This window comes from Phallusia mammillata, chromosome 1 (assembly GCF_965637545.1).
Source record: "Phallusia mammillata chromosome 1, kaPhaMamm4.hap1.1, whole genome shotgun sequence".
Classification (NCBI taxonomy): Eukaryota; Metazoa; Chordata; class Ascidiacea; order Phlebobranchia; family Ascidiidae; genus Phallusia; species Phallusia mammillata.
Window position 1 is genome coordinate 30531844 of NC_137252.1, and position 106248 is coordinate 30638091.

Consider the following 106248-nt stretch of genomic DNA (forward strand, 5'->3'; position numbering starts at 1 on the left):
TATTCACCTGTCCTTAAACAACTGTTACAACTGCAATTTAGCTCTTTTACAACTGAACCCAAATTTCCAAGTCAAATGTTTGCTTTCTACAGAAGCATGCTGTATACAAAACCACTCTTAACTTTAGACACTGGCTTTGGTGCTTCACCAATTTTATGATTGCAAAAATTTCACTATGTTGTCTACCTATAAAGTTCCATCAGTGTAGCTGGTGACAAGACATAGGCCATGTTGGCTAGTGTAGACATTTAACGGCACTTCAGTTTGTTGGGATTAACAGGCTGAAAAGCTATGCCTCACCAATTCTGCTCGACGCCACAATAAGCATAAACCACAGAGAAAACAAAAGTTATAGCGAAAACAAGGGGCATTTTTATTTTATAGATTTTCTATTAAAAATCTTGATTTGTTGACGTCTTTACATGTGAGAATCCCCTCATGGATCTTTGTACGAGATTACCAAACTTTGGCGCGGTTCGGTTCTAGCCACGCCATATTTTGCGAGACTTTTGCGTTCATAAAATAGGTAATTTTATGTTAAAAATGTTTGTTACAACACACCAGTCATCATGACCCGCTTTTTACAATCAAATAGGGTTTATGACACGCACGAGAGTAAATGCAATTAAGCTTCTTAAAAACATAAATAAAACTAATATTTTCGGAACAGCGCTTAAACGTGACTTCAACGTTTAATTCTTAAAAATTATACAAAACAGACGTACAGAAAGTATGTAATTCACATTGGCATTTGTCAGTGGATTGCAGAAACACGCCAGATGACAACCCGGTGTGTAAGATCGGAAGATAGAAGGCAGTGCTACGTATAACCTGTCGCTTCCGTTTTAATGTCTATAAATTAAGCGCAAAACAAGACTTTCCTCACAGTAAAAAGTGGTACGTTGTGTATGTAGATTGAAGAGGACTTGATGCTAAAGAATTCTGCGACATGATATTCAGAATATAACAGTTAAACATAACTGTTGGGTTTAAAATTGTCTGTTGTGCAAAAATCATGTTTGTTTCTTTTGTCGTTTTGCGTTAGCAATCTTGAATTTTTTTTAACAAACTGGAAATGCCAGCACTTTTTGTTTACCCACTATCTCAGTTTTTACAACAAAAACAAACTAAGCTCTTATATTAACAGCAACACGAAAAACGTAGATATGTTGTGGTTATTGTTTCTATTATTGGTCGTGGGATGCGCGGAAGGTGAATGTCCGGGCGAGGATTTCAGTCTTGCTCCTCGACCTTATACAAGTAAGTTAGCCTGGTTTAAAATCGATTTGAAAGTTAATAATATGTGGCCTTATAGTTAGCGGTGTGGCGGAGGGACTCAAACCATTTTTTTTTCTATCCAAACCAAGTTTGCGTTTTTGTTATTTTTTGACAATTAGCAGCAGGCCCTGATCTGTGCAAAAATATGAGTGGCGTATATCAAACATTGCAGGCAAAAAATGTAAGGTAAAAACGTCGGAGTTCAAATTTAACTCCAAACTAATGATGAAATTAGTAAAAGGGGACTTCTTTATACAGTGAAAAATTCACTCAAAATCGCTTCAGGTCAAATATTAATATCCGATTGAAGGAACGGATCATAAAAAGGACGATCTTCAATTTGATGGCAAAAATCACCTTGATTGGGCACTTGAGCACGATCAAACGTACAATTCAATGTTACAAATTTACGTTTCTACGTTTCAAAATTCAATGCAAATCAAAACTAAATTTTCGCGTGAAATTATAACCAAATGAAAGTAAAAGATACCCATAACACCTGATGATTGTCCAATTTAAAATTTTGTAAGCTGCAGACAGTACACACTGTTTCAACGTATATAATCTTATTAGTGCAGCTGGTGACGAAAGACCGACCGTTTTGGCTAGTGTAGCCATCCAATGGCACACCGGTTTGTTGGGAGTAACAGGCTTAAAAGCCACGCCTCACCTATTCTTTTCGATGCCACAACCGGGCATAAACCACATAGGAAACTGTCTTTCAATATTTAGGCTTATCCGGCAACTGGCCTAATAAATTTAATCTCCAAAGCAACAACAACAAAATATGCGTAATTGCCAATTTCACTATCGAACTTTGATATCTATAAGCCAATTTTACCTAAAGGCTTTGGTGTGGCTCATCGGCTACACTCTCTTCTTATGGGGCTCTTTGTACCTTGATAAGCAAGCAAATGCATCTGTTAAATGCTTGAACAATACTATGCGAGTATCTTGATGCGGGTGTAGGTTCATTTACCAGGTTAGCATAGTTGCATCGGAATTTATTTAGTTTTGAAATCGTGCAAAACATTTGTAAAAAATGAAGTTGTGGTCAAAACAAAAGTCATCTGCATTTAAGATGCGAAACAAAATTAAAAATAATGCACATTTTAATTTTACGGATTTTATATTTATAATAAATTCGTAAATTTATTAAATTTTCTGCTCCACACAAAGCCAAGGCACCTTTCATGCTACTTCCTGTTTTTTGCTGCGTATTTCCAGCCCCCTTCCTTGAAGTTTGTCCACCATCTTTTCCCATGAAATGTTTGATGGATGTTGATCAAACTTTCACAAACCTTTTGATGGTAGATATAGTTATGTAGATGTGCCATCTGCTTCGTTTGACTCGATAGCCCAAATATTTATCCCGCTAGCCCCCAAAGTGCAAACCGTTTTTGCATGTTGATCCTCACCACAAATGAAAGATTTCTGTGGTGTAATAGTGTAATAAAGGCAACCTAACATATTTGTCATCCACTTGCATTGCTTGGTGATGCACACGGCAGAGTGGGTGTTAACAGTCTTCAAAACGTCAAAAGCATCAACAGTTGTTGCTCAAAAAACCCTCCAGTGGTCAAAATTATATCGAATGGGATAAAAGCCATTGTTAGGTGTCCCTAAAATGGGTGAATTTTTTTAAACAATGTTTAAATGGAATGAAATGTGGACAGCTTGTTGAATGTGCTATCTATGGTTGTCGATTGTTGTTTTCCAACCTGTAGCCCAAACATGTATCTCACTAGCCCCTAAAATAGGTGAATTTTTAAACAATGTCCGAACTGGAAGAAAATTAGAAATCTAATGTAGAGTGTGTCATTTATAGGTGTAGCTTGTTGTGTTCAACCCTGTAGCCTTATCATTTACCCCACTATAGTTTCCATTTACCCCGCAGTGGATGATATGAGACCTAATATAAATTAAATGTAAGGAATATATATTTTTAAATAGGTTATACTGTAGGGTTGCCATACGTCAGGATTTTCCCTGACATGTCAGGGAGAAATGTTAAAATGTACTTAAAAGTCAGGAATTTAAGGGAAAAAAGTATATACTATGAAATTAATGTACCAACGAAGAAAGTTCCAGGTAGTTAGTTACAACGTACAAGGTTACTGTTTGGTTTTGCGCTTGTGTGCGCGCGTAACAATACCTGTTTGTTACTAGTTGTCTGACAATACGCGTTAAATACACAAATAAAAATCTGCGTCTCAAGAAAACACAGCATTCGATGCTACATGGGAACGTGGGAAATTTCATTTGCTTTAACTGTGTACCTGATATGCAAGGAACTAACTGAAAACAAAAAGCCGAATGTCGTGAGACATAAAAACGTTTTCACAGTGGCATTTTATTTTAAATTTGAAAAGGTCTTTGTGGCTTCCAGTGTTTTTTGTTTTGTTTTGTTTTTCTGTGAGAAATTTGGCTAAATGGTTTTTAGAGTGGTAAAAAAGGTTAGCGACCCATGATATGTGTGCTTATTGTTTCAAGGATACAGAAAAGTTAATTGACAAGGATCAGAGTGACATATCTAACGTTTTCTCGTGTCGCCCGTCCGTGTAACTTTCGAATATTCTAACGCAGCGGTTCTCAAACTGGGGTCAGCGGTCTTTTAGGGGTCTGTGAGGCAATTTTCCGGAGACCGCGAAAAGGAGAAAGTAATTCTATATTCTTATTTGGCGTCAGTTTGTGCAACTGAATAAGTTTAAATTTAAGTGAAAGTGAGAATCGACCGTCTCTATTCCTAAACCAAAAGCTTTATTGCACAACAACTAACAAAAATGCAATTGTTTGCGAACAATTGTATTGTTTTTGTCTTGTCTGTGATTTCAGATTAGGATCATTTATGCGCAATTTTGCATTACTATCTAAAATCTAGCAATCAACTTTCATTTTCCCCGCGAGCCCTCGAAATAATGGCAAAGGGGCCAGTAGAGAAAATAACGAAAAAGTTTGAAAACCACTGGGTTAACGCAACTGAGATAAATTTTGTCAGGGATTGTGTATCATAAAATATGGCAATCCTATTATAGTGTATGTGCAAGTGCAATGTGTGCTTAGCCACCCTTCTAGTTTAAATTTACATTTTAATGCTTTTTTAACAAAACCAAAATACAGACTCTGTGTAAGGTTTGTCAGTCGATTTAGAAAAACAAGTTGGGAACCATGCCTTAGGCCAGTGGTCTTCAACCTTTTTTAAAAGCGACCGCAATTTGGGAGAAAATGAAATCAGCATTTACATGCGACCCCATTTTTTTCCGATGAGGAGAAAAAATGTTTTAAGTAATGCCAAAACTGAAACAATTTTCATGTAAAATTTGCCCTCTTAATTTTCAAGTAGACTTCGAATATTAGCATTTAGCGTGCATTATTACGCTCAAATGTTAGAACCCAAAAGTTACATTTAATTCGGCCAATCTAGTTCGCGTTAAAGCTCGCAAGTTTGCAGAAATCAGTAAATTTATGTATTTTTTTTCCTGTACCCGCTGTATTATATGGACACAATATGTCATTCATGAGGCTCAATCGGTTGAACAACTTGTGTTTTATATAGATTTGGGTCGCAACTATTCGGTTTTTGATAATTGCATCAGGGTGATTAGATTGTGGCACGATCAGAGGTACCAAGCTGTACTGCAAAACATGAGCAAAGGTTGCGAACTAGAACAAAAACGTATCATTTTTGGTAATAAATTTAAACGCCAATAAATTGAATTTATAGCGCCCCAGAAAAAGTTTAGGCGACGCCACGCGACCCACAGGTTGAAGACCACTGCCTTAGGCGACTCCAGGCAAATTGTCAGGCGACCACAATTGGGGTCTTGACCCACAGGTTGGAAATCGCTAATCTAACGAGATATTTCATGTCGAAACTAGAAGGGTGGCTTGTCACATTTTGCCATTGCGCATACAACATAACCTATTTTGAAACAGAAATATATTTATATTGAATCCCACAGTAGTCAGTAGTCAATGTTTTCCAACCTTTGTAATGCAAATTCTGAGATAGGTCAACCATAATTCAATTTGAAGCTATAAGATAAAACATGGCAATGAATATTCTGCTAAAATAACCATGGTATATGAGGTACAAACAATCCAAATCTCATCTAATTCAATATTGTAAAAAAAATGCACCATGTGAATGCATTTTAAGAGTTAGTGGGGTGAACGGTGGGGCTACAGGGTGAAACACAACAATCTACACCTATAAATGCCAACACAGTACACCAGGCCATTGAACGCGCCATACCGATTCAGAGCGAAATCAATATGCGTCCCGTTCAGGGAAGGGAGCCCATAATTAAAAGGGATGACAGTTCGCGTAGCGGTAATCGAAGGATTCGCTTTTCCACCAAAGCACGTGTTTCTAACGGTGCAAACTAGCGAAATGTGAATTACAAGGGTGTGTTCTCACAAATTTTATAGAGTTCAAAAAGTTTTTTTTTTGAATTACTAAAGTTACTTAAAATATTTTTTGTGACTTTACCACAGAACCCGAAAATCTGTCGGTGTGCGAACCCCCATACAAAACACACAACTGCACCTGTCCTTCTTCGATGTTCGAATGTGCTTGTCACAAGTTCGGTCAGTGTGGGAACAAACCAGGATGCATTACAATGGAGTTGGTATACGACGGGAGTTCTTCAATTCGTGCGCCTGGCGGTCATGTATTGTACAAATACAACAACGACTGTGGTGATTGGAGCGACGAGTATAGTGAGGTTTGTCATGAAGGCTGGTTTCGGTGTGACTGCTTCAACAAAACATGTAAAGGTCGTGCTGGGTGTGTTAGAGAAGAGTGGCGATGTGATGAAGCGATAGATTGTTTAGATGGCAGTGATGAAGTTAATTGCACTTGTCCAGCTCATAACTTTGAATGCGATTGTTACAAAACAAAGAACTGCACATATGGTGGTTGCATCACTAAAGACTGGCAATGCGATGGATTTAATGACTGTGGAGATTAGAGTGATGAAGTTAATTGCACCTGTCCAGCTGATATAGAGTTTGAATGCGATTGTTACAAAACAAAGAACTGCACAACTGATAATGGTTGCATCTACAAGTTCGGGCAATGTAATGGATATAATGACTGTGGAGATTGGAGTGATGAAGTTAATTGCACTTGTCCAGCTTATAGAGAGTTTGAATGCGATTGTTACAAAACAAAGAATTGCACAACTGGCTACGGTTGCATCCACAGATTCGGGCAATGTAATGGAAATAATGACTGTGGAGATTGGAGTGATGAAGTTAATTGCACTTGTCCAACTCATAAGTTTGAATGCAATTGTTACAAGACAAAGAACTGCATAACCTTTAATAGTGGATGCATCGACAAGATAAATCAATGTGATGGAGATAATGGCTGTGGAGATTGGAGTGATGAAGTTAATTGCACTTGTCCAGTTGATAAGTTTGAATGCGATTGTTACAAAGCAAAGAACTGTACAACTTACATTGGTGGTTGCATCAACAAAAACTATCAATGTAATGGATATAATGACTGTGGAGATTGGAGTGATGAAGTTAATTGCACTTGTCCAGCTGATAAGTTTGAATGCGATTGTTACAAAGCAAAGAACTGTACAACTTACAGTGGTGGTTGTATTCCCAAAGACAAGCAATGTAATGGATATAATGACTGTGGAGATTGGAGTGATGAGGTTAATTGCACTTGTCCAGCTCATAAGTTTGAATGTGATTGTTACAAAACGAAAAACTGTACAACGTACAGTGGTGGTTGCATTAACAAAAACTATCAATGTGATGGACATAATGACTGTGAAGATTGGAGTGATGAAGTTAATTGCACTTGTCCAACTGATAGAGAGTTTGAATGCGATTGTTACAAAACGAAAAACTGTACAACTTACAATGGTGGTTGCATTAACAAAAACTATCAATGTGATGGACATAATGACTGTGAAGATTGGAGTGATGAAGTTAATTGCACTTGTCCAGCCCATAAGTTTCAATGTACATGTGTTGACACAAAACAATGTATCGGTATGAAGGGAAGTTGCATTGATCGACCTTTGTTGTGTGATGGAAATCGTGACTGTTTTGATGGCAGTGATGAGATACATTATACATGTAACTGCTCTGGAGTTTATGCAAGATGTCCGTGTGATCCTGGTAACAAACATTGCCCATCTACTGGCAGATGCATACCTTTTGACTGGTTGGGTGATGGATTTGAAGATTGTTATGATGGGAGCGACGAACTTTGTTTAGTTTCCAATTTCACATGTCAATCTTGCACAATGTTTGCCACAACTTGTAAGAGTGAACATTTTGCCAGGTATCTTGTACATTCCACAGTTCCATCAGAGTGCAATATAGTAACACAACCATCGTGTGCTGATGACATCAACAGTTGTGAAAGCAAGAATGTGATTTGTATCTCTTCAAACTGCAAAAAAATAGAAAATATTTGTCAGAAACAATTTATTTGTGAAAACCAAGAATTCCTTCCCAGAAGTTCATTTTGTGACTCAATTGGTAGTTGTAATGACAATAGTGACGAATCCAAGTCAGGATTTGGATTTAAATGCTCTGGATTTTTGAGACAGGATGTTTGTGTTTTGCCCCAAGTCAACGTCTACGATTCAGTAGCTCAATGTTCTGACAAATCTGACCTTTGTTTTGACAATGGACAGTTCAGATGTTTTCAGTGCTTGGATAAAAAGTTGATCATATCACCCAAGCAAGTCTGTGATGGTATAGTGGACTGCATTGATATGTCAGATGAGTGTTTGTGCTTGAACCAAAGTTTGTGTAGTGATATAAGGGGTGCTTGTCCGTCAAATCAGATGCATTGCCAAAGTAAATCTGTCTGTTCCGTTGCAAATGGAAAGTTGTGCAATTCAAGCGTGCAGTGTGTTGATCAAGTAAACATGAAATACTGTTCTTCCGAAAATACCTTGGAACAAACTCAGTGTTTTCCAGAAAACATAAAAGGCCTCGGAATTGATGAAATATTTAGGTGCGCAAAAACGGACAACAAAGCGCTGAGGAGTAAGTTTCAATTTCAGCTACATAAGGGGATTGATGCCAAAGGTCTGTTGACCTCAACATGTGACGGAATTATTGAGGATGATCTAAAACTATTTGGTGAAGTAAATTGTCCAAATATGTTTTATTGCTTCTCAAAGGGAGAGATCAACATAAAAAGCACTGAGGTATGTAATGGAAAAGTTGATTGTGATGACGGCTCAGATGAATTTCCAGAACTTTGTCACAAAACCCGGTTTTATTGCAAAAGCAAAGACAGGGTTTCTATTGACAGAAACACTGTTTGTGATGGAATTATCGACTGTGACAATGAATCGGACGAAAGTAGATGCCGTTGTGAAAACCAAAGGTTTTATTGCACAAATAAACAACCTTTGTCAGTTGAATGGAAACTGGTGCAGAATGGAATTCAGGATTGTTCAGATGGAAGTGATGAATGTGTAAACTTGGCTGAGGACGCATTTGCAGATGTGAATGAAATGATTGCCAATCCAATTTACCGAGCAATTTTCTGGACTACAGCTGTGTTAGCCTTGGGAGGAAATTTGTTTGTGTTTATTGCCACTGCCCATAGCTTATGGAATGTAGACAGAAACAAAAACGTTTTTATTATTACTAGTGTTTTTATTCTTAACCTCTGTTGCTCAGATTTCCTCATGGGAATTTATCTGCTTGCTGTTATAGTGCAAAGGACTCAATTTTCTGGGTCATATTGTTTGTATGATAAGGAATGGAGATCAAGTAGTTTATGTTCTGGGCTTGGAGCACTTGCAATTGTATCATCAGAAGGATCGGCTATGACCATGACAGCAATGACCACTTTTCGCCTTGTATCAGCTTTTAAACCATTTACAATTCGAAGTGTAGGTGTCACTAAAATTATATTCACTGAAATATTTTGCTGGATTTTAGCTGTTGTTTTGGCAACTATTCCTTTACTGAAAGTCACTTCGGAATATTTTATAACTGATGTTTGGTTTCCAAACAACATTTTTGGAAATGACTTTGTTTCCAGGGAAAACATGTCACATCTTGCAGAAAAAATTACCGGTATAGAACCCAAAATTTGGGATGATGTGAAACAAACTATCAAGGAAACATTTCCTCGGAACCCAATCAAAGGAGAGTTTGGATATTATGGAGAAACAAGCGTCTGTATGCCACGTTTGTTTGCCACAACCAGTGAATTTGCTTGGGAATATTCAACTTTTCTCATCACAATCAACTTTCTTATATTTGTCTACATGGTGGTTGCATATGTTCTCATTTACAAACAAAGTAATCGCATGAAAGAATCTAGAAGCAATGATGTCAGCTCCAAAATGCAGAAGAGAATCTCGAGATTGATATTAACAGACTTCTGCTGCTGGATTCCAATTTGTGTTATGGGTTATTTGAGTGTTGGGGGAACCAATATGCCATCAGATGCATATGTGTTAAGCGCCTGTCTATTACTTCCAATCAACAGTGCCCTTAATCCGTTGCTTTACTCAAAAGCATTAGAAGATCAACTTGCCAGGGCAAAGAAATGGCTTGTGGAGAAATTGTCCTCTCTACGAGCATCTACAACTCGCTCATCAGATTTAGCTGTGAAATACAACGCTGGTGCAGAGGAAGAAGGCGACAGAGTGATTGAAATAGTTGGATGAAAATAATCAAACAAACTTAACCAAACGTAAACAACTCACGACTCTTTGTTGCAGTTCTAAAGTATTAAACCATGTTATTTGTTAATCTGTTTTTATCATGAAAAAATGCTTTTGTAAATAATTTTCCCAGGTGTGGTGTCATTTGTAAAATATTTGTGTGTGTAGCAATGCGTATTTTATATTTTTGTGTATTTTTATTTTAGCAGCACATCTGACACGTCAAGGCAATTTTGTCTTTCCTTTAAAGTCTAGCGGTCTTAGATGTCCCGTTTTCTAAAACAACACGCCCTAGCACTTACACAATCGTAAACTGTTTCTTGTAGCCGCCTTCGTTGCACAATATTTATTTCCTTTGTTTCGGAGCGACACCACCTTCGCTCCGAGCTACAAACATGCGTTGTCATTTCACTATATATTCGCGTTTGCTAATCTAGGAACAACGAACTAACAGAGTCATTCACTTACTTACTCACTTTAGACCAGGGGTTCTTAACCAGGGGTACGTGTACCCCTTGGGGGTACGAAGCACCAAAGCAGGGGGTACGACATGCAGGCTAAAATTATACGCTATTTAGGCATATTTGTGAAGAATGCGTAACAAGTGACTTTGTTATATATCTAGAACGAGTTGGTTTTGTACTACTTACAATACTGTTTTAATGCATTCAACACGCAAGTTATAAATACACTGAGTTTAATTTCTATTATTACAATTTTATTTACTTTCGTCGGCCATTGTAGATAGGGGGTACGAGAAAATTTCATGAGAGCTCAAAGGGTACGGGCGCTAAAAAGGTTAAGAAACACTGCTTTAGACGAAGTTATCGCCAACGTTATACTTTACGTTCGTTGTAGTTTTATATATATGTTGTTTAATAAACCTTGTTCAGAGTTCTTTATTTGTGTAGTCAGATCGCGTATTTTCTTTCCTTACTTCTAAGTTGCTAAACTAGTTACACTGCGATATAACATATTCGCAACAGTACCTTAAATCGCAACATGTGCCTGTGATAACAAGTTGTACAGAAGTGTTATTTATTCATTTGACGACAATATTTAATCAAGCAAGTTATAAAGATTGTTATTTAGGAAGGAAAAACAGCATTTCAGGCGTGAAGCAAGGTTTAAAAAATGAAACTTTAAAATTTCCTTAGGATGTGTATCCCTACATCACAATAGTCAGTAAAACTCATTAGTTTTATTGCTATCACATCATAAGAAGACAAATAAAAGTCAAGTCACACTTGGGAATGTTTTGATCCCACTAATCCTTTCCTGATATGTAGGAGCACCCAAACTATTTAATATAGCCTATAAACAGTGGCCTGTTTTAAACCCTTATTGTAAAACCAGATTTGGTGAACAAAACGGTTGTAGATGCAGATTTACTTTGGAAAACAAATCAAAAACTTAAGGTGAACGAAAACAAAACATATGTCGCAAAAAATTAAAATTATGAAGGCTATAGCCTTAGGGTTTTTAAAAAAACGGGTCAAAACATTTCGATGTCGGTTTAAACCGGTTTGGAGGTGCGGCAAAAGACAGAAACCGGTTAAAACCGGTTGAAAACTGGAATATTCCGCCAAAAAGTCACCGAAAACTGGATTTTTCTCCAAAATTTTGACCCGCAAAAATCGAAAAAAGGAAAGGCTATAGCCTTGGGGTTTTTCAAAACTCAGGTCAATTTTTTTCGATTTCGGTTTAAACCGGTTTGGAGGTTCGGCAAGAGGCGGAAACCGATCAAAACCGGTTTAAAGCTGGAATATTCTGGCGAAAAGCCACCGAAAACCGGATTTTTCACCACAATTTTAAGCCCAAACAAATCGAAAAAAGGGAAAGGCTATTTTCGATTTGTAATCCGGTTTAAACCGGTTTGGAGGTTCGGCATGAGGCAGAAACCGGTCAGAATCAGTTTGAAAGGATTATTTCCGGCGAAAAGCCGCAGTTCCTATTAACTTAGGAACCTCCAAACCTGAATCGAAATCGAAAAATTTTGACCGGATTTTCCAAAAAACCTGAGACTATAGTCTTTCCCTTTTTCGTCTTTTTCGACAAACCCTAAGGCTTCTGTTTTTTCGGTTTGATTGGGACTCGAAAATAGGAGAAAGTACCTCGTTCTTCTTGTATTTATTGGCATTATCCTACTATTCAAGCTGAAACAATTCAAGCTTTGCAACCTGCTGCTGTTTTATTAAACCTAAACAAATGGAACGAGTTACTAGTCACAAAATACAACGATTCGATGGCACAGGGGGCAGCTTTCCTCGCGGTAAACTTCGGTGTGAGTGAATTTTCAGCTCGACCCACTAAGGGTAGGAATAGACTGGACGGTTGTCATGGCGAACCGCATGACATCATATGCCAGCTTGCACGTTCAAATTGTTTAGCTTCTTGATCATTTCATGTATCTTGTCGCCCCTACGTAACAACGTGTGTCGTAAGACAGGTTTTTTTTATCTTGTAGTCAAACAGAAATATTTTAGAGAGTGCAAGTCTGTGCTGTCGAAATGTATCTAATCTGGAAAGTTTTGGAATTATTTACCAGTCGAACATAGGTTTGCCTCTTACCAAGCTTTGTAAAAGTGTTACAATGGTACAATCTCAACAATGGTGTTCCTATGGTATATCTAACGGTTTCGGTGATGATTTTAGCCCATGGCATTTACATTTCATGCCGTTTTACGGCATTTTATTTGCACCACACAATTTACTAAAACCCCAGTCCAAAAGCTACAATCCTGTACTATGAAAATGACAGTACTTTTACTGCGATATAGTTACCCCAAAACGCCCCTTTACAAGGATTAATCCCTGTCGAACTTTTGGCTTCCAAATTTTTTAATGAGTAACGATTTATTCCAGAAATGATATTTATTTATCACTGGGATTAGCCCTTAAGCGTCTATGTATTATTCCGGAAAATGCTTTAAACGTTTCAAATTTCTACACATGTTTATGATCATTTTAATAAGCAACTCTAGATCGTTGAAGTAAGTGGTTCCCAACTTTCATAGCCGAATTCCTTACTTAACAATTCAAAAAGATTTCATTCCTCTCCTAATAGACTACATAGTAGATGCTAAACCATACAAAGATCATTTAAAAATGGGTCTTTTATCTACTTTTATCTACATGAATGCACTAAGCTTGCTGCTGACCCAGATGAAATCACTTACTCGTCAAATAGAATGTGTTTGAAGCGATCCACTTGTACTGAAGCACTTGTTCCTTCTTCATTTCGTGTTAGGTTGGTCATGGATTGTGCAGAACCTTGCTTGACCTTCTTGGCCTGGTATTCGTGTTTGATCCTCAGTTGTTTGATTCGATTATCGACCTGCTGTAACTTGTCGTTGATCCCTTTCAGTTCCTTTCCCATGTCCATCTCGGCCTATTTACAATGAAAAATAGTTAGTTTTAGTTGGCATTTTAAGGTTTGAAACAAATATGATTTTGCTTTAACAGTGATTAGTGAAGTAACGTCTTTCACGGAACAAATACTGACTTAAAATGACGTTAAAAGCGGCATGCTTATTACCAAATGCCCATGTCGCTATTATAGTGACATAGTGAATAAAACCTATCAACAGTTTCAACGTTTTAAACATGTTTTTAGGTTGCAAACCCTATTTAAAGTAGAGAATTAAAGCAGTGGTACTCAAATTGCGGTAGACGCACCATTAGTGGCTAGTTCACTACAGTTAAACCAAAATATTATATTTAGCATATACTTATTGTGGTTTACTTCTAATCATATTTAATACGTTTATGGTGCATCAAAGAGCATTGTACTAAAGGTAGCTGGTACGCAAATATATTTACTGGATATAAATAACAAACAAACACTGTAAAAGTTTAGAAATCAATATGTCCCTCAGCAACCAAGCAACTTGTATGTTTTGTACATTTACCAACCTTGGAAAGTACGGGGTCACGGTCCTTTACAAGTTTCGTGACCATTTCCAATCTGGCAATGAGTTGTTCTTGTCGATCCTTGCACTCCTCGTGATCCTCAGCGATTTCTTCCGCACACGTTTGAATGTTCGCTCTAAACACAATTGATGGTTGATAACAATACACACTAAATTCAAATTGTGAAACCACCCACCCAAGAACTGTATAATGTAAAGTAGATATTTCCTATTAATTTGCAATTTGTATGTGCTACATCCGGTTCAATAGTAGACTAGTAGTTATCCATCATGTTCAATAGTTATACATACACTTACCACGCATACAACAGCTGTACATTTGTAACTTACATTTTAATTAGGTACTTGTAAGGGGGGCAATGATAATAATCTTATCTATTTCTTACACAATACCATACAACGAAAATGTACAAATTTCTCAAAAAATATAGATGATATTTAAACTACACAACATTTTACACTCCTAAATACATGATGGTTTAATGGCCCAAAAAATGCATCCAGTCTTTTCAAACATGTCTGCTTCGCAAAATACAGAATATAAAAAGTCCGATTTATCTTTAGTGCCTCAAATGAGTGTTCGGATATCTAAACTATAACTTGCTCAAACTAACCTTATTGTATCAAGTTGATCAAGATCTTCTAGTTGTTGTTGTTTTTGATCTTTCAGCAGAGATACGCGCCTCGAGATGGCGTCACGTGCCAGTTTCTGCTTGAGTAGGTATTCGTCACGCAAGATTTCCGTCGCCCTGGTAACCAACTGAAGGCATTCCCGCTCACTTGAGGCGCTGTTCCAATCACCCGCACTTGGAAGATAAGACACTTGTTAAATTTGTTGGTCTTGAACACATAAAGAAAAAGATTGAGAGTACTGTAAATAATTTTTTTGTTATTTTTTTACAGGGTTCGAACCAAGGATGCTCCCGAAGACGAATTTCGACTGTAAATCAAGACTTATTCACACAGCAATCAAATGCCTTCTTGGGGCAGATTAGAAATCGTTGTCATATTAACGACAAGGAAGTCATTGAAGTAATCACACATGTCAGAGAACTAGAGGTAATTCTTCCAAACTACTTCTACAAACTGAACATTGTATGCGTGTTGTTCTTAGTTTTCTAGACTTGAAACTGATCACCTGGACTTGCATCTACACACCTGACGTGTTGTCCGTCCTGTGTGGCGTGTTGTTAAGCGAATACACATTGATTATCGCGGTAGCAACACACCTGCAGTGTTCTTAGAACACACCGTTAGTGTGGTTGAAACACATCGGCGTGCTGAAACAACACACTGTTTTTTCTAGTGTGCAACTGTGCAAAACGGCAATGCCATAAATCTCAAACAAACTTCAACTTAGGCACAATTACCCAAAACTCTATTCATGTCAAGGAATATTATACTTTATGCATGTTAAGATATAACGCCAACTCCTTTCATTCTCACCGTATTAATGGTTGTGAGAGGTTGCGCTTGAGCAGTGAGCGAATGTGAGACTCGAAACTCGAATCAGTGATTTGCTTGAGCGGTGACGTCACGGCGCTTGGTTCCGCTTGAGCGGATAAAAGTGGGGGTGGATCGGTCACGTGAGTACTTCTAAAAACCAAAAAAACAAGTCGAATTGTGCAATAACGACGCTTTTTTAAGCAAGTTTAAATGTCCAGCATTTATTTTTACTACCCAGCCAAATACCACAGGCAAGGCTATCGAAAAATGGTCTTACACTTCATAAAAAGCAAAGGTGTGGCAAGCACCAGCAAATTGTGGTTATAAAAAGTAAAATTTGCATAAGCATAAAAAAGGAACAAAAATCTTACAGGAGGGGTATTGATGTGCATTGTCCATCTGCTGTAAGACACACGAGCGACGGACCGAACAACGGGTCGCTTGTTATACTGAAACCTTTGATGAGACATGGAGGGGACGATGGTGTGGTTTTGGTACAAAGAATATGCTCGACTATGCACGGTTCGTCCTGTGAAACACAAAGTCGTTTTAAACTACTGTTAATGACCAGCAACATTAGCTTGCAGACATCACCTTTACGTTTCTAGACCGGCGGATTTTTTTCACCAGCCCCAGCGCTGACTGCTTTAATGGGATTTTTCTACCATTTTAGAGTAAAGAAACTGGTAATAGTTGTTCACTGGTTTGCTGAGGTTACAAAAACTTATGCGGCGGAAATTATTGTATTTTATTTTCATTTTGGCTTGTTTCGTTTCTAGAAAGTTGCTGACGACGTCATTTAGGCTAAAACTTGCATTTCTGTCACATTTAGTTACGTGATGTAAAAAAAAATACGGCAAATGCAGAGTCATATTTACGTGAGTGTTATATCACAATATCTAAACCCGCATACTGAATTTTAACACAAGAAAACATGCGGAATCCAATGCTTAATCGAGGCTGGGCGCGAGAACAAGAATTTTATACCGTAAAAGTCCCGGCTAAAACCTACCGTAAATTTTATTACCGACAAAATCAAATTTATCTTAAACTGTTAGTTTACCTGAGTAAGATCTTGCGGAAAATCTTTATCTTCGTCTTCTTCCTGCAGAAACTTGTACATTTTGTTCAGCCACGGGAGGGCGATAGAGTGAATGCCAACCGATGTGCAGCAGTGATAACGTGAAAGCAAAACAGGGTCTGTAAAAAATGCCCATTAAACATTAATTCCATTTTGTGACTAAAGTTGCAAGCTAACGACATAACGCAGCAGGGTGATATAAACAAAATGCCCAAGGTCAGAAAAAAGGGGAAATCGGATGTTGTGACAAAACAAAACCTAATATTTCCTTGTTGAAAAACGTACAAACACAAAAATTATACAATATATTTCAGAACTAGTATACATACATATAGCGTTTAGTAAATTTTGTGGGAAACTTTTCGTAAAGTGGTTAATTATTTAATTTTACACTGCAATTTGTGTCTCAAAAACGGGAAAAAATACTTCAAATAACATTTTTTTGGGCTATGTTACTATACACATTCCAGCAGATGTATAAAAACATTGCTTAGACAGAGGTAAACCAATTAAGTGTTAGAACAAGGTTTACCGCCAAATAAGCCAATAAAATATTGATCTATTTTACTGCACACATTCCTACAGACGATATAAAAATCGTGTTTAGACTTAGACAAAGTAAAACAAAGTGTTAAAACAACGTTTACCGCCAAACAAGTCAATGAGGTGGCTTTCTGGGTCATCTTCCTCCATAGTCAAGTCCATCTCCAATTCAACCGTCTCATAAACGTACAGTGTTGGAGGGGTGAGATCATCTAGTGGCGACGTACTTCTAACTTGGCTTAACCGCGAACGCACAGACTGTAAACAAAACCAGCAAATACAGTTTACAAAGAATTTGATTGTCAAACGCATTTTAAAACAACGAAGAACAACATAATAAGGTGAGCGCTAAAGTTTCATCGCCAAAATGGCGGTTTTCCCGCCCAATTGGGCTGGTTTCTGATATCCAGTTGCGGATTGAGACCACTGGTTGCATTTTTTGGTGGGTTGGGAAGACCATTTCTGTTTTGCTTTTTTTTGCAGGCATTTTGATATCCATGCGTCTTTACAGGCAGTTATATGACGTGATAACTGGGCTCCTTTTTCATTTACTTCATAATTGCGACATTGAAGCTTGTTTTGACAAGCTGAGTGGCAGCTTAAAGAATTTGGCCTTAAAAATTTATCGCCAAGTAAGTGTTGAAATTTTGTTTTAGCCAAAACTATTTGGTCAACAATAAACATCTCTAAAGGTGCAAAGTATTGAATTTTGTATTTTGTTGCTGAGGTTAATATTTTCTCACACACCTGTGTTTCAACATCGATGTCATCACTTTCATTATCAGAAGTCCACAATGCAATACAGTGATGCAGTTTGCCAGTTGATGTTGCTATGACAACTGTTGTAGGGGTTGTGGACATGATGTGAATGGAACAAGAGTCGACTCCATAGTTATCCTCAGCTGATGGCAACATAATAAGTGGACCCTGAAGTTGACCTTTGCTGAACCTAGGAAATATAATCCTTTAGAAGTAACATATCAGACCGTTGTGAAAACGTACTGTGGAAAAGTAGTTTCAGCTGTTATGAATTAGGGACAGAAAAGTTTCCAAAACAAAAATTAAAACTTATCGTTTTATGTGTATCGTTTGAGACGGTGGTGTGCAACCTTAACTATTGGTTGGTCAAACAGAACTTGGCCTTCGATAGGCCTGGCGTACTGGTCGCTGATCTGCATTAACGCTTCATGGCTAATCCCAGTAATTTAAGTTCACCGTAACTGATTACTGGGTCAATCTCGCGATCCCCTTCTACAAAGTTGACTATGCAGCATACGAGGCAGGCAACTGTGCTTTTCATTTGACTCCCGACATGCTCTCCACTGAGCCTGCATAGCTCAATTGATAGAGGGTGATCTTGGAAAGATTCCTGTCATAGGTTTGAATCCCACTGCAGGCTAGATTTTTCACACCTAAGCCTTGCCATGTGGGAATGCTTGGTGACCCACTGATTCGTTATAAAGCATTCAATGGGCCTGGTGTACTATGACAATCAACATTAGACAAACGACCACACGTTCATATAACGCATGTTGCCTTTCCTTTGCAGCGTACTAGACACTTTTAGGTTGACAACTAGCAGTAAAGAGTTTTATTCGCATTATTAGGTTGAAAATAAATAGGTGCATTGATCTGCTCAGAAAGAAAGTGTTTGGAATTGTTCATTATCATTGCAAAACAGAGAGCGGAAATTTCAATTGAAATCCAAGCATCTCTGCAGGCTGAACACCCCTTATTTAATGGGCCACATTTGTCACGAGCGGTGTAGATTGCACATCCCTAGTGTTCAAGTCCAACATAAGGTCTAAATTTTTCAAAAGTGCTTTTTTCAGCTAATTTAATAAACTAAAAACTTACTTATTATTTGTAAGAGAGGTGGAAAGCATTAAAACTTCGCCATTTCCCTGTAGCAAATAAATAGGTTGCAACTGAACCACTTCTGAAGCTTTCACAAACTGGGTGCGCCGTTTTGGTGTGTAATCCATTGGTGGAGCAAAATCAAAAGCAATCACTGTTTCCCCAAGACCTGTTGTGACTGAATACCTGTGAAAGTGATAATTAAACTAACATATATATTTATTTATTTATAATTAAAGATGAAAAATGTGTTTTGAAAAATGACACTTTTTTTCCTTGTCAACACTAAATTATTCCACGTAAAATAAACTTAATTGAACTAAACTAAACCATGCCAAGCAACTTGATTGAAGTTTTATATACTTTTTTTCAGTTGTTCAGTTCTTTGCAATACGGAACAGAAAATGGTTATTACATACAGGTTTAATAAATATTCTGTTTTATTGCATACTATTTTCAATCTGTACCTTATCATTAATATTTTAGGACAATGTGACTTACATGGATAAAAGTGAGATCCGTGAAGCGTTCATTGACATGTTGTTATCAATTGGTGGTGTAAGCTTGTGTGTTTGTATTGGAGTTTGGGGGTCAGAGTGAATGTTGTATATCCGCAGAACGTTGTCTGAGGTCAGGATGCAGATGTGGGGTGATGGACTGGTTGCCATTGGATACCATGAAGCTTGCTTTAGTTGCACTGAGATGTTGGTTATAAAAAATCTTTCTCCAATTGGAAATGTTCTGCAGTAAAAATGTTACCATCAGATTTGACGGACAAAACAGGCATTTTATTTCGTAACTATTGTTTGACAATTATTATTCCACCAACTTTTGTACATCAGCCAAAATACTGTTTTATAACTGAAAAAATAATAGCAATAATAAACATATTTGTAAAAACACAATTTAATTTTTATAAACAAAAAAATACCTATTGTTACGAAGACAAATGTACAAAACCACCCTTCTACTTACTTGCATGTGACACAATTTTTGCCACCCTCGTACTCAGCTTGACGACCCCATCGTGGAGGTAGAGCAAGTATAGATACACCTCTTGCCCCTACAAGGGCTATGTGGTTTCCTTGGGGACTGAATTGGATTTTCCTTACTTTGAAATATGGAGGATTTTGACACATGAGCGTCTGAACAAATTTTAATTTGAAAAATGAATGTTATTTTGTTCTAATTTGGCACATTTTTTGTTTCACAGATTGAAACCTGTAAAACAGAACTGCACTAAAACTATTGTTTGGCTAGTAAATATGCCCAACTGTAACATTATACAATATTTGAGGCTGATTTAATGATATGTATTGTCAAAACTATGTAAATTGATAAACTTCTCCCATTCATATTCTTCATTACTTTGTTCTCAATATGTTGCCACTACATTAGTCACCAAGAAGATATACTAGATAATAAAAAAATCAAAATTTAAGGCATGTTTTTTCAGCATAGACATTCAACATTTTTGACGTACCTGAATTCCGCCAGATTCTGATTCGTCTAACAACGAGCGGAGATTTGTGACAAGCAAACAACCTTTGTTGTTGTTCCAAATAAACAGGTTTCCCCCATGAATGTGCAGTAACTGCTCAGTTTTCTTTGGATCAGCTTCATCATTCTTGTCAGCTACATGCTGAAAGACCTCATGTTCAGCTAGAAGTTCGTTCAATCGTTGTGCTCCAAACATTTTGTGATTGATCAAATTCTCATCAAAAAGTTACCTTGAAGCATTATCTTGGCTACAAAGAAAATTTCAATCAAAACTCTGCAAAAATCAGATTGAACAAAATAAATGTAAATCCAGTTTTTCAAAATAATTGCACTTAAACTCTTTAAACACAGCGCTTACAAAGTTGTTTACACTGCAAGTTTGACTTATAAACAACACTAACAATTCTAGCCCAGTACTAATGCTGAGGAGGATCCTTTATGTTTTTATTTGACATTTTGTAGTACAGGTATTCATTGGACATTTTCAAAATCACAGCAATAGGGTGGTTAGATTCATTTCCATACAAGAAGTAAAGTGTTGTTAAAACCCCTCCTACAAAGAAAAATAAACATATAAGGGCAACGAGTTCTTTTTTCCAATACACAGGTGGATCTCGTTTATGTGTTGGCAACTGTGGGCCACCGCCACCAAGTTCTCTGGAATTTTCCCAAAAATCTTTCCAAAATGGTGAATCTATTCCTTCCTGCATGCGTCGCTGGGCTCTTGATGTCCCATAGGTGTTATGATAGTCTGTCCACCTATCTGCTACCTGTCTGGCATGATTGTACTTAACATAGGGATTTTTGTACTCTTTGGAACGCAAAGGATTGTGAGTTTGTTCACCGGCTTTAAATCCATTACTGTTGGTGTCTTTCTCGGATTTATCAAACACAGTTGATGTCACAGGTAATCCTGCATCATAAAGTCTTCTTGTGTTTGGCTTGCTTAATATGGAATATGCTTCCTTTACAGCAATAAACTCAGACTGGGAATCAGCATTTTTCGAAGATAAATCTGGGTGCAGTTCCTTTGATTTCTTCACAAAAGCATCTCTCAATTGCTTTGGTGTAGCATTTCTTTCAACTCCCAATAATGCATAGTGGTCAATTTTGTGCTGTTTATTTTCAGTAGAAAATAGACAGGCCAGTGGCCACCTTTTCAGTGATAAGGCTTGCGGTTTGGTTAAAAGTCCATAAAAGATCATGGTTTAGTTTGCATAACGTAATAAGGATTATTATTTTAGGGCTAAAAAGTTTGTACAAACTTTTAACTGCCCAATGCTGTAAAAAGAAAAAATACATAGATAGCATTGCAAGGCAATACAGTACGCTTCGAATTTACCCCATAACTACGCAATTTATCACTTTATATTCATATTTTGATCTAGTTGGTACATTCTAAGGCATAGTGGTAAATGTACAAGCCAAACATAAAGAACAAATGTGGTTTATGCTTTTCAGTCACACCCGATCAACAGCATTGCAATATTGTAGAAGTCAATGAGGTGCTTTATTCAACTAAAACAACAAAAATGAAAAAAAATTGCATAGAAGGCTTGTGACTTTTCAAAAACACAGATACATACAATTCTGGACAGTCACAATTTGTCTTGTAATTACCTGAAAGCTGGGTCTACACAAAATATCTATAACCGATGATAGGCCACACTTTGGGCTAACAATGCGATTAAACAGAATTGCAATTAACCAGAATCATTTGTAAATAAAAAGAAGAATGTTTTAAAAATCTGTCTTATTTTGTTAACACTGACCACATAAAAAGTACTTGAAAAGCAAGCCACCCACACATATCTCATACAACTTGGACATAAGCCAGTAGGGTTTATTACCTAAACCAGTGGTTCTCAAACTTTTTTATTGTCGGGGCCAAATGGTATTTTTTTAAGTGTGTAGGGAGCCGCAAAAAAACAAAACCTTGAGAAAATCACTGAAGATTATTACTTTGAAAGCTCAAATAGCAATGTTTGGTGGTTTTCTGAGGTCTGGTGCGAGCCGCAGAATAAGTAGTTGGGAGCCGCATGCGGCCCCAAAAACCGAGTTTGAGAACCACTGACCTAAACAAATGTGACTTTGCATAAAATGTATGTCACATGGTAAACAACTTGCAGACACCATATTGTTTAGATAAGAAAGCATATAAGACTCAGTCATATAAGCATGAATAAACAAAATAAATTGCTATAAAACTGATTCTGATTACACTTTTTTATCATTAGAAATACTAGTGGCTTTTTGTGCTTGAATGGCCTGGAGCATATGTTGTTGTTTGTACAAGTACTCAGCATTTTCCTGTTTGAGAATTTCTCTTTCGTAAAGTTTGCGACTTGGTGAATAAACAATAAAACGTCCAAAAAAGAAACAATGAATTAAAATCACTAAAATCGTAAGAGGAATAATCCTGAATTTCATTTCCCTGTGGAGTTGTTTATTATGAGCATTATCCGAGTCATTTTTTGCATTCTTTTGTGCAGCATATGTGCTGTACAGTGGATCTTGAAATGGATAACCAGGATCATCAGGTAGATGGTCATAAACCCGACGTGATTTTGCATTGCTCAACACGGCATAAGCTTCATTGACTTCAACAAACTTGTGGTGCAGTTTCTTATCAGGGGCATTGAGATCTGGATGCATGATTTTGCATTTTTCAATGTAGGCTTGTTTAATCTCCTCGGTTGTCGCATTGCGAGTTATGCCCAAAGTATCATAGTGGCCCAGCATCACATCACAGCAACTAAAACATCTGTTGTTGATCAGTTTGCCAGACATTGTGAGTTGCTTACAAGACAGAGTTAGAAAACTTACAACCATCATTACTGGTTAAGCATCAAAGATCCTAATTGATATTCATGATAGCTGAACTCCTGAACAGTTTACTACCATTTTTCAGCACTTTAATAAATAGTGAAAAAGAACAAATATATATTCAGTTTGGCAAAAACTTGTAAAACATACAGTACTAAGCTATCGATACAAGATGCCAAAAATTAATTTTTACCAATGTTTGATCACTTCTTTAATGTAATGTGCTCATAAATACCAGACTAAAATCAATACATGCATTTGTAAAACAATGTTTTTGCAAGGTTATTAATAGCACCAACAAAAATTTCTATTTTAGGGTCAAGTGTCTTATCAACAATACCACGGAGTTATTCAATCATGCATCTTCAAAGTTAATTCCACCATCGCCAGATTTGGGAGGCTTTTTATTTCTTGGAGGTGCATTATTATGTGGGGCATTGTATGGATAACGGTTTGTGTCAAATGATTCTTGTTTTGCCTGCAAATTCATAGCACGCACACTAAGAAGAAAAAACAGACCCATTATGAACAAAAAAATGGCCTGGCGTTCTAGTATGGCATTACTATACATATTTCGCTGTGAGTTTGAATGATGTGATTTTTTATGCTGTCTGTACACAGAGTCCCAATAGCTATTTAGTTTGTCCCTGCTTACACGCGGATCTTCATATTCATGAGAATGATAAGACTGTTGATTTTTATAAGACTGCCTTCTAGTCCTTGCCCCAAAGTCCCTGTAAGCATTTGTTGGGTCTTCCTGATAACGGGATTGTCTGTTTTGATTTTGCCAAGTTCTCCAAACATCCTCTGGCTTTGATCGCTGCGCATTTCCCCAGCGATACTCCGAAGTGTCATAATGGGAGAAGCCACCTTTTCCGGTGTTGCGATACTGCAAACTGCAATCATAGTCTTTGCGTTGGGATACGTTGCTTAATGTGCCGTAGGCTTCACTAATGCGCACAAACTTCTCATGCATAACTTTATCTCCTTGATGCTTGTCTGGGTGATAGAGTTTACACTTTTCAAGGTACAATTTTTTAATTTCTTCTGCTGATGCATCTCTTTTTGCACCAAGAACCTCGTAATAGTCCAACCTTGCGCATGTAGTTAAATGCAGTAGACGACATGAGGCATAAGAACCAAATACTTTATAATTTACAAAATAATTTAGCAGTGGAATTCTTAATCCAGGAAAAATTTTGGCCACAGAAAGCATTGTTTTTGAGTAAAACATTTACTAAAAGCATGCTTTTTTAAGCACAAATCCTTTTTACATATTGCACACCACTTGTAAAGCATTCAAAGAGTTATATAATTGTTTAACATTAAACCATGGTTTACAGGAAATACAGCAAAGGTCTGTGTACAAATAAAAAAGTTATATTACCAAGCTGTTGTAGCAAGACAAAAATCTGCAAGATATGTTTATCTATTATATTTCACATGTGATTTCCAACCTCTATTGGATCATGCTGGTACCTTACAGACAGATAAAGGTCTTTTCTTCACAGTACCAAGGGTAAACTCACTCTGATAAAAAAGGTTTTTGATTCAAGAAGTTTAAGAGGCATTTCAATTATAATCTAGTTAGCTACTTTTTGTGTTTGACAAATTAATAAAACGTCTGTAAACGCAATCTTCTCCTAAAGAACTCCTGGCCTTATTTTTCATTAATTTACTCTTTTCGGCTTGTTTAAACTCTGATTACTCATCACACAAACATTCATTTAAATGTCGTATAACTTCATTGCATGTTATAACATCATTATCGAGCCTCTTCACACTTCACAGACTATTGCCTGAACTCTGTTTTTGCTATTAATTTTCGCGGGTCACTGCGTGTTTAGTGACCCATCACGACAACTGGTCGTCTGTCCTTGGAGCTGAAGTTCACAGCTGTCGATCTTGTAAGATAATTAGTTATAATCTAATTAACTTTTTATGTTTGTCAAAAGTATAAAAGTGGCGACTTTTAACATTATAGATTTTATTGCGTCATTTTGAAGCGTGTGCAATAAATCATTTAAACTAGTGATGCACCGAAGTTTCGGTTGGCCGAAACATTTTGGCCGAATATTCGGTTTCTACCTGAACTATTTGAAGCGGGTTCGGTGAATCACTGATTTTAACGTATTAGAACACACCTGTACCAACGTATTTCTGCCGAGAGAACCGCAATAGCTTCCTGGTTTTGGTTTAAAGGTGTATTGTAAAGTACCGTATATCCTTTGAAAGTTGTTGTTGTTTTTTGAAAGGTTTTTTTTATGCTCTAATTACTCTGACAAATGCTTCTGACCAGGCACTTTTGTCCTCATGATTGGTTTGAAGTTTTGCGACACCAACACCAACTAGGTTGTACGAGCAGAAACTTTTTTAGTGCTGTATGGCTGAAAATAGATAGATTTTGGTGTTGCCCTTGAAGTAGCAACTTAAGTGACCCAAACGTCTAATCTAAAGGGGTGCCTTCGAATACTACAGGTCCGCTTGGTGCTCTAAGTGCACTAGGTACTTCGCTTGGTCCGCTTGGTACTTCGCTTGGTAATTCGATTACTATAATGCATTTAAATAGGGAAAAACGTGGCCAAAATTTAAATGCTACAGGTAACTCGTTGGACTCGACCGAACCTGTAAGCATCGCAGTACCTACTTCGCCAGGAACGTCGCTTACTACAGGTAACTCGTTTAGACTCGACTAAACTCGTATTTAGTGCAGGTAACCGTTTTTGTGAGACGAAACTTATTAAGTTGTAGCCTTTTATTGGTGGTCTGTGTATGTGTTGTTTAATGTTGTAATGCAGTTTTGTAATAATTTATTTTTATTCTCGTGCAGTAAAAACGATAATGCCTCTCCTGTTGATTTGTTTTCTTTCATTTGGTTGTGGTTTATGTCATATTGGTGATTTGATAAACCACTGGTTGTCCACTTCATTTATACTCATCCGCTGAGGATGAAGTCATTATGTTTGTGGAATATTGATTAGCCTACATTACGGATAATGCAGAATATAAGGCGAAAACTGGCTTGTGACTTCATTTTCATTGTGGTACCAACAAGAATGGGTTCAGAACCACTGACATATACTACCATTTACCATAATACCATCAGGAAAACAAATTCATAAATTTAACCATTTTTCGAACACGTAAAACCTTCTTACTTTTTAGATTCAAGAACGCTGCAAGAACACGATCCTTAAAAAGCTTTGACTGAAGCAAAACCGACAACTGCAGGGTGTTCCAGATACTTATGAAAACGAAAAAGTCAAAAAATCAGTGGTTTTAAAGAATCATTAACATCCTCATCAAATTCTTTGTATTTTTGTAGCATTGTTTTGATTGTTTTGTGTAGTCCGCAGTAATTTAAAGACACTCAAACACTTCGAATACGAGTAAACTAAGAATGATGCAATAAAATTATTCTACGTCTTTTCAAGTTATTGAGTTCACGAGATTTTTCGGTAAGTGTTTTTACGAAATTTATATTTGCTTTGTTTTATTTCGTTACGTTAATTGTGTGGTTGTCAGTTAATCTTGTTTGTATCATGACGTAAACTATAGTGATTATAGTAACCAACAAGGAGGTCCAACATTAAGCATTGCTGATACTAACGGATTGCATAATTTTTGCTCTAAAGACAGTTTTTATGACTGACAGATGGACAATTCTTTCTTTACAAATATATTAGGATAGTAATAGAACAACCATAGGCATTAGCGAGGTGTGACTTTTTGCACAAAATGTGCACCTATAACAAAATTAGATAAAAAAGCTTGTCACAATCATTTAAATAGAGATAATGTTAGAGAAGTTGTAAATAAGAAAACATATTTTTGTACTAAATCGGTTTCAAGAAAATTGTTGTCTGATAACATACAAGGAAAACAGAATGTCAAAACAAGCTTTGTGGCCATGTGGCTGTTGCAAGAAAAACTGCAACAAAAAAGGAAACTCGCTTTTATGCGAAGTTTGTGTTAAATGGTTTCACCAGGATTGCTTGTCCCTGTCAGATACAAGTTTTCAAATCATACAGGAAATCCAAAACTATCCGTTTCTGTGTTCTTCTTGCAGAACCTTGGCTGAAGACGCATTTGACTTTTTCGCTTCTCTGGCTCGCTTGGGCAAGGTTGTTCAATGCCGTTCTTTTGTAACCGATAAAAACTACGCATATGTCTATTACGTCAGCTTATGAAAGAACATTCACAATGCATTTTTAATCAATGAATAATAACATACATTGTCAATATTTATGATAAATCTGCATTCTTGGCGGTAGGCTACCGGTATTAGAGAAATTTCACACATCCATTTCTTTTGTAGGCAGCTAAAGACGGACTTGATTCTCTCACGAAGGCTGTCGCGATTGAGGATTTATATATAAAGAAAAACCTTGAAATTCCAGTGCTGAATTAAACTATCGTTTAGACGACCAAGCCAAAAATATTATAGCAGAACATAATCTTTTAGATGATGCTTGGATACCTGTGGAGACTGTCGCCGACGGTAACTGTTTGTTCCATGCTGCCTCCATATGCCTCGTTGGAAACTCCAGTATTGCAATAAGAGCTAAAGGCGCGAACTTGTATTGATATGATTAAAAATCGGAAAATGTACATCAACCATTCGTTGGCAAATCAACTACCGTTTGTTTCGCCGGCGTATAATGATTCATGCATCCAATGTGCGGTGAATGGAGCGTTTTCAAGTGCTTGGACGATTCTTGCTTTAAGTAATGTCATTGGGCGTGGCATTAATAGTATTTACCCACCTTGCAATGGACCATTGGACAAAACCATTGGCATTCTTAATCGAATAATTTCGGCACAGCTCTTCACAGTCGAACCTATTTCGATTATGTGGACAAAAATCAGCACTAGGTTTGTGAAAACTTGGGTTCCCGACCACTTTGTTGCCATATGCAGAGACGTTACCCACATACGCCATTCAACCCCGATTAGCTCAATGGATTATTTGGAAAATGACTCAATCGAAATTAGTAGCGACGATTTATTTCTCGAAGATATGCCTGTCCACGGTTCATCCCCATCGACGAAACCGCCCTTAATTTCTTCCCCATCGACGAAACCCCATTAGTTTCTTCCCCCATCGACCACACCGCCTAAATCCACTGATTCTTCATCAGATGACATAGACAGTCAGCAAGCTGCGGTCGACGGTACAATCGACGAAGTCCAAGGTGACAGCTCAAAAACAGGCAAATTAAAATACGAAAGTTTTTTGCCGACCCGGAATATGGTCGAACTCCTTAAAAGCTCGGTCCATTTCCATCACACAATTCCAAAGGGTATCAAAAACAACGCATACTTTGTATTTAATAATGCAAAAAATGTAGAAAGACAGAAAGCAAAGTTTCAGAAAAAGTTTTGCAGACGACTGCGGAGCTTGGTGCGATTTTAAGTACACAAGCATTACTTACTACCGTTTGGATGATCAGCTGATCGATGTGCGTTTGTATAGGGGAAAGTTTTGCATCCGAAATCCAAAGACAAATACGTTCAGAAGCGTGCAATCACAACCCAAAGCAGATGATATAGTTAAAGTTGGTGTGTACTACTGCAAACTCAAAGCCGACAAGTCATTCAAGCGCAAAATAACGTGGTTGGAAAGGTCAATTGTTCCACACCTTGGTGTCGCAGAATATCTTGGAATCCATCCAGGCCATGTCCCGCACGGCAATACAAAAGATGGAAAACACATTTATGTAAGAACAAAACCGGAATTGCTTGAGGAGGTTGGCAACAGACTCAAAGGAGGTGAAAGCGCAAAAGCAGTATACGATGAACTTCAGGACCGACATAACCCCTTGGAGGGTCTAAGAGGGCTAAATCAACTGAACAGAAAAAAACATTTTGACCAGACCAAACACAATCCAAGAACTGGAAAAATAGAGAAATACGCTGAAGAAATAATAGAAGTGGTAAACATGGCCGTAACACATGATTTCGTAAGACGGGTTACACATGGAAAGGATGTACCAGTGAGTGTCAACCTTTACACAGACGAACAAGTGTGTGACTTTAAACGGTTTTGCCTTTCCGGTAAAACGGTATTTTGTACAGACAAAACATTCAATTTGGGTAAAATCCATGTGACAGTCACGACATTCAAAAATCTTAGCGTCATTAAAACTTCTACAGGCCAACATCCCATATTTCTGGGACCAGTATTTTTGCACAATCGTTCAGATTTCACCACTTTTTTTGATTTCTTCGCCAATTTAAGTGCAGTTGTGGGTGGCACGTTTGAAAATTTGATTTTTGGCTCTGACGACGAGCAGGCCATGCACAAAGCTGCACTACAGGCATTCCATGGATGTCGGCAGGTGCTATGCAGCAAGCATTTAAAAGAGAACTTGCTGCGGTATGCTGTCGATAATGTTGGATTATCAGCAGATGATCGAAAATCGCTACAAGCTTTGTTTTTCACCGTTTTAAACAGTGAAGAAGAGGTTGACTATTTTGGACATGAAGCGAATTTAAGAAGTTTTTGCCAAAAATGGCCTAAGCTTCTGCATTACGTGGAACATCGTTTTTTACCACTTCTAAAAGATCAGGTGTGGAATTTGAAAAAGGAGGTTGGGTATATTTGGACAAATAACAATGCCGAGTCAATGAACCACGTCATTAAATCAAAAACCAACTGGAAACAACAAAAACTGCCACAGCTTATAGAGATGCTGCATGGTATTGTCCAAAGTCAATACACTGACGTCAAAAAAGCATTCGCGGGATTGGTCCATTGCATTTTGCACCGGAATTTACCGTATTTCAATGTCAGTTTTACGCATGGGAACAGAAGACAGATAAAGAAAAACAACAGCATTTTCTTAATTTTATGAAACATAGAAAACAAGGCAATCCGCAATTACTTACAAAAGTGCCACCGAAAACAGCAGGGAAAAAGAAAAATCAAAAGCAAAGAATGCGATCCCACAAACCCAGCAGCAAAATTGAAATGTTATTGTACGGGTTCTCAGAGTACTTTGTTACAGTGTTTGTTGATTATGTTTCTTGTATTCGTTCGTTTGTGTCTTGTTTTTAGTTCTTTAATGACAACATTAAAAAAGCACGAAATTCAAAAGTTTTGTTAACTAAAATTTTGTTATTTTTTAGTAGTTCTACTTTGGCCTCATGAAATTTGATCGCACCACAACGGGTTTCCTGCAGCAATTTATAAATTGATTATCGTCACATAAGAGTTACCTGCTGCATTTTCGAGTTACGTCGCACCAACTACAAGTTTCGTCGTGTCAAAAAAGGTTACCTGCACTAAATACGAGTTTAGTCGAGTCTAAACGAGTTACCTGTAGTAAGCGATGTTCCTGGCGAAGTACTGCAGTGCTTACGAGTTCGGTCGAGTGTAAACGAGTTACCTGTAGCATTTTCGAGTTACGTCGCACCAACTACAAGTTTCGTCGTGTCAAAAACGGTTACCTGCACCAAATACGAGTTCGGTCGAGTCCAAACGAGTTACCTGTGACATTTTAAAGTTACGTCGCACCAACTACAAGTTTCGTCGTGTCAAAAACGGTTACCTGCACTAAATACGAGTTCGGTCGAGTCCAAACGAGTTACCTGTGGAATTTTCGAGTTACGTCGCACCAACTACAAGTTTCGTCGTATCAAAAATGATTACCTGCACTAAATACGAGTTTCCTCGAGTGCAAACGAGTTACCTGCAGCATTTAAATTTTGGCCACGTTTTTCCCCATTTGAATGCATTACCTGTGGTAATCGAATTACCAAGCGGACCAAGTGAAGTACCTAGCGCACCTAGCGCACCTAGCGCACCAAGCGGACCTGTAGTATTCGAAGACACCGAATCGAAAGTACCAAAAAGTTTACACCTTTTTTTCTTGTTTGTAAGTGATTACATATACTTGTACAAGCCTTGTTCAGCCTAAAAAACGCCACAACGTAGAGAATGCAATTTTTTACACCAATTTAGTCAAATTTATTGCACAAATTTTTGAGAAAACATAATAACATAATGATTTCTGAAAAATAAATGACATACTCTGATTAAATGAGACTTTTCACTACTCCAAAACTTATGAGCAGTTAGAGTGGCTTTTTGTGTATGATGAGGCCCACCACAGCCAGCACAAGAACTGCAAGCAAAACAATGTAGACTGACTGTGGAATTTCTTGATTTCCTGCTGCTCTATAGTCTGTAAAAATTCAAATAGAAAAGGTACAAAATACATGATAAAACAATATTTTAGGCAGAATTTACAACTTCTAATGCCAGAATTTTTAAGAAATGCTAGATTATTTATTAAATATAAGTTAACAAGAACATTTTCATGATAAAATGTTTGTAATCATTTGTTTTCTCTCACAGAGCTAAAATTCATGCTTTTTAAACGTCTTTCATATAGTTTTTAATCATAATTTTCTTACATTTTGCTGAACAGGTCCTTCCATCAATGTTCAGCTTTCGACCAGATTTACACATGCATTTAATGAACTGATTCTCCACCATACACAGGTCCTCACAACCTCCATTTGCCTTCACCAGCAAAACAAGACATATTTATTGTTTATTGCAGCAGACACAATTCATTATATTGCATATATATCTATTCACCTCAGCACAAAGTAGCTCTCCTTTGTGGCTTAACATGATTGGTCCATAGGTAACTCTTTGACTGTTTTCATATTTAGGTACATTACGACGCTTACGTGATACACCACAATCCTAAAAATAGTGTAAAGTAACACACCACAATCCTAAAAATAGTGTAAAGTAACATGTAGACAAATTAGGTACAAAACATCACAATTACAGCTTGCTATGCATAAATTACCAAGTCAGTGCATCCATCCTCATTTCTAGGATCACACACCATTGTGTTACAGTGAACAAACATTTTTTGGTTTTCATCAGGAATATTAGCCCACACAAATGCCTTGAATTGAAACTGCGCTGTGTTGGGCTGGTAGTTTTTAGTGACAAGTATTGTACCTGGTTCATCATAAGCGTTTTGTGCAGGACAGCTGAAAATTTTAAACATACACAAGTATAAAACTGCTAATGACTCAGTTACGTAGTTAAGCCATTGGAATTTCACATTATTATGACTCTGCACATAGGTGGCAATACACTACATTATTCATTGAAACACTCCTGTTAAACAACTATGCCACAAAGTTGGTAGTGGAGAATTGAAAAAACAATCAAATAATTGAGTTTAAGCACATACCCATCCACAATTATAGGATATGACACTAAATCTTGTGGTGAACTACTTGGAGTTGCCCAACAATATTGAGCCTAAAATAAAAAAGGAGAAAATCAAGCAACATATTGCCTACTTCTGCACAAAAGTAGCCAAGAATAAACTTTACGTCACCAAAAAAAATTAGTTATTTGTCCTTTAAAACAATCAAAAGCAGTATTTACCTGAAGAATGAAGCTGTTCGTTTCCACTCCAAGACTGAGTTGAGCAAAAACAAAAGTAAGCACCTCAACAGTTGGTGGAGACCCAACCAATGAAGTGTTATAGTGGTCGGAAGTGAAAAGGTCTAATGTGAGGTCAAACTGGCCATGGTTGGGATCCATTACAACTAAATCCTTACTGTAAAATTGTCACAGTCATTAACAATCACAAACGCAAAGGAGTTCTGCTTAATAAAAATTCCTGCATTTTTTTTCTCAAATTAAAAGTTTGTTTTGAATCAGTTTCTGTTCAATATTTAACTGAGTGTTGTTATAGTTATTAATTTGTGTTCTGTACAATTACTGTTAGATTTGCAAGCAAGTAAAAACAAGCCAAGAAACAAAAAAACAACTTACAATATGTAGGGATGCACATTGTCTGATATAACTGAGAGTGACCGATTGAAGACACATTGAAATTCAAACGATACTGTTGGATCAAAACGTTGCACCATGTTACTAACAACAGAAAACCTTGCCAGTTGAACTGTGTACGTGAAAAGAAGACTACTATTGTCAACCTGTAAAAACAAGAGACAATAAAATTACAAATAAACTTTGTAATCCTATTTATACATAGGGTCTACACATACCCCATCAAACTTGTCAACTGCAAAACCAACAAGTGGTTCACAATCAGTAAGATTAAAGTGAAATTCGGCTCCACTTCCAGCAGGAGCTGGAATTTTGCAACGTGACATTAACTGGTTTGCAGCAGGCTGATGTTTAATCTTTCTTGATGACACAACAATTTGATCACCAGCAACTGCATCCATTCTTGCTACATCTTCAGCAGTAAGTCTAATCAAAATTGATTACAAAAATAGCACAAAAAAGAGACTTAACTCAAACACAAAGTTGAATGGCTTTGTTTTAAACAACAGTGTTTGAAAAAAAGCTACATAAGAAGATAAGTAGTACCCCTACAAAAAACACCTTAAGCTCTGTCAAACAAAGATTTTGAAAATACTAGCACAAACTATTATTTCATGATTGCTTTTTTTCTATGGTGCTAATTGACTTACTTGATAGTTGGTGTTTCTGTACAAATAATTCCTGAACCAGTGGTGACTGTACCAGAAGTGGAAGCAGAACCTATTCCGTGATCATTGATTGCTTGTACAGTCACTTCATATGTAGTAACTGGCAGCAGACCAGTTATAGCAGCAGTATGGTTTAAATTGGTCACAGTAACACGTTTGTGTCCACTGTCAGCAGCAGAGCTCCATGCAATCTTGTACATTGTAATTTCTACACCTCCACCCACTATTGGTGGTTCCCATTCCACAATGATTGCTTGTTGTTGATGGTGAAACTGAACTGAAGGTGGGTCTGGCACAGCAGGGTCTAAAAGTTTACCATAAACAGTTTAGCAATGGAAATGTGAAAATGTACTTTTCTGTTTGGAAACACAAGTTGTTTGAATCGATCGACAATCGATTTTGAAAAAGTAATTCTTTCATAAAAAAGGTTAGCCTTAAAAGAAATGAATGCTACAGAGTTTCTTACTTGTGCAAATTTCAACTGGATCAGAAAGTGGTCCAAAGAAATAATCATTGCTTGCTGCAATTCTTATGCTATAAAATGTGTTGATCTGGAGACCAGCAATGTCATAACCAAATCCACATAAATCATGGTCGGTGCTCATAATGTGAGACTCATTATCGCTTTGATTTCCTCCAATTTGGACCCATTCAATTCTGTACTGTGTAATAGGCAGGCAACCTCTAAACTCAGCACATGACCACTTAATTGAAATCATTGAGGTACTTGGAGGAAAAGCAGTTGATACAACAGGGGCTGGTGGGGCGGTTGGAGCTGCCAAAAGTTATACTAAAGTAAGTAGGTTAAAAGTTTACTTAATTAAAGCATACTGCAAACCAAATGTTAGGAAGTTTTAACATGACATGTGTAAACTATGTTAGTTTTAATCCCCAACAAAATACAAGCTTGTGATTTCATACAAAAATGATTTCATCATATTCATAAAAAAATTATAAATCAGGTTGGTCTTTTACCTGTGTACATAAAACTTGCTTGATTTTTTACCCCCAATAATCCACCAACTCCTGATGGTTGGACAGTAACAGCATATCGCCTGTTAGCTTCAAGCATTGTATAAGTTGCGTTAGTTTTTCCAAATACATAATTTCTTCCGTCTCCAGAGGAAAATGGATGCATAGAAACTAAATAATCAGTGATTGCAAAGTCCCCCTCCACCAGTGGTTCCCATTCAAAAGATATAGAATCAACAGTGGCTGAAATTTGGGTAGCAGTTTGTACAAGTCCAGGCTCTAAAAAAAATACATGATTAAAAGATGTAAGGCTACATATTATACCATTAGATTTAAAATGAATTTAATGGTCTTGAATGCATTATGCATGGTCATCAAATACCACCTGTTTTTCTAATCACAACTTTTTTACCTATTTTTAATTTAGGTATTTGGCCCTTTGTCACAAAATCATAAGTAGAACAAAATCTTTGCTGCAATGATTATAAAATATTTCCCCGTTAACCTAAATTTTACCCCACATTGACACATTTAAAAAAAACTGTAAAAAAACAAAAAATGATATAAATTTATTTGTTGTTTTGTTGCAGCAATAAATCATCTACCTAATAGGGAATTGTAATCATAAACAATTAAATGCTTGCCAATCAAATTTGTTGTTTTCACATACGAAGCTCAACACACATACATAGCTCAACAACTCTACATTATTTTCATAACTTACTGGTGTAAATTTCAAGTTCTGGTGAATACTCTCCAGGGCCTTCACTGTTTCTTGCTCTTACAGACACGTGGTAAGCAGTGTTGGGTGTTGTTGAAAAAGTAAAACTTGTGTCTGGTGGATATGTGATCAATGACTGGTTGCCATTGCTGGAATTCACCAGAATATCATATTGAGTGATTTCACAACATGGAAAACCACCAGTGGCTGGAACATAACTGACTGTAATCGATTCTGAGAAGACAAAGTCCTGGGACATGGTAGGCATTTGGTCCGGTACTGCAAAATGTTGTAAATCAGATTAATTGTCTGCAGATTATTGTAATGTTGTTGATTTGCACTGGTAAAATACAACAGGTCAAGCAAACACAAGTAATACATAGATGACAAACAACTAATAAATGTTTAACATAGTTGTGGTCTGCCATAAACATTTTTGTTTTCAAACTTGCCCGTCAAGTGTCTGGAGGCATCAGAAAACCGAATAATATTATCTGAAAACTCTGTTCTTATAACTACATGGTAAACAGTGGAAGGAGTTAATGAATAAATGTCATATGGACTTGGCACAACGCTTCGTTCAAACAGTTGATTCCCATACGCATCATAGACTTCAACTGTATATGTAGGAGTTCTGGCATGGTTGGGTGGAGAACTCCATTCAATTTCCAAAGATGTAGCCGATGCAGACAAAGTGCTTGCCTGACCACTTGCAATGGGCACTGTTACACAAAATAAGAATAACAGGAAATTTGGTTGCAATTTTTCTGTTTTATATAAGGTTTAGAAAATGGTAAAATTTATCACTAGCAAAGTAGTTTGTACTGTGATAGCAGCAAGTTACTAAAAAAATAATTTATTTAAGCTATTTTCATTACACTGGTAGTGCTGGAATGTGGTTCGGTGAAACTTTATTCTTACAAGAGATAAATTTTTTGCGCAAATTAATTTTAGTGTTTGCACAAATTTGTTTTTGCAACTGTCATAAGTTTATTATATTAAACTACTGTGTGCTAAAGTTGAAGGTTTTTGTTTGACATGTAGTTCTACCTTATATAAATACTGCACTTATATCATTGTTAACTATTAAAGGGGTTTTATAAACAAAAACACTTACAAGTTGTTGCCACTTCTGTGACTGGGTCACTGGTACCACCAGCATTTTTAGCTTGAACTGAAATCCCAAACTGAGTATTTGTTGCTAACCCTGTTACAAGATAACTGGTTGTCAAGACCTCTAACTGCCTTCCATCATTTCCAGCATCAACTTGGGTCAGTGCGAAAAAGGAGATGGAATATGAAGAATTATCACTGCCGCTTGGTGGATCCCATGAAATTCTTATGCTCGTTTCAGTCTCTTCAATGACCTGCAAGTTTTGTGGTGGGTTTGGTGCTGTGGAAAAAAGTTCAAGATAGTCAGAAGTTAAAAGCAGTGTTTTTATAGACCTTAACATGTTTTTATACAATTTCCTATTTAAATGAGTTTGAGAGTTGGAAGGACCTGCAAAGCTATGTTAGCATTTTAATCACATTCATATTCATTGCCCAACCTTCATTCATAGCTGCATTTTGCCAGCCAGTTGTATGTTAACCCTTCTGCTTTATGTCTTCTTAGAAATCAGGCGGATCGATTCAAAAACTATGAAAAACATATGCAACTTTGTTGTACCTGTCACAGCAGTTATGGAGTTGCTCGTCACCTCCAGAGAACCCCCAGAATTTTCTAAGCTTAAAGTTTGTTGTATATGGTACCATGTAGAAGGAGTTAAGCCAGTAATAACCATTGGGTTAGTTGACGCTGGACCCATTACACTTGGTAATGTTGCACCACCTTCAGCAGTTACATGAAGTTCTTGGGAAATTGCAACGGAGCCTTCAAATCCTTCATTGTCATCCCAAGTGTAAGAAACTGAAATCGTATCGGCCGTGCTGCCTGCCCATTCTATTACAGGGTCGAATGGATCTGTAAGAAATTTTTGATCAACTTACCAATTGGATTACACTGAAGGGGTGGCTTTTTATATACATCATCATTTACATACATTGTATCAGTTGTTAGTTACAGTAAAAAAAACAAGGGTTATGTGACTGACCACACAGCCTTTGTTAAACACTAAGAAGATTTCGACCACCCTTCGTTAAGATAATTTTTTCCAACAAATTTCAAATAAATTTCAAAATGCTTGAGTTTATATTTTTGAAAGAACTAATTTGGCAAAATACACTACAGCATGAGCATCAAATGAATACATTTTATTCTACATCGCTGGCAATTTGCTTTTTATTAAAGCTACTATTTAAGTCCGTGTCTTGTGTACAAGTATCAAATTGTTCTAAAACTTTACAAAAGATGAAGATGCCTGAGCAAAATTTCCAAACATTTTTACCAGTCCAAATATCCATGATAGATCCAATACTGCTTCTGCCACCAGAATTGTATGCAAACACATAAACAATGTAGTGGGTGTTTTCTTTAAGGTCAGTCACTGTGGTTGAAAGCACATTTCCAACATTCAGATATGGCCCTGTAGAGCTGTCAGAAAGCTGTACTTCATAACCATCTAATTCTGTTCCAACATTGGTAGGTGCAATCCATGTTATTGTGATTGATGTTTGGGTAGAAGTTAAAGTTGATACATTTACACTGTTGGACACTGTAAAAAAATGATTCATGGTCGAAAATCTATCGCAGAAAAAAACAAGTAATTTAATTTAAATTGTCTAAATGTGGAATACTAGATGTATGTTTTTATCTCAACTTAAAACAGAGATCTTCACAAAAAAAGTTTACAAAAATTTAATAAGTGCTTTTTTCAAATGTACTTGTTCACATGTTTTAGCTTGTAAGGTCCACATTCTGTGCGTTTGGAAGATAAAGATACAACATTAGATGGCTTTGTATCATATGATAAATTAAATGCCAACAAAAAGAGAAAGTTTCCACCACCGTTGCTTTGTCATTACATATCCAGAACAAGTACATTTTTATTTTTGAGTCAATTGCGCATAATTCTTGACCTTAGCTGGATCAAATGCTAAATCAAGAAATAGAAAACTAGCTTAACCACTGTCTAATTCACCTGTGTACATTGGTTGTGTCACTGATTGGGTTGTCACACTTTGAAACACAGCTCTAGCCTTGACTTCAAACCTTCTTGCAGATTGTAGACCACCAACAGTGATCGTGGGGGTCGAGCGAGTGGCTGTATAAATGTCTCCGTTGTATTCAGCTTCAATTTCAAATTCAACGAATTGATCAGCACCACCTCCCTGGTCTACAGAAACTGAAACTGTGATGCTATTTGCTGTGCTGTCGACAAACTGAAGTACAGGAGAAGCAGGAACTGAAAAAAGCATTAATATGTTTCAAAGTTACTAGGTTTATGAGTTGGTGTTTGAGACAGCAATAACTACACCCAGCGGTGGGTTCAGCCCGTCGCACCAGTTCTATAGAACCGTCTAACAAAATTTTATGAGATCAGTGAACCGGTTAGCATTACTGGTTACTGTCAATGGATTTTTTGTAACAGAACCAGCGGAAAAAATAAGACTTTTGTGATAAAACCGACTGAAAAAAATTGAATCCAACCACTGGCTACACTAAAAAACAAGGTAATACTATACCAGTAAAACTGCAATAAAGTTTAAAGCACATTCTCCACAATTTTTTTTCACATTGGGCACAAGCAATATTTACAAGTCAGGGTTAAAAATAAATCAACAAAAAATGTTTAATAAAAACAGCTTTGTGTTGTTATTAAATATTTTACACAAATTAACAACCTTGATGTTAACATTTTGCAAGTGTCCTAAATGAATTTTAAGATTTTTCTTTATAGAAAGAAAGCAATCGTTAATATTTTCCGACAAAAGAATGAAATTAGTAATTGGGTCCTAGTTCTCGATTTCATATTATAAACTGATTCACAAGATGTTTTTACCTGTTGAAATGGTGACAGAAAGGCTTGGATTGCCAGATCCTTGTTGGTTTCTGGCTATAACTCTACAATAATACTCGGTGTTGCTGGTCAAATTAGAAACAGTAGCGGACAACGAAGTAGTGTTAAAGGAATGGGGAGCCATAAACGTGGGTTCAGTAGCACACTGAACCTCATAGCCAGTGATTGCATTGCCTCCTGTAGGCTTTGTCCAGTCAGCTACAATAGAATCTGATGTTGCGCTTGACAAAATTGGTGCTGCTGGAGTAGAAGGAACTGGAAACAAAACACAACATAATAAAAAAAATGTCATAGAAATCCACAGAGTCATACACAGAGATGCAGACAACACTAAGTCATCGTATGAAAACTACTGCTGTGTTGGATAATGTTTCAATGTATGCTTGACCAGTTAAGTACAAAAACAAAATGTAAAGGAAAAAAATATTTACAAAATTGCTAAATATTGCACAACAATTAATATTATTGAGCAAATTTTCCACAGAAAATATTATATAAGGTTTATTTGGCATAATTCTAACCAACCTTTGTAATACTTACTTGTATGAATAAAAAGTGACCCAGCAGAATCGACAATGGAATCTCCAAATACAAAAGTGGCGTCACCGAATACCGAGTGGACAGTAACTTCATACTTTGTGTTCGAAACCAAATTATTTAAATCTGCTACACCATTACTGGTGGTTGTAACAAAACTACCATCAACAAATACTCGATAAAAAGTGAACATTCTGTAATTTCCATCTTGCATTGGATCTGTAATCATGATTTGTGCGGAAGTTGCTGTGGCCATGGTCTGAGCCATTTCTATCACTGGCCTCTGAACTGCCAAACAAAAGTTAAAATTTTAAGTCCTAAACATTATTAAAAATTATAAGCTGTTTCTTCAAAGTAAAAATGGGTAGTAAGCTTAATATATAACCGGAAAGACCAAAACATAACTTGAACATCTAAGCAAGAAAATTGTCATATAAATCTAAAATACTGTTGCACTGTTTAGCAGTCATATATTTATGCTTTAGCTATAACTGTACCACCAAAAATTAACACACATCCAACAAAAAATGTTAACATAAGAAGAGCTCTTGTTATATAAGAGCTAGCTTATATAACCAGAGCTGTTAGACCAGCGGTTCCCAAACTGGGGTCTGCGGTCCTTTAGGGGTCCGTGAGGCAATTTTGGGGGGACCGCGAAGCGGTTGAAGTAATTCTATAATCTTATTTGGCATCAGTTTGTGCCACTAAATAAGTTTAAATCAAAGTAGAATTGAGAACAGACTGTCTCCATTGCTAAACAATGGCCTTTATTGAATAACTATCAAAAATGCAATTGTTCGTGCACAATTGTAATGTTTTTGTCCTGTTTGTGATGTCACATGCTGTCTTTGGATGATTGTTATGCGCAATTTTGCATAACTAGCTAAAATCCTGCAATCAACTTTCGTTTTTATAAAATACACATTTAGGCTTAAAGACCGCGAGCCCTCAAAATAATGGCAAAGGGACCGTTTTGAAAAAAATATGAAGAAGTTTGGGAACCACTGTGTTAGACTAAAACATTAAAGTTTAAAATTTGACTGCTTTTAAACACAAGAAGATATTAAATCAAAAGGAAACAGTTAATGTCAAACTTACCTGTAAGATAGCTGAATTCAAGAGAAAATTCACCTTGACCACAATCAGTGGTGGCCGCAACTAATATAGAATACAATGTGTTGGATTCAAGACCAGTGACGTTTACACTTAGTGCAAGGGGGTCCAGTACAGTAACTTCACGTGAAGAGGTTGCTGTGGTCAAATTCACAACATAACCAGTGATAGCATCGCCTCCTAGTGGTGCCTCCCATTGCACAAGTGCAACTCCATAACCCATAGATTCAGTTACATCAATGTTAAATGGTGCCTCTGGCTCTGCAAAAAAGTTGATCAGTTACGAAAAATGTTTTTATTAGCTCGCATCTTATTGAAATGTTTTTTTTATTTAGTAACAAGCACTGTAATGCCGTGATAAGGAATACATTTCACGTAAAAACTGCATATAGTTTAAAATTGAACACATTCCTTTCCTAGTTGTAAATTAATAATGATGGGATTATTTAGGCAACAAAAACTGTTGTTTTGAAAACACCTAATACAAAGCATATAGATGGTTTAAAAGCTGCAAAATCAAACAGTGATGATATATATATTACCTAAACAAAAATATTGATGCATGTTCTACTTACTGGTTGAGACTCTGACATCAGAATTGGCTTCAAACATCACAGTTTCACCAGCACCCAAGTTGTAAATGGTTGTAAGAGAAATGTTTAGCTCAGTAGCAGCATCGAGCATTGTAAAGTTTAAACTGCTGGTTGTTATGTTAACACATGGATTTGTGCCATCACAAACCCTATAGTGATTAATCGTGGCACGGAAGGTGTCTTGGTTGTCCGGGTAATCGAAAGATACCATAATAAAATCAGTTGTACAAATAACAGCTATATAATCAGCTGGCAAAGCATCTAAACCAGAAAAAAAACAATTGATAACCACAAGTGTAACAAGGTAATGCAAAAAACCTTCTACACAGGAGTAAAGTATTTATTGACCACTAATATGTCAGACATATCACTCATGTGGTAAAAACTTTTTGGTTAGTTTTTTTTTTATTTAGGGCTAGTGTACAAACATTTATTTTGAAAAATCAAGTCGTTTATGGGGGGAACCAATAAGACACTATACAACTTAATTCGAATAAGAAAGAAAAAATGGATTTTAAACTGGTAAACAGATTTCCTACCTGTCAAGATTTGTGTTTCTGCAGGACTAGAAGAAGTTTGTTCATTATTAACAGTGGTGACAAAAATCGAACGTTGAGTATTTGGCACCATGTTAGTGATTTGATACTCCAATTGGTCTGTTCTATTACTTTCATGTGGTCCGTAACCCCACATAATTAAATACTCAAATATGTCATTTCCCCCTTCCGGCTTTTCCCAGGTAACATTGACAGTGGTTGGACTAATAATTAAGTAGTTCAGATTTCTTGGTGGTGCTGGGTCTAAAACAAAAGAATACGGGCTTTTATAGGAAGCATGAAATAATCTTCAGTTCTTCAACAAACCACAATAAAGATTTGATTTGAAAATAAAAACCACCAGCTAGGTTTGTTGTATATTGAAGCCTACAAAGCTTGGAAACTCAAAAGCTTGTTAAACAACTTACTTGTATGCACTTCAACAGTATCCGTGGGTTTTGAATCCAGACCATCGTACACAGCCTCTACTTTAATATTGTACACTGATGTTGGTTCTAGTCCTGCCACTCCAAACATGTGATCGGATGTGGTAAATTCACCAGCGCCACTTATTATATAGTGTTGAAAATTATAAGGACCTAATGCTGGACCACCCAGTGTCATTATAATGTCAAACGCATTTAAGTTCACACCACTAAGTGACACACTCAGGGCATCAGCCACTGTAAGAAAAGAAATAAACTTCACTCAACTAAAATACATGATTAAAATAACAGTCAAAAAACAAGTGCCTCTTACAAAATAGTCTATTGAGATTCACAAAAAACAAATGACGGAAAAACAAAAAATGTTAAGTTATCTCAGCCATGGTGATTATTTTCTCAGCTTTCCTCTCATACAAACTGTCCGGGCAAAGTCTTAACTCTAATGTTTGGGGTATATAATTAACTGAAAAAAATGAAACAAAAACAGATTCACTTACATGTGGCCATCATAACCCTCGCAGAATCACCAACACCATCATCAGTAACTGCTCTAACAATGATGTTAACCTCTGTGTTAGGAGATAAATTGGTAAGGGTGTATGGACTGAAATTAGCACTCTGATCATTAACACCAAAAAACTCTATATTGGAACATGATGGTGGGTCTCCCCATTGCATTGTTACAGAGTCATTAGATGCTACAGTTTGCATCAGATTTATTGGAGCTCCAGGCACTAAAAAAAATTACAGGAAAAGGTGCATACAGTTGCACTAACGGTTTGCCAAAAAATGAAAAAAATAGCACTCACTAAGGCAAAAGAGTTTAAGGTTCAACTATGGTGTAACAATTTGCATTAAACATACAATAATACAATTATGTTGGGGTTTATAGTTTAAAATACCAAAGGTGTCGTTCTATTTTTTTTCAAAAAACATAAATCTTTTAGCAACTTAGAGGGATGCTTTATTTCAAAATCTTTGCAGTTTGGTTACTTTTAAAATCCAATGCTTGTACAGAAAAAAACATTATCTGCATATGCATTGAAGACTAAACAGCACCTTATGCTGCAATGAATAAAGAACAACAGTACGGTTTAGTAAGTTTCAGGTAAATCAATTCAAGAGTTCTGGTATTGTTCTGCAAACAAAAAAATAACCTGCAAATTCTTTTAAATTGACACAATTGCTAACAACTTTACAAGCTTGTCTTAAACTCAGTTTAGTCTTGGTGTTTTTCACAAGTTTATGACAAACTTTTTGTATCACAAAAGTTGTTCTTTTTTTCCACAAACTTGAAAAGCTCTAAAAGCTTTGGCAAATGAACAAAGAACAATAAGCAAGTGCCGGAACAAAGTAAAAACTCAAAGCTTTTGTAAACAGGTACTTACATGTGCACCCATTTTCTGAAACAGCAGTTTCTGGTGGACCAACAAATGTGGCAATTATAGCGATAGGGTATTCAGTGCCTGCTGACAAACCAGTTAACCCCAAACTTAGTTGAGAACTTGAAACTGTGACTGTTTCAGTAGCGTATAAGATTCTATATCCATTAGGAGCATAGGCATCCCCAGTTGGTGGATTCCAAGAGATAGTCAGGCTACTTGAAGTACGGTCAGTCAAAGCAATAAATATAGGTGGACCAGGATCTATAAAGCAAACCAAGTATTTCTTACCAAAGTTAACACCCAAAAAATGCACTACTATGTTATTTAAACCTTGTTCTGTGAAAAAACATCATTATTTCAAGGGTTGTGTTTTAGACCTGGTTAATTGCATACTGGTTACATGTACAATACATTAAACCACATGGATATCATAATTCCCAATGCTTGAAACTACAATTGCATAAAAAAGCTTAAACAAAGTACGTTTTGACAGTTTCTTAAATACAATCTAAATCAAGCAAAACTCTAAAGAACAATTTCTGAACAGATATTTTGATTTATGTTGTGTTACACAAACATTCATGTAATAAAATTTTATTAGTTATGTTTTAAAAAACAGTTTTTATGTCCAAACTATAAATGTATGCAACCTATTTTTTTGCTTAAATTGTCTTACCTGTTGCGTAGTGCACAGTAGCAGAATCATAACACCCTGCAACGTTGCAGGCAGTAACAAATATGGGAACAAATGTGTTAGGAGCTAAACCACTTATGAGAGCCTGAACCTGGTTGCTGTCACTAAATTCTTCGGTACCATTCACAGTCAGGGTGAAAGTTATGGCTTCATCACCAGGTTGACCATCCCATTGAATAATTAAAGAGTTTTGAGTTGTGTCCAAAAGCGATGGTCCACTAAAACTGCCAGCAACTGCAGAAAGACAATTTAGTTCAATTACACAAAAGTGTCTAAAATAAAAAGGGAAGACTCTCTTTAATTTCGCTTACTTAAATTTTGCAACCAAAATTGTATTTAAAATTGTAATTGATATTATATCAGCAGTTGGTTTTACAAACTGCAAAAAAGCTACCAGTGAGAGGCTTGTCCTATAAAATACAAGGACATGTAATGGCAGGCTAAAAGAGTGGTAAAAATATAACAAGCTTAAAGGTGTGGTAATTGCGTGTTTCTTTAAACTTGAAGAATAGTATTTGTCAAATATTACAAAAAAAAAGAGTATGAGTAAAATGACTTGTTCAATATATTGTTTAAAGGTTTAACAGAAAAGAACTTTAAGTAGGAAGCTAAACAAGATTTTTTTCCATCTCAATAGGTCAACTTACATGTTAGAACAGTTGTATTTTCAGAGTGAGTTACTGAACCATCAGACCAACGTGCTGCAACTTGAATCCAGTAGTAAGTGTTAGATTCCAAGAAAGTTATGACAGTAAACGTTTCAGAAGCAAAGAAGCTTCTGACCCCTATTGGTGCAGCTATTGCGTCAAAGAAAATCTCAAAATCATGGGTCAAATAAGAACCATGTTGAGGTAGAGCCCATGTCAAATCAATTTCATTGGAGTTAGGAACAGCTGTTATACTACCTGGAGCTGGAGGCACTGGAATAATAAAACATACATTTAGTATGCATATCAATAATGCAACCAGATATTTGGGAAGCCTTGCACGATCAGCATAAAAAAGTTCAACTTACAGGTTACAAGTAAAGCACCTCAAATTTACACAGCAGTGCACCCAAAGCATTACAATTAAGAAATCATTTTAAAAAACTTAAACAAGAATGCATTCCTGTAAAACAAAGCTAAAGAATTCAAAAACATGGCTTTAATCTATTACACACATTGTTGTTTGAAATGTACACAAAACAACCAAAATTAACTATGAACGTTTTGTTGCAAAAAAGCAGCTTACAGTAAAACAGCAATTGTTGTATTGACCTAAACCCAAAAGCACCGTGACAATTTTGTTCTTTCTACAAATAAACTTGGGTAGGTGTTAGGGATGTGCCAAAACTGCAAATGTTCTGTTTGGTCGAGCACCAAGCACGCTCGTTGCATTATGACGTCAAAAAATCCCTTTTCTACGTTTTAGCTCTACAAGAAGGTATCTTACGTCACCAGCCGTGTATTAAGCTGTACAGGCCTCAGAAGTACGCGTTTTTCACCCATCTAATACATTTGAAAAATTATTTGTTTTTGTTCATAGACACCCCTTCGAACACTAGTTAAGTATGTTAGCAGGGCATGAATATGCAAATTTAATGCTCGGGTCAGTTTGTGCAACTGCTCGGCCGAGCATCAAAAAAGGCGATGCTCGGTACCGAGTACTCAGGTTCTGGCTCGGCTCGGCGCATCCCTAGTAGGTGTATTAAACTTGTGTTTTAAAATATTGTTGCTGTGTGTTTATTTTAATTCTTATTTCAAAACAAATTTAGCATCACACTGTATTCTGTGCAAGTAGGTCATTCTCTGCAGGTCTTTGGTGCATGAGAATAACTTAAATAATAATACAGCCAAAATTAACAAATTTTATTTAAATGCTGTAAATATGACATAAAATAATACATGTTAAATTCAGCCAATCAGGCTTTTTCATGAAAAACCAGTTTACAACAATTAAAAATACAAAACATGATTCATGGTATACTTACATGTTGCCCCAGAATCACTAAAAACAGCGCTCGTCCCAAAATCATTTTCAGCTAACATAGAAAATGATATCAGGCTGTTAGGTATTAGGTTTGAGAATTGGAAACTAAACTCTTCTGTTTTGTTAATAATGGAAGAAGAACTAATAGAATAAAGAAATCGGACAGGGAGGTTTCCGGTGTTATTATGGCTGAAGTAAACAGTCATGCTTGTTTCTGTTGACGTTGTTACCACTGAATCTGGTCGATATGGTTCTGCAAAAAAGTACTTGTCAAAAAGTAACAGTACTTGCGGATTCACTTCAACTTGTTCAATATTCTGACAAAAAACAAACAAGCCAATATATTTATTAAACATAACGACAAATTCTTTTGTTGATTTCAAAACAATATGTTTTTTTTGCAAATGTATTCACTTGTCTGTTTCTTGCAAGAATCTTTAAAATCAGGAATTGTGTACCTAATTTAATAATGCCATTGTTACTTATGTTTATGTACACTTTTACAACATATTTTACTCAAAACAAAGAACTTACTGGTTGCAGCAATAAAATCATCTGATTTTGATCTATAGCCATCATCAAAAATCGTTGTAACTGTGAAAGGATACGCTGTATTGGGTACAAATCCCATAAATCGTGCACTAAAAGTTGTTGCACCAACAGAAACATTTTCCTGACGTGATCCAATTGTCACTTGAGCAATATAGCCAACAATTTCTCGAACTGTACCACCCTCTGGACGACTCCAGCCAATGACAATTTCTGTTTCTCCATTAATTATGGTTCTTAGACTGTGGGCTGGTCCAGGCACTAAAAAGTACATGGAAAATAATAATTTGGATTTAAAAGAAAAATAATAATGGTTTAAATGACAAAAAGGAAAACTTTTTTTTCAGGATTCGAAGTAACAGCTAGTATGGAAGCTATAGAACATTTTGTATTCCTTAGGGCAGTAGTTCTCAAACTGTGCGTCGCGACGCCCTGGTGCGTCATTTCAATTTTCCAAGGGCGTCGCAGAATAGTTCTGTTTCATGTCTTTTTGTTGTTGTATCAATAAACACAACTTTAATAGTAGTTTCCTCATTAACTTTTATTTGCTGGTGCTTCGCAAGTCCTGAAAAACTTGTCCAGGGGCGTCGCAACAAAGAAAAGTTTGAGAACCACTGCCTTAGGGTGAGAATTTTCCATATTACAAACAAACAGATTTTAGACAAAATCACAGTGTAACAGCTACTTACAAGTTCTGACTGTCAAAATTGGAGAAGATGGACTCACACAGTCTTCAGTTTTTACTTGGTATTCAATAGTGTAATCCCGGTTTGGATCCAAATTTGTAAGTGTGAATGTGAAACTTGTGTTCTGGGTTAAGACAGTCCCACTGAAAAACACTACACCCTGTGACCAAGTGAACACATACTCATCTGGTACAATATCACCAGGTTCATTGTATGGTTCCCAAGCAATGGTGATTTCACGCATTTCTACAGCAACAAGGGTGGGGGCACTTGATGGTGCAGAGGGAACTGTGAACCGAGATAAAAAAGATTAAGCTAGACTGAATGTTTGTTGATCAAAAGTTTATTTAAAATTAGATTATGTTTCCTTGTTTGTTTATTTGCCAGAAATAAATTGTAGATTATAAACACATGCAATGGTTTTAAGTTTAATTCATATTTTATACATTTGTAATGACCACTAAATGATCTTAGTGCCTAAGTACTTAAAAATATTGTTTTGTAACAAACCCTGCATTCAGAGATAAAAACAAAAGTGTCATAAATTGGAAAATTGTAATTTGAAGTTAACATAAAAACTTCTGATTGTGATATGTTCTATATAATGACACAAAGAAAAACTGAAAGAACAAAACATTTTTGCTTTACCTGGTTGGACAACCGTGTTTGGACTTCTTGCAACAAACCCATCATCATAGATTGCTTTGGTAAATACCACCACACGTCTTCCAGGCAGTAAACCAGTTATTGTATGGGTTAAGCCAGTAATGTTTTCAGAGTGTATGTCATCGAGATCATAACACCAGCAGATTTCACCATACACCAGCGACCGAACACCTCCATCATTGATAACATCATTATATTCTACCACTATTGATGTTGTGTCAGGGCATGCCATACTTCTGATATTCAAAAATGCAGTCGGCTCTGTATCACAGTAAAACAAAAATCATAACACACATATTTAAGGATGGAAAGCTGAATTTGAGCTGTTGTTCAACAAATTTATCAAAACAAATCTGCCAACAACTGTTGGAATAGGTGCATGCAGTGAATCAGTGTTACAGAATAGTGACTACAAGTTGACCTTGCTAGGTAAAAGGGTTGACCTAGAGTCACTTGATAGTCAAGTCATTTACCTAACAAGTTTACTATGTATGAGCCTTTATGCTTGATAAATCAAAATAAACCAGACTATTACAAGATTCATAGAATAACTAGCTATTATTACCTGTTTGCAAACTTGCTTTAGCATTTGTACGCAATGCACACTTACAATGTAAAACCTTCTCCTATAAAATTCATTCAACACTTTTATATAACAAGTCAGTTGAAATGTCAAGTGTCTTGAAAAAATTACCTGATACGACTACTATTTAATGACAAACTAAAGGCATTTAACACTAAACTAAATGTACTTGAACTATATTTAATTTGCTCAGTTTGTGTTGACAAGTTGGTGAGAGAATATATTTTTGTTACTTTCTCTTGTCACCATTTGCACTATCACCATCAGACCTTATAAGTTAGGGTTACCATATCTAAATGGGCAAAATTCTGGATGATTTAAATACCTATTAAGAGTGTTTAAAAATTGTTTCCGGACACAGATTTTATGCCCAAATTCTGGACATATCCGGGAAATTCTGAACACCTGGTAACCTATTATAGGTGCTGTCTGCACTTTATTAGTAATTGGCTTGGTGCTTTTCTATTGAAAATGTTTTTGCTTAAGACATTTTTTTAGGTTAATTTCTTTTACGCTGGTTGATGTGTGTTGATTTAACAAGCATACAGATTGTTGTACCTGTTGTTACAGTTAATGGGTCCGACTCCCTGCCAGCCCCAGCAGAGTTGACTGCTTGAACAGTTACAGTTTGAATAGAGTTGGGCAGAAGTGAGGTGATCACTGCTGACAATCCAGTACTAGTAATTGTTTGCCCATCCCAGTTTACATAGTAAGTGTTGATTAAGACATTTCCTTCTGTGTACTGGGGCCAACCAATAGTGGCAGTTCCGGCAGAAATAGAGATAAGAAATGGTGTGTCCATTTTCCCAGGCTCTGATTTTTTTAAAACAACAAACAGGTTTTAGTAACACCCTTTTACATCTGCACTGACAAGATAACAAGAAAAATTTCCTTTCATTCAATATTTTCTAAAAAGTTGAAACACAACAGGCTCTTTTTAAACATTAGGTTCATTTTATTCTATCTGTTAGAAATAACATGCAACATTATTTTTTAAATTTTCTGCTAGTTTACAGAGTTTGTTCAAATAGGCAAACTTCGACAGTCACAAATTCAAACAAAACCTCCTACTTGTTGCCAGTTTCTCTTTAAACATGCCATTGATAAGTGCTAATGCAGTTACAGTCACATTTTGCCATGTGTTGGTTGGCAATTGGGCAAGACAGAAGTCAAAAGTGTCAGTGTACCAAAAAGCTCCACTAGGCTGGGAGGCAATAGTTGATACTGGTACATCCCCAGGATCTGACCATTCCAACATTATTTCATGCTCAGTGGCCTCATGACTAGTATAGCAGAATTTTGTGCAGACGGCTAAGACAAGCAAAAGTGTAAGCAATAACTAATTATTCAATCTTGTGAGTTTGAACATTTTAAGCACACAATATACCTGAGATAGAAATATCAACGAGAGGAAGGTTTGGAGCATTAGTACCCACAAGAAATCGAATAAGTGTGGCAGTTTTACTTTCCAGAGTTTTAGCATAGCTTCCAATATTTTGATATGAGAACATGACTGATGGTATCATGTACATGTCTGTGATCTGGCAACAAATAAACATGTATGTGAGCAATTTAAACTTTGAGCAAATTTGCACACTGTTAACACATAATGCTTACTAATAAATTGAGAATGATAAAACAATAAAAGGCATATTTCATTAATAGAAAGTGTTGATTTCATAAAGAAATGTGTACAGTACAATGGTTCTTTTAAATGTGAGGAGATTACATGAATTAAAAAAAATCATGGCTGTTACTTTAAATACAATGTCAAAAGCACTGTGTGTGCCATAATGTTATCATTGTATGTGTGTTCAATCAGTGCTCTTCAACCTTTTTTTAGTTTAGTGAACCCTTAAAGTTGTTATGACGAACTCATGCACCCTGTTTACTTAAAAGGTAAACTGAGGTAAGAAGCGAGATGAAAAATGGCTTGGGCTGTGTGGTCTTGTACATTAACGGGCAGCCGTATTTTTTATCAAAAACTTTTGACCTAAATTAACATCAATCATAACTGCGCACAAAACATTTTTTAACGTAGATATACCTCTACCGCACTAAAAGTGTTAGACATCAACATTTTAAAAAAATACAGAGGTTCTTTTATAAATCAGTTGAAACCTACATCTTTTTTCTAATATCCTGAAGGGCAAATACTAATGGTTCATAAAAAATTTGTGATGTACCCTTGTATACCTTTTCATACTGGTGCACCCCATGCACATTTTGGTGACCCTAGGATGCACAGTGCACACCGGTTAAAGAGCACTGCATTAAATTTCATAAACACAAAACAGATTACACCACACACATAGTTCTGATGTCTTGTTTAAAAATCCAATGTAAGCACTTATTAAGTTTTATTAAAATAATTATTCATTGTTATGTGATAGGGCAGTGGTTCCCAACCGGGGTTCCGCGGAACCCTAGGGTTCCGTACCACCCTTTCAGGGGTTCCATGAACTTTAACGGTTGCACGGGGTTCGCAGCGGTTTGGTGTAGCAATTCGGACACGAATGATTCATAATATCATTGTTTCAAACTGCTAACCATCTAGTCTCGCCCAAACCATGTAATTAACTTTTGTTATACCATTGATCAATTGTGACGTAATAAATACAACCTTGGTACACTCTAGCTAAATTGCAAGATAAATGTAGAAACGACTGTTCCAAATAACATGGCAATACGTTTAGTTAAATTGAAGTCAACCTTTATGATGTGCTTGATCTTTTTTCTTTGATGTAGCCTACTTGTATTCATTATAATTAATTTATGAGGGGTTCCGCAAAGTTTGACAAAATACCTTAAGGGTTACGTGCCATTAAAAGGTTGAAGAGCACTGTGATAGGGTGTGTATGTTGTACCATTTATGTTTAGCAAGAATCATTCTTTTTCCAAAATTGTACCTAGGGTATCAGCAGAATTAAATTTGTTGGTTTAATCAAGAAAATTCCTCCTACCTGTAAAAAGCTTTGTCCAGATAATAACACATTTGAAGTCTGCAGCTGTGCAGAATTCAAGTAGAAAGGGGTTTGAACGTGCCACTCACAAAAGAACGATGACAAAAATCCATCATTTCTGGTTGGAAGAGCTAATAAATGGTTTTCATTGAAATCCAATGTTAAGTCGTAACCACATGAAATAGGATTATCTACAGAAACAAAAGCATGTTTGCATGAATAATGAAAGTGTATGTCACATTATTGCGGAGCGAAAAAAGCTTCAAAAAAATGTGTAAATAGTTGCCTCTTCATTCATGTCCCCTTTTTCAAATGATTTCTAACAACACCTTTTGACCTTTTTGTTGCTGTTTACATATTTAGAAGTTTGCTCTAAATTTACATTGTAATTTTCATTCATTCTAAAACCTAGCATGACAAATAACCCTTTTCAGTCTGTTTTAAACGATATGTAAAATATTGTAAACTTCCCATAAACATTGCTAATCAAAGTAATTGTGTTTACTGTTGTTTTCTTCCTGTCCAATATGTAGCATAGATCACCAAAAAATAATTTCCGGCCAAGTTTTAGAGGTGTTTTAAGCCTTAAAAACATTTGCTAAAACAATGTCACTGTGCCCTCCATACATTCGAGCCCTTCAATTGCAATAACATTCTTTTTACAACCCTCTAAAAAACTGTGGAGGTAATTTTACTAAGATTGCTTAGCATCAACCATAAACATTTGCTTCCAAAAAATACTGTAATAACAAAACAAAACTTGTCTTACAATCACTAAAGCTTATTTGAAATACTCCAGTGTAGTGTTGAGGCGTTGAACAATGGATAAAAATATCAGCTGATGTTCCAGTAACTGTTTTAATACTATAAGGGTCAGATTCCAAAGTTCCAAGTAAACTATCAGTGGTGTTTCCCTCATATACCTGAAGAACAGCAATCAAGTAATGTTTGTGTTGATTATTTTTGAGAACTTTACCACTTACATCACATTTAAGGCCAGGGGCATCTCATGGAGGAAAAGAAATGACATAAGATTTTGTTTCATTCATTTCTACTAGGCGTTGATTGGAAGAACAATTTGATGCAAAGTACAAATTCCAGGATGTCAAAAAATGTATCCGACTAAAACAGTTGAATACTACAAAACATAAAGTAATGCATGTTGTACAAAATTTAAAAAAATCTTCATTAGAGCTAATTATTGTTGACATTTTAATTTAGAACATTAGAGCTAATTATTGTTGACAATTGTAATTTAGAACAGGGCTTTTCAAACTGTGGGTCGCAACCCAAATTGGAGTTGTGAAATATAATTTTGGGGTTGCAAAACATCATGCGTTATTATGTCATTGTCACAATAATTGGTATACATGTGTAAATTTATAGTTTGAACATCATTCAGGTGTATAGGCTGTATCCATCAAGCTGTCATGTAAAACACGAGCAGTCATAGTTGTACTGCCTTTTCTAATATAAATGTATATGTAAACATATATTAGCACAAAGTTGTCAAAATTTAAACCTGTTTCATATTGAAAGTAATTGTTTGCTGGATCAGCTGAGTCAGATGCCAAAAGTTGAACATTTATAGAAGCACCGCTGAAAAGGGTTATTTCATGACTAACATTTGTTTCCAATGGAAGTAGATTGTTGTCACTATATCCCTGTTAAAGCACAAGATTTGTTAATGTGCACCTGTTGCAAAAATCTATACTGCCACAGTTCTGGCTGTAATTTTGCATTCATCATGAGACTAAGTGATGAACAAAAAGGGCTTAAGACAGGGGTGTCCAAACTTTTTTAATGGGGGCCAATTTTTATCAGGTGAAATGCCCGCTGGCCAAAAGTTTATATCTGGAGAATTATAACACAAGATAAGCTGCAGACAGTGCACACTGTTTCGACCTATAAGGTCTCATCAGTGCAGCATGGCTACACTAGCCAATGCGGCCGATCTCTCGTCACCAGCTGCACTGATGCACCTTATAGGTCGAAACAGTGTGCACTGTCTGCAGCTTATCATTTATTGGCTCTATATGCTTTTACATAACACAAGATATATGTCATTTACAAAATTTTTTTAGTGGTAAATAGAGCTCCATAGAAAAGCTTTCAGGGAAAGTCGCACGTCGCCACAACCCAAAATCTTAATTCAAATTATGGTGGGGCATATGCAACAAAATTTAAAACAACAGCTGCGGGCCACTTAAAATGGGCTGCATTTGGCCCGCGGGCCACACTTTGGACACCCCTGGCTTAAGAGGAAAAGAAAATTCATCATTTTCAACATTGGGCAATAATTTGTTATGATATGTAATATTTTAATACAAAAAGATAAAAAGTAAGTTAAGTATTGCACCACTAGTATATCATTTGCATGCAATGCAGAAGTTATCCTGAATAAATGATAGCATCATCAGCTATTCCAATCATTTTCCATTCATACAGTGTGTTTGGTTGGTAGGTAAAATTGGAATTAGGAAGAAACTGAATATTTGCAATTTCTTCAACATTTGAAACAGTATCAACTGAAAAAAAACAGTTTGCAAGAACCAATATTACTGGTGCAAAAGGTGGGACTGTAGCCACAAAAACATTACCTGCATGGAATGAAAACGTGATAGCTTGTGGTACATCTTGAAAACAGGACAGAAACAAGTGAGCATCAGTAGCATTATTGGGTTGAGAAATTATTCCATTATTACTGCCATCAGTCAAAAAAACGCCAATTAAGTTTCCAGAGTCACTGGATACACCAGAATAAACCTGTGTGCAAACAACATTTTAGAAAAAATATAAACCTTTAAAATTTAAAATTTAATACGACACATTGACACTTTAACTTAGTTTGTAGTCTAATATGATGCAAGAATTTTTATTACTATATAAATAAAATTAAGAATGTTTTATTATTACCTACCTAGATCATAGTACGCCAAGGTGTACCGAATCAAATTACTATTACCTAGGCTTAAGTTTTAAACAGGGTAAAAATCGCCACTGCTTTTCTCGCATAATAATGCAAAAATAATTTCTGCACCTCATTCAACGAAGGCACGTCTTTGCACGTTTGGGTTGATGCGAAAATTTGAACGTGTAGGGGACATTCCCCAACATAAGGGGACAACCCCGTTGAAACAACTCTTTTCATTTGACCAATGATACTATACAACACGATCGGACACTTCTGTCTTAACCAATCAGATGTTTCTGCCGTGTCACGCACCACTGAGATTACGTTACGGACGGGTAGTTTCCTTCCGCAAAGTGCAGCCTGTTGGTTAAGTCTTCCAATTTTCGTGCTCTTTTGCCAATTTTACTCGGTTAAACGTTTCAGGGATCTTTGATTATCTGTTATTTAAAAATGTCAAAGCATTGTTGCATTCCGGGGTGTGCTGGAAAACGCCCGAACCCCTTGTACAGCGTACCAGCGAAAAGGTTTTGTCCACCTGACAAAAAGGACTGGGCTAAAAAGTTGGAATGCATTATTTTGTCACTGCGAGCTGATCGGGATATTCATGATTTGTTTTTACGAGACAGTGTCAAAATATGTGACAAACACTTTGCTGAAGAGGATTTTGTGCAAGGTAAGTCTGTTATAATTAGGTACAAGGAGTTTACAGAGCTGTATTGCATAATTTTAGACAATCAGGTGACCGACCTAACATCTTTTACAGCCAAGAAGCGAAAGGTGTTAAGGACAGGGGCCATCCCAATCTTTCACATGCCTAAAAAATTATATTCCAGTACTGCAGTTGAGCGTAGACCACCGAAACACCGAGTTTTTGTAGAAAAATGTTTATACAAAACATTTGCAACATTTGTCAGTGCAGCAAAGCAGTACGTGGCCACATCAAACTCCTGGAAGGTTAAAAACGTGTCAGATTCCAATATACACATATCCAAATCAAGTCAATATGACCAGGAGGAGTATTCAGTTTATGTTAATGATAATATGCAAATTGATGTTCATCATTTTGGGTGGCCAGGAAAAGTTACTCTTGAAGTTAAAAAAAACACAGTTCATCAGCTTTTGATGTTTGTGGAAAATTTAAATATCTGTAAGGGAATACAATGTGGTGACAAGGAAAATGAAACAAAGCTTGCAGTCAAGCAAATACTCACGAGCCCATGCAAGCCATTTGAAAATAGTCCACCAATGATAACACATTATGCAACCAGGTTAGAGTCTCAGTAGTTACAAGTTGATTTGCTTGAGCACAGGTGTGTTTATTCACAAACGATTGTTTTTTCCTCAGAAATACTGATTGCATTTTATTTGTGGAGAAGGGCCATGACATATGTAAAAAGTGCAAAAATGAAGAAGAGACAATTCAAAAAAGGATAAAAGAACGCGTCCGTTACAGAAAAGTTGTATTGCATCAACCACTACAAAAAGTTTCAGTGTCCAGATCATTAGGTTCCAGGGTAAAGGAAACATTAGTAGATAAACAGGAAAAGTAAGACTTATGTTTATTTAATTGAGGGCACTGACAGCAGTAACAAGTTAACATTAATCGAGAAAGTATCTAAAGACTAGTATGATAGAAATGTATATTTGCAGAATATGTCATTTACAAGCCCAAATTGATGATCTTTTACAAAACCCTGCAAAACAAATAACTTTAGAAAAGGATGTGCATAATGATATTCAACAATGTTTACTGACAGGCCAGTATTTTTGAAAAGGTTTATTCTGTTTAGCTGAAGTGTGAAAAAATTAATTCATATATCTGTATTTTAGAGAAGGAAAATGGTACAATTGATAAATTTCATGATCTCTTTTGGTCTCAACAAACAAAATTAAATTTAACTGAAAAAAAATCCCACCGCTTTCATCCAGATTTAATCAAGTAAGAACAATTTTTGAAAAATATATATATTGAGTATACCGGTCATGTATATTCATCATGTGTAGGTACTCATTAATGCTGTATGGAAAGGGCCCAAAAGCTTACAAAATGTTACAGGATACTGGATTGCTTGTCTTACCTTCTCAACGAACTCTTAGGCGATATCGGTAAAATGTCCCATTTTTTTACTTTTTTTTCACTGAGTGGCACATTTTTTAACATATAACATGTTACTTAATTAGAAATGCTTTACGGCCAGATACTGGAATTGATGACAACCTTTTAAAGAGTTTGTTTGCCCAATGCAACATAAGTGACCATTCCCGTTATGATTATTGTCGATGAGATGAAAGTAAGAGGTAAAATACAAAGTAGACCAGTGATTCCTAATTGAATGAAAAAATTTAAGGAACCTGTTGGTACATAATAATATTTATTTTGCAGAAGAACTTGTTTTTCAATCATCAACAAACAAATTTATTGGTTATGTTGACTTTGCAAATAGTGGCTCTGGATGCTACAACAACCAACCCTTAGCTTCACATGTTCTAGGAATATATGTAAAAGGTATGATTAAATTTTTTATTCTAAAAAAATGTCATGATATTTGATCTAATAGCTGAAATGTCCCCAAATCCTTATTAACTCTATAAAGTTAAATTTCTAATTAATACATTAATAAAAACAGTGCATTTTAATCACAAACGTTAGTTCCCCAATTCCTAAAAAGAGTATCATATTGTTCCAATCAAATTTACAGGTATCACAAATGCAACAATTTCTTACATGATTGGACATTTCGGAAGTGTAGGTGCTGTTGGATGGGAATTGACGTCTACTATTTTAAAAACAATTACCAAACTATATTACCTATCAAACCTTTGGTGTATGGTTGTAATAGGTGGGTGGACACTCTTATTGGGTCTGTAAATTATGTTTTATGCATGAATGATATTTATTGTAGATTTTTGTTATAATGGATTCCTTGTCAAGGATTTGACTGTTTTTTTTATCATTTTTACTACAGGTGATGGATGTTCAAGCAACAGGCAAATGTTCCAACAGCTTGCAGGTGCCAGTGAAAATCAAGCATGTTGTCCCCATCCACTAAATCCCGAAAAGTACATTTTTGTTGCAATCTATAATACACCTAAAAAAAGGACCATTGTTTTTTTTAGGAAACTATATTTTGTCAGTGACCCTAGCCATCTAATAAAGACTACAAGAAACAACGTACTAAGCAGCAAACCAGGGGGAACTAAGTATCTTTGGAATGGAGAGGACATGACATGGTCAACTATTTGCAACCTGTACCATGAGAATCAAGCTACTGGCCCTCAAACTTTAACAAACCTGCACAAAATTTCCATTCAGCACCTATATCCAAGCACTTATGACAAAATGAAAGTAAACTATGCTGCTCAAATTCTGTCAAACAGCATGGCAGATGCCATAAAATCAAAAGGACACCCAATTTTTGCCAAATTTCTAAAATTAATGAATGATTTCTTTGATATTTGCAATAGTTCTTTGGGGCAGAGTAACCCTAAAAAAGCACCGATATTTCACCCCGAAGATGAGCGACTAATATGGCTGGAAACATCTTTTGTTGGTTTTCTGAATCAATGGTCACAAAACGTGGAATTTAGGCGAAAACAAAATGGGGAGTATTTCCAAGATTCCGAGAAGCAAAAGATGAAATTATCTAAGGCCACTCATGAAAGTTTAATATTTACAGCTCAGTCTCTTGTTGCAGTTACACGTGAGTTACTGGCACAAGGTGCGGAGTACGTAATCCTAAAAAGGCTCTCTCAAGATGTTTTGGAAGCATTTTTCGGAAATGTTAGAGAGTCTGGTGGTTATAGCAGAAACCCAAATGTTAACGAATTCAGTCACAGGATGCACAATATTAACTTTACCAGATCAATTAAAAGAAACAATGGAAACGTTAGTTTTTGTGGTGAAAAAGTTTAATATTTTGTCTTTTTATGTTTAGAATTGTTTCTCTTTTTTTGTTATTGTTTTTCAGTTGGTTGTTTGTAATAGAGACTATATATACCGCTTTTCTTTGGCATTATCATTTAATGTTATGATTTGGAATGTGTGCTGGCCTACTACGGTTTTTCATTTAATTTTGTACTTGTGTGCATTTTTAATTTTAATTCATAAATAAAGTATGAGTTAAATTTAACTTATATACCTATTTATTTCAAGTCAATAAGATTTTACAAAAAATTAAAAAATTACACACATATGTAAGTGGAAAATAGCCCATTTTATTATTAGGAAATTAATTTCAGATCTGTTCTCAGAGAGCTTCTTGGTCCTTTTCCTTTGTTTTTCTTGGTGGTAAGCTTTTTCTGTTGAAAAAGTTGAGTGACACGTTTAGCATAGGCGTGGCCACGAGTGCGAACATATTTTTTAATCACTTGGGAAAGTCCATCCAGTACATGATTCATTGTGTTGTCATGCTCATCCAAGTAGCGTTCAAGTATGTGCAAACTTTCATCAATAATTTCTTCGGCTATAAGCAAGGGGTCTAATTCTGGTTTAGGCTTTGAGATTACGTTTTTTATTTTCAGTTCAGTGGAAATAAACACTGTTTGACACATTTCGGAAATTCCCCAGCAGTTTTTGTTTTTGCTCGGATTTTCTCCTCGAAGAAAGGGTCTCCAGTTTTATGGTACAGGCTTCTTATAACTCTACCACCAATATAACAGCACACTTCCTTCTCAATATCATTCAGTGCCCTTTCTCCATTACTTTTGATTAAAAGGCCTGGTGACAGATTTTTCCTGTTTGCCAAGGTTGGCAAGATTTCGCTCATTACAGCCCGTGTGGCTGTGGTCAATTGGTCGTTATGAAACAAGGTCAAAACCTGCGCGTGAAAGCAGTTGCGCTCTGACTTGATTCGTAGGCAGCAAGGATGGAGGCACTAAGATTTTGGGTCAGTGCCGTTACTGCTGGTTCCGCGCCGGTATAAGTGGCAGCCTTTTCTGAAGCTTTAGTCCATAACTCCACTAATTTAGGGGTATCTAGTACATTTTGAGAGTGATTGGGCTGGTGTTTTCTTTTTTTGTGCATATCCATTCCTTTCAAAGATGTGAACTGCTTTAAACATACATCACAATTTACGCTTGAGTCTTCGTTTTCCATCATAGATAGTTCAATTTCAACCATAATCTGTTCAATTGCCTCATTGAAGCAAGTACTTTCGTTTTCATCCATTTCAAAGTTTGACTTTACACTCGACGGTATGTAGCTAGCGTCTACAAGCACTTCCACATGTAAACTCATTGAAGCGTGTGACGGCAGAAACAAAAAAAGAAAAAGGCAACTCTCACGCAATGAAACCAACAAAGAAAAAAAGAAAAAGGCAAACGAGTGTCCGATCGTGTTGTATAGTATCATTGATATCATTGAAAATCAAATTTTGGAGCGATGAAATATAAAATCACTTGTGTGCTTAGGGTATTACACGAAATTTGAAAATAAAAAAAAAACATTTGGCCCGCCCAAAAATGTTGTGCAATTCATGCGGCCCGCAGTACTAAGTAGGTTCCCCACCCCTGATTTAACGCATTGAGTAAAATGAAATAATGCAATTTTAAAACCTGAATCGAAGCCGAACCCCTAAAAATAATAAACATGAACCCCAGCGGAATCTGAACTTACATGACAAGTAGTTCTAATCTAAAGTTCAAGGTAAATGCAAGATTTAAGTTTCTTACATACACCTTTCTGTACTTAAAGGACCAGGAAGTCGAATCGAAAATGACCCCGAATCCGCGAACTGTTTGAGCGGTTTCATTTATCAAACCCGAAACCGAACCCGAAACGCTAATTACGGTTTCCTGAAAACCCGAACCAGAGTTGAACCCTATATTTCGTTTTGCGTTGGACGCGAACCGGAACCAAACCAGTCAAAATGCAGTCTGTATTATATTTTGTGATTCTTTTTTTCTAACAGCACACTGAAGAATACGCAAGATAACAACTACAGAGCGTGTCAAAAATAACAGCGCACGGTCAAAACTCCTTTGGAGTGTGATAAGGCCATCTATGGGTAGAATTAAAATTAAATAAAAGCGGATTTAAACCGGTTTAAAAACCGCAAACCGGTTCGGGCCGGGTAACTTGCCCGAACCAGTACAAAACCTGAACCCGAAAATATACATTTTGTAAAACCTGAAGCAGAGTTGTAAACGGGCTTGAAATTGGAGCCCGACCCCGACCCGAACCCGAAAGTACAAGCCTAAAACCCGGCCCGTTTAGGCCGAAAAGTTTGATTGACATGCTTATACAAGCCCCAGAAACCATAACAACAAACACAATAGACAGTTGGTCATTAACGAGGCGTTTAGGGCTTTTTGATATTAGGTTAGGTCCAGCAACTGGCTACTTAAACAGATGAGTTGAGTTGAGTTGAGTTTATTTCGCCGGTGACACAAATCGTAGCAGCACAATTGCACTAAAATATTCACCAAGCCGGAAATAGCTGCGCAACGTTGGGACGTTATAAAGCGCGACAAAGGTAAGGGCACAATTGGTGGAAAGATGATAAACGCGCTGCAGCTACACCGTTACTAATAGCGTTATGTGGCAGGGACTCACAACGGAGGGTGAGGTTGGCGCATTGGGACATCAAGACTGGGGGGGGAAACGTTGGTGGAACCAGCCAGGTTGGGACCTAATCTAACCACCCGTGTTAGGGAAAGAGGGTGGGGTTCAACAGGAAAAGATAAATTTATACCAAAAAAATACTGACACAGAGTGTAGTCCGGCCCGAATCAAATCAATAACGTTTAATATTTGGCTTGTTCATTTCCGTTTTAACCTCTAATACAGGATCTGCTTAAATCCCTAGATAAATTACTTCTACTTTTTTAGTTTGGGCCAGTGTGACATTTTATCTAATGTTTACTGTTTTAACCCATTTTATCAAGCTCGAACAAAGACCTTCATACGTTCGGTGACCCCAATTAAATTTCTGCACAATGACATAATCCGGAAACACCCGGAACATCAGCCATTAAGCTACCTTTGTTATGCACAAGTAAACAAAAAAGTATTGTATTGTTACGTTTGTTTAATGCATAAAGCAGAAGTGGCGTGATGTCAACAGTGAATACCTTAATGTTTTTATGATGTTCTGGATTTTGCGCTAAACATATGCTATAAGGCCAAATGAGTAAAGTTTTCGAAACAAAATTCGGCAGTTAACAAAATGTACCCCATACTGCCAGGTGTAAAAAAACATTCCCTTTTGGGGGCGAAGGGTAGTAGTGGCATTCAGCCGGTTCGCACAAGTTCTACAGAACCGTCTCGCCAAATTTTATGAGATCAGCGAAACGATTAGCATTACTGGTTACCGTCAGTGGACTTTTTGTAACAGAACCGGCTAAAAAATATGACTTTTGTGATAGAATCGTCAGAAATATAAGACTTTTGTGATAGAACCCGCCGAGAAAATATTTGAATCCCACTGCTGACGAAGGGTGCATGTTAATTGTCTTACCCGGCACATCCCTGTGGGTCCGAGGTAACCAGAATCCATTTTGGCAGCAATTTTTCGTCCCGGTGTGGCATCTGTTACTGCCATCGTAAAAAACAAGCAGTCCGATGCCGATGTAAGGTGAGTCCTTCTGGTTGCGTCCGTAGTGTCAGTGTAGACACATGCTGTGTTGAATAAGCATACATAAATAAACTGCAATAATAGGAGGTAAGCTACAACAGTGGTCGGTAATCGCCAGGCCGCGGACCGGTACCAGGCGTTCGTTACCGGGCCGTATAGTTTTTCAGATAAAATGCTTTAAAACATTTTGCCCAAATATCCTGGGGATGACAAACTAATTTATGCGTTATTATTGTTAAATATTTGTAATTTTTTGAAGACCGGTCCGAGATAAAATTTCAGTTTCAGAAACGGTCTGCAGAACAAAAACGGTTTCTAAACCATGGGCTACAATACAATAGTCACGTGAAATCATATAAAACTGTATTGTAAGAAACGACAGTCTCTAAAAAAATAAAAACGGTTCACATTCAAATCTTTGCCGGGCGAAAGAAAATAATACAAAAGAGGCACTTCAAAAACAAAAAATCCACGCAATCATTTAATGCTATCAAGAAACAGCAACGTACCTTCGGATTTCCACGCAAAAAGCAAAAGCAGCAGGAAAATCCCTCGATGGACAACCATCTTTTTAAGGTTCACAGCCACTTACTTTGATTGGAACCTAATCTCTATACTGATCCAAACTCTGTTTACAAGAAATATATTAGTGATAGCCATCTTACAGTAACTATATGTGTCTTAGGCTTTTCTTTAATGCTTACAATTATGTTTTTAACTTTTAAGAAATTCTCAAACATGTAACACACGATTAATGTATTCTATTAATGTTGTACTCTTTATATACATATGCTCTCTGGTAAAATGCACCTTTTTAAGATAAGGTCAAACTTGCAAACTCAAATCGCTTATTAGAAAAGAAATCACAAAAAATATGTTTACTATAGGTATACACACAAAATCTGCACCCACATTATGTTGCGATGACTACGTGATCGCTTTGTTCTTTTACCTGAGTCGCAGGATGTTGTAATGTTGTTTCGTTAAAAGCCTTACTTGACCCCGTTTGCTTTCCGGGGGGGTCCGCTCTTATGTGCCAAATCATCTTCCGTCGATATGTGGACGATAGTAAACACCGGTAACGCGTCATACCGTTCGTAGCAACGAAACCATTGCGCTTTCAGGATAGGGTAAACGATAGCAAGCTTAAGGCATTACATTCGAAATTTCGCCCTCAAGAAAATAGCATGACTTAAGAAACACCATAGTTCTGCTCATTAGTTTAATGAGGAAAATAACGGCCAGACTAGACAAAGCGACATGCTTTATTATTCAAACGTTGTGGCAATGCAAATACCAACATCAGTGATATGATGAATATACTTGTTCTAGAGCAGGGGTTCCCAACCTTTTTTCGATCTCGTACCACTTCGACGCTTTGTACTGCCACGCGTACCACTTCTTGCAGAACAACTTATTCAATCGAATCATATTTTATTAAGAATAGTAATATTGGCCTACTAAAATAACACTAAAGCAAATTTAATGATATTTTTGCTTTTGTTTACTGTCCACCAATTGGCTGAGCAATCATTTGCCGTAATCAACGCCCACTGTCCCACAGCGTTGTACGGCTTTTCAAAGCAACTGTGCTTCTTGTTGGCAATTGACATGACCTGTAGTTTCACCCGATCCGTCTGGAAGTCCCCGATTAAAATCGACTGTGTTACGCAGAATAATGCGTTTCTTATCGGGCGGGATTAGAATCTTCAGAACCTGTGTTATAACACAGCCCGATTGCAGACGGTTTTATCGGTAATGGCAGTGGAGCATTAAATTTGTTTTTTATTGGCAAATATTATTTTTGCTGTGATAATAATCGCAGGTAAATTGGGTTTTATATCAAAATGGCAGTTAATTGTAAAACAGCAAGACAAAAACAAATGCATTCTAAGCTGTGAGATGAATATGTTAAACACTAAAATGGGCCAAGAATCAAGATTGAAGTACCTGATTGGCATCAAGGTTCTGGCAATGAAGCAATGCAAAGAGACCTTTCAGTGAGAAGAATTTCAAGTTCTTACCTTTATGTAAAGCAAAGTGAGGACCAGCACACTGTCATATGAGGGCTTGTAGATTGGATTTGAATTGAAATGATTCACAGTAAGTGGCTGCCTTGTTACTGCCTTTCTAAACTCAACTCTTTCTGTATTTCTGGCTGATGTTATTTTGAATTTTAGCACAGTTAAAACCCCCAATATTGAATATTAACTCCGTTTTATAACACTTAGACTGCTTATTGGTGACTAAACTCAAGCCTCTTTTGTTTAACCCTTAATTGTCAAGTCAAATGAGCATACACTTTATCTTTATTTTTTTATTGCAGTTCACCATCTGGAAAAATGCTTAAAGCTTGAAAAAATCAACAGGAACATTCCATATCAAAAAAATTGAAGAAACTCTTTCATTGCGGAAGAATTTTGTCGACAAAAACAGCTCTCTCTTAAAGTGTCAGCAAAATCATTGATTTATACAACCTGTTACTTGCCTCACAGGAGGAAATTGTATGTCGAGATATGCACCACATACTTTAGTTTTACATGAATCAAATCGGAATATGTGTTATTTCTTTTCCACTGTTCTACCTGCCTGCAAGTTTATTTATTAGTTCTTATACCCAAATTAAGAATTTGTATTCAAACATTTGTAGGCGTTGATATTATTTTACCTCCATGGTGATTATGGTCTCATGTAAATTCTGAGAATGTTTTGCACTCTGATGTAGAATCGGACAGTGAAGTGATTCATCAGACATAAATCGAGAACCTCTAGTTTTGACCAGTAGTCTGCATGATAGCATGTTGTAACAATTGGGTGGTTCAACCTCATTTTTCACATGATATCCGGTTTAATTTTCTTGATAATTCAGCAAATCATTACATTTTCAGCTGTACAATATTGTTTCACCTTTTTGTTTTATTTTAGTCTGTTTACTTAAAGATCCTTGTTTAGTATGTACTATATGTACTTGTAAATGCAGGTTTTAACTGACCAATCAACCAATTGCTGTGAATGTAATGATTTATTCTCTTCCCATTTATTTCTGCTTTCATATAACTATGGGACTCAACTTGAAAATGTTGAAGTGTGGAAATTGGGTTCATAAGGTGCTTTTTCCATCAATAAAGTGTTGTCCTCACTGTGCATTTGGTGTTTCATCATTTTCATTAGTACAGGCTTTAACGTGTTTGAGACCACTAACGGCTTGAGGTATATGTAAACGGTTTTCACACGCCAACTCTAAACAACATTCAGTAAACGCTTGCAAAATATCGTTTAAATCTGATCATAACCTCGTAAATGAGAGACGTGCATCATAAGCGAACGCAAGGCATGACCGCTTTAAAAATGATTTTTGAGCTGTCGAATTATGTAGCCTATAAAAGCTCCAGATGACAAACGGTTTAAGATAAACACAAACGGTTTTCACAGGTCAACTCTAAAATACATCCAGTAAAGGCATACAAAATGTCGTTTAAATCTGATCATAACCTCGTAAATGAGAGGCGTGCATCATAAGCGAATGCAGGGCATGACCGCTTTAAATATGATTTTTGCGCAGTCAACCAATGGTATACAAGCTCCAGATGTTAAACGGTTAAAGATAAACACAAACGGTTTTCACAGGTCAACTCTAAAATACATCCAGTACAGGCATACAAAATATCGTTTAAATCTGATCATAACCTCGTAAATGAGAGGCGTGCATCATAAGCGAATGCAGGGCGTGACCGCTTTAATAATGATTTTTGTGCTGTCGAATTATGTAGCCTATAAAAGCTCCAGATTATAAACGGTTAAAGATAAACACAAACGGTTTTCACAGGTCAACTCTAAAATACATCCAGTAAAGGCATACAAAATATCGTTTAAATCTGATCATAACCTCGTAAATGAGAGGCGTGCATCATAAGCGAATGCAGGGCGTGACCGCTTTAAATATGATTTTTGCGCAGTCAATCAATGGTATACAAGCTCCAGATTTTAAACGGTTTAAGATAAACACAAACGGTTTTCACAGGTCAACTCCAAAATACAGCTAGTAAACGCATACAAAACATCGTTAAAATGTGATAATAACTTTAAACCGTTTAAAATCTGGAGCCTGTACATCAGTGGTTCCCAAACTTTATCTGCTCGCGTACCATTTTTTGGGTTCATGCAGCGTTCTCGTACCACCTACAATAATTGTCAGAAAACTCCAGAATTCGCAAATAAAAAATGATGGACAAAATGTTTAATGAATAAAAATGTTACTAAACTTTACTAACTAACTTTACCTTAGTAACTTTAGCCTTTAGTAACCAAAGGCTCGTAAATATTAAACAAAAATTAGTCAAACTTTTACCGCCCTGGCTACAGTGCCACTGTTAACACAACTAGTAGCATATTACAAAATCTGACTTTAAGGATTTATTACGTCGTAATAACAGATTCATAACGTCATAATACACCTATTTCGTCACAAAGAAAGCCTGCTTTACAGTTCGATGCGTCAATCAATACACCAAGGAATTAGAATTTAGTAGGGATACACCAAGGAAATTTTATATAGTATGAAATTTCACGCTCTACGTAACTTGTGTAAATTAAAATAGTTACGATAATCACTAGAAGATCATTTGCGATCGTTTGGTGTGAACTGAATAAGTTGCTCGCGTACCACCTTGGAGACCTTCGCGTACCACTAGTGGTACGCGTACCATAGTTTGGGAACCACTGCTGTACATGCTATGGGTAGACCGCGCAAAAATCATTTTACAGCGGTCATGCCCTGCGTTCGCTTATGATGCACGCCTCTCATTTACGAGGTTATGATCAGATTCAAACGACATTTTGTATGCCTTTACTGGATGTATTTTAGAGTTGACCTGTGAAAACCGTTTGTGTTTATCTTTAACCGTTTAAAATTTGGAGCTTCTATAGGCTACATAATTCGACAGCGCAAAATCATATTTAAAGCGGTCACGCCCTGCATTCGCTTATGATGCACGCCTCTCATTTACGAGGTTATGATCAGATTTAAACGATATTTTGTATGCCTGTACTGGATGTATTTTAGAGTTGACGTGTAAAAGCCGTTTGCGTTTACCTTAAACCGTTTGTCATCTGGAGCTTTTATAGGCTACATAATTCGACAGCTCAAAAATCATTTTTGAAGCGGTTATGTCATGTATTCGCTTATGATGCAAGCCTCTCATTTACGACGTTATGATCAGATTTAAACGATATTTTGCAAGCGTTTACTGAATGTTGTTTAGAGTTGGCGTGTGAAAACCGTTTACATATACCTCAAGCCGTTAGTGGTCTCAAACACGTTAAAGCCTGTACTAATGAAAATGATGAAACACCAAATGCACAGTGAGGACAACACTTTATTGGTGGAAAAAGCACCTTATGAACCCAATTTCCACACTTCAACATTTTCAAGTTGAGTCCCATAGTTATATGAAAGCAGAAATAAATGGGAAGAGAATAAATAATTACATTCACAGCAATTGGTTGATTGGTCAGTTAAAAACCTGCATATACAAGTACATATAGTACATACTAAACAAGGATCTTTAAGTAAACAGACTAAAATAAAACAAAAAGGTGAAACAATATTGCACAGCTGATAATGTAATGATTTGCTGAATTATCAAGAAAATTAAACCGGATATCATGTGAAAAATGAGGTTGAACCACCCAATTGTTACAACATGCTATCATGCAGACTACTGGTAAAAACTAGAGGTTCTCAATTTATGTCTGATGAATCACTTTTACTGTCCGATTCTACATCAGAGTGCAAAACATTCTCAGAATTTACATGAGACCATAATCACCATGGAGGTAAAATAATATCAACGCCTACAAAAGTTTGAATACAAATTCTTAATTTGGGTATAAGAACTAATAAATAAACTTGCAGGCAAGTAGAACAGTGGAAAAGAAATAACACATATTCCGATTTGATTCATGTAAAACTAAAGTATGTGGTGCATATCTCGACATACAATTTTCTCCTGTGAGGCAAGTAACAGGTCGTATATATACATCAATGATTTTGCTGACACTTTAAGAGAGACCTGTTTTTGTCGACAAAATTCTTCCGCAATGAAAGACTTTCTTAAATTTTTTTGATATGGAATGTTTCTGTTGATTTTTTCAAGCTTTAAGCATTTTTCCAGATGGTGAACTGCAATAAAAAAATAAAGATAAAGTGTATGCTCATTTGACTTGACAATTATGGGTTAAACAAAAGAGGCTTGAGTTTAGTCACCAATAAGCAGTCTAAGTGTTATAAAACAGAGTTAATATTCAATATTGGGGGTTTTAACTGTGCTAAAATTCAAAATAACATCAGCCAGAAATACAGAAAGAGTTGAGTTTAGAAAGGCAGTAACAAGGCAGCCACTTACTGTGAATCATTTCAATTCAAATCCAATCTACAAGCCCTCATATGACAGTGTGCTGGTCCTCACTTTGCTTTACATAAAGGTAAGAACTTGAAATTCTTCTCACTGAAAGGTCTCTTTGCATTGCTTCATTGCCAGAACCTTGATGCCAATCAGGTACTTCAATCTTGATTCTTGGCCCATTTTAGTGTTTAACATATTCATCTCACAGCTTAGAATGCATTTGTTTTTGTCTTGCTGTTTTACAATTAACTGCCATTTTGATATAAAACCCAATTTACCTGCGATTATTATCACAGCAAAAATAATATTTGCCAATAAAAAACAAATTTAATGCTCCACTGCCATTACCGATAAAACCGTCCGCAATCGGGCTGTGTTATAACACAGGTTCTAAAGATTCTAATCCCGCCCGATAAGAAACGCATTATTCTGCGTAACACAGCCGATTTTAATCGGGGACTTCCAGACGGATCGGGTGGTAGTTTGTAGATCGTAATGATACGAAACAACAGAAATAGTTACGTAACAATAAGAAGAGGCTTGGGGAATTTCTTTTGTAAACAAAACCAGACAAACAAAACAGAAAGTTGTGAATTCAAATTTTTGTGAAAAAAAACGAAAGCTACTCGCGTACCACTTAAAAAACCTTCGCGTACCACTAGTGGTACGCGTACCACCGGTTGGGAACCCCTGTTCTAGAGAAACACTTATGGGTATTTTTATTTCTTTTGTGAAACCCTACTTAAGAAACGCTGTCTTACATTATTTATTCGCATTCGTAAAGCTTGTTTTTGCCAATGCTAATCAGTGTTACCAGGTTGCGCTTTTGTTGCCGAATTGGGCTACTTTTGACATCGAGTTGCGGGGTTTTTTCGTGAGTTGCGGGTTGCGCCTTTTTGGGCGGGTTTGTAAATGACATTTTTTTTCGTATGACGAGTAATGATTGCATTATTATTGTGACGTCAAAAACGTTATAGGTTCAATTTGTTTTCATAAACTTAGATCTACTTTTCGTTTGGTTTAGGAAACAAGAAAATGGTGTTACTCTTGATGTTTATGTTTGAAGAGGGGGGTCAGAGTCCCGTGCCTGAACGGTCATCGTAATGGGGAATGAACCATGATGAGAGACCCTTAACACTGAAGTATTTTGGCTCTACCTTTTAAGGCCAAATATATACATACGACATGATCTACCAAGCCGATGCCAAGTTAGGTCAATTGCGAATATTTAGAATATATAGATAGAAATAGCTTTTATAATTCCAGAGGCAAGTTTATGTGGGGCCGCCATCAGTTCGACCTTAAATCATTGCTGTATCCCTGATATGCAAGATACACACTCTTGTTTAATTTTGGCTGAACTTCGATGCAAAAATGTCAAAGAAACTGTTTTCCTACAGTGGCCACTTCTTTCCAAAAAGCTCAATAAGATTTGTCCAATTGTGCCCTTTACTATTTTGCGCTCCATAAGGTTTCAACGTCGTGCAGCTATTTCCGGGTTGGTGATTGTTCGGCGAAATAAACTCAACTCAACCGATTTGTGACTACTGAAACGTATTTTAGTCTCATGCAATCGTTATTAAACGTTTATTTAAAAGCATTAAGCGACGGTCATAAGAAACATATTAAGATTTCAACATTCGTCCTTTTACTAGCAACCAAACTAAAACATTCAAACCCTGTTTGCAAGTACTTGCTCAAACAGATTTGTTTTATTTTTCGTATTTTATTTCCGAGTAAGCCATTCTACCACTTGCGTGTTCTCAGAGCAAGAAATTTGGGCGGAATCGCCTAAACCTGGTGGAACCTGGTTCTGAATCACAACTGTCATGTTAGTCGATTTCAGACCAGAAGGGAAAAAGTTGACTCTACTTTAGAGCCATCGGCCCGCAAAACTATGGGTTGGACGTTTGGCCGAAAAACTTTGGCCATCAGGATATGGTGGGTTAAACTAAATTAAAGTCACTATAACACCCCTAGTCACAAAATCAAGTGAAAATTTGCTTAAAAAACTACAGGTTTGGAGTCAGCTTATCTCTTATTTGACACTTAAATTAAGTGGAACTTCCGTTCAATCTGTACGTGTTCGATGTATCGTATCACTGACCTAGTTTTACAAAACTCCCAAGGGTGGGCAGTTTCACTTAGACTAAAAATTTGTATGTGCATTTAACTGTAATTAGGAAAATAACATGTGACACCACCCTCGTCATGTTTATTTGCACATTTTCAGCAGAGCATGGTGATACCACAAGTTGTTCTTAAACTTTAAAATTGGAACTGTAAGTGCAATAAACACAAAAAATACGAATTCTGATTAAATAAGATAATCATTTCTTTGTGCACTTAGGATTGCTTTTTGTGTATGCTGAGGCCAACCAAAGCCACCAGAAGAACAGCAACCAAAACAAGGTAGACAAACTGTGGAACTTCTTGATTCTCTTTAGCACCATAGTCTGCAAAAATAATAATATTTGAATTAAGTTTATTTCGCCGGGCAAAATCGTAGCAGCACAATTGTGCTCCGAGCAGAAAATAGCTGCGCAACGTTCAGACGTTAAAAAGCGCAACAAAGTTGAGGACACAATTGGTGGATGGATGGTAGACGCGCTGCAGCTACACCGTTACTACAAGCGTTATGTGACAGGGAATCACATTGGCGGGTGAGGTTGGCGCATTTCTATGTATATATTGAGCTAAGATTATTGCAACAAATGCAGGGTTTACTAAACAAAAGATTATGATTTAACAAAGTTTCAAAACTAATTTAAATTTAAACGGTTGCATTGCACATGGTTTCCAACTATTTTATTTCATTCTGTGAACTTGGATTGTTTAAGGATGTTCTTACACTTGTTTGCTGAACAGGTCCTTCCATCAATGTTAAGCTTTTGTCCAGCTGTACACAAGCATTTAATCGACTGATTCTCCACCACACACAGGTCCTCACATCCCCCATTTGCCTTTATAAAACAAACAAAGTTATACAATACAGTTACAATAATACAAAATCTACTACACTGTATTCACCTCAGCACAAAGATCTTCTCCTTTGTTGATCAACATGATTGGTCCATAGGTGACTCTTTGAATCTTGCCACCAACAGGTACATTCCTGCGTTTACGTGACGAACCACAGTTCTAAAAAGTAATTTTAAAGAGTAAGAATTCAAATCATAAAAGCAGATCATAAAAGTGGCGGGGGTTAGCTGCTTATATAGATTCACTTAAACTGGTTCTTGTATGATTATTATCTCCACAAACCAGTCATTGTGTTCAGATGAGTTAAGTTTATTTCCAGGCGTACATGTTTATCTGAGTTAAGTTTATTTCACTTGGTAAAAGATCACATTGCTGCGAACAATTACCAACCCAGAAATAGTTGTATAACCTTAAAGCATTGTGGAAATCAAGAAAGCGAATTGGCTGATTATAACCAAAAGTTGTAGCTACAATGGGTTAAAAATAAACAATGTAATGGGGGCACACAACAAGTTATGAATTTTTATGACTTAGATGAATTTTAAAGCAAAAACGGACAAATGTTGTTAGATAACATGATATAAAATCACAGAAATGCGACATGTTTCTTGGAACATCACCAGCATGGTACCAACATAAAAATTAGAAAACTGATAAAATGTTCTTCCTAATACCGACCATTTTGCTATGGATGCAGCACAAAATTGCTACAGCCCTTATTTCAGCACCCAAAGACAAACATTTAGTTAAACGGTATTTTTTATATAAATGACAAAATTACCAAATCAGTGCATCCTTCCTCATTCCTAGGATCACACACCATTGTGTTACAATGAACAAACATTGTTTGGTCTCTGTCAGGAATATTGGCCCACACAAATGCCTTAAATTGGAACTGTACTGTGTTGAGCTGGTAGTTTCTAGTGACAAGTATTGCACCGGGCTCATCATATGTGTTGTCTGCTGGGCAGCTGAAAATGTAATTAACGAATAAGCAACAATCATTTAAAATATAAAAACTGAAAAAAATCCAGTTTTAGACACTTACCCATCTACAATTATAGGATAAGAAACTGGATCTTCTGGTGAACTAGCTAGGGTTGCCCAACAATATTCAGCCTTTAAAATTAAAAAAATGGTTGTTCAGTATATAAACACATATGGTAAATCATACAACCACAAATCGAAGGTTTTTAACTTTAAAGTCGGTTCCCTCTACAAGACAGCAAATAAAACTTAGTGGTTCACACCTGAAGAACAACGTTGTTTGTTTCCACTCCAAGACTGAGTTGAGCAAAAACAAAAGTAAGCACCTCAACAGTTGGCGGGGATCCAACCAATGAAGTGTTATAGTGGTCGGAAGTGAAAAAGTCCAATGTGAGGTCAAACTGGCCATGGCCGGGATCCATTGCAACCAAATCCTTACTGTAAAATTGTCATAGGTGTTAAAATCCACAGGACCAACATAAACTGTCTGATAAAAAAAATTACTCCGGTTGGGAAACGCCAGTATGTTGCAATAGCTAATTTTTTTTTGCTTTTAAAAAAAAAATCAGTTTCAGTCCTCAATATTTATATGACTTTTAGTTATACTTGGCACGTTGTTTTGAATACTTTTACTCTTAGATATGTATAATCAACAAAATTTTCAGCTCTTCCGGCAGTTTTTTATTCTACTGTGCCAACGTTTCGATGTCCCATACGAAACACCTTCATCAGGGTAATGACATACATTGCAAACACAAGTTATTATAAAGCGAAAAGGGCGGCGAAACACACACAAAAAAGGCCCCTTTTCGCTTTATAATAACTTGTGTTTGCAATGTATGTCATTACCCTGATGAAGGTGTTTCGTATGGGACATCGAAACGTTGGCACAGTAGAATAAAAAACTGCCGGAAGAGCTGAAAATTTTGTTGATACGTTATGCCTGGCAGCAACAGTGTATTCATGTACAATCAACCTTATATTTAGAAACCTGAAAAACGAATAAAAACTCACGCTATGTTAGGTTGTACATTGTCCGATACAACTGCGAGTGATCGATTAAAGACACAATGAAAATCAAATGATACTGTTGGATCAAACCGTTGCACGACATTGCTCAGAACAGTAAACCTTGCCAATTGAACTGTGTATGTGTAAAGAAGGGTAGTATTGTCAACCTGTAAAACCGAATAAGGACAATGTTAAATCTTTTAATAGCAAAGTGTAACACACAGTTCATTGGATGCATATTAACTCTTGCTTTTTTGCATTACATTTTAAGGTTGTTTTATTCATAATATCCTTTGTAGGTATTATACAACATCTTTGAAACAATGCAACACATACCCCATCAAACTTGTCAACTACAAATCCAACAAGTGGTTCACAATCAGTAAGATTAAAGTGAAATTCGGCTGCACCTCCAACAAGAGCTGGAATTTTGCACTGTGACGTTAACTGGTTTGCAGCAGGCTGATAATTAATCTCCCTTGAGGACACAACAATTTGATCGCCAGCAACTGCACCAAATCTTGCTAAATCTTCAGCAGTAAGTCTAATCAAAATAGATGACATTGCATTAAAAGAGAACTAAGTTAAAGCCAACGTTGGTAAGTAACCCAAATAAAGTTGTACTGTGATTCGAATGGTAAAAACTTGACCCACCTGATAATTGGCGCTTCAGTGCAAATAATTCCTGAGCCGGTGGTGACTGTGCCAGTAGTAGAAACAGAACTGGTTCCATGGCCATTGATTGCTTGTACAGTCACTTCATATGTAGTAACTGGCAGCAAACCAGTTATAACGGCAGTATGGTTTGAATTGGACACAGTAACCTGTTTGTGTCCACTGTCAGAAGCAGAGCTCCATGCAATATTGTACATTGTAATTTCTACACCTCCACCCACTATTGGGGGTTCCCATTCTACAATGATTGCTTGTTGCTGATGGTGAAGCTGAACTGAAGGTGGGTCTGGCACGGCAGGGTCTGAAAGTTTATGATAACATTTATAACATATATGCACAAATATACTAAATAGAAGCTCTCAGTACACTTCTGTGTTTATCATTATGCAATGCAATATATATAAATCGATTTGCCAATGAATGACATCTTCGTTTCTTATTTAAATAGACTCTAGCTGTCTGTAATGAGTGTGCAATGGTTTAGGACAATTTCTGTATGAGCAAAGTTTTAAATATACAAGGATTTTTAGCAACAAATCTATGGAAACTTAAAGTGTCAATTTTCAGCATATACACCCAAAAAAGACTTCTGCTATCCAGTTACTGACTTGTGCAAATTTCAATTGGATCTGAAGGTGGTCCAAAGACTTGATCATTTCCAGCTGTAATGCTTATGCTATAAAATGTGTTGATCCGAAGACCTGAAATTTGGTAAGCGAATTCACATGAATCAGGGTCTGTGTCAATCACTTCAGAGCCACTATCACTCTGATTTCCTCCAATTTGTACCCAGTTAATTTGATATCGTGTGATATCCAAACAACCCCTAAACTCAGCACATGACCACTCAATTGTAATCATTGAGGTAGTTGGAGGGGAAGCAGTTGAAGCAACAGGGGATGGAGGTGCACTTGGAGCTGTGGAAAAAATGTTATATCAATGATTTTAGGTAAGCAAAGACATTCATACATATCCAACCCTAAATTTTGCAAAAAAGTATAAAAAATATTGCACTTTGGTACACAAGACACAGACTTAAACAGTTGCTTTACTAAAAAACAAATTGCCAGCGAAGTGGAATAAACATATTCATTTTATTATTCAAACGTTTCGCCAAAAACCATTGTCATCATCAGTGAATATAATGTAAAATGCGCTTGTTTCCGCTTGTATATTACATTATATTCACTGATGATGACAATGGTTTTTGTCGAAACATCTGATTAATAAAATGAATATGTTTATTCCACTTTGCTGGCAATTTGTTTTTTAGTACTGCACTTTTATGTACCAAACTGTTTAAATTACATAAACAAAACAATGAACATGTACAAATAAAACAGAAACACATGCTTAGGTCCCACATATATGTCCCGCAAGATATAGGAACTAATGTAATGACTGTTAAACAGCACTACTTTCCGCAATGTTTTTTACCTACAAAGTATTTGCTTAAAAATAAAACCCAGAAAACTTAGAAAGTTGTTTTTTACCTGTAGACATAAAAACCACAGAGGAAGCATTTTTGGACCCCAGTTCAAATACGCCTTCAGCTTGGACCACAATAGCATACTGTCTGTTAGCTTCAAGCATTGTAAAAGTAGCATTGGTTTTTCCTGACACAAACGCTGTTCCATCACCAGAGAGATAGGGGGATATGGAAACTACATAATTGCTAATTATAAAATCTCCCTGCACCAATGCATCCCATTCGAAAGTTATAGAATGAACAGTGGATGAAATATAACGTGCTGGTCCAACGGATCCTGGGTCTGAAAATACATTAATTGCAATAAAATTCTGTGACAAACTCAGTAGTATGCAAGGGTGTTATTTTCAATATTTATAAAAAGGCTAAGTTTCAAAAGAAACAACACTTACTGGTAAAAACTGTCAGTCCTAATGAATATCTTCCTGGGCCTTCACTGTTCCATGCTCTTATGAACATTTGATACTCAGTATTAGGTAATGCAGAAAATGTTAAACTGACATCTAGTGGATTGTTTATGAATGACTGGTTGCCATTGCTTGAATTCACCAGAATTTCATATTGAGTGATTTCACAACATGGAAAACCGTCAGAGGCCGGATTATATATAACTTTAACAGTGTCTGATGAACCGGAGTCCAACATCAAAGAAGACATTTGATCCGGCACTGCCAAGTATTGTAAGTTGGATTAATTTTCTGCAGATCATTCTAATTTCAGCATGCTTATTCCAATCGTAAACATGAACCAGACCCAAGCAATTAATACTTATGCATCTTTGTTTCAGTACATGTTTTATTTTATTCCTTTAGCAGCAATTATTTTTCACTGGGAAGACTGCAAACTCTTTTTTTTTGCTTTTAAATGCATGTGCACAATTACCAAAACAAGCTTGCAAAACTATTCAAAAATACCCTTTTCTGTTTTTAAAATTTTATCTACAAACAATTCAGTTACACAATCTCACCTGTCAAGTGTCTTGAGGTTTCGGAAGACCGAACAATAGCACTAGGAAACTCTGATACTACAGTCACATGGTAAACAGTGGAACCACTTAATGGAGAAACTGTATATGGACTTGTCACAGTGTTTCGTTCAAACAGTTGGTTTCCAAAAGCATCATAAACAACCACTGAATAGGTAGGGCTACTGGCAAGGTTGGGTGGAGGGTTCCACTCAATTTGCAAAGATGTACCATACGCAACAACAGTGCTGGCTGGACCACTTGCAAGGGGTACTGTGATACAAACATGACAGGAAGCTTAATGTTATTGTACAAGTGGATAATGCTAAAGTAGTTTTGGATACAACAGTTTAAAAATTTGTTTTACATAAATACTACATCATAAAAATATTTTTGGAAATAGTTGGTAACATATTTTTTTAACAACCAACCAAACAAAAAAGAGATAACTTTTTTTCTGTTAAACGGGAAATGTTGAATACTTTGGCACAACATTTTTTAATATTGTTTGAAATATGAAAAGTATGTTATTCATATGCAAAAAAATGGTGCCTAAATTTCCAGATAAATTTTTTAAAAGTGCTTACAGGTCGTTGTCACGTCCATGGTGGCTTCGCCTATCCCAGCAATGTTTTCGGCTTGAACTGAAACCGAAAAGTCAGTGTTTGTGGCTAGGCCTGTAACTACAACACTAGTGGTTACACCATTTGTTTCGGAAACTGCCATATCTTCCCCAACATCAACAGTAGAAGTTGCAGTTAAGGTGGTAGTGTATCCTGAAATAACACTGCCACCAATTGGAGGATCCCATGAAACACGCACTGACGTTTCAGTCACTTCACTGATTTGCACGTTTTGTGGTGGACCTGGCACTGTTGAGAAAAGTGTAAAAAATCAGAAGAGTTTGACCCAAGCAAGTCATAGTCACAACATGTACATTGCTGTGTGGGATGAATTCACATGAACTACATTCACACTGTTTGACACTGCAAAGACAAAGGCAACATTGTTTAGAGCAGCAAATCTAATCGGAATACTTTTTAGGCCTTTAAGTTTAAACAGAGATTTAAAGTGATGGTCCTAAGTCACAACCATTATTTTATATGTTACTTTTGGAAATATACAATTCCACTCTTTAATTCAGAAATATATTTCAAAAAATAGGTGTGACACAACTTTTTTACAGAACTTAGTTACAAAATTAATTTGACTTAATAAAGAAATGCAAAAATGATAAGGATGCATGGTGTTACAGCATTTTAAACTTAAAAAGATTTAGCTATAAATGAATTTATTCTATTGCAAATGTTTCTTTTAATTGTTCCTAAAATCAGCAAGTTTGCCTTACTATAGCAAGTTAAAAATTAGAAACAGAAAAGTAGGCACATCACAGTAATTTTTACTTGGGAGTATGTTTTGATGGCTTACCTTCATTTGGTGTGCTAATAATAATACAATAATATTCACCTGTGTACATTGGTTGTGTCCCTGTTTGCGTCGTACCAATTTGGAATACAGCTTTGGCCTTGACTTCAAACCTTCTTGCAGATGGTAGACCACCAACAGTGATCATGGGTGTAGAGCGAGTGGCTGTATAGAAGTCTCCGTTGTATTCAGCTTCAATTTCAAATTCAACAAATTGATCAACACCACCACCCTGGTCTACAGAAACTGCAACTGTGATGCTATTTGCTGTGTTGCTTGAGAATCCAAGTATTGGAGAAGCAGGATCTAAAAAAGGGTAATACTTTAAAACACATTTCCAACTGTGTTAGGATGGTTTTACAGAAACAACAAAAAGTACTGAACAAGCATTTTGTCTACCATATTGCATATTACACAAAGAGCAACCAGTATTTTTGTTTTCCACCAGTTGAGCAACAAATTGGTAAAATTTTCTTAAAGTGGTAAGGTAAGGGTAATTTGTTATTCCCAGAAACCTTTTAGAGACAGAGTTGAAAGCTGATCCCTGTGGCAGTGCATTTATAAAACTAAAAGGTATATGATTTATGGAAACTTTGTACAGATTCAGACCTAGTTGTATTAAAAATTAAATTTAAAGAGTGCAACCTGTGGCCTGGGTAGTAAATTTTAAAAAAACTGTAGTCGCTAAATAATTGGTGCTACTGAGCAATCCCAAGGCTTTTTGTTTCTAAAAGTCTATTGCATGTGTGCTATCATTTGGTGGCTTGAATCATTTTTCAACTTAACAGGTAACTATTGAATCCAATACAAATAAGTTTGTCACATAAAAGTGTGGCATGCTATCTAATTATGTTTCTTTTATAATTGGCCAAACAGTAAAAAAGGTTGCATCAATTATTGATAAGTAACCTAACATATTACTATTATTATTGTAACATAGTTCAAATGTGTGCATAGAGTAAAAAAGGATAAAAATGTATCTTGTCCTTAAAAATGTGCAGTTTTAGATGAACTTAAAATTATACGCTTTTGCATACTATTATACTACTATTTATCATTGAATTTCATGGCAACAAAAATTATCAGGTTTTGTCAGGTTGTTTTTAGTTGTCATACAAGCCATAGTTTAAAAACCTGTTTTACCTGTCAAAATGCTGTCAACACTGCTTGGGTCTCCAGATCCCTCCTGGTTGCTGGCAATTACTCTACAGTAATACTCAGTGTTGCTGGTCAAATTAGATATGGTAGCAAAAAAAGAAGTAGTGTTAAAGGAAACAGGAGCAATAAATGTGGGTTCAGTGGCATACTGAACCTCATAGTCAGTGATTGCATCACCTCCTAAAGGCTTTGCCCAGACAGCTAGAAACGAATCTGATGTTGCGCCAGTCAAAATCAGTGTTTGTGGAGCAGAAGGGACTAAAAAACAAACAAGAAAAATTAAATATCTAACTCATTTCCAGAAAAATTTACTTAAGGTGTATTTTACTAAAGTAAATATTTTTTTACTCTACAAAATTCTTTAGTCAATTTTGAAGATGCTCTTTTTACATCTCCTGATCCGGAGAAAATATAAACCTACATCTTTTAACATTGAAAACAAAAGTTATCATTGTCATTAAAATGTTCGGTTTCCAATCCAACATCAGCCTGCAGTTGGACCACACTGATTTACATAATAATACATTTATATGTTGGTGGCCCAATGTTTTGGGGGCATTTTTTTAAATATGACACTAGTGTTTCTGTTATGCCTGGTTTTAAAGGTAATACCACACAATATACTTGCCAAACTCACTAGTGTTCAGCACCACAGAAGTTAAAAACCACTGATCTAGGTAATGTAAGGCATGAACAATAGACTTTGGACCATATTCTAAACCACACCTTTACATAATCTATGTAATGTTTTTGGTTTGTCATTTAAACGCAGGAAGAAAAAAATGTAATGTTAGACAAGTCATTTGATGCTAACAACGTGTAGCACAAACATGATGTCAAAAACTTACTTTGTGTTACTTACTTGTGCGAATATCAAATATTCCTGATTCAACAATGGAAGGGGAAAGCATACCAGCAGGGTCAACATATGTTGAAAACACAGTAACATTATATTTGGTGTTGGAAACAAGTCCATTCAATGTGACTTCAGCATTTGAAAAATCTCCGACACTCATACCATCAACATAAATTTCATTAGTAGTCAAAGACCGAACGCCCCCATCTTGTGTTGGAGCTGTAACTATGAGTCCTGTAGAGGTTGTTGAAACCATAATCTGTGTTACTGAGGTTACTGGCTTTGGATCTGCAAATATAAATTCAAATAAAGTATTAAGATACAACGTTTTAACAATAATTTCAAAGTAGACAAGTAAATATAATTTATAAAAGTACAATATTAGTCCTTTTTTGGTTGCTGGAATAAATTTGATTTGCTTACATATATTATGTGCATGCAGAATTTATAAAAACTTTCATCAATAATTCTAAAAAAAGTTTAAACGTTCCATCAACAATTATGCTGCACAAGTTAAAACAGACAGAAACTTTGTAAGATGTGCAATTGTCCATAAAACATTCAGTGAGAAAATCAGTCATGTCAAACTTTACCTGTTACGTAGGTAAACTCAGAAGAAAAAGCCCCTTCACCACAATCATTGATTGCTGCTGCATATATGGAATACATTGTATTTGATTTAAGGTTATTGAGGGTTACACTTAATACAAACGGGCCCTCTTCACTTTCTTGATGTGTCACGAATGCTCTGGTGTAATTCACTACATAACCATTTATGGCATCGCCTCCTATTGGTGCTGTTACATCAACAACCGCAACATCATAAGTCAGGAGTTTATTTACTCCAGCGATAGTTGGTGCCTCAGGTCCTAAAAAATGAGTTTCATTTTACATGAACAAAATATTTGTCCTGATTTTTGATTGATGTGTGATAGATGGCAGCATAAAGGCAAATGCCTAGAAAGGTTGTAGGCATTGGTTATAAACAACAAATTACATAGAACTGAGAATATTGGATTTAAAGTTTTTGAGAGAAAATTGGTTGACAGGTCCTTATGATTTCAACAACCAACGCTTGTGCTTGTTGGTTTTAATTTTTTAGTAAGAGGTAAAATAAAATAATCTACTGTGTTCATGTTCTACAAGCTTTTAAAACAAATACGTAGGTAGTGGCTCATGTGCAACTTACTTGTTATGATTGTAAGTACAGATGTGGCTTCAAACATCACAGTTTCAGTAAAACCCAAGTTGTAAATGGTCGTAAGAGAAATGTTAAGCTCAGTAGCAGCATTGAGCATTGTAAAGTTGAAGGTGCTGCTTGTTGTATTAACACATGGATTAATATCATCACATATAGTATAGCCATGAATAGTAGGTCGGAGTGTGCCTTGATTTGAGGGGTATTCAAAAGATACCATAACAAAATCAGTTGTACAGACTAAAGCCAAGCTTAATAATCAGCTGGCAAAGGATCTAAAACAAATAAAAACCTTGGTGACTAAAGTTTTTTTAAAAGAAAACCAAACATTTAAGACAGGTCAAGATTTTTTTGGCTCAACTTTACAAAACTTATGTCGCTATCTATACATGACACTTTTAATCGGTTTATTCTATAGTATAAACAATCTGGGCCAGTTTTCTTGACCATGACTAATGTAAAAAAGCCTTTTTTGACAGGAAAAAGTCACACGCTTAAAGAAAAAGCAATTTAACCAATTCAAACCCAACTGCATTACTTCAAATCAAAAATCAAAATTGCTGAAAGAAAACAAAATAAAACTAGACAAGTGGCTTTTTGATATACTTCCATTTTATATATTCTATACGATATTTACCAATTTACTACACTATACACAATTTTATCTACATACATGATTGTTTTTGCAAGCAAAAACGAATGGGTCCCCACATGCGTGTTTATGCGGATTTACGGTAAACCTATGTGGCGGTTATTTTTATATTCTTAAGGACAAATTTTTCACAAAGCATAAACTTAACTTTAAAAGTTCCTTTCCGTATTCTTTTAGCATCATTATTGTCATATAATTACAAAAAATCGGTGAAAAAAGAACGGGGAAAATACATTCAATTTAATCTCTTGCTTTGACCTTGATATTGTGGTTCAAGTTCAGTTTTTAAACACAAATATTCCTAGAAAGCCTTAACTGTTGTATTAGACACTATATAAAAAAGTCGTTTGCTACAAAGGTATACATAACAACTTGTTTTTCACTTAACTTTGTTTCGCAAAAACGACCGTTTAATGACCTTTTGACACTGTCTTTAATAGCATGCAGTCCTTAGTGTTCAACAATACCGTTCGGCCTAATTTATACATGACTTAAGTACTGATTCTTGAATTGATTTGTCAAAAATAAAGAAGATACGTTATGACGAAAAATTCGTAACGGTGTTGTAATGCCTACAAGTTGACCTTTAGTGACCCGTGGTTATGAGACGGCCAAGCTGACAACGAGAATTTAAAGACCATTTATCGTGGCGTTCGAAAAAGTTAAGTTTATTAAATTTCATATTTATGTTGATCAACGATGTTTTGCCTGACATAAACGAAACCGAAGTACGTTTATCGAGTTCGAATTACGTCTTAGGTGTAAAACCTGCGCCAAAACTGAAAATGCGCGTGATAACTCAATAAAACGACACAGCATTGCTGCACAAAAAAACAGCTGATTACTAATGACCGAAACGACTGTCTGGTAAAACGTCTGTCCAAACGTCAAGCTGAGCACTCCCGTTCTGCCGCCTTAATCGTAAACCAGTGATTTCCTCCCTGGGGACTTATATCTGACTGATAGCGTACACATATTATGGGTTGTAAAGGTAACTGGCAAAATTTTAAATACTAAACGAATACCCTGCTTAAACAATTGTTAACTTTTTCAAATATTTCTGCACCATAGGGCATGTATTTCTGCCTTAAAACTAAAACCAATTATTTCAGGGTTTAAAGGGTAAAAAATGGGTGAATCCGAAAAAAAGAAACAAAATTCTTTAAAAAACTTTACATTGCACCAAACAACAAAGCATGAAACTCCAAGATGCTGTACTTTAGTCAGTACAGCCGTTTCAAAAATTTTACATTTTGGGGGTCTGTGGGTGAACCGCTGGGTCAATCGGGGTCAAACTTTAGGGGGATCAAATTTGGATTATTAACTAACATCTCTGTAAATTTGAATAAATTTGGAGCACTCTTTCTTGACCAAAAGCGTCTCACAAGCCAGCGTTAGACAGAAAAAAGAAAAAAAAAATACGGACAAAAACAATATGTGTCCCCTTCAGGGAAGGGGACCCATAATTAAATACATAAAACTTTATTTCTACCTGTTATCATCTGTATGCTTGTAGGAACAGATGGAGTGTCCTCATTATTTTTGGTGGTAACAGAAAGGGTAAACAGAGAATTTGGCTTTATGTCAGTAATTTGATACTCCACTTCCTCTGTTAAAGCTGTTTGCCATGGGAGGGTTCCCCAATTAATTTCATACTCAAATATGTCATTTCCTCCATCAGGCTTTTCCCAGGTAACATTTACAATGGTGGGGCTTATGATTAAATAGTTCACATTTCGAGGTGAAGCTGGATCTAAAACAAAAATCCAAATTTGTTTAAATGCTTAGAAGGAAGTGCTGTAATCATGTAAGCACAGCTAAGAGCTATGAAAGTTTTGAAAAAGAAAGGAATCTTTGAGCTTTGTTAAACATTGAAGGATGCCAAACTGTACTTAAAGGGGTTAGGTAATGAAAAACCTACGTAACTTACTCGTATGCACTTCAACAGTTTTCATGGGATTTGAATCCAGACCATCATACACAGCCTCTACTTTAATATTGTACACTGATGTTGGTGCTAATCCTGTTACTGTAAACTGATCACTGGATGTGTTAAATTCGCCACCACCAGTTATCATATAGTAATCAAAATCATAAGAACCCAATGCTGGACCACCCAGAGTCATTGTAAGGTCAACGGTACTCAAAGTAACGCCACTATATGACACATTCAATGCACCAGGCACTGTAAGACAAGAATGAATAATTAAAACAACAAACATGAATACAACAGTCATTTAAAAAGGGAATCATATGTTGGAATTCACAACAAAACACTCAGATGCCCCAAAAATCCATTTTTTGACACAGAGCTGAAATGTTATAACTGCAAAGATAGCTAAACCCATATAAAAGGCAATCAAAAAAGTTTTAAAATTACTCCTTTCCTAGATCCTGAAAAAAAAGCAAACAAACTATTCTTTAAATAGAAATATCAGTGTCCCCATCCCACTTGTGTTTCAATAAACCAGAATAAGGCATATCAAAACAACCAAACTAAAACATGTTCACTTACATGTGGTCATTATTAAACTAGCTGAATCACTGGCACCATCATTCGTAAATGCAATAACTTCAACATTGAATGCGTTGTTAGAACCAATATTGCTCAAGCTGTATGGACGAGCACTTGCAAGACGACCATTTACTGTAAAATATTGAATATTGGAGCATGATGGGGGATCTTGCCATTGCATTGTAACAGAGTTGGAAGTTGAACCAGTTTGCATGAGGTTTAGGGGGGGTCCAGGCACTGAAAAGAAATAATTCAACAATTTTCAGACTACATAACTGCACTGGTATAAAAATATAGAGAGCTTGTTAAGTCTATAACTGATATAACAATGTGAATTACTCTAGGAAAATAAATTAATCCATAACTGATGTTTGGACAAGATGAAGGTCATGTACAATGCCAGTTGAGAAAAGTACAAAAGAGTATTAAAATCAAAAACTTTAAAGGTGTCTTTTAGGCTTCTCACCAAAGGTCAAGGCTGTAGTTGTTTTGAGGGTCAGTGTAGTTAGTTTACTTTTTAAATTAAAAATTTAAAAGCAGTATGTAGCTTCAGCCAAACTTGTCATGCAGTAGATGCGAAACGACTAACAGTAAGCAGATAAAAAATACAAAATAAAAATGCTGATCTGTTGTGAGCAAATACTTACATGTGCACCCAGTTTCTACGACAGAAGTCTCTGGTACAGTGGCAAATATTGCAAATATTTCAAAGGTGAACTCAAGGCCTGGTGACAACCCAGTTAGTTGAAAAACTGTATCTGACAGTGAAATTGGTCCACCGATGTATTGAACCCTATATCCAGTGGGAGTATAGGCATTTCCGGTTGGGGGATCCCAGGAGATAGTTAAAGTACTTGAAGTATGTTCAATCACATCATTGAATACAGGTGAACCAGGATCTGTGAGGCAATACAAGTTTATTTTTAATATACCAGCACAAAAGGTAAATGTTTTTCAATCCTAAGTATAGGCTAATAGTTTCATTCAAAATGTAACAATATGTTTTTCCGAGCTCATTGTTAATGACAATAAACATAGACATAAAAAATGCTTTACAATTTTCTTAAGATCAGACACAAACATTACAAAACGTTCCATGCCAATATTTTGGATAAAGGCTAATTATAGTGCCTATTATTGGTATCCAAAGCACAGTTTACTCTAAGAGTCTACAACCCAGTTCACTTTAAGGGTCCCATCTGCTCCATGGTTTGCCTTTTTATGGCACACCAAGTAGCTTCAGTTTTCATATAAAAGTACATTTTGACAGAATTATTACTAAATTATAATATTTCTTGTTAATAATAACATTTTTACAAAACATGTCAACTGACATGTGTTATGTAAAATAATGCTGACCCATGGTTTATATATTTGGTCTCACCTGTTGCAAACTCTTTAACAGCGGAATCTTGACACCCTGCACCATTACAGGCAGTAACAAGCATATCAGAAACAAGATAGTTAGAAGAATAACCAGTAATGGTGACCTCACGCTGGTGGCTGTCACTTAATTTCACTACACCATCCACAGAAAAAGTGTAAGTTATATCACCATCACCAGGTTGGTCATCCCATTGAAGAGTGAGAGAAGATTGAGTTTTGTTTTTAAGATCCGGTCCAGCAAAAAAGTCTGGAGCTACAAAAATATGTTTCAAACTTATTGACCTTAATGCGACACATTATGGCTTTTTGTAAAAAAAAGAAAAATTATGTTCAATCGGCATCCGTTTTCACTAAAATTTTTCCACATTTATATTTTTTATGCCAAATAAAAGTAGTTTTAACACAATTTAATTACCAATTTTCTTTGTGATATTATAAGTAAATCTCACAAAAATACCACTTATACTGTGGGATGAGAAAGGTAACAATTACACTTTAAACACTTTGTGGCCAATTTTTCATGTTATTTTTTCATTCTACCCATTAAAGGGACTTAGGTAATTTTATCATGTAAGCAGCCAATAAGTTTTTGGAAAGGAATGGGTAAGTCCTGTGCTTTACATACATTTTATTGGTAAGTAATAATTAAAATGTGAGTTTTGTGCTTAGTTAAAACTACAAATCAATTATGATTAAATTTTCCATGAGAAATTCTGCTTAAAGAAACTTGTCACATAATTATTTGCAATAAACCATTACATGAAAGGACAATTCTAAACAACAAAGGTCTGAATTAAGGAAAACACACAACTTTATGGGGGTTTTCTCTAAATGATTAATACAGAAGGAAAGTGTCCTAGAGATATAAGATAAACAATATTTCTTTACTTGTTAGAAAGGTCATATTTTCAGAGTAAGTTATTGAATTATCCTGCCAATGTGCCAAGACTTGAAACCAGTAGTAGGTGTTGGATTCTAAAGAAACTATGATTGTAGAAAGTGTATCTACAAACAAGCTTTGGACCCCATTTGGTGCAGTTAGTTCATCATAGGTGACCTCAAATTGATGGGAAAGAACAGAACCATGCTGAGGTAAAGCCCACATCAATTCAATTTGATCATAACTTGAAATAGCTGATAAATTAGTTGGAGATGGGGGCACTGAAATTCAGAAATATGACTTTAAAATATAGACCAAAAACAATGGTTATTTCATGTTTGCAAGCATTGTGTTGTGCAAAAGTATTGTAACGCTTTTTTATGGCTGCAAAATATTCTTGTAATTATGCTTCATAAAATGTCCCCATATAATACACAAATATTAAAACAAAATTAAAACAGTCAAGCGTGGGGTACTTACATGTTTCGCCAAAACCATTAAGCCTACCACTTTGTCCATAATCATTTTCAGCAAATAAAACAAACGTTATCAGACTGTTAGGGATTAGGTTGTCAAATTGAAAACTAAGATCTTCAGTCATGTAAGATGGGTTAGCACCCAATCCATAGGAAAATCTGACTGGTAGATTTCCAGTGTTATTAAAGCTATAGGAAACAGTCAATGTTGTTTGAGTTGGTAAAGATGCCCAATCATCTGGTCGAAGTGGTTCTGCAAAACAAAAGTTTAAGTTATAGAAAAAATTTCCTTCTTTCTACTAAAAAGTAAATGTAACTTTACAATTTTGAGCAAAGTTTGTTTTTGCATTAAAAACCTGTCGTTGTGAAATGGTGCAATTTCCCAAATACAAAGTTTTTTGCTATCAAGAGTAACATTAAAACAGCAGTAAACTCACTACACTCGCACCAGTACAGTAATAAAAATATAATCCAGGCTGAGAATGATTTAATTTAGTTTTAAACTGTAAACTGAAATATTAAATTAGTAGCTAAAATATGTAATAGGCTTCAAAAGCACTAAATTGTTTTGAACTTATATAACTATTAACTTACGGGTCCCTGCATAAAAGACAGCTGTTTGTGTTGTATATCCATCACTATAAATGGTTGTAATTGTAAAAGGGTATGCTGTATTGGGTACGAGATTATTAAATTGCTGAGTAAAAGTTGTGTTATCAGTGGTAAAATTTTCCTGTTGCGGTCCAAAGGATCGTTGCACTAAATAACTGGTGATTAATCGAGCTGAACCCCCCACTGGCTCACTCCAGCCAACTGAAACTTCTGATTCTCCAACAAGTATTTGCATTGGGTCGGCAGCTGGTCCAGGCACTAAAAACATACATGAAATATATTAAACTAAGAAAGAGAAACAAGAACAACTACAGACATGCAGGGTGCAGCTGCTGGACTATAGAGGCTAAACTGAAAGCATTTTTTCTACATTGTGAGAAACAGCTGTTACAAGAGAAAAAAAAGGTTTATATTTTATGACTTCTTGACAGAATTGACATGTTATACCCCAAGTATTCAGAAAACATAGTAGTCTTTACCTACAGTTACTTACAGGTTGTGACTGTTAAGGCAGGAGACATAGGACTCAAACATTCCTTTGTTTTCACTTGCAAAGTAACCAAGTAGTTATAGTTGGGTAACAAATTTGGCAAAGTAAATGTAAAATCTGTGGTTTGGGCTGAGACAGTCATTGAACCAGAATTTAAACCATCTGACCAAGTGATAACATATTCGTCTGGCACAATATCACCAGGTTCATTGTAAGGTTCCCAAGCAATAATGGCTTGTCGCATTTCTGCAGTCACAAGTGTTGGAGCAGATGATGGTGCAAAGGCAACTGAAAATCAGAAGAAAATTAGTAAAACTAGACAGATTACTATTAGGTCAGCAGTTTATTCATTAACATATTCCCTTTTCTGACTTGTTCACGAAAAGTAATCCTGTGAAATCCAAATGTTTTGTTCACATTATTAATCTATAAAATTCCAATGTTCACACAGCTAATCTTTGAACATCGTTTAAACCTAATTTGAACCCACTGATGCATAATTAGGATGTTTTAGATGCTTAGAAAGCTACATTTGAAGGTGGACTGAAAATATATGTCCACTTGAAAAAATTCTATAAATGGCAAAAATGCTAATGATCAAGCAAAAGAGTGCAAAACCACCGTTCACTTGCTACAAGAAGACAAATTTATGCAGTCACGCCTTGGTGTTTTAAAAAACATAAAGCAGTAATCTATATCACAGGCTAGTTAGACTTTTATGGGTGTCAAACACTTTTTATGCTCATCACATGCAAACGATTCCCATTAAATAGAAAACACAGGCAGTAGCATCTTAAACGAACAGTTTAAGACATCATAAGAGCAATCTAAATATTATCAATTAAATCCATTGCTAAAAGTATTTATCAATGTGTACTCCGGTAAAAAGAGTAAATGGGTTATTATTGAGGTAAATAGGTTATTATAACAAATTGTCTGTCTCTCTCTCTACAACTGTAATTTATACCCTAAAAATATGAACACACTGGTGTTGGTTGGTGAAATAAGGACCTTTGATGCATCTGTCAATTGCAATTGCACAAAAATGCTATTACCTGGCTGGACAATCGTGTTTGGACCTCTTGCAACAAACCCATCATCATAGATTGCTTTAGTAAAAACCACCACACGTCTTCCAGGTAGTAAACCAGTTAGTGTATGTGTTAGACCAGTTATGTTTTCAGTTTGTATGTCATCAAGATCATAACACCAGCAGATTTCACCATACACCAGTAACCGAACGTCTCCATCATTGACAACATCATTATATTCTACCACTATTGATGTTGTGTCAGGGCACTCTATACTTCTGATTTCCAAAAAGGCAGTTGGCGCTGCAACATAACAAAACATCATTGTAAACATGTAAAATTGCAATTTTCACAAAGTAAAATAAACCATGTCAAGAACTGGAATGGGATTGTTTACAGGCTGTCAAAAAAATAATAAACTTTGAAACTTTTTAAGGGAGTCAACAAGATGTCAGCTCCCAATTAAGTTATTTACCCAGTCATATTGTATTAGTTTGTAATTGAGTCTGATTTAGTCTAAGTTTCAGCCTCAGCAAGTGAAAACTCAAGTCACATTTAGTCTTTGCACTCACTTACATACAGTAAAAGTCAACAAGATCATAATTATCAGTTGCAATATTCAGCATTTTTGCATTTATCGGTTTTAGCCTTTATCAGACAGACAAAAATTCTGAGATGGGGAAAGTTTGTGTGGTGCAGTAAAGCACCATCACGGATTGGTTTCAAAGCATAAGAGGTGGTAACAGCACTTTATATAAGCTGTTACTACAAATATACTTTACATTTGTGTTGTATTAGAGCACCAGCGATGTTTTATATCCAACAGCCCATAATACTAAACTGATTTCTTACAATGAACTTACTGTGTGTTTTTGTCACTTTTTTATCAGTTATTAACCTTTGAGTACCAATAATCATTAGAGGTTCAGCCCTAAAACAACATATACCTGATATTACAGTCAATGGGTCTGACTCCCTGCCAGCCCCTGCAGAGTTAACTGCTTGAACAGTTACAGTTTGAATAGAGTTGGGCAGTAGTGAGGTGATCACTGCTGACATTCCAGCACTGGAAATTGTTTGCCCATTCCAGTTCACATAGTAGGTGTGGATAAGGACATCTCCTTCTGTGTACAGAGGCCAACCAATAGTAGCAGTTTCAGGAGTTACAGAAATAAGAAATGGAGAGTTCATTTTTCCAGGCTCTGCAAAAGTTACAAAAAAAAAACGTTATAAGTGCAACTTTCAACAGTGACTGATGATTGCACTGACGACTAATATTGTTAAAAAATGAAGAACTAACTGACATGCTACCAATATGGTTGGTGGGTGGCATAGTAACCATATGCTTACAAGCTGACAATCATGTTGTTTCATCTCTAAAACAGTAAAACAAAACCTCTTACTTGTTGCCAGTCTGTTTTCGAACTTGCCCTCAGTGATTCCTCCCATTGCAGTTACAGTCACATTTTGCCATGTGTTTGTTGGCAGTTGGGCAAGACACCCATTAAATTCGGTGGTGTACCAAAAAGCTCCTCTAGGTTGGGCGACAAAAGTTGATAGTGGTACATTTCCAGGGTCTGACCAATCCAAAATAATTTCATGCTCTGTAGCCGCGTGTCCAGAATAGCAAAATTCAGAGCAAATAGCTAAAACAGGCAAAAAAGTTAACAGACAAATAATATCCACTACGTTGCAACAGCAACAAACACATACCTGACACAGAAATACCAAATGGTGGAATAGTTCCAGCATTATCATCAATATGCATGCGAATAGTTGTGACGGTCTCACTTTTCAATTGTTCTGTAGTAGTAACCCAAAATTGATAGATGAGCATAACTGATTCAATCATGTACCTATCAGTTACCTGGTATAAAGAAAAAAAATATTTATGTTTTCCTCATATAGAGCATTTTTTGAGAAGGTTGTTTAAGCATTTCTAAATTTGGCCGTACTTTAGAAAGGGCTGTTTCTATGCAAAGTCTTTGAAATTCAGCAAAAAAACAAAAACAATAACAACAATTTCTCTTTAGACATAGGTGAGTGACTTCAATGTAAACAGATATATTCAAATTAATTGTTTAATCTGGTTTTGTTAGGTATTGTGCAAACATTGTAAGGAAAAAAAAACAGTAGTTAACAAACCAACTGCATTTGCAACACAACATATACAAAGAAACTGTGTAAGTTTGGTGTAAACAGAATGTGGAAAGAATATTATAGCTGTTTAGGAGCCAACATTTTAACCACTGGAACCAACGAATGATAAAAAAATATTACATGCATGTGACACAAGTCATCAAACAGACAAAAAAACTAGAAGGGTGGCTTAGCACATATTGCCCTTGCATATACACTATAACCTATTTTAAAACATTGATATATTTCCTATGCTTATTTCATATAGGGTCCCATACCATCCACTATCTTTTATAACCTTAGTTGTTTCTGCAAGCAGAAGCTCATGGGTCCCCACACATGCAAAGTTGTAAATAATGCATTTCAAGAGATAACCATGTGAAAGTTTGGTGTTGTAAGGTAAACACATCGGCACTGGGCTTAAATAATAATACTATGTAAAAACATAACATTTGAGTATGTTTAATAAACTTTGCAAAATTTCATATAATTAGAATGTTTTTTAAAAGTTCATTTATTTTAGGGGGCTAGTTGAGTAAATGTTGGGGCTAAAGGTAAAACACATCAACTGAAACCTACAAATAGCATAGTCCACATACTACCCCAAATTTTATCCAATCCCGACACTGTTTAAAAAACTGACCCATTGTAGGGGACTAGTGGGGTAACTAATGGGGTCAGACACTCACTAAAAAAAAACTAAAAAAATATGAAATCTCAATGACTCAATCAATACTGCCGTCTTTTGGAAAAACCTAGTAACCGACATATTTTTCAAAATGCGTTTTTTTAGTGGAATGGTTACTTAATGTTGGCTAGTTTTCTGTGTTAAAATTTGGAATTTGAAAGATATCTAGTTGTCGATATATTTACAGTTAAAAAAACCTAGTAAGTGAAACACAACGCTAAAAGTATTTGGCAAAACCTAGTATTGCTGTTTGACCAATCATGACGGTCGAGTTCGTCACGTGACAACTTTTTTCTGACAGCTGCTTGTTGTCGCCTTGTTTACTTATCTATTGGCATTGTGATTTAGTTTTGTTTGCTATTAAGTAAATACCGGTATTTAAGTTTGTTTAGCTGTAACTATACTATCCAGTTTCAGTGTTTGTTTAATATGGTTACCACAAGAGGAAAACTAATCTTGGCCCTTAAAAAAAACAAAGAATGAAGCTCCAGTTTCCAGTAAGTTTGGATTAATAAACTTGCTTGCCAGGTTACACTTCTGAAGGCATTAAGGTAGAAATTTAAGTTGAGATTAGAAACACATTGTTAATGACCAAGAGAATAAAAGTTTGAAATATTATAGTTCATGTAAGTACACTTTGATTTCAGCACTATAACCAGGGTTGCCATACCGTCCTTATTTCTAAGATTTGTCCTTATTTTGAAGGTCTGTGTCTTAGAAAAGTTCATTGTCCTTATTTCTAAGAAATGTCCTTATTTTTTACTTGAGTGCTTATTTTGTTTTAGTTTCAATAATTACTAGCCATATCCCTGTTACAAGTAAAATTAAACCTAGACCTGAGCTGTTGTGAGACGCACGAAGTATTTTCTACAAACAAGGAGTAGCTGCAAAAGATTGTTTTTGGCCCAAACATTGCACATGATGTGTCATGGCCCATAAAAATGCAGAGATTTGTTCAAAAACGTTGGTTTCGTTTCGTATGACAATTAAATTTTTCGGTTGTCCTTGTTTTTGGTTTCAAGTCGATGGCAACCCCGACTATAACCATAAGCAAAAAATAACACATAGATTTGGCTCAGAAACAGATTAAGAAACAGGTTATTGTGCTGAAATTAAAACCGCAAGTGTGGATGATATTAATCATAACGTGAGTAGTTGTTGTCATTTGTAGTCTTATCTGACATGACAACTGAGCATCATTCAACTCATCAAATGATCAGGATTCAAAACTATTTCAGCTCCAAAATGACAGTTTTTGGTTAGGAAGAATTGTGCCACTGGACCAAAATTCAGACAGTTTAACCAAAGAAAATCCATATGTTACAATTTCATCTAAGCTTGAAAGTTTACATGCTGAACCTATTACAGGTATTTTTCTTTCACGCTTGAAACCTTGCATGATGTTAATTTATGTTGTTAAAAGTTAATGATGATTTTTAGCTTATAAAATATAAATGTTCACAAACAGATAAACATAATCAAATAAGCTATTGCTGCCAGGCATAATGTATGACTAAGTATTGCGTATGCTATACCGTGCGGGGAGTGTGACGAAATATACATCGGTGAGACTGGTAGAAGTCTAAATACGCGCCGGAAGGAGCACGAAAGGGATGTGGGCAAGAAGGATGCGAAGAAATCAGCGTTGGCAAACCATGCAACCACTCACCATCACAGCATTAACTTTTCTGCTGCTCAAGTGTTGGTGAAGGAAACTGATTTTCACAAGCGAAGTTTCCTAGAGTCTTGGAACATCCATTCACGCGCCAACACAATGAACGTTAAAACAGATGTTCTAATGCCGATAAATTATCGGTCGCTTTTACACCACTGAGCTTGTTTTATCGCTACGGTGGTGCGAGTTTGCAGCCGCGTGATCTTGTTATCGCTGTTTTACATGTGTGTGGTTTGCATTTTGTCGCTTTAAAAGAAATTTGTCCTGCAAGTTATGTCATTATCCTGATGAAGGCGTCTTGTATAGGACGTCGAAACGTCGATTGTTTACAATAAAACTGCTGGATGAGCAATACTTAGTCATAGATAAACATAATCATTTAGGTTTGCTCATCTCAAAGTTAACCATTCCAATGTTTTATTAATATTGATAAGTTTTCATGTCTAAAAATATTATAAAAACTGCTGGTCGCAGGACTTTGCTGGAAGAAGGAAATTCATGAAGGGCACTATTCATAAAACTGCAATGTTGGAGCAAAGATATCCTGCAATGTTGGAGCAAAGATAAAAAAAAAGAATATTGACAAAACTTTTTTGAGGCAAACAAGCCTTTTTTCCAAAATCACTGAAAGCTGCATGGAGCTTTATTCTTTTTTTCTTTCTTTAAAAGGTCCAAGATTAGCATTCCTTGTGTGGTAGCCATACTAAACAAACAATGAAACTAGATTTTGTAGTTTAACAAACTATATTTACCAGTTTTGTGACAACATGCTGTTATAAGAAAAAATGACAAGTATATAGTAAATCTGTAAATAAAATATACATAAAAAAGCTAACATTCTAGATGTTATATGTTTTTAGTTGTCATGTAAAAACATTTTTTTGGGTGTCATTCAATTGATGGTTAAACTGCTTGATGTTTTCATGTTAGACTTTTGTAGCATGGTAAGTTAACCACATCAAGAACTCACAAAAGTTTATGACATGTTTTGTAAAAGTATCTTTGCCATGTGCTTGTGTTGTTGTTGAACAAATATACTTTTCATTGGTCTTCAGCACTAGCATGTTGCTATTGCTAATAAAAGGTTTTTGACTGAACATTTGTACTCCAGTATTCTTCAAACAGCTTGAAAAATGGTGACTTAAATGTAATAACAAAGTTTATGAAAAAAATCAAAAAAGCTTCTGTTTGATTTGTGAGGGCGATAAAGCAAAAAAATCCATGTATTGTTCTGAGCCTAGACTTTTCCAAATTTTATTTTAGTTAGTTTTGCATTTCTTATCCGGTAAAACCTAGTATATCGTTTTTTCATGGATAATAAACAAACTAACAATATGTCGTGAGCCGTAGGTATGCCAAAAATTTTTTACTGTAACATGTTTGTGAAAAACACCAAAAAGGTAGACAAAAAAATTATTTTTGGATGCTAACCAACATCAAACGCGTTTTGTGCTTTTTCTCGAAAACTTGAAAATTGCAGTTACTAGGTTTTACCAAACGACGGCAGAATAGTACTGCAAAATTTCAGCCCAATCTGCCAATGTTTAAAATTTCGACCACTAGAGGTGTTTTGAGCAACAACCGTTAATGTTTCAGATGTCATAGGGCTGTTAACAACCCCCTAACCAACGTTTACCAAGCAATCCACAAAGTCATAAAAGAGTAACATACAACTGCTTGCCCTTGTAACACTATTGAGCAACAGAAATCTTTCGTTTGTGGTGCCCAGTAACATACAAATACGTTTTACACTTTAGGGGCTTGTGGGGTAAATGATGGGGCTACATGGTTGAACACACCAATCGACATCTATAAATGGCATACTCTACAAGCTATCCAAATTTCAGCCAATTCTGACACTGTTTAAAAACTCACCCATTTAAGGGGGCTAGCGGGGTAAATACTGGGGTTATCAACAAAAACGAAGTGGGAAGCACATCTACATAACTACATCTACCATCTGTGTAAATTTCATCCAAATCCATCAAGGATTTGATAGAAAAACGAGTCTGACAAACTTCGGGGGAAAATACCCATTTTAGGGGGCTAGCGGGGTAAATACTGGGGTTATCAACAAAAACAAAGTGGGATGCACATCTACATAACTACATCTACCATCTGTGTACATTTCAGCCAAATCCATCAAACATTTGATGGAAAAACGAGTCGGACAAACTTTGGGGAAAAAATACCCATTTTAGGGGGCTAGCGGGGTAAATACTGGGGTTATCAACAAAAACAAAGTGGGATGCACATCTACATAACTACATCTACCATCTGTGTAAATTTCATGCAAATCCATCAAGGATTTGATGGAAAAACGAGTCGGACAAACTTTGGGGAGAAGAAAAAAGAAGAAAAAAAAAGAAAAAAAAAAGAAAAAAACAAAACAATTTGAGTAAAATCAATATGTGTCCCCTTCAGGGAAGGGGACCCATAATAATTCTAGTAAAAAAGACAACATTATTACAGATAAGGCATTTGGCCCAACACAAGCTATTTTTACTTTCTTTTAATCCATACTTAAATAATCCTAATGCCAACAAGGCATTTACAGCAAACAAAAAATGTTTTTCCCTTCACACATTTATTTTAAGTTTTGTTAAGAACATATCAGCCTACCTGTAAAAAACTACCTCCTTCAAAGTACATGTTTGAAAGCAACAGTTGACCAGCATTTAAGTAGAAGGGGGTTCGAATTTGCCACTCACACAAGGCTGGTGCCAAATAGCCATCATTTTTTGTTGGAAAGTTCAGAGCAAGGTCAGCATTCTGTTCCAGTGTGATGTTACCACCACATGGGATGGGGTCATCTACAAAATCAAAACCACAGTATCAAAAGTTGCTTTTGTTTAGTAGGTATGGGCTCAAACAGTGGTTCCTGACCTTTCACAGTTCACAAACCACTTTTGTAAACAGCTTTACGATAAAAAAAAATGACTATTAAACAACTAAAATATTGTATAAATCCAATTTGATTTTAGGAAGAGTAAACACGTCCATGTTGGGAGACAGTGTTTTTTACACAATGTGCACAGTGTGAGCTATGTCAAAATGTGCGCACATTTTGTTGGGCTCTAGCACTTATGATACGAACAGTACTTTGGTTATGATATAAGATTTGCTGACAGTTGTAAGAAAGTTAATTTAAATTGATCAGAAAAAATAATTGCAGTTGTATATACAGTTGATTTTTTGAAATTTAGGATGAAGTCTTATATAAAGAGAACAAAAGTCCGAGAGGCAGTATGGAGTTCTCGTGAGACTAAAAACTAAATTATAGCAATCTTAATTAATCAACTCTTACATGCATCGAATATTATCACAAAACGGTTAAAGACATCAGGTGTTGAACAATGTGCCAAAATGTGAGTTGAAGTTCCAGTAACAATATAAGTGCTGGAAGAGTCCAAAGTACCAAGAAAATTGTCTGTGGTGTTCCCTTGGTATATCTGAAATATAGTATCAGCTGTGGCAAAAACATAATTTTAAACTAAAAAACATTTTTTAAATCGGCTATCCATGAAGTATAGCAAACCTATTATTTTGGAGTTTAGTGGACGCAACCTAGTTGTCTTGGAACAACAGTAAATAGATCTTTTTTATACAAATACACTATTTGGTATACTTAAACAAAAAAGTTGTATCTATGAATGCAGAACATACATCACATTTAAAGCCAGGAACATCAAAAAAAGCAAAAGTAACAACATATGCTGTTACAGAATCCAAAGCAATCATGCATTGATGGGAAGGACATGAAGGATTATAAAACAGGTGCCAGTCTCCCAAAGTACTCTTTTTGCTTAGACAAAGTAAGCCTAGAAAATGTAAAATACAGACTGTTGCAAAAAGTTGTTTAGAAACCTGTTTTCAGAGCTATTACTTGTTTGTGATGTATTCACCAAATACTGACTATGCAGATCAAATTTTAATATTTTTTGTAAACTTTTTACCTAAATATTTGTTTTTAAATATCTATTTTGGAAATTCATTGATAAGTGCTAGTTAGAAATTTCAAAAACAGGTGCAAAATTTGTTTTATCAAATAATATGATAAATTATCATAAATTCCACATGAAGACATGTGTAAAGAAAACTATCAAATTAACAGCATTATCTGCTTAATCATAAAAACCAATCCAAATAGGTCATCACGATAATTAGAATCATCTGCACCAAGAATGCCAAAATTTTTTAGAAAATTACTATTATTTGAATACAAGACAATACCTGCTGAAAAGTTAAAGTGGTTATCTACTGAGTTTGCTGAGTCTGATGTCAGGAGTTGAACATTTACTGATACACCTTTAAAAATTACACTGTTTGGACCACTTTGCAATTCTATTGGATTCTGTTCATCATCACTGTATCCCTGTTAAAAAAAATCCAATCTACTTATTAAAATAAGTTAAATTTTAAATAAAATCTTGTTTGTTAACTTATGTTGATTGCCACTAGTTTTTGTTTGAACTTAAAACGTTGTAAAGCTTGGTTCACAAGGATTAGAGTCAACTTAAATATTAGAAAATTGTTTCTTAATAATGTTGTCCTTTCACATAATTAGATAATGTTACTGAGTAGCAAGTCCTAAATTGACTTCAGCCATTACCAAGTTGGTGTCTCTGATCATGATGATCATGAACATTACTGCCAAAGAACTGGTGTATAAAGAATACATCATGCATACGTTTCAACAATCTCTGTTGTCATTATCAGTGCAGGTCATGTATTATTTTTACACCAGTTCTTTGGCAGTAATGTTCATGATTAAATTACTTTTTAAGTTTATGTATAGTGTTCCTAAGTATGTTACTCTCTGCTTATGTAAACAAAAACAAATGTGGAAAGGCCAGTGAATAAAATGCTAATCGCAATGTCACAAAACAAAAATAGAAACTACATGCAGTATTTTTTTAACCAGTAAGAAATTATTTGCATGTGGAAAGGCTAGTGACTAAAATGCTAATTATGTTGCTTGAAAACAAAAATAGAAACTACATGCAGTATTTTTTACCAGTAAGAGATCATTTGCATGTGTATTGTGTTCCGCAGAGAAAAAAGCTGCTGCATCATTAGCAATAGTAATCAGTTTCCATTGGTAGAGCGTGTTTGGTTCATAGAGAGTAACACTACCTTCCGGAGAAAACTGTAGGTTTTCAATATTTTCAACGATGGCAACAGTGTCCACTGTAATGCAACAAACAATGTTTTGACATTAGGAAAATGTGAAAAGATGTACAGAATAACTTGGGAAAAAACATTTTTACGGTTTAAGTTTACCTGAGTTACTTTGTGTTTGTGGTTATTATAAACAATTCCACCGTTTTACAAGTATTCATTTTCAAGTTTTTTAATCAGACTTTCAATTTATCAATTTAAATTGTCAAACGTTAGAACTATTTTGCCGATTAAAATTCTAATCTTAGGATGTGGTAAAAAGACAGAATCCTTGTCGATCCCTGTCATAAATAGTCCCACTAGGCACAGCACCTGCAAAAAATGAAAAAGTAACCGCTTGTGGGACATCCTGATAACAGATCAAATGTAAGTTCGCAACCACAGCATCATTTGGTTGAGAAATAATTCCATTGTTTAAACCATTAGCTACAAAGGTGTCAATAAAATTTGTTGCAGATTCAGCTGAATAAACCTATGTGAAATAAAAGTGTAACATTTTACATTTCAGAAAAACTGATAAACTTATATATTAAAGCAGGGGTGGGGAACCTGCGGCCTAAAGGCCACATGTGGCCTTTTAGGGCACTATGTGTGGCCTGCGAGTCAAAATACATTTTTAGGATGTTGATATTACAGACTAGCTTCTGAAAAACAGACAGAAACACATTTTTTTCCTTTATTTTACATTACTATTTGATTAGTTCCAGGGTAGCGGTTTTCAACTAGAGCCAAATGATCCCATAGTGGTACACAAAGCTATTTCTGTAGGAATACCAAGAGCTTGAGGTTCTACAATCTTACTTGTTATACAGAACAATTGTTTGCACATAATCGAATGTCTTAAGCTAATCTGTGATATCACAAGCTGCTCTTTGATCATTGATATTTGTAAACAAGCGAGTTTCTAGGTTAAATAAATCCTGAATGTTGTAGTAAAGGTGGAAATGTAGTGAGGAATATTATTTAGCTTGGACCGTAAGTCCTACAACTCTATGTGAGAACAGGCAAAACAACCATTCTGTAATTCAAAAAGTTTGAACACCACTGTCCTTGGCCTGGAAAATAGCCTATGCGGTCTAAACGAGTGTCGATAAACCGTTTGGTAAAAAAAGTTGACTGAAGAGCCCATACAGAAAACAATAATCAAAACCCATGTATGTAAGTGTACAAAGACCAGGAGTCTGGATCTCAAATTAGATCAAACATCATTATAATTGTCCTTAACAACACATAGTTTGGTATTTGCAAGTCTGTCAGGTGTTACAAACAACTCGTGAGCAGCTGTGTTTACAACAAGTTACATGGTTTAATAAAAAAATCAACTTACTGAAGCGATATTCATTGGTGGAGCTACTAACACCATAACGAGATTCAGAACTTCACTTTCACAATGGGGTGTAAAGAGCTGAATTTTTATTTAGCGGCTATAAATGGGTTGGATTGGGAAATATTTACATAAAATTTTTACATTAGTAACTAATTTTTTGGGTTAGTTTTATTGAATTTTAAGTGCTAATACCTTACCCCGACCCCAATAGCCCTAACCGTGAGCATTTTTGGAGATATAACCAATCAAATTTGGGGGTAGATTCTCGTTATGGTGTTAGTAGCTCTACCATATTCATTAGTTTACTCTAAATATAGATCAGAGTGGTACAAATCTAGCAGCATGAAGGGCGAAATTAGAGTTAAAGGAGTATGTTAAGGGTTAAGTCATTTTGTGCAATTACTACTATATTCATTACTTTACGATATTCATTACTTTATTCTAAATATAGATCAGAGTGGTACAAAGCTAGCAACGTGACAGGCCAAATTAGAGTTAAGGAGTATGTTAAGGGTTAAGTCATTTTGTGCAATTACCACTTGAATATTTGTTTTAAGGCAATGCACAATTGTGCAGCTCATACACATTTACAAAAAAACATTGATTACTACAATAGTTGTACTCTTATATACATTTATGGCACTAATTTTGCAATAACTTACGAACTGTCTAATTTTCATTATCAAGAAGAATTTCAACCACATTAAAAAGTTCCTAAAAGGCAGTTTCGTGACCAGATAAGTCTTTTGTACAGTTTTTTGTAGCATGAGCAAAAAAGTTGTGAAACTAAACTAACTAATGTCTGTCTCCTGACAGTACGTTTAACTTTGAACTGAACATAGAACATTATTGGTGTTGTCCAAGCGTTAGTTTTTAAATAGGTTGCTACAACTTCTACATAGGTTGTTTCACAATCTCTGGTGTTTGTGTAAACATTTTTGTAAGGTTACATTTGACTTTCATTTCTCGTGCTGCAGAATTTTAAATTGGCGGCATGGTGGGAAACCCCCTAACGGAAAAATATAACTTTTTTTCTGAACTGTTTTTTTAATATAAAATGTCACTGGTCATTCCACTCATAGTAAGTTTACATGCAAATTATAGTTTATTTACGTGTATGTTTTACACATTGTCTTTTTGAATGGGACAATGCAAACGTACCCTATTTAGATTCCCGTTGTGCAATCACAGCTTGTTTTGACAAATGATGCGGCTCGCTTGTGGCACAATCAGGGCGCTTTTGCAGAAGCACCTGTGGCCGTGCGCACATCAGCAAGTCACCGATGGGCGATTTTAATCGGGGACTTCCTGACGAATCAGGTGCACTATTCGGCATTTAAGGGGGTCTCGGGGACAAACTTCTGTGTTTGCGCGCATGTGCATTAAATAGATTCCTGTTCCCAAACTTTACCTATATCCTGTTCCCAAACTTTATAAGGTTTCCAAACGCCAAAAAATTTGGGCTCGTTTTTTTTTCCTGGTGGACATTTATGAGGTAGGCCTTTTGTTCCTATTAACGACAATAAAAAAGTATAGGCCTTAAACAGAAGCGTAGGCTATACGAGTGTCAAACAGCTCGATCGCCCATCTGTAGCCTACATTCCATAAATAACTGCTCGTGGCTTGAGATTTGAGAAGCACGTTGCTGAACCTAATCAGGTAGGCCTATAATAAACACAACGGTGATAATGGGCAGAGAAGAACCTAAATAAACAACAGTCGGCTTAACTTAACGAAAAACATAAAAAGGGCTCAACAGGTAAAGAAATCACCGATTCTGTTGGATAAGTTTAGGCAAATTTAAAATCTTTTCCAAACAGCTATAATTGTACATACGAATCAATGCACTAACTTATTTCGTAAGTAAAAAGCAATAAAGCTATCAGGTTATTTTGGGAGGCAAAAATTAGGTACCTCAAAAGTGTTCATGTAGCCTACAGGCTACTATACTATAGGGTTGCCATACGTCAGGATTTTTTAGTGTCTAAATCTGCTTCAGGGATTTAGTGTCTTTAGCGTCAATTTAGTGTCTAAATCTGCGTCAGGGAGAAATGTTAAAAAGTACTTAAAAGTCAGGAATTTAAGAGAACAAAATATATGCTATGAAGTTAATGTGCCAACGGAAAAAGTTTCTAGTAGTTGACTACAATCGCGTCTCTACCTTGAAGCTAAAGAGGTAAACTGGCGGCGCGCATGTTAACGCACAAGCTAACTGTTTCGTTTTGCAGTATGTGTCACAAATAAAAATCCGCGTCTCAAGAAAACACAGCATTCGATGCTACGCGGGAAAGGGGGAAGTTTCATTTGCTTTAACTGTGTATCTAATATGCAAGAACTAACTAACAACATAAAGTCGAATGTCGTGGGACAGAAAAACGTTTTCACAGTGGCAATTTATTTCAAATTTAAAAAGGTCCTTGTGACTCCCAATGTTTGTTTTTTCTATGTGAAATTGGTGCGAACGGTTTTTAGAGTGGTAAAGGTTGGCGACCCCTGATATATGTGCTTGTTGTTTCAAGGATAGTAAGAGTAGTGAGCTTAGCCTAACAAACTTAACTAAACAGAAGCCTATACGCAGAAGTTAATTGGCAAGGATCATAGTATCGACCTTTTTTCGTGTCGCCGAAAGTGAGAATCGACCGTCTCCATTGCTAAACGATAGGCTTTATTGCATGACAACTAACAAAAATGCAATTGTTCGCGCACAACTGTAATGTTTTTGTTAACGCAACTGAGATACATTTTGTCAGGGATTGTATATCATAAAATATGGCAACCCTATACGATACCCCTGTGTAGGAAATATAGCAATATTACAAAATAACTTGAATAAAAAAATATTTTACTCTGCAGATCCCATTGGGTCCAAGGCTCCCAGAATCTATTCCGACTGCAATTTTTCGTCCCGGTGTGGCATCTGTTACTGTCATTGTGAAAAACAAGCAGTCCGATGCCGATGTGAGCTGATTCCTTCTGGTTGCGGTTGTAGTGCCAGTATAGACACATGACGTATTGGCTAAATAAAGCAAACACACGAATACATAAGAGTATGACGTATTGGCTAACCAAATAATACATTAATTATAGCGGATACATAATTTGGTCATTTAATTTCCGGACATATACACTTAGCCTATTTGTGAGCTAAAGAGTTGATCTTTTTATTCTTTAACAGTTGTAGATCTTTGTAACTGTTTTACTAGTGCTGTTTTCAAAACTTAATAAAAAAACAACGAAGTACGCACACATAAATATTTTTAGTAGGACTAAAGCTGGGATCAAAAACGTTTGGAAGAAATAATTTTTTTGAGAAACAGCAACTTACCTTTGGATTTCCCCGCCAAAAGCATAAGCAGCAGGAAAGTCCCGCGAAGGCAAATCATCTTGAACAGGTTACCCGTGGTCACACAGTCTTGAAACACCAAATTTCTCTATTATACACGGCAATTTTCTTTAAAACAAAACGTTGCGTTAATTATAAGTTCGCAGTCCAAATTTTAGAATATTTATGTAAAATTACATCTTGCACATTCCGCGTATAAAGTGTCACAAGTCAAAACGCCTATTAGAAAAACAACATTATATCGAAAAAGACATCTTGTTTCTGTCCGCATTCAACGAGCAGCTACCTATAACCACTGTTAACAGCAATTAAAAACTCGCTAATTGTTTTGACTCACCTGGGTATGTTCTATTATTTCTTCGGCCTAATTTGCTTTCCGGTTACGAACGAACGGTTTGCTCCGCTGTGACAAATCATCTTCCCTAGTTGTGCGGCCGCACCAACGACCGGTAACACATCACGCTATGTGTTTCTGCATTTACGACTTGGGTCGTCTATTTGCATTCAAAAACCGCTTTGTAAATGAGATTTATCTCATCTTCCAAAAGCGTGTGTATACTGTTCACGACGAAGTTAAGTAAATCGCTTCAAATTTGCTATAATAAGCACAAAAAATTGTAACTCACACGAAGGGTGCCCATCAGGACCAAACTTGTTCGCTGTTTTATTTGGTCACATAAGTAACTATTAACATCTAGAACCAAACCTATAGCTAAACGAGAAATAACCGCGAATACATTTTGGATTGTAACATGGAATAATTTTTAACGGGTACAATGCTTTTACTGGAAGTTTGAACGGCCTTTCATGTAAGTATCCGCTAAGTGGCAGTAAACCGCAGTGCACACGCACAAAAAAAAATATTTGCCGGCCGTTTTTTCTTCGCGATCAGACTTTGCTATAACGGTTCCCAGTTAACCTTAAATACTGGCTGTGACTTCAAGGATACGGTTAAACCAAATCAAGCCAGTCTACCTCTTCTGTGCTAACAGGGCGAAAAGTTAGACAGCAAAATCTTGCCAGCGGTGGTGCCGAATCTGCCTTGATGCATTGCATTTATCGTTCGTTGCAGTCATGTTTGCTTCAGACATAAATATACCAAAATCCAGAGGTAAGCTTCGCCGTCCAAAGTGTGAAGCTGAATGCTAAACCTTTCTAATGCAGTGGGCTACTCAACGGTTCGCACCAGAGTTGTAAACGGGCCTGAAATTGGAGCCCTAACCCGGCCCAAACCCGAAAGTACAGGCCCAAAACCCAGCCTGAATCCGAATCGCTTTTGAGAAGCCCGTTTAGGCCCGAAAGTCGATTGACAGGTGTATAGGAAAAACAAAGACAAAAGACACGAAAGACTATTGGTCTTGATTTGTTCAAGACTCAATTGAACAAGGCATATTAGGGCTGTTTAACATTGGTCAGATCCAGCAACCGGCTACTTAAAAATTACCGGTAATTAAAAAAAAATACAGTATTTTTGAGTCATTGCGTGTTTAATGACCCATGACGACAAACGGTTGTCAGCGGCACTGGAGTCCGGTTCACTTTATGTCAAGTCAAATTTTTGGAAAATGCTTGTTTTTACCGTAATTTATGATTTTAAACCTTCACCTGACCCGAATAGCCCTAACCGCCGGCATTTCTACATGTCTACAAATAAAAATTAAACTATTAATATAAACTATTCGACATTTGACCTAAAGTGAACCGGACCCCAGTGCCACAGCCGCTAGTTTTTGGTGTTTAAAGTATCTACTGCTCCTGACGCTGAGGTTAACTGTTGTCCGTCTTTGGAGGTAGCAAATCGTTTCTTGATTAAGATACAAAAGTGTCGTTTTGTAAACAATAAAAAGTTTTCAAAAGAGTAATATTTGCTGCGGCATTTGCACTAACACAAAATGAATTCGTTTGGCGCATCTGACACAGATTTAACAATACCCGGCCTTAGTTCTTTCAACAAACAATACCTGAAACGTTACGTTAGCATATCCTCAACAAGTAGTCTATGTCATTTTCATAAGTGTACATTTAACAATGCAACAAATGCTGCTGGTTTTTGGCTTTATTCCGTATTTAATTTATCAGACATTTAACCTAGAAACAACAGTTATTTTTGTGCGATGTTTAATACCAACTATAGTAATACTACGTATACGGAGGCGTTTTCTGGGCAATGTTGATTGGTACTAAAATGTTTGTGATTTATTTCTCTT

The 106248-nt window shown here is 36.1% G+C and overlaps 10 protein-coding genes, 3 long non-coding RNA genes and 1 pseudogene across 23 annotated transcripts; 4 read left to right on the forward strand and 10 right to left on the reverse strand.

Moving 5' to 3' along the window:
* Positions 1-8780: 8780 nt before the first annotated feature.
* LOC145210948 (G-protein coupled receptor GRL101-like) lies at positions 8781-9950 on the forward strand. The gene has a single exon (XM_080080013.1). It carries the CDS (start codon positions 8781-8783, stop codon positions 9948-9950), a length of 1170 nt encoding a protein of 389 aa, XP_079936139.1.
* Positions 9951-11133: 1183 nt separating this feature from the next.
* Positions 11134-20502, reverse strand: LOC145226520 (nucleoporin 88-like). Its single transcript, XM_080092295.1, has 13 exons — positions 20290-20502; positions 19782-19951; positions 19308-19547; positions 18807-18992; positions 17697-17898; positions 17054-17207; positions 16389-16525; positions 15697-15854; positions 15326-15475; positions 14494-14685; positions 13863-13995; positions 13127-13338; positions 11134-12368 (listed from the first exon to the last, which is right to left on the reverse strand). The coding sequence occupies exons 1-13, from the start codon at positions 20500-20502 to the stop codon at positions 12305-12307; spliced, it is 2211 nt and encodes a 736-aa protein (XP_079948421.1). The 3' UTR covers positions 11134-12304.
* A 77-nt stretch (positions 20503-20579) lies between these two features.
* Positions 20580-21520, reverse strand: LOC145226552 (uncharacterized). The gene has a single exon (XM_080092297.1). The coding sequence runs from the start codon at positions 21509-21511 to the stop codon at positions 20723-20725; it is 789 nt and encodes a 262-aa protein (XP_079948423.1). The 5' UTR covers positions 21512-21520; the 3' UTR covers positions 20580-20722.
* Positions 21521-21587: 67 nt separating this feature from the next.
* Positions 21588-23141, reverse strand: LOC145226568 (uncharacterized). Its single transcript, XM_080092298.1, has one exon. The coding sequence runs from the start codon at positions 23139-23141 to the stop codon at positions 22524-22526; it is 618 nt and encodes a 205-aa protein (XP_079948424.1). The 3' UTR covers positions 21588-22523.
* Positions 23142-23191: 50 nt separating this feature from the next.
* On the reverse strand, positions 23192-24835 carry LOC145226536 (uncharacterized). The gene has a single exon (XM_080092296.1). It carries the CDS (start codon positions 24364-24366, stop codon positions 23488-23490), a length of 879 nt encoding a protein of 292 aa, XP_079948422.1. The 5' UTR covers positions 24367-24835; the 3' UTR covers positions 23192-23487.
* A 5284-nt stretch (positions 24836-30119) lies between these two features.
* LOC145218572 (uncharacterized) lies at positions 30120-53671 on the reverse strand. Its single transcript, XM_080085986.1, has 38 exons — positions 53532-53671; positions 52993-53147; positions 52779-52932; positions 52010-52200; positions 50434-50587; positions 50118-50357; positions 49605-49859; positions 48446-48724; positions 47801-48085; positions 47097-47372; positions 46564-46815; positions 45239-45511; positions 44574-44825; positions 43901-44158; positions 43010-43246; positions 42495-42749; positions 42070-42330; positions 41513-41791; positions 40923-41198; positions 39828-40112; positions 39270-39542; positions 38409-38672; positions 37716-37982; positions 36998-37291; positions 36446-36721; positions 35781-36050; positions 35332-35607; positions 34611-34886; positions 34102-34410; positions 33618-33939; positions 33186-33393; positions 32950-33113; positions 32557-32731; positions 32357-32427; positions 31961-32150; positions 31741-31851; positions 31554-31662; positions 30120-31321 (listed from the first exon to the last, which is right to left on the reverse strand). Exons 5-38 carry the CDS (start codon positions 50576-50578, stop codon positions 31212-31214), a joined length of 8073 nt encoding a protein of 2690 aa, XP_079942112.1. The 5' UTR covers positions 50579-50587; positions 52010-52200; positions 52779-52932; positions 52993-53147; positions 53532-53671; the 3' UTR covers positions 30120-31211.
* Positions 53672-55062: 1391 nt separating this feature from the next.
* Positions 55063-57221, forward strand: LOC145218592 (uncharacterized). Of its 2 annotated transcripts, none has more exons than XM_080086009.1 (4): positions 55063-55596; positions 56754-56862; positions 56928-57029; positions 57122-57221. In XM_080086009.1, exons 1-4 carry the CDS (start codon positions 55374-55376, stop codon positions 57132-57134), a joined length of 447 nt encoding a protein of 148 aa, XP_079942135.1. In that variant the 5' UTR covers positions 55063-55373; the 3' UTR covers positions 57135-57221. The 2 variants fall into 2 exon arrangements, with proteins under 2 accessions (XP_079942135.1, XP_079942128.1); XM_080086002.1 differs by having other exon boundaries at positions 55173-55596; positions 57105-57221.
* Positions 57222-59111: 1890 nt separating this feature from the next.
* Positions 59112-61458, reverse strand: LOC145218583 (uncharacterized; annotated as a pseudogene).
* Positions 61459-61523: 65 nt separating this feature from the next.
* On the reverse strand, positions 61524-63120 carry LOC145218611 (uncharacterized). The gene is made up of 2 exons (XM_080086019.1): positions 63007-63120; positions 61524-62541 (listed from the first exon to the last, which is right to left on the reverse strand). Exons 1-2 carry the CDS (start codon positions 63062-63064, stop codon positions 62294-62296), a joined length of 306 nt encoding a protein of 101 aa, XP_079942145.1. The 5' UTR covers positions 63065-63120; the 3' UTR covers positions 61524-62293.
* Positions 63121-63832: 712 nt separating this feature from the next.
* LOC145209417 (uncharacterized) lies at positions 63833-65641 on the forward strand. Its single transcript, XR_013855097.1, has 2 exons — positions 63833-64600; positions 64824-65641. It is a non-coding gene; the product is annotated as an uncharacterized LOC145209417 (long non-coding RNA).
* A 2211-nt stretch (positions 65642-67852) lies between these two features.
* Positions 67853-69588, reverse strand: LOC145208979 (uncharacterized). Its single transcript, XR_013854979.1, has 2 exons — positions 68902-69588; positions 67853-68678 (listed from the first exon to the last, which is right to left on the reverse strand). It is a non-coding gene; the product is annotated as an uncharacterized LOC145208979 (long non-coding RNA).
* A 1508-nt stretch (positions 69589-71096) lies between these two features.
* Positions 71097-81917, reverse strand: LOC145223394 (twitchin-like). Its single transcript, XM_080089820.1, has 19 exons — positions 81638-81917; positions 81042-81317; positions 80455-80736; positions 79578-79850; positions 78477-78740; positions 77597-77881; positions 77013-77282; positions 76438-76713; positions 76050-76328; positions 75165-75473; positions 74536-74857; positions 74218-74425; positions 73885-74048; positions 73134-73308; positions 72932-73002; positions 72665-72854; positions 71932-72042; positions 71753-71864; positions 71097-71357 (listed from the first exon to the last, which is right to left on the reverse strand). Exons 1-19 carry the CDS (start codon positions 81864-81866, stop codon positions 71248-71250), a joined length of 4206 nt encoding a protein of 1401 aa, XP_079945946.1. The 5' UTR covers positions 81867-81917; the 3' UTR covers positions 71097-71247.
* Positions 81861-104145, reverse strand: LOC145223383 (fibronectin-like). Its single transcript, XM_080089808.1, has 22 exons — positions 104024-104145; positions 103545-103714; positions 99684-99843; positions 99208-99380; positions 98424-98565; positions 97857-98011; positions 97498-97642; positions 96813-97003; positions 91402-91555; positions 91092-91334; positions 90636-90890; positions 89713-89991; positions 88661-88945; positions 88150-88425; positions 87560-87808; positions 87088-87360; positions 86198-86452; positions 85461-85712; positions 84814-85050; positions 84229-84483; positions 83791-84051; positions 81861-81921 (listed from the first exon to the last, which is right to left on the reverse strand). Exons 1-22 carry the CDS (start codon positions 104079-104081, stop codon positions 81899-81901), a joined length of 4491 nt encoding a protein of 1496 aa, XP_079945934.1. The 5' UTR covers positions 104082-104145; the 3' UTR covers positions 81861-81898.
* LOC145208069 (uncharacterized) lies at positions 92928-95287 on the forward strand. 10 transcript variants are annotated; one of them, XR_013854435.1, is made up of 3 exons: positions 92928-93012; positions 93671-93883; positions 94665-95287. It is a non-coding gene; the product is annotated as an uncharacterized LOC145208069 (long non-coding RNA). The 10 variants fall into 10 exon arrangements; XR_013854419.1 differs by having other exon boundaries at positions 93754-93883; XR_013854440.1 differs by having other exon boundaries at positions 92929-93012; positions 93687-93883.
* Positions 104146-106248: the final 2103 nt, after the last annotated feature.

Coding starts and splice junctions, on each gene's coding strand:
- LOC145218572 (XM_080085986.1), bottom strand. CDS start 50,578: ATGTACATGATACCATCAGTCATGTTCTCATATCAAAATATTGGAAGC. Junction 46,816..47,096: donor TGATTTTATTGCTGCAACCA/GTAAGTTCTTTG, acceptor ACTTTTTTGCAG/AACCATATCGACCAGATTCA. Junction 41,199..41,512: donor TGATGTCAGAGTCTCAACCA/GTAAGTAGAACA, acceptor ACTTTTTTGCAG/AGCCAGAGGCACCATTTAAC.
- LOC145226536 (XM_080092296.1), bottom strand. CDS start 24,366: ATGTTTTACTCAAAAACAATGCTTTCTGTGGCCAAAATTTTTCCTGGA.
- LOC145226552 (XM_080092297.1), bottom strand. CDS start 21,511: ATGATCTTTTATGGACTTTTAACCAAACCGCAAGCCTTATCACTGAAA.
- LOC145223394 (XM_080089820.1), bottom strand. CDS start 81,866: ATGGTATCTTTTGAATACCCCTCAAATCAAGGCACACTCCGACCTACT. Junction 76,714..77,012: donor AACCTCAAGACACTTGACAG/GTGAGATTGTGT, acceptor AATACTTGGCAG/TGCCGGATCAAATGTCTTCT. Junction 76,329..76,437: donor AGGACTGACAGTTTTTACCA/GTAAGTGTTGTT, acceptor ATGTATTTTCAG/ACCCAGGATCCGTTGGACCA.
- LOC145210948 (XM_080080013.1), top strand. CDS start 8,781: ATGATTGCCAATCCAATTTACCGAGCAATTTTCTGGACTACAGCTGTG.
- LOC145226520 (XM_080092295.1), bottom strand. CDS start 20,502: ATGTTTGGAGCACAACGATTGAACGAACTTCTAGCTGAACATGAGGTC. Junction 17,899..18,806: donor ACCTCTCTTACAAATAATAA/GTAAGTTTTTAG, acceptor TATATTTCCTAG/GTTCAGCAAAGGTCAACTTC. Junction 16,526..17,053: donor CCTCATTGACTTGTTTGGCG/GTAAACGTTGTT, acceptor CATTTTTTACAG/ACCCTGTTTTGCTTTCACGT.
- LOC145226568 (XM_080092298.1), bottom strand. CDS start 23,141: ATGATGGTTGTAAGTTTTCTAACTCTGTCTTGTAAGCAACTCACAATG.
- LOC145223383 (XM_080089808.1), bottom strand. CDS start 104,081: ATGATTTGCCTTCGCGGGACTTTCCTGCTGCTTATGCTTTTGGCGGGG. Junction 98,566..99,207: donor ATGCAAATGATCTCTTACTG/GTAAAAAATACT, acceptor TTTTTTTAACAG/GGATACAGTGATGATGAACA. Junction 98,012..98,423: donor CCACTTTAACTTTTCAGCAG/GTATTGTCTTGT, acceptor TACATTTTCTAG/GCTTACTTTGTCTAAGCAAA.
- LOC145218592 (XM_080086002.1), top strand. CDS start 55,374: ATGTCAAAGCATTGTTGCATTCCGGGGTGTGCTGGAAAACGCCCGAAC. Junction 56,863..56,927: donor TTTCATCCAGATTTAATCAA/GTAAGAACAATT, acceptor CATCATGTGTAG/GTACTCATTAATGCTGTATG. Junction 57,030..57,104: donor CGAACTCTTAGGCGATATCG/GTAAAATGTCCC, acceptor TTACTTAATTAG/AAATGCTTTACGGCCAGATA.
- LOC145218611 (XM_080086019.1), bottom strand. CDS start 63,064: ATGGTTGTCCATCGAGGGATTTTCCTGCTGCTTTTGCTTTTTGCGTGG. Junction 62,542..63,006: donor TTTTGCGTGGAAATCCGAAG/GTACGTTGCTGT, acceptor TATTCAACACAG/CATGTGTCTACACTGACACT.